This window comes from Myxine glutinosa, chromosome 9 (assembly GCF_964187855.1).
Source record: "Myxine glutinosa chromosome 9, kmMyxGlut1.1, whole genome shotgun sequence".
Classification (NCBI taxonomy): Eukaryota; Metazoa; Chordata; class Myxini; order Myxiniformes; family Myxinidae; genus Myxine; species Myxine glutinosa.
In genome coordinates this window covers 139,549,045-139,669,482 of record NC_136269.1, presented here as the reverse complement: position 1 = coordinate 139,669,482, position 120,438 = coordinate 139,549,045, and the positions used below count along the sequence as shown (strand labels likewise).

The 120,438-nt window shown below is 45.0% G+C and overlaps 2 protein-coding genes and 1 long non-coding RNA gene across 5 annotated transcripts; 1 reads left to right on the top strand and 2 right to left on the bottom strand.

Annotated features, from left to right (window-relative positions):
- Positions 1 to 5,322: 5,322 nt before the first annotated feature.
- Positions 5,323 to 41,681, top strand: LOC137435677 (tumor necrosis factor ligand superfamily member 13). The gene is made up of 7 exons (XM_068129625.2): positions 5,323 to 5,401; positions 18,859 to 19,105; positions 23,799 to 23,855; positions 29,089 to 29,207; positions 33,435 to 33,585; positions 39,484 to 39,607; positions 41,005 to 41,681. Exons 2-6 carry the CDS (start codon positions 18,877 to 18,879, stop codon positions 39,600 to 39,602), a joined length of 675 nt encoding a protein of 224 aa, XP_067985726.2. The 5' UTR covers positions 5,323 to 5,401; positions 18,859 to 18,876; the 3' UTR covers positions 39,603 to 39,607; positions 41,005 to 41,681.
- A 654-nt stretch (positions 41,682 to 42,335) lies between these two features.
- On the bottom strand, positions 42,336 to 42,677 carry LOC144893681 (uncharacterized). Its single transcript, XR_013624626.1, has 3 exons — positions 42,646 to 42,677; positions 42,403 to 42,502; positions 42,336 to 42,352 (listed from the first exon to the last, which is right to left on the bottom strand). It is a non-coding gene; the product is annotated as an uncharacterized LOC144893681 (long non-coding RNA).
- Positions 42,678 to 43,865: 1,188 nt separating this feature from the next.
- Positions 43,866 to 108,874, bottom strand: LOC137434853 (protein MTSS 2-like). Of its 3 annotated transcripts, none has more exons than XM_078785004.1 (15): positions 108,589 to 108,874; positions 104,301 to 104,362; positions 99,854 to 99,927; positions 83,058 to 83,142; positions 82,858 to 82,949; positions 81,386 to 81,460; positions 68,187 to 68,344; positions 67,003 to 67,110; positions 64,541 to 64,638; positions 63,599 to 63,695; positions 59,102 to 59,245; positions 58,515 to 58,676; positions 52,179 to 52,326; positions 51,734 to 52,052; positions 43,866 to 46,962 (listed from the first exon to the last, which is right to left on the bottom strand). In XM_078785004.1, exons 1-15 carry the CDS (start codon positions 108,658 to 108,660, stop codon positions 46,638 to 46,640), a joined length of 2,019 nt encoding a protein of 672 aa, XP_078641130.1. In that variant the 5' UTR covers positions 108,661 to 108,874; the 3' UTR covers positions 43,866 to 46,637. The 3 variants fall into 3 exon arrangements, with proteins under 3 accessions (XP_078641130.1, XP_078641131.1, XP_078641132.1); XM_078785005.1 differs by having other exon boundaries at positions 51,734 to 52,049; positions 108,589 to 108,872; XM_078785006.1 differs by lacking the exons at positions 81,386 to 81,460; positions 82,858 to 82,949; positions 83,058 to 83,142 and having other exon boundaries at positions 108,589 to 108,873.
- Positions 108,875 to 120,438: the final 11,564 nt, after the last annotated feature.

Sequence of the window (120,438 nt, the reverse complement as noted above, 5' to 3'; positions counted from 1 at the left end):
GAGATGATGACGAGCAGAGTATGAGAACATGAGGTGATGATGATTAGGTGAGATATTGTATTGTTGAATTTTTTTAAACTTGAAAGTGACTTGGTCACAAACACAGGTGTATTTAGTAATAACTGGACATATCTTATGGTCATATACCTTGGAAGGATATTTTACGCCTCCGCCCCCGAAGGTGGCGGACCGGAGGCATTATGTTTTCGTGTTGTCCGTCTGTTTGTACGGGCTAAACCTCCTTTTTATCAGCAACCACATGTCCGATTGAGACAAAACCTTCAGGGTAGGAACGACACCCATGTAGAATGTTTTTTTATTCATAATTGTGGCATTATAGATCACGTGGTATGGCAGCCATCTTGGATTAAACGCAAATAATTATAAAATGATTTCTCGGAAACCGCTGAATAGAAAAATTTGAAACTTGGCACGTTGTCAAGTACTGCCAATGCGGAACAAAACCATAAGGATGACATCAGTGAAGTGGTATACTAGCCATAAATGTTTGAATCGAATGCCTTATCCTAAAAATCTGAAATTGCATACGCATGATCTATGAGCCATTTGTATTGAAATATTAAATTTATGACATTGTCGGTCAAATGGTTTGGCAGTCATATTGGATTTAACCTAAACCTTAAAAAAAACCATCTTCTCCCAAACCACCGAAGTGATCGACTCGAAGCTTTACCTGTGTCAGACTCGGCATGATGATTAAAAGTTGATGACGGAAACGTCATCAGTCACATGGTGTGGCAGCCATATTGGATTGAAGGAAAATATTAAATAATTATATCTCAGAAACCGCTTACCATATCGATGCGAAACTTTCCATCCATCATCCAACATCATTGCTGCATCTAGTTTGAAAATGATGACGTCGTATGTCACAGGTCACATGGATAGAAAAACAAACCTCATCCAATCAACACTAAACGTCACAAACGTGATTCCCTACCCATGCGTATGCAGAGTGTACATTTTTGATGTCATATGTCATGTGGTTTGGCAGCCAATATTTCTTGAAAGCTGGTATTTTTTTTTAACCCTTCTCTGAAACCGCTTCACCGATCGATGTGAAACCTGTCGTGTCTGATAAAAATGTGATACTTCAGAATAGCTGAAGGGATTTAAATCAAACTTTTTGAATTTTTTGGATAGTCAACGAGGGCATCTACCTGTTGTCACGGGCAGGGACTACGAGGAGGCATATTGGTGATGCAGTTGCATTGCTCTAGTTTAAATTAAGACCAGGGAAGGGAATGCAGACAAGATTCTGCTATGTTTGTGTATGTACTAAATAGATGCCATTATGTTCTATTAAGGTACAGTAGTATTTCCCCCCCCCCCCCCACCCCCCTCGCCTACCCTCAACTCCCCCTCCCGCCCCCTAGAAGGTGGAGGGGCTCCAGACCACTTGCATCCCTCCCCTCTCTAAACTTTTCTCAATTCCATCCATAACCCTAACCCTAAACTTCAGAATCATTCCATAATGTGATAAAATAACTCCCAAAATACAATAACCCCAAAGGGGAAGTGTGTCTCCTCGGTGGTGAAATGTACTTTGATGATTATCCCCCAAATGACTCCATCAGTTTCGTGGAAATTTCTTCCTCCGAGTTCTTTCGAAACTTCCAATCTGCGCAGCTGTTCGGTGTCGCAATCGGACCCATCGGGAGTTCGGGACCATCTGAACTTGAACACGAAGTGCAGTTCAAGCATAAATGACTTCCTAACTCGGTGTACTTAACGGTATGTTAGCATGGTTAGGGTGTATGGGTTAGGGTTTACGCCAAACGGTTAGGGTGTATGGGTTAGGGTGTATGGGTTAGGGTTTACGCCAAACGGTTAGGGTGTATGGGTTAGGGTGTATGGGTTAGGGTTTACGCCAAACGGTTAGGGTGTGTGGGTTAGGGTGTATGGGTTAGGGTTTACGCCAAACGGTTAGGGTGTATGGGTTAGGGTGTATGGGTTAGGGTTTACGCCAAACGGTTAGGGTGTATGGGTTAGGGTGTATGGGTTAGGGTGTATGGGTTAGGGTGTATGGGTTAGGGTTTACGCCAAACGGTTAGGGTGTGTGGGTTAGGGTGTATGGGTTAGGGTGTATGGGTTAGGGTGTACGGGTTAGGGTGTACGGGTTAAGTTGCAGGGGTTAGGGTGTACGGTTAAGTTATTCAGGTTAGGGTTTATGGGTTGGGGTGTACGGGTTAGGGTTTACGTGTTAGGGTTTCCGTGTTAGGGTGTACGGGTTAGGGTTTACGTGTTTGGGTGTACGGGTTAGGGTTTACGTGTTAGGGTGTACGGGTTAGGGTTTACGTGTTTGGGTGTACGGGTACGGGTTGAGGTGTACGTGTTAGGGTTTACATGTTAGGGTGTACGGGTTAGGGTTTACGTGTTAGGGTGTACTGGGTAGGGTGTATGGGTTAGGGTTTACGTGTGTCCATTACTTAACACGTAACCAAATCACACTTGAGGAATTGCCTTTGAATCACTCAAAACGTCTCGTCCTTATTGGCTTGGCCTGGTCCTCATGACTCCACAGGGACATTCTGGGCAGGTCTTGGCTTGGATTTCCAGTGGTAAACGACGATGCATCTGCATGGGGTCAATGCCAATATGCATGAGCACAAGGTCTTGAGCTGGAAGGCCGAGACCTGGCAAGGACTGTCTCGGCAGACGTATGGGTCTTTCACGATAATATGGTTAAACGAAGGTTGTTTTATACGAAACATTAACCATGTTTTGTTTTTTTTAGCACAATTCGGTCCTTATACTGGAAGTTTTCATGTTGGGGGGGGGGGGGGAGGGGGGGAGGGAGGGATCGAATATGTTAATAAACTAATTCAAAATGGGGGCTTGTATGTATTTGTTACGGAGAAAATTCACTCACATTTGTGAAGGTAAGAAAGAATGTACCTGGCTCAAAACGAGGTTAAGGATTCAATAATACGAGTACATTTAATAAATGACACACACACACACACACACAGACGTATACAGACGCATATACATACACACATATACAAACACAGACATACACAAAGACACATAAACACATACACATATACATACACACATACATAGACATACACATACATACATATATACATACATACATATATACATACACATATACACACACATCCATATACACATCCTCCCACTACCCTCTCTCTCCCTCCTCTTCCCTCCCTCCCCTCCTCCCCCCTCATCCGATCCCCTACTTCCCAGAAATTGCGGGAACACATCCAGGTTTCCCAGAACCCCGTCACGCCTTGATGAGCAGACATGACGTCCCACCAAAATCGCACCAAACATTAACGCCATTAACTCGAGTATTTATAATTACATCTAATGATCACAATGTCCTGCTGTGACCACATCGCATTCCTCTTCCTCCTCCTCAACCCCAGGGTGAATGAACAACCACAACCAGAAGGATCAATAAACAAGCAAATGACGTTGGAGACGCGCGAACGCAGCGACCACAGGGCGTTTGAGGCGGTGTATTGGTTCGGGCTCTCAGTGGACGCTGTCTGCACAGCAGTGACTGACCGCACGTCGGAGTGTCTGTGAGCCAGGTAAGGGGTCGTGACCCACTCGTCACAAAAGCGTTTAAACCCGAACACCATTTACCATGAAGGGTCCAGGCCGTAAAAACCTTGCTAGAGTGACATTTTGTTTGGGGATCGACGTGTAATTGTTATAAAAGGTCAAACACGATGTTCAATTTGCCCGATTATCGTTTATTATTAATAAATATATAATGTAAAACAAGTCTACCCAGAATCCAATGTTCGTGAATATTTGGCGTTTTATGATGAGTTCACCTGAGGCCAGGTGACTTAATGGAGGTTGAGAAGATGGACCCTTGAGGGTCTCGTGATCTGAGGGTCGTGTTGGGGATTTTGCACAAAATGGATTATTGGGGTCTTGGAGAAATATCATTAAATAACTTCAATCGTCACGAATTCATTATTTTGGGAATATTTTCTTCTTCATTTTCTTATCCAAACTCTTGGCTCATGGAAGGAGACGAAGGGAAAATGATTGAGGTAAGGACAAGTGGGGCAACAGGTGGACACGAGGGAAAGAGAGGAAGCGCTGCAACGTCGCAAGTAAGGGGTTAACATTGAGTTATGGGGGGGGTTAATGGGGTAGAGATGGTGGATTGGTGGTGCTCCGGCTCCTTGAAGCCATGGAGGAAGGTAGAGCAGGATTGAACAGCCCGTGGAAGGTGGTTCAACATTGATGGGAGAAAAGTGATGAGGTGAGCGGGAAGCTTAAACTGTGACCAGGAGAGGGAGCGACTCGAAGAACACGAACAACCTGGAGGGGATGGGGACGGTCATAGAGCAGAGGACCAGCGACCTACAGGGCCTTCAGAAAGTACTCCCGCCCCTTCGCCTTTTTCACATTTTGTTGTTACAGCCTGAATTTAAAATTTATGAAGTCGAGATTTCTTGTCACTGATCGACACATAATGTCAAAGTGGAATTTTTCTTTCAGAAACTTTTACAAAATAATTAAAAATGAAATACAGAAAGTATCGATCAATACTTGGTAGAAGTGCCTTTGGCAGCGATTACAGCTTCGAGTCTTCTTGAAGACTTTGTACATCTGGATTTGGGAAGTTTCTCCCAATCTTCATTGCAGATTTGCTCAATCTCTGTTAAGTTGGATGCGGAGCGTCGGTGAACAGCAATCATCAAGTCTTTCCACATATTCTCAATTTGATTCAAGTCTGGTCTTTGGCTGGGCAACTCAAGGACTTTCACATTCTTGTCCTGAAGTCATTCCAGTTTTGCTTTGGCTGTAGGCGTGGGACCATTGTCCTGTTGAAATGTAAATCTTCACCTCAGTCTCAGGTTTTTTGCACTCTGAAGTAGGTTCTCCTCAAGGATTTGCCTGTATTTGGCTCCATCCATTGTTTCATCTATCCTTACAGGTCTCCCAGTCCCTGCTTCTGAAAAGCTTCCCCATAGCATGATGCTGCTACCAACATGCTTCACGTTAGGGATGGTGTTAAAATTTGTGAAGTGCTGCAGAGACTGTTGTCCTTTCTGCAGGTTCTCCCATCTCAGCCAAGGAACTCTGTAGTTCTGGCAGAGTGGTGACTGGGTTCTTGGTCACCTCCGTGATTCTTGCCCGGTTGCTGTTTGGTCGGACGGCCAGCTCTAGGAAGAGTATGGGTAGTTCCATATTCTTTCCATTTCCTAATGATGAAGCTCACTGTGCTCTTGGGAACTTTCAACATTCTAGAAATTGTTTTATACCTTTCCTCAGATCTATGCCTCCTCACAATTCTATCTCGGAGTTCTACGGACAGTTCCTTCGACTTCATGGTAGAGTTTATGCTCCAACATGCACAGTCAACTGTGGGACCTTATATAGAAAGGTGTGTTTCTTTCCAAATATTGTCCAATCAATTGAATTGGCCACAGGTGAACTCCAATTAAGTTGTAGAGACATCTCATGGATGATCAAAGGAAATTGGATGCCCCTCAGCTCAATTTGGAATGTCATAGGAAAGGGGTTGAATACTTAATGCCTCAAGACATTTCAGATATTGATTTTTTATCTTTTCCAAAAAAAGAAATTCCAAAGAAAACAAAAAACAGTCCATTTGGCATTATGGGGTATCATGTGTCGATCACTTTTTTGAAAATCCACTCCCAAGTCCCAAATCCACGTTTTTGAAATACCAACTTCTGTCCTGGAAGTCCTTGGTGTCCTTGTGTTTTATACTTCTCCCACCCCCCACGCCCCCCCCCCCCCCGCCTTCCCACGCCTTCTCCCCCCAAGCCCTCTCCCTCCCACACATCTCCCGATGTCCCTGCTCTCAAATGTTGTGCTTGTGTCCTTCCCCTTCTCTCCCCATCTTGTCTACCGCTCCCTCTTTTTATATATTTTGTTTGTCTGTTTGATTTGTTTGTGTGATAAATGTTAGCTCTTTCACGAGCCTCGATTCTGTATTTAAAAAAAAAAAAAAAAAAAAAGTGACAAAAATCGCAATTTTATCCATTTTAAATTCAGGCTGTAACAACAAAATGTGAAAAAGGTCAAGGGGTGTGATTACTTTCTGAAGGCACTGTACGTATATATATATATATATATATATATATATATAGTTACGGATTCGTCACTTCCGTTGTGTTGGTTTTCATCCACTGTAAACATTTTGGATTCCATGTACTATTATTGTTTTCAAAAGGTTTATTGTTTATGAACTGTTTTCAAAAGGTGAAAAAGTGAGTGTTAAAAGAAATCGGAAACCGGATCGGGAACCGGACGACGAAGAGAAAGAAGAGAAAAAGAAGGCGGAGCGAGTAAGTCGGACAAGAAGGAGCCGAGCTATTTGCGGTCTGGAGCGAACGTTGGCGAACAGCAGTCACTAGCGAACTTTCGGGTTTCCCAGGAAAGGGATTCCTGCGACAGAGTGGTTATCACTGTGACAGATTAACCTGCGTGTCAGGTTTTGCGATCGATTCAGGAGAGAATCATCGTCGTGCCGTTGCGCCACGAGACCGGGCCGTCGGCCATTGTGACTCGCGCAGGACTTGCGCTTCGCTCACGGTTTCATCTCGTTTCGACCATTTTCACCGCATTCAGACGTCGATCTGGGGTGTGTGTGTGACGTGGCTTTTGAGTGGAAAGTCTGCGTGTCGCCGACTGTGAGCCGGTGAAACGTCCATAACCGAGGGTGTGATCTCTCAGTCGCCTGGAGGGCGCCTTTGGATTTCCCAGTCGCCTTGAGGGCGCCTTTGCCCCGCTTTGGCAGCGGGACTGTTCTTGCCATCTGTTCTTGACGGTATTGGGAGGGAGAGGTGTACAATATAATAAATTGATTACTTGCGTAATTAAAATAAATAAATAATATTCGTAAAATAATTAATTTCTTAATCAATTGGCTAATGGTAATATCATACCCAAACCACAAGTGTTTCATCCAAAGCTGTAACTTTTGGAAAGTTAATTAAATAAAATAATTGAAAAACTTAAATAATTAATTGATTACTTGATTAATCAATAAATAAGAAATCGATTAATTGATGAATCTAAAAATCAAAATTATCCTTCACGGCCACATCACTTGGTCACTGTCATGTCCAAATATCAGCTTCCTAGCTCAAAAGGTGCCTGAGATATTGCCCAGGTGAGAAAGAAAATAAATAAGTGATTAATAACGAAACTAAATAAATAGTAATCGTAAAATAATTAAATTATTAATCAATTGGCTAATATAGAATACATAAACCACCATCGTTTCATCCGAAACCGTAACTTTAAAAAAATTTACCTAAGTAATTAATCGAAGAATTTATCGATTAATTTATTAATCACTTGGTCATTGTCATGTCCAAATATCAGCTTCCTTGCTCAAAAGGTGCCTGAGATTTTGGCCAGATGAGAAAGAAAATAAATAAGCACTTAATTAATCAATAAGAATTAAATAATTAATCAAAAAATAAGAAATCTTGTTTTTGCCAAATCACATGCTCACTATTGTGCCGAAACTTAAGCTTCCTAGCTCAAGGTATAGCTGAGATATCGCCTGGACAAACAAACAAACAACAAAATAAGAAAGAAAACAAACAAACAAGAAAGAAAGAAAACAAACGGAGTGAAAACTGAGTACTCCCTTTTCAGCGTGTGTCATCACCGGGCGTGGGCGGGTGTACGATAATCACGTGCGGGGATCTCTGTGAAGCTCGTGACATGGTTAATAATCACGTGCGGGGATCTCTGTGAAGCTAGTCACGTAGTTAATTAATCAGTGCGGGGATCTCTGTGAAGCTTGTCATGTGGTTAATAAATCAGTGTGGGGATCTCTGTGAAGCTCGTCACATGGTTAATAATCAGTGTGAGGATCTCTTTGAAGCTAGTCACGTGGTTAATAATCAGTGCGGGGATCTCTGTGAAGCTCGTCACGTGGTTAATAATCAGTGCGAGGATCTCTGTGAAGCTCGTCATGTGGTGAATAAATCAGTGCGGGGATCTCTGTGAAGCTCGTCACATGGTTAATAAATCAGTGTGAGGATCTCTGCGAAGCTAGTCACGTGGTTAATAATCAGTGCGGGGATCTCTGTGAAGCTCGTCACATGGTTAATAATCAGTGCGAGGATCTTTGTGAAGCTCGTCACATGGTTAATAATCAGTGCGGGGATCTCTGTGAAGCTCGTCACATGGTTAATAATCAGTGTGGGGATCTCTGTGAAGCTTGTCACATGGTTAATAATCAGTGTGGGGATCTCTGAAGCTCGTCATGTGGTTAACAAATCAGTGCGGGGATCTCTGTGAAGCTCGTCACATGGTTAATAATCACGTGCGGGGATCTCTGTGAAGCTAGTCACGTGGTTAATAATCAGTGCGGGGATCTCTGTGAAGCTCGTCACGTGGTTAATAATCAGTGCAGGGATCTCTGTGAAGCTCGTCATGTGGTTAATAAATCAGTGCAGGATCTCTGTGAAGGTCGTCACATGGTTAATAATCAGTGTGGGGATCTCTGTGAAGCTCGTCATATGGTTAATAATCAGTGTGGGGATCTCTGTGAACCTCGTCATGTGGTTAATAATTCAGTGTGGGGATCTCTGTGAAGCTCATCACATGGTTAACAATCAGTGCGGGATCTCTGTGAAGCTCGTCACATGGTTAATAATCAGTGTGGGGATCTCTGTGAAGGTCGTCACATGGTTAATAATCAGTGTGGGGATCTCTGTGAAGGTCGTCACATGGTTAATAATCAGTGCGGAGATCTCTGTGAAGCTCGTCACATGGTTAATAATCAGTGCGGGGATCTCTGTGAAGGTCGTCACATGGTTAATAATCAGTGCGGGGATCTCTGTGAAGGTCGTCACATGGTTAATAATCAGTGCGGGGATCTCTGTGAAGGTTGTCACATGGTTAATAATCAGTGCGGGGATCTCTGTGAAGCTCGTCGCGTGGTTAATAATCAGTGCAGGGATCTCTGAAGCTCGTCACGTGGTTAATAAATCAGTGCGGGGATCTCTGTGAAGGTCGTCACATGGTTAATAATCAGTGCGGGGATCTCTGAAGCTCATCATGTGGTTAATAAATCAGTGCGGGGATCTCTGTGAAGCTCATCACATGGTTAACAATCAGTGCGGGGATCTCTGTGAAGCTCGTCACATGGTTAATAATCAGTGCGGGGATCTCTGTGAAGCTCGTCACATGGTTAATAATCAGTGCGGGGATCTCTGTGAAGCTCGTCACGTGGTTAATAATCAGTGTGGGGATCCCTGTGAAGCTCGTCACGTGGTTAATAATCAGTGTGGGGATCCCTGTGAAGCTCGTCACGTGGTTAATAATCAGTGCGAGGATCTCTGTGAAGCTCGTCACATGGTTAATAATCAGTGCGGGGATCTCTGTGAAGCTCGTCACATGGTTAATAATCAGTGTGGGGATCCCTGTGAACCTCGTCATGTGGTTAATAAATCAGTGCGAGGATCTCTGTGAAGCTCGTCACGTGGTTAATAATCAGTGTGGGGATCCCTGTGAAGCTCATCACATGGTTAATAATCAGTGTGGGGATCTCTGTGAAGCTCGTCACATGGTTAATAATCAGTGTGGGGATCTCTGTGAAGCTCGTCACATGGTTAATAATCAGTGTGGGGATCTCTGTGAAGCTCGTCACATGGTTAATAATCAGTGTGGGGATCTCTGTGAAGCTCGTCACATGGTTAATAATCAGTGCGGGGATCTCTGTGAAGCTCGTCACATGGTTAATAATCAGTGTGGGGATCCCTGTGAACCTCGTCATGTGGTTAATAATCAGTGCGAGGATCTCTGTGAAGCTCGTCACGTGGTTAATAATCAGTGTGGGGATCCCTGTGAAGCTCATCACATGGTTAATAATCAGTGTGGGGATCTCTGTGAAGCTCGTCACATGGTTAATAATCAGTGTGGGGATCTCTGTGAAGCTCGTCACATGGTTAATAATCAGTGTGGGGATCTCTGTGAAGCTCGTCACATGGTTAATAATCAGTGTGGGGATCTCTGTGAAGCTCGTCACATGGTTAATAATCAGTGCGGGGATCTCTGTGAAGCTCATCACATGGTTAATAATCAGTGTGGGGATCTCTGTGAAGCTCGTCACATGGTAAATAATCAGTGCGGGGATCTCTGTGAAGCTCATCACATGGTTAATAATCAGTGTGGGGATCTCTGTGAAGCTCATCACATGGTTAATAATCAGTGCGGGGATCTCTGTGAAGCTCATCACATGGTTAATAATCAGGGTGGGGATCCCTGTGAACCTCGTCACATGGTTAATAATCAGTGTGGGGATCTCTGTGAAGCTCATCACATGGTTAATATAATCAGTGTGAGGATCTCTGTTAAGCTCATCACATGGTTAATAATCAGTGTGGGGATCTCTGTGAAGCTCATCACATGGTTAATAATCAGTGCGGGGATCTCTGTGAAGCTCATCACATGGTTAATAATCAGTGCGGGGATCTCTGTGAAGCTCATCACATGGTTAATAATCAGTGTGGGGATCCCTGTGAACCTCGTCACATGGTTAATAATCAGGGCGGGGATCTCTGTGAAGCTCATCACATGGTTAATAATCAGTGCAGGGATCTCTGTGAAGCTCATCACATGGTTAATAATCAGTGCGGGATCTCTGTGAAGCTCATCACATGGTTAATAATCAGTGTGGGGATCCCTGTGAACCTCGTCACATGGTTAATAATCAGTGTGGGGATCTCTGTGAAGCTCATCACATGGTTAATAATCAGTGTGGGGATCTCTGTGAAGCTCATCACATGGTTAATAATCAGTGTGGGGATCTCTGTGAAGCTCATCACATGGTTAATAATCAGTGCGGGGATCTCTGTGAAGCTCATCACATGGTTAATAATCAGTGTGGGGATCCCTGTGAACCTCGTCACATGGTTAATTAATCAGTGTGGGGATCTCTGTGAAGCTCATCACATGGTTAATAATCAGTGTGGGGATCTCTGTGAAGCTCATCACATGGTTAATAATCAGTGTGGGGATCTCTGTGAAGCTCGTCACATGGTTAATAATCAGTGTGGGGATCTCTGTGAAGCTCATCACATGGTTAATAATCAGTGTGGGGATCTCTGTGAAGCTCATCACATGGTTAATAATCAGTGTGGGGATCTCTGTGAAGCTCGTCACATGGTTAATAATCAGTGTGGGGATCTCTGTGAAGCTCATCACATGGTTAATAATCAGTGTGGGGATCTCTGTGAAGCTCATCACATGGTTAATAATCAGTGTGGGGATCTCTGTGAAGCTCATCACATGGTTAATAATCAGTGCGGGGATCTCTGTGAACCTCATCACATGGTTAATAATCAGTGTGGGGATCCCTGTGAAGCTCATCACATGGTTAATAATCAGTGCGGGGATCTCTGAACCTCGTCACATGGTTAATAATCAGTGTGGGGATCCCTGTGAACCTCGTCATGTGGTTAATAATCAGTGTGGGGATCCCTGTGAAGCTCGTCACATGGTTAATAATCAGTGTGGGGATCCCTGTGAAGCTCGTCACATGGTTAATAATCAGTGTGGGGATCTCTGTGAAGCTCGTCACATGGTTAATAATCAGTGCGGGGATCTCTGTGAACCTCGTCACATGGTTAATAATCAGTGTGGGGATCCCTGTGAAGCTCGTCACATGGTTAATATAATCAGTGTGGGGATCCCTGTGAACCTCATCACATGGTTAATAATCAGTGTGGGGATCCCTGTGAAGCTCGTCACATGGTTAATAATCCGTGTGGGGATCTCTGTGAAGCTCGTCACATGGTTAATAATCAGTGTGGGGATCTCTGTGAAGCTCGTCACATGGTTAATAATCAGTGTGGGGATCCCTGTGAACCTCGTCACATGGTTAATAATCAGTGTGGGGATCTCTGTGAATCTCGTCACATGGTTAATAATCAGTGTGGGGATCCCTGTGAAGCTCGTCACATGGTTAATAAATCAGTGCGGGGATCTCTGTGAATCTCGTCACATGGTTAATAATGATGTGTGGAGATCTCTGTGAAGCTCGTCACGTGGTTAATAAATCAGTGCGAGATCTCTGTGAAGCTCGTCACGTGGTTAATCGTCAGTGCGGGCATCTCTGTGAAGCTCGTCACGTGGTTAATAATAATCAGTGCGGGGATCTCTGTGAAGCTCGTCACGTGGTTAATAAATCAGTGCGAGATCTCTGTGAAGCTCGTCACGTGGTTAATCGTCAGTGCGGGGATCTCTGTGAAGCTCGTCACGTGGTTAATAATCAGTGCGGGGATCTCTGTGAAGCTCATCACGTGGTTAGTAATCAGTGCGGGGATCTCTGTGAAGCTCATCACGTGGTTAGTAATCAGTGCGGAGATCTCTGTGAAGCTCGTCACATACTCTTCATCTCCCATTTGAAGTTACTGTTAAAACAAAGGATAAAAAAATTATCTCCATTCGTACTCTGGTTATTTTGGGGTTTTTGAGATTTTCATCGGGATTCAGGCCCTTTAACTCCATATTCAATATAAAGTGGACTTGGGAAGTTCAGAAAAAGTTTGCGTTTTGTCCGTTTTGGTACCGGAATGATGTACACAGACAGTACAAATATTCTGTTTGTCTTTCCTAGACACTTCGGATTTGGCCGATGCAAGTATATGGAGTATTTGGCCGAATGGGGTCTTAACTATTCTGAAGAGACTGGGGGTTCTAATTTAATTATTGTACAAATCATAGTGGGGGGTGGGGGGAGGGGGGTAGAGCACAAATAATAGGGGGCTGTAGTACAGATAATAGGGGGCTATAGCACAAATAATAGGGGCTACTGCAAGAATAAAAGGGGGCTACAGCAAAAATAATGGGGTGCTATCGCACAATAGGAGGCTACGGCTAAAATAAAAGGGGGCGACAACACAAATAATGGATGGCTATTGCACAAATAATAGGGGGCTATAACAAATAATAAGGGGCTATGGCACAAATAATAGGGGCAATAACAAATAATAAGGGGCTATGGCACAAATAATAAGGGACCATACCCTAAATACTGTCGTGTCGACGGTGATTAAGATCACGGGCGCCAGATGGCCGAACAGTTTGCTTTAACTCTGAGGCGAATAAGCCGAAACTTGGCGGTCAGTCCGTCGTGCACGGGTGAAGGAAAAACCAGGTTGCTTACCTCAGATGGAACCACACGGGGCTTCCTCGAACGCACAAACACAGAAACGACAAGACGAAGAAAATCCACTAGGGTTTAATGAAAATAATCGTGAAGCAATAAAAATGAAAGTTGAGGAAACTATAAGGCTAAGGTGAGGGACCCTCCGCGCAGAATCAAATACAGACACAGAGAGAGATAAAAGAAAATAACTGCTCGTAAGTCGGCCAGTACTCAGCTCTGGCCTCGATGAGGGCTGTGGGATGCCTGGTGGCCATGGAACTTGTCCCACAGTTTGGCCAATGGCCCGATTGTCAACGGGAGCAAGATGGCCCTGAATCGCTCTTCCGTCGTGCCACAAACGTGAGGTACTCGGGCAGGTGGCCCTCGGTCTCGCCCCACTGCATTCAAACCTCCACGAGCCCCGCGATGCGTCGCTTTCTGACTCCTCTTCGACGGCCGCGGAAATCTCTTCCTTGACTCCAACAACAACTCGGCGATGTTCGGTGAGCCAACATTTCACAAAGGCTCCAAAATCACTCCACAGTGCGCCCAGGCACGAAGCGCAGCCGTTCCCTCACACGACCAAGAACAAAGAGAGCGAGCAAGGGAGAGCCGTCTTCTTCTCCCTCTCGAACGTTCAACCTCTGACATCACTCCTGACCAATCGCCGAGCTCCATCAACACCACTCCATGTCCTCTGGACCAATCACGACTCTTGGGGCATGGTCTCTCTGTTACGAGTCTTTGGGGGTGGAGTTTAGTCTCTGTTGGCAATTGTTGGTTGTTGTGGTTTAAGGGACCGAGTTCATGGCTGTGTAGAAACATAAGGAAAAATCACAGGAGGCAATTACATACTGTGGATTATCCTTAAGCCCTATCTAACTAACACAAAACCACCTTTTTTTTTTTGGTATACAAGGTCGAGGCTCGTGAAAGAGCTAACATCAATCACAAAAAAAGACAAACGGACACACAAAGCATACAATAAAGGGAGTGGGAGACAAGATGGGGAGAGAGAGGGAAGCACACAAGTACAACAGCAGAGAACAGGGACAACGGAAGATCCGTGGGAGGGAGAGGGCTTGGGGGGAGGAAGCATGGGAAGGCGGGGGAGGGGGGTGGGAAAGGTATAAAACACATGGACACTGCTAGAACTTCCAGGAAAGAAAGAAGTCGGGATTTCAAAAAAAAAAGTGGATCTGGGGTGAATTAACCGGGGTAGAAGAGATCAAGGTTTTGGATGGGGGAAGACGAGATGCGGTGACATGCAAACCCTCCGTGCGGTGACATGCAAACACTCTTAACCTGACAGGTTCCCTACTTATTGCATTGAGGGTTCCTCTTCTGCGTGTCCACGGCCCATGCTGAAACCTATACGATCTTAACTCCACTATGGTATTTCTTCCCTACCACCACAAATGTAACACTACTAAGGGGGCTTTATCACAAACAATAGGGGGCTGTACCACTAATTACATGGGGCTATGGCACAACCAATAGGGGGCTGCAGCACATTTAATAGGGAGCTAAAACAAATAATTCGGGGCTATTGCAGAAATAATAGGGGCTATAACACAAATAATGGAGAGCTATAACACAAATAATGGGGGGCTATAACACAAATAATAGAGGGCTATATCACAAATAAGAGGGGGCAAAGGCCCAAATAATAGGGAACTACAGACTTGGCATTTAATATGGAATATTTTTTTTGTGGGGGTGAACTTACTTTTCAAGATGACTTAGAACCAAAAGTTCATTGGAATTATGTTGAAATTACTCTAGATTTTGTTAATGTGACCTTTAAAAGAAACAAAAACCACATTTGACATTTCGAAGCAAATAAATTGATCCTTGAAAGTGATGTAAACTGATATCGAACTCAATTCACGGACAGTACTGTGTTAAACTTCTGTGCGTTTTCCAGAAGTATCTTTTTATTTTGCACATTAGCCAAAAATTTTTTTAACAAAAACAAAAGTTAAATTACGACTGGGATTACGGACAGTAAAATTACAGTTCAGTACTTCGTGTAACCCCCACGAGCATTCAGGAGAGCACGTACACATTGAGGCATGCTGTTCACGAGATTTGCCAAGGTTTGGACAGGGATCGCTTGCCATGCAGTTACAATAGCCTGCTGCAATTCACGCACAGAGGTCGGCTGCTGGTCCAAGTTGTCGATTTGATGCGTTAATTCTGCCCACAAGTTCTCTATCGGATTCATATCCGGGGACATGGCAGGCCACTCCATATGCTCTACACCACGGTCAGCAAGAAAGTGTTGGATCATGCGAGCACGATGAGGCCGTGCATTGTCATCTTGGAAGACAAAGTTTCCTCGAAAGGCTGCACGAACAAATGGAAGCAATGTTTCTTCCAGAATGGCCCTGTGCTTGAACTGGTTCAGGTTTCCATTCAGAACAACCAGGTCAGTTTTGCCCCCTGCATGAAAAGCAGCCCAAACGGTCACCCCACCACCTCCAGCTTGGACTCTTGGCACTATACAATCTTCGTTGTAGGCTTCATGCACTTGTCTGCACACTCGGACGCGGCCATCTTGACGATAGACCATAAATCTAGACTCGTCACTGAAGATCACATGATTCCAGTGTCCTGGCTGCCATTGACGGTGCTCTCAGGCCCACTGCAATCGGCGCTGGTGGTGTTGTCTGGTCAGACGTGGCTTTCTCAGGGGACGCCTGGCACGATAGCCTGCTTGAACCAGTCGTTGGTTGACTAGCCTTCTGGATACAGGCACATTTGTCAGTTGCTGCCACTCAGCCCTAAGCCGATTAGCTGACTTGGTACGGCCATTGCGGACTAACCGGTGCAGCTGGCGATCATCCCTCCTTGTCGTTCTGCGGGGACGTCCTGGCCTCGGTATTGGAGTAGGGACACCCCTCTGAGCATTTCGTTTCAGGATCTTTGACACCTGACCTTGAGTGATGCCATACTGCCTAGCAATAGCACGCTGTTTCATGCCGGAATTTCGTAAAGCCACCACTAAATGACAAACAGCATTGTCGAGTTGACGGACCATCTCCAGGGGAAGCGGCAATAACTTTTGTAGACGTGCAGCAGTTGTTTTCCATGAAAACAGAACGCAACAACCCTTATATACCCGATTGTGAAGCCAATCGTCAAATGTACCCGTCCGTACATTTTGTCACGCCACCTGTGATATAATCCTGTTATTGACTTCTTGCTGCAACAGACAATCAGTGACATGCTTCTTTTAACAAAGAAATCACCGAAGCGTAAAAGAAACTCACCAGATTGATATACCGAGTTCAGAAAGTAAACCCAAGTCAAGAAAAAAAAAATATTCCATATTAAATGCCAAGTCTGTATAACACAAAACAAAGGGGCAATACCCCTGCTGCTCACCTGGTAGAATAAACAGTATTGTTCTGTGGCTGGCTCTCTGTTAACACTGAGGTACACCACGGATGGCAATCGTATTATTAATGGAGGCGTTATCCTATTGATGGTGGATGATACGCGAGACGGAATGAAAAATACCGACTCACCTGGACGGCTGCCGCACGCAGGCATCTTCACCCTGCAAATTAATAAACCACATGAAACGGAATTTATGTACAAAAATAAATGCGGCTTTATTGCCGGACCCCAATACAAAGAAATGCGCCAGTAAAGCTAAACCCCCTAGTGAACGCCCTTACACACAGACTTGCACAACAGACAAATGGTGAGGATAAAGTAAAATAAGTGTTGTGTTTGTGGGTGCGGGCTTATCTCCGTCTAGCTGAGGTGTGTCAGGGTTCGTCAGGTCAGAGCACATCGTCCAGGCCCCAAGCGTGCAGTCCGGATGTGGCTCCGGTCGGCGGGAACTAGGCCTCGATGCGCCCTCGTTCGCGCTCCACCAGGCCCACATACGCCGCCGCAGCAGGCATCGCCTGCACGGTCGCCGCTCGCACGCGAGGTCCCGCACGCAAACAACAGGGGAGGACGATCGCCGGTGCTCCACCGTCTCTCCACCATTCGTCATCGCCCACGAGCAAGGGTCCAAACGGAAAGAGATGCAATGCAAGAGAAGGTAAGAAGGGAAGAGAGGTCCGGGCAGGAAGGCATCCAAAAACGAGAGGGATGAAATGTCGGCCAGCGAGTGGTTTTACCGGCCGTCTCGTGACGTCAGCTCTCCCTCCCCCCAATCAGTGCATCGCTTCTTGACCTCTCGAATGTTCTGATCACGTCCGTTCCCTCTCATTGGCCGAGCACTTCGCGCCCTTGGTGTCATACCATCGGTCGGTGGCCAATCAGTGTGTCGCTCCTTCCACCAATCACGGGGAAGTTTTCTGCCCCTCCCCTGACGAATCACAAGTCTTTCTCTACTCTGCCAATCGGCGACCTGCTTCTTACTCGCCCTTTGCCTTGACCAATTGTTGCCCTTCTGAGCGTGTCCATTGCCGGCCTGCTCGATGTTTCATCGCCATGGTGTCGTAATGCGCGGCCGCTACCTGACTGTTCTTCCGGTAAATTTTATTATTATCGTGGCGCAGGGGAAATTTAAGTAGGGTGCGGTGTGCTAATGGGCCTAGCTAATGTCTATGGGTGTGTTGCCATACGGGACACAGGTATGATCACAGGTTTGACACACGGGGGAATTAGCATAATCCCTACTCTACCTATCACACGATCATCCTTGTATGATCACAGATATACAACTTAATCCGACAAACCGCCTAAACAGATCCCTGACTTACTGTACATCGAAATGGTTCTTCTTCTTCATGACAATGGAGCACCTACCCATGCAGATCTATCTGGATCTATATATCCCCCTACCCAAAATTCACAACAGTATGTATACTACACTGACTAAAGGTATTTCAAACCAATTTCAATGGTTGCTAGAAGACAGGGCAGCATGTAGAATCATATTAACATAATCATAAGACTTTAAACAAAAAAAAAAATATTTTGGGGGGGGGTCAAACCTGGATCCACTTTGACCCCCAGTAGACCCCCTTAAACCACGACTTTTTTTTAATGCCGTGAATAAACTTTAGTCACAACAGTCAACACAACAAATATCATTAGTGCCAAATTTGGTCGCAATCCCATCAGCGGTTTCAGAGAAGAATGGTCAAGTATTTACAGACAGACTGACGACGCGCCATCGCATAAGCTCCCCTGAACTTGGTTGGGAGGAAGATCGAATTGCCTGAACAAGAAACCTGAACCAAGATCGAATTAGAGCTAATAATAGGGGGCTATAGCCCCACCTCGTCCCAATGAGGAATCCCTGTCTGTTCTGACCTCTCTAAAAGCCACACTTACATCAGTGGGATTGAACAACCGATGGAACATCACACAAGCCCATTCATCTTGCACTCATAACCCAATACCTAAACATCATTCCAGACTTGTTGTGTATTGCTCCCATCAAGTCCATAGCTGTAGAGATTGTGCGATTTTGTGGTTGCACACCCCATGGCGACATTAATCCACCATGAGAGCGACATTAATCCACCATGACACGCGCTGAGATGCATATTTGTCATTTTTCATGTGACTATGATGGTCAAGGTAGGTCACCATATGTCTGTAATATGTATAGCAGGGATGAAAATGTTTTCATGAAGTCCAACATAACATTTAAATGGAAATGTAGGGAATGTGTTGCTTGCTACCTGTAACCATGGACGCATTGAATGTTGGACACCTGAATGCAGGGCGAGAGCGAGCAGGAGATGTCCACATGCGCAAAGCGTCTTCCACCCATCCTTGTTCTCATTGCGCTGCTGGCTCTCTTGGCTGCGATGGCTCGCCGTTTTGCTTGGGATTACTCCACTGTCTCCAGGCGCCGCCAGCAATTTCGGTCTACGTCTGTGTGGCTGAGAGGTTGGCGCCCCCGCCATCAACGTACCCTCAGATCGACCGCACAGTTCATCACAGCAGAGCCTTCTCTGCCTTCTCCAGGTCTCATTGGTGTTTCTTGCATTTTAATCACAACTCTACTATTATCGGCATATATATTAAAATATTAAAATACAGTTTGAAAACCACATGGAGAGACACGGGAAAGGGCATTTGGCTCATCGTGGATATGTATGTCTGAACCTTGTGAGCGAAATATCATATCATAGCATGTTTTCTGCGTCTTCCACTTCATCAACTCACATCACTTCACCAACGGGGGACCTAGGCGTAACGCTTGTTTACAATGAGCCATGTCTCAATTTTTTTGATGCAGGGCTTTTGAAGATATAGAGGTGCAAAGTTTTTTGGTTTTTCCAAGATGGCGCCCATACCACGTGACCCATGTCGTCATAATTAGCATTAAAAATTATACAGGTGGAGTTGCACCTATGGTGAAAATTTCCTGTCAATCGGACCAACTGTTGCAGAGAAAATCAAACATTTATTCTGTGCGGACAAACAAACGGACAAATGGATTCAATTACAGTGAGGGTAATAACTAGAACGGTACTTGGTAGGGAGCACATACCTCCACCAGGCTGAACAGTTCACATTTTGTATTCCACCGATCGATCGGATCTGGATCCGGACCTTGGCTTGTTTTTGTCACTTACCCAACTCATCCACCAAGTTTCGTCCAAATCCGGCAATACCTTTTTGAGATATCGGTTTTATCCCCATCACTGAATGGTGAGGAATCACTTAAAACCTCAATATCCAAATCCGGATCTTCACCAAAATCTAATCAATTCATCCTTGTCACACAGACAACCTCGCCACAAAATTTTGTCTGAATCTGTCCACAACATTTTTTTAGATGTCCTGTTCACAGCCAAATGGACAGGTGTGAAAACATAACTTCTGCCCACCTTCGGTGACGGAGGTATCTAGAGCGAAGTTGAAGTTGACGGAGGTATCTAGAGCACCATTGCAAATCTCCACACTTCCCACATAATGCAAAGTTGAAAGATGGCAAAAGGTTCCACCGGGATTGACCCAATATCAAATTTTAATGAAATAAATAAAACGTCCCCCCCCCCCCCCCCCCCCCCACGTTTTGACCCCTGTGACTACAAGTCCCCATCCCCTATGACATGAACCGTGGCTCAAATGCAAAAATAGTTACATATTCCATGCGCCCCCCCAACGGTGATTGCACATACAAAGTTTCATTAACAAATGTGCCCGTAATTACATTTTAAAGTCATCTCATTTTGATTGTCCAAGAGATGAATTTGACCCCAAAAAAAAGAGATGGGCCATGATGTCCGGATGGATGTCTCTCCCTCCGTCCATTAACTTTCTCCTATTTCTGCCTCTCCTCCCTTATCACCTGGCTCATTGTTCTGAAACATGACTCATGAATACAAAACAGTAGCCCACACAATTGCTCAGACTTCGATTTTTCGGTTTTGGATCTTGGGGGTTCCCAGGAGGGGTTAACCCCCAAACTTTGGATCCCTACTCGTCCCTTATTTACCAACTCTGAAACCTGATGCAGACCTTCTACTCAATGGTCCTCACAATGGCGCAGGCTTTGATTTTTCCAATTCGAATCATGGGGGCTCTAGGGAGGGGAGGGGGAAGAGGGTTACCCCCTGAAACTTCGGATCCCTACTAGTTCCTTATTTACCAACCCATTTCTCTCAAACCCAATGCAGCGCTTCTACTCAATGGTCCACAGGATCGCTCAGTCTTAGATGTTTCAATTTTGGATCAGTGGGGCTCGCAGGGGGTCCCCCCAAAATTTGGGTCCTTAAGTCTTTTGGATGCTCAGGAACTTTTGGGTCTTTTGGATGCTCAGGGACTTTTGGGTCTTTTGGATGCTCAGGGACTTTTGGGTCTTTTGGATGCTCAGGGACTTTTGGGTCTTTTGGATCCTTGGGGACTTTTGGGTCTACTTCATTTGGGTCTTCTGAGTCTTTGGCATCTTAAGGATCTGAGGGGTCATCAAGGATCTTCCAAGGTCGAAGGGGTCTCAGCAGTCGAAAGAGTTAAAAGGTACATTTCAATAGTACAGTAATACGTAATTAATTAATAGATGTACGTAATTAATAGACACAAAATATGACAAACAAACACACACACACACACACACACACACACACACACACACACACACACACATCAATTTACAGTGCATTCACAAAGTATTCAGACCCCTTCACTTTTTTCACATTTTGTTATGTTGCAGCCTTTTGCTGAAATCGACGGAAGCCTCTCCTCAGTGAAAGACACATGAAAGCCGCTTGGAGTTTGCAAAAAAGCACCTAAAGGACTCTCAGACTGTGAGAAACAAGATTCTGTGGTCTGATGAAACCAAGATTGAACTGTTTGCCTTCCGTCTGGCCACTCTGCCATATAGCCCAGATCGTTGGAGTGTTGCAGTGATGGTTGTCCTTCTGGAAGTTTCTCCCATCTCCACACAGGATCTCTGGAGCTCAGCCACAGTGACCATCGGGTTCTTGGGCACCTCTCTTACCAAGGCCCTTCTCCCCCGATTGCTCAGTTTGCCCGGTGCCCAGCTCGAGGAAGAGTCCTGGTTGTTCCAAACTTCTTCCATTTAAGAATTATGGAGGCCACTGTGCTCTTGGGAACCTTCAATGCAGCAGAGATTTTTTTGTAGGCTTCCCCAGATCTGTGCCTCGACACAATCCTGTCTCTGAGCTCTGCAGGCAATTCCTTCGACCTCATGGCTTGGTTTTTGCTCTGATATGCATTGTCAGCTGTGAGACCTTATATAGACAGGTGTGTGCCTTTCCAAATCATGTCCAATCAATTGAATTTACCACAGGTGGACTCCAATCAAGGTGTAGAAACATCTCAAAGATGATCAAGAGAAATGGGAGGCACCTGAGCTAAATTTCAAGTGTCATAGCGAAGGGTTTGAATACTTATGTCAATGTGATATTTCAGTTTGTTTTTTAAAATAAATTTGCAAAACTTTCTAAAATCCTGTTTTCTCTTTGTCATTTTGGGGTATTGAGTGTAGATTGATGAGGGAAAAAATGAATTTAAACGATTTCAGCATAAGGCTGCAACATAACAAAATGTGAAAAAAGTGAAGGGGTCTGAATACTTTGTGAATGCACTGTATAGTCGATGGAACTTGGGTTGTGTTTCAAAAAGGTGCACGACAGGTATTACACCTGTAATTAAGGCTCCAGGAGGTGAAGGACCAATTGATCATTAATATAGATTGGAATATTATGCTCCAGGAGTTCAGGACATTGCAGTCGCATTGGGTTTTCCTCCAATTATCCGTGGATTATGTTCTTAGGGAATGGAAGACAACAGGTCATGCCAATGTTGAAATACAAATTAATGAAAGATCGGGCCTAAATAAACTTAAAATTTGGTGATCGGTGTGAGCTGTTAACCTTTGATTAACATTACCATAGTCTCTTTTATAACACTAGGGCATGCCCGTACTATATCTATATCTAAAATTATATCCCCCCCCTCTATTTACATGAAATGGTTTGGTCCAAAGCGAACGGCTTGCGAGTGGTGACAATCCCCCCCCTCTATTTACATGCAATGGTTTGGTCCAAAGCGAACGGCTTCCGGAGTTTGGTAAAGAAATCGCCATCGCGTGCACAAACGCGCAGGAAAGCGAATGAATCGCAAATTCGTTTTTATTAGTTGTAAAACATAGTTTAACGCCAACATAGTTTGCAAACGTGAAATAAATGAATACGCTCTCAAATGTGCCATCCGAGGCAGAGTGTGTCCGCCACGTTCGGCACACGCGATCGTTCGCTGCTCTCTGATTGGTTGAATCGTTTTTTGGACATAGCTCGGTAAGTAATTGTCCGATTAATATGAAACCTTGAAAAGGCACATCCTCGGGTCCCCAGCAATATACCTGGCAAGTTAAAAGTATATCGGACCCGTGGTTGTCGAGAAACAGCGGTCACAGACAAACAGACGTACAAACGTACAGACAGAGATTACTGGAATTATAGATAGACTAGGGCATTGCCCGTACTATATCTATATCTAAAATTATATCCCCCCCCCTCTATTTACATGAAATGGTTTGGTCCAAAGCGAACGGCTTCCGGAGTTTGGTAAAGAAATCGCCATCGCGTACACAAACGCGCAGGAAAGCGAATGAATCGCAAATTCGTTTTTATTAGTTTTAAAACATAGTTTAACGCCAACATAGTTTGCAAACGTGAAATAAATGAATACGCTCTCAAATGTGCCATCCGAGGCAGAGTGTGTCCGCCACGTTCGGCACACGCGATAGTTCGCTGCTCTCTGATTGGTTGAATCGTTTTTTGGACATAGCTCGGTAAGTAATTGTCCGATTAATATGAAACCTTGAAAAGGCACATCCTCGGGTCCCCAGCAATATACCTGGCAAGTTAAAAGTATATCGGACCCGTGGTTGTCGAGAAACAGCGGTCACAGACAAACAAACGTACAAACGTACAAACGTACAAACAGAGATTACTGGAATTATAGATAGATGACACAATTTTGTTTCGGATAAAAAATATTTCGCAGACTTCAGCAAAAACGTCAAGATTACCGGAATACACCTGACCTTTTAGAACATAGGACCGGTAGGGATGTGCTCAACGTATTCCAGGATGGAATTCATTATTCCTTCATGGTCACGTTTGGTGATTTGACTTGTTCGACCATCACTCTCACCTGATTGAGATATTTGATCCCTTCACAGGATGCAGGTTGTCCATGGTGCATCTGATCACTCATGCAAACGACATCTACACACAAGGTGAGCTGACAAGTTCTCATGGACCGTGAGATGCGAATAAACATGGTGATGAAATGGAACATAACGTGCTGAATGACTTGATTTGATTTGTTTGTGGCGTTATCAGAGGAAACCATTACAAACTAGAACAATGCGACTGTCGCCACTATGCCTCCGCCGAGTCCCACAACGGGTAAATGCCATCACTCTGCATATGTATGGGTGGGGGATCACGTTTGTGAAGTTTCGTGTTTATCGGATAAGGATTCGTTTTTCTATCCAAGATGGCTGCCAAACCACGTGACATATGACATCGTCATTTTCAAACTATATGCAACAGTGCTGTTAGATGATATTTGTAAAATTTTGCATCGATAGGGTGAGCGGCTTCAGAGATATAATTATTTAATATTTTCCTTCAATCCAATATGGCTGCCAAACCATGTGACCTATGATTTCATAAATTTAATATTTCAATCCAAATCTGTCATAGATCATGTGCATGCAATTTCAGTTTTTTAGGATAAGGAATTCGATTAAAACATTTTTGGCTGGTATACCACTTCACCAATGATGTCATCATTATCATGCTTTTGTTCCCCATTGGGAGTACTTGACAATGTGCCAAGTTTCACATTTTTCCATTCAGCGGTTTCCGAGAATTTTTTTTCTTTTAATCCAAGATGGTTGCCATACCACGTGACCTATGACGTCACAATTATCATAAAAACATTCTGCATGGGTGTCACTCCTACCCTGAAAGTTTCATCTCAATCGGACATGTGGTTGCTGAGAAAAACGAGGCTTAGTCCGTACGGACAGACGGACGGACAAACTGAAAACATAATGCCTCCGGCGACTTTGTCGGCAGAGGCATAAAAATACAAAGTCAAGGAACACATAAACAAAAGGACCAATAGAAAGAGAGTTAGGGGTGGTGGAGACACCACCAGCAGGGAAGAGGGACAAAATCCAGGAAGACTTGGAAAAACAAGTCAAGTGAATCCACTTGGATTCCGCCCAGGTTGGCACATGGAAATTATGATGTAGCATAATTATCATCTCGGGTCAAGATTTGAAATTATGCCATGGTTTTTGTAAAATTGCTACTAGTATTCACATTATGTACTTTCACCAAAACATACATCATCATAGAAACATACATAGAATTTGGGTCCTCTGGGTCATTTGGGTCCTCTGGGTCATTTGGGTCCTCTGGGTCATTTGGGTCCTCTGGGTCATTTGGGTCCTCTGGGTCATTTGGGTCCTCTGGGTCATTTGGGTCCTCTGGGTCATTTGGGTCCTCTGGGTCATTTGGGTCCTCTGGGTCATTTGGGTCCTCTGGGTCCTCTGGGTCATTTGGGTCCTCTGGGTCATTTGGGTCCTCTGGGTCCTCTGGGTCATTTGGGTCCTCTGGGTCCTCTGGGTCATTTGGGTCCTCTGGGTCCTCTGGGTCATTTGGGTCCTCTGGGTCATTTGGGTCCTCTGGGTCATTTGGGTCCTCTGGGTCCTCTGGGTCATTTGGGTCCTCTGGGTCATTTGGGTCCTCTGGGTCATTTGGGTCCTCTGGGTCATTTGGGTCCTCTGGGTCCTCTGGGTCATTTGGGTCCTCTGGGTCATTTGGGTCCTCTGGGTCATTTGGGTCCTCTGGGTCATTTGGGTCCTCTGGGTCATTTGGGTCCTCTGGGTCATTTGGGTCCTCTGGGTCATTTGGGTCCTCTGGGTCCTCTGGGTCCTCTGGGTCATTTGGGTCCTCTGGGTCATTTGGGTCCTCTGGGTCATTTGGGTCCTCTGGGTCATTTGGGTCCTCTGGGTCATTTGGGTCCTCTGGGTCATTTGGGTCCTCTGGGTCATTTGGGTCCTCTGGGTCATTTGGGTCCTCTGGGTCATTTGGGTCCTCTGGGTCATTTGGGTCCTCTGGGTCATTTGGGTCCTCTGGGTCATTTGGGTCCTCTGGGTCATTTGGGTCCTCTGGGTCCTCTGGGTCATTTGGGTCCTCTGGGTCATTTGGGTCCTCTGGGTCCTCTGGGTCATTTGGGTCCTCTGGGTCATTTGGGTCCTCTGGGTCATTTGGGTCATTTGGGTCCTCTGGGTCATTTGGGTCCTCTGGGTCATTTGGGTCCTCTGGGTCATTTGGGTCCTCTGGGTCATTTGGGTCCTCTGGGTCATTTTGGTCCTCTGGGTCATTTGGGTCCTCTGGGTCATTTGGGTCCTCTGGGTCATTTGGGTCCTATATTCCTATCCTATAACATATATATCTCCTATAACCTATCCTATAAATATAGATTTGATGACGTCATGTTTACACATCTGAGCGACAGAAATGAGCGACAGAAATGAGCGACAGAAATGGGTGACAGAAACTAGCTTCACTTTTGAGCGCCCGAAATTCCCAGGCAAACGCTATAACGCACAGGTTTACAACCTGTGCGTTAATAAAGGATGTAGGGAAGAATGTGGGGTAGGGAAGGACACCGGGGTGGACAAGATGCAGGAAGGAAAAACTGGAAACTTGTAAAGATAAGTGGGGGTTTGGGGAGGGTTAATGGGGGTTGAGAAGATCATGGTTTTGGATGGGGGATGATCTGAGATGGTGGTGAACAGCTGTCTTGAAGACCTGGAGGGAAGAACGAGATCGAAGAGGATGTGGAAGTTGATTCCACAGGTGGGAAAAAGAGAAATGAATGAGTGGAGGTGAGCAGTTATCCAGGATTTAGGTAGTTTCACCAGAAGGGGGTTGATGGTGGGCCGAGTGAGCCCTGCAGAAACCTTGTGGGTGGGTGGGGCGGGGGGGGGGGGGGGGAGTGGGGCAAAGCACGGAAAGGGCAGAGGGTGCAAGACCAGAAAGGAGGCGGCAGAAGACAGAGAGACCACCGACCTGACTGTGATGGTGAAGTGATGGACTCATCTTCATCGTGGGAAATTTCCATAATCTTGAGGCCTTGCTTTCCATGACATCAAGCTGAGTAAGATGTGAGGCAGGAGAGCCAACCCAAAGTGGAGAGCAGTATTCCATCAAGCTACGAATGAAGGTTTTGTAGGTGGAAAGGAGTTCAGGTGTAACAAGGAAGGGTTTTTGTATGATGGAGGATGCCCATTCGGTGACTGGCTTTGGAGACCAACTTTGAGATGTGGTTTCCAAAGAAAGATCACTGCTGATGGTGGGACCCGGGAGTTTGAATGACTGAACCTCCTCAAGAGAAATGTGAAGAAAGTGGGTCGGGGGGGGGGGGGGGGGGGTTATCAGTCGGTCCTTTCGGAGAGAGATTGTGAGATTTATCAGGATTGAAAGACATGAGGGTCCCCATCCATTGTTGGGAGAGCAGAAGCACCATGTCCAAGTAGAGTGAAGTGGTCTAAATCCGAATTGATGATCTCATACCAAATCATTGGAGAAAAGGAAAGATTTGACGTCAACTGCGATGATGGCATCCATGACCTTCTGATGATGACAAGCCGAAAGGTCTGTAGTTGAGAGGATCCGTTTTTGCATCAAGATTATGGAATGCAGTGACGTTGGCGGATTTCTCCAAGCAGATGGAAGATGACCTAGGGTGACACAGGCAGACAGAGGATGTGCAAGAGCAGCAGAGGAGTTTTTTTTTTAGGACATTGGGGCTGATTCCGTCTGGTCCAGTTGCAGAATCTACGGGGTTGACGGTTGCGAGAAACCTCTCCACCTTCTCAGGTGTGAAGGACACAGAGTCCAGGAGCAGTTGGGTGTGACTGGGAATGGTGGGTACACAGACTGGGGCTTCTGGAAATAAGTTTTGGAAGCAAACAGAATTGAGGGCATTTGGCCTTCTCATGAGCGGGGTCGGGGGAGCATACACCAGAGACAGACTTAACAAGTCGATGTCCACTTAACAAGGCACCACCAGGTTTGAGAGGAGGGAGGGAAGTTGGAAAGTTCAATATGAATTTTTTTTTGTTTTTTTGTGATGGTTTTTTTTATTTTTTTAAATACTTTTTTTGTTTTTAAAATTGTAAAACAATTGATTGTAAATTTTAGAATTTTTTTTTTTTTTTTTGTGATTGATGTTGGCTCTTACACGAGCCTCGATGTTGTATACGAAAAAAAAATTTGAGGTTGCATAGATAGTGTTTTCTGGCCCTCCTGAGAGTGAAAAGATTTTGCAGCTCATCTGGAGTGAAATGGGTTAAACAGAGTTATTATGTATTTGTACAAAACTAGAATTAACAATTCATCCCCTCTCATCACAGTGATGTAACACCTTCCTATCATGTACAGTATTCTAATTATTCCTCTGCCGATGAAATCGCCGGAAGCGTTATCGGGTTGTCTGTCCGTCCATCCTTGATAAGTTTTGTTAACGCAATAACTTAAGAACGGCTGAAGGGATCCAAGTCAAACTTGATACGAGTAGGTATAATGACGTACCTACCTATAAACTAGATAATGGCGTAACATTAGATTATGGGGTGAAGAGGTCAAAGGTTAGAGGTCCTGTTAGGTAAAAATGTTCTTACCGCACTAACTTGTGAACCAGTGATGGGATTTTGACCAAACTTGGCATAAGCATATATTATGATGCAAAGATGAACTGATTAGATTTCAGCATCAAGAGGTCAATGGTCAGAGGTCATATAAAAACCACCTTTAGAGGCCATTTTTCCCCGCAAAGCGGGGGTTGGCCTTTTTCGGGGACCGTGGTTGTTGTTGTTTTTCGGTCCCCTTTTTGAAGCAATGTTTTACGGCCGGATGCCCTTCCTGACGCCAACCCTTTTTGCCGCCTTTAACGACAAACAGGGAATTACCAGTGAACTGGTCCTCAATTAGCCGACCTCGGAAGGGTGACAGGCTGAGTCAACCCCCCTGGCGTTAATTCAGCGATCTGAATGGTCAGAGGTCATGTTAGATAAAAATGTGATACTTGAGAACAGCTGAAGGGATTTAAATCAAACTTGGTACAAGTATGTATGATGATGTAAAAATGAGCTCATTCGATTTTTGGGTCAAAGGTCAGAGGTCATGTCAGGTAAAAATGTTTTTATCGAGGTAGGAATTTGAACTAAACTAAGCACATGTACCATGACACATATGTACCGATTAGATATTGAAGTTTTCGGTCAAAGTTGGAGAAAGCAAAGACTTAATGTGGGAGGCGGCATATCGGACGATGGAGCGATGTCGAATGATGTCAAGTTTGTTTTTATTTCAGAATTTCTAAAAAAAAGCTTCCGAACATATTCCATTGCAAAGCCCTCATGCCCTCGTCAATCCCTCCACCAGGTGACCGAACAATTATTTTCTGGACCAAGACTCTGCAGTGTGGAGATAACATTCAGGCAGAAAAGAAAGTCGAGGCCATTCGTGTAACACGATCTGGAATGTACTTCATCTACAACCAGGTACAGAGCACACAACCCCAAAACCCTTCTGAACAAAAATCCTACAGGATCCCATTAAAACTTAATCGATGTTCCATACATTTCCATGGGGTTTTGATCCATTCTGTAGCGTTTCTTTTAGACGCAGATCAACACAAGCTACCTGACCACACCATTACCTTTGCTTAATGAATGTGAGCAGACACCTGAGAATAATTCCTTTGATTTTTTTTTTTAAATCATGGGTAGGGATGGTGGAGTCAAAGGAATTATGTTCAGGGGTCTTTGTTAACATTATCATTCAGTGATTGGGTTTTTCCAACGAGCTCCCCATGAGCTGAAGATCACGACTAAATGTTGGGCAATGTTTATATTTGCAGAAACCAAGACACACATTCCAAATTTTACAAACACAACTAATTTAATGTTAATGAACCATTGGAGAAATTAATGCTGTTAATGCTGCTTCAATAACAACTGTTAATGACTATGGGGTGAAGGACACCGATTGGGGTGATCTCAGAGGGAGGCATTGAGTGTTTCGTCTTGGTGTCCATGGTGCTCTGCTTTTCAAGAATTGTTGTACACCGCTCCGTACCTATGCCATCTCCAGGTGCTACTTGACGTCGTCGCCGGGCACCGAAGGGGGCCCGGCAATGACGCACGCTGAAAGGGAGTACTCAGTTTTCACTCCGGTTTCTTGTTTGTTTGTCCGGGTGATATCTCAGCCATCCTTTGAGCTAGGAAGCTGAAATTTTGGCACAATAGTGAGCAAGTGCTTTGGCAAAACGGTATTTTCTGTTTTTTGATTGATTGATTGGTTAATTAATTAATTATTAGCAATTTATCAAGTACTTATATATTTCCTTTCTCATCTGGACAATATCTCGGGCACCTTCTGAGCTAAGAAGCTGATATTTGGACATGGCAATGACCAAGTGATTTGGCTGTAAAGGGCATTTTTGATTTATTGATTAATCGATTAATTATTCGATTAATGACTTGATTAATTAATTTTTTTAAGTTACAGATTCGGATGACACGTGGTAGTTGAGGTATTCTATTAGCCAATTGATTCATAATTTAATTATTTTACCGTTATTATTTATTTACGTTATTAATCGATTATTTATTGATGAGTCAATTAATAAATTACTTATTTTTTCGATTAATGACTTATTTAATTAATCTTGAAAAAGTTATAGCTTCGGATGAAGCACTGGTGGTTGAGGTAAATGAGGTATGATATTAGCCAATTGATTAAGAAATTATTTTACGATTATTATTATTATTATTATTATTATTTTTGTATACTGAATCGAGGCTCGTGAAAGAGCTGACATTTACTTCACAGACAAATCAACCAGACAAACAAAATATATAAAAAGAGGGAGTGGAAGACAAGATGGGGAGAGAAGGGGAAGCACACAAACACTTGAGAGCACACAACATTTGAGAGCAGGGAGATGTGTGGGAGGGAGAGGGCTTGAGGGGGAGGAGGCATGGGAAGGGGGGGGGGGGGTGGGAGAAGTATAAAACACAAGGACACCAAGGACTTCCAGGACAGAAGTTGGTATTTCAAAAAAGTGGAATTGGGGTGAAATTAGCAGGGGTAGAAAAGATCAAGGTTTTGGATTGGGGAAGATAAGAGATGGTGGTGAACAGCTGTATTAAAGACCTGGAGGGTGGAGTGGGATTGAAGAGAGTGAGGGAGTTTATTCCAGAGGTGGGAGAAAAGAGGAATGAAAGAGTGAAGGTGAGCAGAGAGTCTTGATTTTGGCAGTTTAACCATAAGAGGGTTGCAGGCAGATCTTGTGCGACCTGTAGGAATATTTGCGGGACAGAGCCCAGAGCGAGCTGGGGGGGCAAGGCCAAAGAGGAGTCGGTAGAAGACGGAAAGACCACCAACCTGCCTGCGGTGAGTGAGTGAGAGGCCCTTGGAGTTAGCTTCATCGCGGGAGATTCCAATGATTCTGAATGCTTTGGTTTCAACAGCATGAAGACGAGCTAGGTGTGAGGCAGGAGCACCAGCCCAGAGGGGAGAGCAGTATTCCATTGAGCTGCGGATGAAAGCCTTGTATGTGGTGAGGAGCTCAGGTGTGCCAAGGAAGGACTTCGCACGACGGAGGATGCCCAGTCGGCAACTGGCTTTGGAGGCCAGATTTGAAATGTGGTTTTCCCAGGAAAGATCATGGCAGATAGTGAGACCCAAAAGCTTGAGTGACAGAACTTCTTGGAGAGGATTATTCAGATAGTGGATGGGAGGGTTGTCCAGTCGGTCTTTTCGGAGAGACATCGTAAGAGTGTGAGATTTGTCAGGATTGAAAGACATGTTCCACTTGTTTGCCCAGTCTGTGATTTTGTCCAGGTCTGCAGAGAGTGAGGAGGCTGCAGACTGCCGATCTGAGGGATGAAGAATGGAGCGACAGAGAGTAGAGTCATCAGCAAAGAGATAGAGAGGATTTTCAAGAGAGTCAGAGAGATCATTGATGAAGACCAGAAAAAGCACAGGGCCCAGAACACTGCCTTGGGGAACTCCAGCCTGAACAGGAAGAGGAGATGAGAGAAACCCATTCAGGGCCACACGTTGACTACGACTAGAGAGGAAGTCCGCCAGCCATGCGTGGAGATTTCCATGGATACCAAAAGAGGAGAGTTTTGTGAGCAGAACTGGTGCCAGACCGTATCGAAGGCACGTGATATGTCAAGGGAGACAGCTCTAATTTCCTGTTTGGCATTGAGGACCTCCATCCATTGTTGAGAAAGCAGAAGCAGCATGTCCAGAGTAGAGTGACCAGGTCTGAAACCAAATTGATGATCAGAGATCAAGCCATTGGAGAAGAGGAAAGATTTCATATCTGAAGCAATGATGGATTCCATGACTTTGCTGATAATTGGGAGAAGGCTGATTGGTCTGTAGTTGCTGGGATCTGTTTTTGCACCTTTTTTGTGCAAAGCGGTGATGTTGGCAGATTTCCAAGCAGATGGCAGATGACCTTGAGCAAAAGAGAGGGTGAAGAGAACAGAAAGAGGGAGTGAAAGAGCGGAAGAACAGGATTTTAGGACCCGTGGGCTGATGCCGTCAGGTCCAGTTGCAGAATCAGAGTCGAGGGTTGACAGAAACTTTTCCACCTTGTCAGGAGGAAAGGACACAGAGTCCAGGAGCAGCTGGGTACGACTGGGTATGGTGGGTACAGCGAAGGATGGGTTTGGGACACAAGATTTAAGGCAAACACAGAGTTGAGCCATTCAGCTTTTTCACGTGCGGAGTCAGCCGTGTGGCCGTTTGAGGTGAGGGAGGGGATGGAGGGGGAACAAACACCAGAAACAGATTTGACCAGATGCCACCAGGATTTGGAAGAGGGAGACAGATAAGAGAGTTCTGTCCTGAGAACGGAGAGATATTGTTTCCTGGCTCTCCTGAGGGTGGACACACACTTGTTTCGGGCTTTGTGAAAGGAAATGAGATTTCCTTCCGTTGGATTTGCTTTCCAGGAGACGAAAGACAAAAGGAGAGAAAAGCTTTCCAGGAAAGAAAATTTATTGATTTTAATTACGCAATTAATCAATCAATTATTTGTGCACCTCTCCCTCCCAATACAGTCTCTACGTGCTGCACGGCGGCATCACCGGGCACCGAAGGCGCCCCGGCAATACCTCGCTGGAGGATATTTATGTATTTATTTGGCATAGGGGCAGTGTACTTTGAATTAATGTATCTGTACTTGTTCTGGCGGGCGATGTATCTGTACTTGTTTTTCAATTATTTAATTTCTTCCAATTTTACAATTTATTTGAACGTTTCCATTTTTAAACTATTTATTTTTCCCATTATTGCATTTCAATGGTATAATTATGATAATGAACACTGTCAAATAAAAAAAAAGTACATTTATTTTCATTATGAGACAGAATTTAAAGTGCTGTCAATTAGTTAATATTACAAGTTGGCTATACCGGGACCCAAAAGCGATCTCCGATGGCAGCCCCCTAGCTTTTGTAAGCAGCGTGACCACTACAATGTCACAGGCCACAAATTGGCAATGACGATGTTAGTGCTTGTGCAACGACTGAAATGGTCCACAAAGATCTAAATTAGTCAGCAAGTCTTCCATTACAATTAATGGCCTCTAGGACCACAACCAGACCTGACGAACCACCGACACCACCCAAACTTGATGATAAGTGCACCACATTCGTGCGGCCCGCTGCCGAGTGAGCAATGCGGTTGACATTGTCCTTCCACAGATTATGTTCAAAGATGAACGGTTCAGTATGGGCCAGGTGGTGTGGCGGCGATTCGGAGCACGTCGTCACGCAGCGCAGCAAGAAAAACCTCTCCTGCAATGCGTGTGCAGCATGCCTGAAAAACGACCCAACCAGTCCTGCTACACCGCAGGTACGCTGGACCACCGTCGGTCACCTAGGAAAGACCATTAAGCGTCAGGAGCGATTTCCGATCCTGTAGTGCGCCACATCGGAATGATATTCCACCCTTCCTTCGGTCGCTCGAAAAGAAAACAAAAAATCTCCATCATCGATTAACTCATCCACGCCATCGTCCTTTTGCCCCTATTTTAGCCCTTTTGCCCCCATTTGTCATTTTGCCCCAATTTCAGTTCTTTTGCCCCCATTTTGGTCATTTTGCCCCCCATTTCAGTTCTTTTGCCCCCATTTGTTATTTTGCCCCCCTTTTTTGTCCCTTTGCCCCCATTTTTGCCCTTTGCCCCCATTTTTGTCCTTTTGCCCCCAATTTCGTCCTTTTGCCCCCATTTTCTTCCTTTAAATCTCTCCAATCAGTAGTCTCGTGGAAGTTTGGGTGACGTAAAGAAGTGGCTATAACGTTTCTGCTGCCTCTCTACTACTGCGTCTGTCCGTAAGATCCGTATCTTAAGATCTGTAGGATCTTGTATCTTATAGTGCACGAGCACTATATATCACACACGAGCATATATATATGCACGAGCATTATATCTTATATCTTATAGTATCTTAGGATCCGTAAGATCCGTAAGTCCGTATCATCACACCTGCCATTGCAAATACTAATCCATGACATTCCTTTTCCCTCCAACTTCCATGAATATCGTTTTCACGTTAATATTTCTGTCGGTTCGAAATCCTTTCGTCTTGTTAAAAGCTGATCTGGCGATTTCAATAATTCTCTCAACTTCCCGACCTCATCTCCCATCTTCAGTAAGATGCCCAAAGTACACAAAGCAATTCCTCATGTTTTAGCTTTGTACATATGTTCAATGATGGCGCTTTTCTTTACCGATTGACATCGCTTGTTGCCGATGCTACATCCAGTCTCCATTTGTTATTTTCACTCTTTTAAGGAAGTTCTGTAGACTTTCCTGAGACTCTGCAATAAGGCCTAGATCATCAGTGTACCTGGTGTTGTTTGATTACTCCACCAACCACTTGGATACCTTCAGGTGAACCCACATGTCACATGATCATTTCTGCATGTACAGGGTGGCCTGAAAGTCGCTTTACCCCTCACCGGGAAAGCATTCGTAGTTAAACTCTCAATATACAGGTTTGATTTTGAAGAACTTGCAATAATTAATCAGTAATCGTATCTGTATGCGCTCCGTCATTTTCCTCGCACTCCTGAATTTGTCGCCAAGTCCTCTTTGACTTCTTGTGTAACGTTTGTGGAGTTTAGCAGGGGTAACCTGACTTTCAAGCCACCCTGGATGGTGAGATTGGTGAAAAACAGTATGGTTTTGAAAAAGGAGGAACTTGCAGTTGTCAGGTGGATGACCCAGGTAAGTAATCATTACGTAAAGCTAATGGAGCTTTTCCAAACACGAGCATCCAGCTGGCTGACATCATTTAACAAGATGGACATCAAATCCTAACACTTGTAATTATAAACAATGGAAGTAACCTCAACTTGAAATAAAAACCACAATGAAAGGATATCTGTACAATAACATTGTGTGGTACTTTGAAGAACTTCCTGCTACTCTGGGCAGCAGCGACGTCACAACAATGGCGCAGCACTCAGCGGGGCATTTCCTATAGAGGAATTTCCTGCTCCAATTCCAATTGTTCTCCCCTCTGGGCCGGTGCTCCTGCCTCACACCTACAGTCACGTGAAAAAGTAAGTACACCCCATGTAAATTTTTGACTTTTTCAACATATTTCAACATGCATCTATTTGATCTTCATTTCAACAATATTGATAGATAAAGGTGATATTATATAACAAATATCATGAAACATTTACATTTTGTAGTCCATTGTGTAATTTAAATAAACATAAATGCAAATTTCGCATGTGGAAAAAGTAAGTACACCCCCCCACATTTATCACTACTTCAAATACCTAAAATTAGAATCAGGTGCACCAGCTCAGGTGCAAATGATTAGAACATCGTTAGAGAGGATCTTGGAGGAACCTGTCTTATTTAAACCTCAGACCTTTCGGTTGATTTGCTTTTTGTTGTTGAAGTGGGCGGCGTCACCATGCCTAGATCAAAAGAGCTCTCTGAGGCCTTCAGAAAGAAGGTTAAAGATGCCTACGAGTCTGGGAAGGGATTTAAAAAGATCTCCAAACAATTTGAAATCAATCATTCGACTGTCCGGAAGATCATCTACAAGTGGAGAAGATTCCAAACAACTGCCAACTTGTTCAGGCCAGGCCGGCCCAGCAAGTTCAGCCCGAGAGCAGACCGCAGGATGCTGAAAGAAGTCTCTAAGAACCCCAGAATGTCATCACGGGACCTGCAGGTAGCTCTTGCCACTGTTGATGTCAAAGTGCACGAGTCTACCATTAGAAAGAGCCTGCACAAATTTGATCTACATGGGAAGTGTGCCAGGAGGAAACCTTTGCTGTCCAGAAAGAACATCAGGTCCAGACTAAAGTTTGCCAATGAACACCTGGGCAAAGACCAGCACTTCTGGAACAATGTGCTCTGGACAGATGAGTCAAAGGTAGAGCTATTTGGCCACAGTACCAGAAGACATGTTTGGCAAAAACCAAATACAGCATTTGACCCCAAGAACCTGATACCAACTGTAAAGCATGGTGGTGGAAATATTATGGTTTGGGGCAGCTTTGCTGCATCAGGGCCTGGGCAGCTCACCATCATATAATCCACTATGAATTCTTCATTGTACCAGAGGGTGCTTGAGGATAATGTGAGGCCATCTGTCGGAGAACATGAAGCTCAACCGAAGGTGGACCTTGCAACATGACAATGACCCTAAACATACCAGTAAATCCACCAAGGAATGGCTGAAAAGAAAGAAATGGTGGGTTCTGGAATGGCCAAGTCAAAGCCTGGATCTAAATCCCATCGAGATGATGTGGGGGGATTTGAAATGAGCTGTGCATGCAAGAAACCCCTCAAACATCGCACAGCTGAAAGAATTCTGCATGGAGGAGTGGGCAAAAATTTCTCCCAGTCGATATCAGAGACTGGTAGATAGTTATAAGAAACGCCTACTTGAGGTTGTTTCTGCCAAAGGGGGCAATGCCACCTATTAGAGCCAAGGGTGTACTTACTTTTTCCACATGCGAAATTTGCATTTATGTTTATTTAAATTATACAATGGACTACAAAATGTAAATGTTTCATGATATTTGTTATATTATATCACGTTTATCTATCAATATTGTTGAAATGAAGATCAAATAGCTGTATGTTGAAATATGTTGAAAAAGTCAAAACTTTACATGGGGTGTACTTACTTTTTCACGTGACTGTAGCTCGGCTTCACGCTGTTGAAACCAAAGCTTTCAGAATCATTGGAATCTCCCGCGATGAAGCTATCTCCGAGGGCCTTTCACTCTCTCACCGCAGACAGGTTGGTGGTCTTTCTGTCTTCTACCGACTCCTCTCCGGCCTTGCTCCTCCAGCTCTCTCTGTGCTCTGTCCCCCAAATATTCCTACAGGTCGCACAAGATCTGCCAGTAACCCTCTTCTGGTGAAACTGACAAATTAAGATTCTCTGCTCACCTTCACTCTTTCATTCCTCTTTTCTCCCGCCTCTGGAACAAACTCCAACACTCTCTTCAATCCCACTCCTCCCTCCAGGTCTTTAAAACAGCTGTTCACCACCATCTCTTATCTTCCCCCATCCAAAACCTTCATCTTTTCTACCCCCACTAATTCACCCCAGATACACTTTTTTGAAATTCCAACTTCTTACCTGGAAGTCCTAGGAGTGTCCATGTGTTTTATACCTCTCCCACTCCCCCACCCCCACTTCCCATGCCTCTTCCCCCCCAAGCGCTCTCCCTCCCACAGATCTCCCGATGTCCCTGTTCTCTACTGTTGTTCTTGTGTGCTTCCCTCTCTCTTCCCATCTTGTCTCCCGCTCCCTTTATTGTATGTTTTGTGTGTCAGTTTGTCTTTTTGTGATTAATGTTAGCTTATACACGAGCCTCGATCTTGTATACAAAATAATAATAATAATAATTCCTATAGTTGTTTATCCGTGCTCCCTCCTTTTTAAATGCTGAGAGTCAAGCAAGGAAGCAGCACGTACCATTTTAAAAGTGTTTGGTACGACTCGGCCGGGGTTCAAACTCAGGCCCAGAGGGGACGCTCTAACCATTACGCCACAAGTTTACAAACAGTGGCATCTCAGATCCTTACATTGATACAGACAAGTGTGGCAGCTTTCCCTGTCCGCATCTACCTGTTATTCTACCTCAGTGTCAGAGAACTGACTTCTTGCCCTCTACAATCTTGTTCTTCCACAAACTTTGAATCTTCTCTTTCTCTTCCCTTTATAAGAGGTGAGGCCCAATGGTACCAAGCTTTTGCCCTTCGTTGACCACGATACTCCTCCTTAATTCTCCAAGTACCCCCACCTTATTGATATCCCTCCTCATCCAATCTTCAAGGGAATTGCGATGGGAATAGAGCCTGTGATTGATGCTGTGAAGAGGAACAGGTTGAGATGGTTTGGTCATGTGTTGAGGAAGGATGAAAGTGACTGGTTGAGAAGAGTGATGGAAATGAATGTAGAAGGCAGTAGAGGACGGGGAAGACCGAGAAAGACTTGGCTAAAGATGGTGGAAGAAGAAATGCGGGCAAGGGGGTTAACAAGGAGAGATGCAGAAAATAGGGCAAGATGGAGAAGATCGTCATGGGGACCGCAAGGCTAACCCCCGCTCTAGCAGGGAAAATGGCCTTAAAATGCATGTTGTTGTTGTATCCAATCTTCCCATCTCAACCATGGCCTACCTCTTTTTCTCCTGCCTTTCTCTCAACTTATCTGCTTTCTTGGCCATTCTCTTCCCCCATCCACACCGTGATCAGCCCATTTCGGCCGACTTCTTCCCAATATCCCCGTGAAGCTAATTTTCACCCCAATCTCCTTCCTCAGTCCATCCATCCTCCTTCTATCCACCGTCTTCACTCGCACAATCCTCATAACCCAGTTATTCTCGCAGACCTGCCGCCTCTGTTGTCTCTCTGTCAGTGCCACTTCCTGTTTCCAATGCTGCTTCCTCTTGCTTGCATTGCTTATCGAATCCACAGTAATTCAGGTGTGGTATTCTGACACCAGCATGGTTAAAAACGAGAAGCTACTTTCAAGGCCTCAAGTAACAGCAATTCAGTACGATCTTATCCATTTTTTGCCTTTCACAAACACATCTGCTGTTATGTGTCAGGTTGTCTATTTGAGTGGAGACTCAGATCGTCTCTTTCTCCATAAACACACGTCCCAGATATACCACCACGTCTTTGTGTTAATAGAACAAATATAATTCACCAAATGTCCGTCTGTCTGTCCGTCTGTCTGTCTGTCTGTTCTCAGGTACCGCAAAAACGGCTGAACCGATCGCAACGAAATTTTGGGTGGGCAATCCTGGGACCCCCAGTAGTAAAATAGGCCATATTGTTTTTCCAATTTTTTCCCAATTTTCCAAACACGATGGAATAATATTTACCGATATGAACAGTGATGTGGCTTTTATTGAAATTATACAAATACTGTTTAGATTTTGATGACTTGCGTGTGTTATGATTTAACGGATGTTTATATAAATCGTTTAAAATAAAATAAAAGCCTTAAGTTTCTGATATTTTGCCTTTTCATTTGGGCCTCCCAATTGAAGCCCCGCCTGCAGGGCAGGTACCGTTGCTTGTATAACAAATTCAGACACTACAAAGGTAATACCGGGTCCTTAGGGTTATTATACAATATGGATGCTGTTGTACTCCTTATGAGGTCTTGTACAGAGTGAACCTGAACGTTGATGGCATGAGGACTATTTCCTGAGTTTTCAGCCACTCAGCGGACTGACGCGTTCGGATCCCCGGCCCAGCAGGTATGGTGCAGCTTGGTGCTGGAGACGAGCTGGCCGTCATTATCCCGTCGAGGGCTCACGCTCACATTTCCGCAAATCCCGCCCAAACCTTCTTCGGCGTGATGCAGCTGACGTGACCTGGGTAAGTGAGACCTGCATAAGTCTAAAGGGAGAATTTCGAGCTGACCCGAGAGAAGACAGCTGGGTAGTGAAAAATAAAGAAAGCAAAATTACTGGAAGAAATACAGGGAAAACAGGATACGCTAGTTCCTCATAAAAATGCATTGTATTTTTGGGCTTCCTGATTTGACAATCAAAATTAAATTAACGTTTTGGGGTTCACAAGACAACCCGAAGATATGTGTTACTGGGGGTGCACCATCACACAATTTGAACATGTTTTCATGTTGTATAAACATGTTGGTTGTTTTGGAAGCTTGTACTTATCACTGGTATGAACCATTGTGTGCCACCTGGTACTTCTTTATCAGAGAGCAAGGTATTCGAGGCCGTTGTGGATGGAATTTGAGGACAGCAGGTTGCACGAGCGGATTCGAGGGTCTGGACAAGTCAGAGCAGTAAAATAATGAGGGATTTTAACTAGAAATGGATAGAAGGGCAACATTACATGGATGAGTTAAAGTGAAGGGGAATCCATCGAGCTGTAGGTGCGTGTCTGTGTGTGTGTTTCTTTGTGTGTGTGTGTGTGTGTGTGTGTGTGTGTGTGTGTGTGTGTGTGTGTGTGTGTGTGTGTGTGTGTGTGTGTGTGTCCTGCATATTCAAACTTGATCATGATCACCTTATTGGAGGAAGGGTAAAACTGCATTGGAGAAGGTTTAGCATGAAGTGATAATAATGGGTCCAGACCTAGCAAGTTCTAGCAATGTGTAAATGTTAGAAGAAGAAGAAGAAGGGATAATTACATTATTGGAGTGAATACGAGACATTGAGGGATTGAAAGGTTCGTTTGTTTGTTTTCTTAACCTGGAGGTAGATTAGAATCAGGGAAAATCTCAAGGAGATTTTAAAAACAACAACAGAGATAGGGGTGTGGGGGGGTCACCCAAAATATGGTAGGTAAGACTAAACCCTTGTTGGGGGGGGTTACCCTATAGATGGTAGCTGAGACTAAACCCTTTTTGGGGGGTCAGGGTCACCCTATAGAGGACAGGCAAGACAACCCTTTTGAGGGGGGGGGGGGGGGTCACCCTATAGATAGTAGGTAAGACTAAACCCTTGTTGGGGGGGTCACCCTATAGATGGTAGGTAAGACTAAACCATTTTTGGGGGTCACCTATAGATGGTAGGTAAGATTAACCCTTTTTGGGGGGGTCACCCTATAGATGGTAGGTAAGACTAATCTGGTAAGATGATGGGACTCGTGATGAGCACATGTACCTGGGAGAGTGAATGACTTGCCACCTTCTTCCAATTCCTTCCGCTCCAGACCCCTCTGCAAATAGCTCGTTCTTTCAATAAAAATAACCGACATGTTTGTTTTCTTGTTACCTCCTCCATTTTTGTGTCATCGTCATCCAGGGCTGCGTTGGGTTCATGGAGCGCACCGAAGACGAGTCGAATTGCCTTCTCTTCCACCTGCTTCGCCTTGGATTGTGGTGGGAATGAAATGAATCCTTCGGTCAAGAGACCCCTCGGAGAAAGGGAATAACACTCTCGGTCGAAGGAACAATGGCGGTTGCAGACTTCTTTAACCTCAGAAATCAGAAACCTTTGGTGTAGTCGGAACACAAGATCCAAACAGCAGGCCTTGATTCACCTGTGGATGAAATGGAAATAGAGTCAAAGTCGAGGAAATGAGTAATCTTATCGGTTCCACCTTGTGTGGTCCAGGTGCCATGGGGCCTTGATCCTGTTGTAATAAATTCAAGGTTATCTATTACATTAGCCATTGCATACGATTGAAAATAAGCAACCTCGGGACAGGTGGACGTTGGAAAATGGACCGGCAGCCATTGCGCTTGCGTTTTGGTCACATTTGACGGGTCCACATGAAGCTTTGTTGTTGTTTTTTAACAAATAATAATCTTATTACTCTCCTGACCTGTTGCTAAGTTGCTGTTCATATTTTTGTACAAGTTCTGCTTTATTCACATCCAATAGGTCATTGGATGGGCGTTTAATACCTGTACTCTGTGTCATGTGTTGACTTTGGACGGGGCTTATCCATTTTTTTATTAAAATATACCATCAGCTCATTTCGTTTGAAGAATCGTGAGAAATCTTTTTGCTTTATTGTTGCGTTAATATTTCCGCACAAATTGCATTTTTTTATGTCTACTCGGCAAAATGAGGCAATTGTGTTTCCGTCTCATTAAATGGCCGTGTCTTTCACAGTATGTGTGCTCCAAGTTTTCATTATTTTTGGTCTATCAGCTTAGGCCACAGGATGACTTCAGACTATAGAATGGCCTTTAATGCAGAATGACCTCTGACTGCAGAATGACCTCTGACTGCAGAATGACCTCACACTCGAGACTGCAGAATGACCTCACACTCCAGACTGCAGAATAACCTCACACTCGAGACTGCAGAATAACCTCACACTCGAGACTGCAGAATAACCTCACACTCGAAACTGCAGAATAACCTCACACTCGAGACTGCAGAATAACCTCACACTCCAGAATAACCTCACACTCGAGACTGCAGAATAACCTCACACTCCAGAATAACCTCACACTCGAGACTGCAGAATGACCTCACACTCCAGACTGCAGAATAACCTCACACTCCAGACTGCAGAATAACCTCACACTCGAGACTGCAGAATAACCTCACACTCGAGACTGCAGAATAACCTCACACTCGAAACTGCAGAATAACCTCACACTCCAGAATAACCTCACACTCGAGACTGCAGAATGACCTCACACTCCAGACTGCAGAATAACCTCACACTCCAGACTGCAGAATAACCTCACACTCGAGACTGCAGAATAACCTCACACTCGAGACTGCAGAATAACCTCACACTCCAGACTGCAGAATAACCTCACACTCGAGACTGCAGAATAACCTCACACTCCAGAATAACCTCACACTCGAGACTGCAGAATGACCTCACACTCCAGACTGCAGAATAACCTCACACTCGAGACTGCAGAATAACCTCACACTCGAGACTGCAGAATAACCTCACACTCGAGACTACAGAATAACCTCACACTCGAGACTGCAGAATGACCTCACACTCCAGACTGCAGAATGACCTCACACTCCAGACTACAGAATGACCTCACACTCCAGACTGCAGAATAACCTCACACTCGAGACTGCAGAATGACCTCACACTCCAGACTGCAGAATGACCTCACACTCGAGACTGCAGAATGACCTCACACTCGAGACTGCAGAATGACCTCACACTCCAGACTGCAGAATGACCTCACACTCCAGACTGCAGAATGACCTCACACTCCAGACTGCAGAATGACCTCACACTCCAGACTGCAGAATGACCTCACACTCGAGACTGCAGAATGACCTCACACTCCAGACTGCAGAATAACCTCACACTCCAGATTGCAGAATGACCTCAGACTCCAGAATGACCTCACACTTCAGACTTCAGAATGACCTCACACTCGAGACTGCAGAATAACCTCACACTCGAGACTGCAGAATAACCTCACACTCGAGACTGCAGAATAACCTCACACTCCAGACTGCAGAATAACCTCACACTCCAGATTGCAGAATGACCTCAGACTCCAGATTTACCTCACACTCCAGACTGCAGAATGACCTCACACTCCAGACTGCAGAATGACCTCACACTCCAGATTGCAGAATGACCTCAGACTCCAGATTGCAGAATGACCTCAGACTCCAGATTTACCTCACACTCCAGATTGCAGAATGACCTCAGACTCCAGATTGCAGAATGACCTCAGACTCCAGATTTACCTCACACTCCAGACTGCAGAATGACCTCAGACTACAGACTGCAGAATGACGTCACACTCCAGACTGCAGAATGACCTCACAGTGCAGAATGACCTCAGACTCCAGACTGCAAAATGACCTCAGAGGAGACAGCAGAATGACCAAGAATGCAGACTACCTAAAATTAGACAACAGAATGACCTTAGACTACAGACTGCAGAATGACCTCAGACTACAGACTGCAGAATGACCTCAGACTACAGACTGCAGAATGACCTCAGACTACAGACTGCAGCAGGACCTCCAGACAACAGACTGCAGAATGACCTCCAGACAACAGACTGCAGAATGACCTCCAGACAACAGACTGCAGAATGACCTCCAGACAACAGACTGCAGAATGATATTGTAGCAATATTCAAACCAACAAGTCAAAACGCACTCCATGACCACGAGACGATAAGTTTCACCATTTCCAGATCCAAACAAATCAATCCATTATTTGGAGAGGATCCCGATCGATCACACACCATCTTCAGTTTATTTATTAACTTTTTTCCATCAAACATGTTCAAAATAACAAGGCCTGCCAGTCGATAGAGTTTAAACTGGAGTATAAACATTCATTTTCCTACAAATAAAAGTTCTACCTTGGTAGTGAGTCATGAGCACAGAGGGCCTTATCACTCCAAATGGCCTAACTACGTATCCTGCACCACGACCCCAGTTTGAGAAAGGCAGTATGGATGGACCGACCGCACAAGCAGATCGTTATCACGTGACGCCCAAAATGAGATCAAAGACAGAGAAACCCGAAAATCTAAATACCAGGATGCAAGTGCATCAAAACTCCACAATTAACCCGTTAGTGGAGGATTATATACAAATGATGATCGAGTTGGTTAAACATTCCACGAGAATCTGTGTTAAACTTTGCCCATTAATTAATTAATGTATTCAAGTACCAATGCCATCGGGATGCAAAAAATGGCAAGACCAGTGTTTCCAGAACATGGACAAAACATCCTTCACACGCTCGTTGGGAAAGACAAAACTACAGTAACAGAACTTTTGGGTCAAACCAACATCCGATGATTCCTGCCAAATTCCCGTTACTGTGGAATTCCGTTTTGAACGTGAATTCGGCCATATTACATGTTAACACCAAACGAGTTTGATATGGGCGAGTAACATGACAAATGTAAACACATGGCGGATGCTCATGATGACCGGACGACCACCGTTAGTAAGGGATGCATCCGCATTCCCAGGGCTTTTCCACAACGGACAAGGTGAAGACACCGGACGAAGGCCTTCTTTGCAATAAATACTCGTGACCGATTGCAGACAGTTCCTGTTTGTCCCTCCGAGGTACCCGAGATCCTGATATGCAGCTCCAGTGGATGGGAGAAAATTCCAAAGTGGGAATGCCCACACAAAGGTCTCCGTGTGCACCTCCACCATACGAGGCCTGTGGTCCACAAGTTGACTCGATTCCAACACGACGGTGGAGCGAATGATGTAAGCTTCTGCAACACCAACGAGGGTCCTCCTTTGCCCCATGGATTGTAGACTGCAGGGAAAGCTTTATCTACATCCCAATGGATTGTAGACTGCAGGTAAAGCTTTATCTACATCCCAATGGATTGTAGACTGCAGGGAAAGCTTTATCTACATCCCCATGGATTGTAGACTGCAGGTAAAGCTTTATCTACATCCCAATGGATTGTAGACTGCAGGTAAAGCTTTATCTACATCCCAATGTATTGTAGACTGCAGGGAAAGCTTTATCTACATCCCAATGGATTGTAGACTGCAGGGAAAGCTTTATCTACATCCCAATGGATTGTAGACTGCAGGGAAAGCTTTATCTACATCCCAATGGATTGTAGACTGCAGCTAAAGCTTTATCTACATCCCAATGGATTGTAGACTGCAGGGAAAGCTTTATCTACATCCCAATAGATTGTAGACTGCAGGTAAAGCTTTATATACATCCCAATGCCATGGATCCTGACATCTGATAATTAATTGATTAAAAATACAAGTACTGTACCGAATTACAGGTAATGTGGACATCAGTTTACATACATTGATCGTTATGAGAGAAAATGCAGCGTGGTGAACGGGCGAAGCAGTGGGGTAGACGAACGAGGTGTGGTGCAGTGATGTGGCCGGGTGAGGGACGGCACAGTGACAAGGGCAGGTAAGTGGAGGTGGGCAGGTGTGGCGCAGTGAGGAGTGGGAAGCGAAGAGCAGCAAAGCAAGTGGCAGCGAGGGGTGGCGCGCTGAGGGGCGGAGCAGCGAGGAGTGGCACGGTGAGGGGCGGAGCAGCGAGGAGTGGCGCGCTGAGGGGCGGAGCAGTGAGGAGTGGCGCGGTGAGGAGCGGAGCAGCGAGGGGTGGTGTGCTGAGAGGCGGAACAGCGAGGAGTGGCGCGGTGAGGGGCGGAGCAGCGAGGATGGCGCGGTGAGGGGCGGAGCAGCGAGGAGTGGCGCGGTGAGGAGCAGAGCAGCGAGGAGTGGCACGGTGAGGGTCGGAGCAGCGAGGGGTGGCACGGTGAGGAGCGGAGCAGTGAGGGGTGGCACGGTGAGAGGCGGAGCGGCGAGGGGTGGCGCGGTGAGGGCAGACCAGCGATGAGTGGCGCGGTGAGGGCGGAGCAGCGAGGGGTGGCACGGTGAGGGCGGAGCAGCGAGGGGTGGCGCCGTGAGGGCGGATCAGCGAGGGGTGGCGCAGTGAGGAGTGGGAAGCGAAGAGCAGCAAAGCAAGTGGCAGCGAGGGGTGCCGCGCTGAGGGGCGGAGCAGCGAGGGGTGGCACGGTGAGGAGTGGAGCAGCGAGGGGTGGCGCGGTGAGGAGTGGGAAGCGAAGAGCAGCAAAGCAAGTGGCAGCGAGGGGTGCCGCGCTGAGGGGCGGAGCAGCGAGGGGTGGCACGGTGAGGAGCGGAGCAGCAAGGGGTGGCGCGGTGAGAGGCGGAGCGGCGAGGGGTGGCACGGTGAGAGGTGGAGCGGCGAGGGGTGGCACGGTGAGGGGCGGAGCGGTGAGGGGTGGCGCGGTGAGGGGCGGAGCAGCGAGGTTGCAGGGCGATGTGGCAAGGCTGGTTTATCACATGCCATGGGGAAGGGAGATTGATGATGTACTGTGCAAGAAACTGGACCAACCAAGTAAGTTCCACGATGTGAAATGATGCAGTGCCATGCAGGAAGGTGGACACACGAGGCACTATATGGCAAAGCAGATCAATTTGGCGCCACATGGTACGATGGATGTTTAGATGCGAGGTGCGGAGCGATCGTTGGTGATCGTTTTACGAAGCTTAACACCTCGACGGATGGCAGTAAGCATGTCCTGGCTCGGCAAAGCGTGCGGAGACAGAGGGGAAGCAGGTGGAGACCAATGGAGCTCGGTGACCCCTGTACGCCCAGGGCTGTAAGTCGGTGGTGGTGGTCCCGCCAAGGCTCCACCTAGCGAGCCCAGCTTCTCCGTGACGCTGCGCCGGTTGGCGGCGATCTGAGCTCGCTCGGCCGGTGTAACGATTACAGGAGGATGAGACGGAGCAAAAGCCGAAAGCACAGAGCCACCTGCCAGGTCACAGCTGCCAAAAGAGGAAAAACAACAATAGCTTAAACAACAAAAGGATACAAAACACATCATAACGAAAATAAAACGAATGATATGTCATGGACCAACAAACACATCCATTGCATCTTTTTATACGGGAGAAGGGAGACGGTTTCTGAGGGGTCTGATGAAGATGTTCAAGACATTGAAGGGTACAGATGGATGTTTCAGCAGAATGGACAGGGACAGGACCAGTGAACACAGGGGAGAGTAAAGCTTGAGAGTAAAGAAGGGGTGACTTTGGTTAGATTACGGGAATAAGGTAGGCCTCTTTCACCAAGAGAATAGTTAAAGCATGGAATAGTTTCCCTGGAAAGGTAGAGGCAGCAGACACAGTAGGTAGCTTTAAACTGGAATCAAAATTAAATTAAATAGGTATGTAGAAGCATTGGGGATAGAGGGGTACATGCACATTGGCAGGACTGGTAGGTGTTTTGGATATGGATGGGTGAGGTGTAGACTGCAGGTACAAAAAAACTTTTTGAAATATCAAAATATCATGCTATTGTTATGTCGGTGGGGTAGAGATACTTTAGACCAGGTAGAATTGTGTAGGTAACATGCTCTGACTGCCGTGAAGAAGAAGAAGAAGAACCACCACCATGTAATAAGTAGAGGACCTATTTAGCCCGGATGTCGGACAAGTTGTATATCTGTCCCCCGTCACGAGGGGTGGGGCATGTTAACTCGCTTAGGGAATAAGGATTAATTATCCCTTGTACGTCTTACCCTTGGTGATTTATCCTTTGTCCCTTATGGCACCGCAATAGACACTAGTGCAGGAAGTGCCCATTAAAAGCACATTACAATAAATAACAATAAAACCAACCGGAAGCCAGGCATCAAACACTACCACTAACAACCCCGACTTGGTGGAGGACACAGGACACCACGGGCCGAGATCCACGCCCAGAAGGCCAGTGATTGGGCGGGAGTTGGCCAACAGGAAGGCCGGAGCAAGAAGCTACCCGCTGATTGGTAGAGGAAAGGGTGAGCAAGAAGCGACTCGATGATTGGCAAGGTACCACTGATAACGTCAGAGGCGGACTGCGCGCTGATAGGTAGAGAACTGAACGATGTAGTGGTGGCCTGCGGGGATTGGTGGAGAAGCGCCGATGACGTCACGAGACGGCCGTTAAAAGAACACCCTGACCGGCAATTTCTCTCTCCTTGGCCTTTTTCTTCCTCTTCTGCTTCTCGTGCTGGATGCGGAAAGAGCCGCTTGGGTGCTGACGATTCTCCCCCCTTGTATTCATTCTGGACCTCGGTGCAAGCGGTTGTGTGCCGGCATCGTCTCCTCGTCCCCCCTGTTCGTCTGGCGTCTGGGATTGAGAGCTGCAGTTGATGGGAGAGGCGGCACGTGGACGAGCGGACTGCGGTCTTCTTCCCGCGCAGGAACGGGGGCCTGAGAAGGGTCTTGACGAGGTGCTGGGACAGCCGATTGAGCTAAGTGCACAATTAAACCACACACCATTATTTCCCAGTTCTTTTATTCCCCATTTGTCCGTGTTATAAGTCTGGTGTGAAGGATCCCATAGGAATTTAGTTTTACCGACGTGTTTTCTTGTTATCGGCATTTCTTTTAATAAACCCTTTTGTTATTTTTGTACATTTATAAATCTGTTTGTTTGAGTTATTTTCTGCAGGCTTGGGGATTGCCGGTGGGACCACAGGTAAGCTCTTCAGCTTCCTCTTCTTCTCTTTCTTCCTCCCACGTATAAATATATATATATTGTTACGGTTTTTAGAACCTTCACTTTGTAAATTTAGTAGTAAATTTCCTGTGTACATTTCCCCCTTAATTGGCTGTTAATTGAAATGAGCACCGTAGCTAGTCCATGTACAAGCACGTAGCCAATCATAGAACCTCTCTGTAGTTATTTCATTAGTCTGTGTTTCAGATAAGGCTATGTGTCCAATAGTCGACCTTACGTTGCACCAAAATCAAATAAGATAGATCCCCTTTCGATGGCCCCAGAACCTCCATTACCAACTGCATTGCCTCCATTACCAACTGCATTCGCCACCATTGCCATGTGCTCCAACTCGGAGAAGAAGGGCGTGGCCCGCCCATCGTCATCAAGAGGAGGAGTCAGCCAGCCCCGATCAACCAACCAAGAATGAGTGGGTTTGGCTTGAGAGGGCGGAGAGAGAATGATCAAGCAGTTTCGCGAACGTTCCAGGGTGTGGCGCTATATAACCCGTTGCGCGGAGCCCCCACCAGAGTTCTGTGGAGAGGTGAGCAGAGTTCTGTGAAGAGGTGAGCGGAGTTCTGTGGAGAGGTGAGCTGAGTTCTGAGGGAGGTGCGCTGAACCAAAGTGAGAGTTCTGAGGAGTACTTCTGTGGAAAGAGGTGGGCAGGCAAAGCAGTGGAGAGAGAACGCATGAGGCGGAGGACGTACGAGGCCTGAGGGAAACGCCGCTTGGAACACCCCCTGCGCGCGAAGCTCTGATGCGCTGCTGCACGTGAACCAGATTGCGGAGGAGTCGGCGGCCGTTCGCCTCCAGCCTGCCATCCTGAACGGACTCTTCTCTCCCTTCCAGCCATCCATCCCTGCCATACTATCCTTTGTGTACGTGAGTTTGTCTTGTTTGTTCTGTCCTGGGGTATAAGTTAAGCCTGTGTAAGTATAAGCAGCCCTGTGTCTCCTATCTTTCACTGTAAATTACCTTCGTTTCTTTCTTTTCTTTGGTTGTGTAAATAGTAATTAATAAATACCTGTTCTTCCTACCTTTGTCTTCTTCATTCTCGTCCGATCGTCTTTGTCTTTTACCAATTGATATACGTGGCACGATTCGGCCAACGCTCAGGATCGGGTTTAGTTCTCTGTTAATGGCTCGAACTTCGGACTGCCTACCCGCTCGGCAAATACCATCTTGTCCGTGGCTTCGAGCGGAGTTACCCACCTGCCTTGTGGAGGGATTGGTGGAGGTGTACAGGAATCCCTTGACCAATCACCTCGGCCAATCCCACCCCACAGGGGAGCGGGGTAGCTTCAGGATCGGAGACGGCCAGTGCAAAATAGAAGGGGGAGCGCCATCTTGCTAAGGGGAGCGCCGTCCCCGTTTCCGTAACAATATATATATACGAGCTGAAAGCACCCGGCGTTGCCCGGGTTATTTTTGAATGAATTTACTACTATAATTCAGCTTTTACTCGCGGCAGTAGAAGGTTGACTACTATAATTCAGCTTTTACTCGTGGCCGTATAAGATTGACTACTATAATTCAGCTTTTACTCACGGCCGTATAAGATTGACTACTATAATTCAGCTTTTACTCACGGCCGTATAAGATTGACTACTATAATTCAGCTTTTACTCGTGGCCGTAGAAGAATGACTACTATAATTCAGCTCAGCTTTTAATTGTGAAATGGGTCCAGCCCAGCCGAGGTGGCCTCAACCGGCCTCACCACCTAGCTATAACCTTCCCGGGGCCCGTCCCGACATTTTTGGTTCTTTTTGAATGAATTTACTACTATAATTCAGCTTTTACTCGCGGCCGTAGACGATTGACTACTATAATTCAGCTCAGCTTTTAATTGTGAAATGGGCCCAGCTCGGCCGAGGTGGGCCTCGACCGGCCTCGCCACCTAGCCTATAACCTTCCCGGGGCCTGTCCCGACATTTTTGAATGAATTTACTACCATAATTCAGCTTTTACTCGCGGCCGTAGAAGATTGACTACGATAATTCAGCTCAGCTTTTAATTGCGAAATGGGCCTGGCCCGACCAATCAGCCTCAACCGGCCTCGCCACCTAACCTAAAACCTTCCCAGGGCCCGTCCCGACATTTTTTGTATTAGAGGTTTCCTCCTATCTTTCACCGTTCAGGAGATTAGCTTGCGCAGACAAAGAAACAAAAACTTTCTTTTATAACATAGAGAGAAGAGAAGAGGTATAAAATCCGCTATTTGAACTGAACGCCCAGGAGTAATGCTCGATTGTCATCCGTGCTACCTTATGGTATTCACCAAGGGTAGTCACACGACACTTATTATATAGCTTTTGGCCCCATCACTCAATGGTGAAAAATCACTTGCAGTATTTTAAAAAATCCTCGTATCCGGATCTGGAACTTCACCAAAATCGAATCAGCTAGTCCTTGTCGCACTCCCAACTTGTCCACCAAGTTTCGTCCGAATCCATCCATAACGTTTTGAGATATCGTGCCATATGTCATTTTTGGCTCTAATCTCTCAATGGTGAAGAATCGCTAAAAATTCTCGCATCTGGATCTGGATCCCAATCTTCACGAAAATCGAATCGATTCGTACTTCTCACACACCCAACCTGTCCACCAAATGTCGTCCGAATCTGTCCACAACTTTGAGATATCTTTCTCAAAGACAGACAGACAGGAGTGAGAACACAACCTCCATCCACCTGTGGTGGTGGAGGTGTTGATGATCACAACAGCAGAACTGTCGACATGCACAAATACAAACATGTACACAGGAGCAGAAACCACCAATCAGCATGTATGTACAGATAGCACCAGCGCATGGGCATGGGCATGCACGTGTGGGACATATGGATGGTGCATGCACGTGTGGGACGCTGGATGGTGCATGCACGACGGGAAACATGAAGGACCATGTGAGACAAGAGAACAACCTGCAGGGCGAGACGGACGGACCCTGCAGGGCCTCCGCGTGGACCTTTATCAAACAAATACCCCCCTCTCAATATGAAAACGATGGAAGCTATTGCCAGCGGCGAGGCTTGCAAATGCCACGACTCACCAGTGCGAGTTTACAGCCGTAGCTGGAATGCTGGGCATGTACACCGGGATAGGGCTTGGGATCGGGCTCGGTGCAGGAACAGACAGCACGCACGAGGTGGGACGTCGTGTCGGCACCGTCGGAACGCGCCTGATGGTGGCGAGGCCGTGAGGGGCCCCGGGGCCGTGCGCCGCGGCCGAGGTCAAACCCACTGTGGAGGCGGGCCGGCGAGTCGATGGACCACGACGACCTGTCCGAGCTATTTGCGTTTGAGCAACACGCAACGTGCCTTCGGCCTCCGAGGGTTTACTTCTTGGTGGTGTTTCTGATTCCGAAGCTGCTAGAGGGAGAGAGAGACAAAGACTTATTACCACCACACGTCTATCTGCCTGAACATCACTCTTTTTGACCCTTCTGGGGTCTTTTCTCCCATTCACTCCCAATCAAACGACCCCGTGTGAGGCACCTTGAGATGAGATGGTATCTTCTGAGCAAGTGGGTGTCGTAGTTTGTGTACTGTAACCACTGGAGCACTGCAGGGAGTCATGGCTGCGCTTCTGACTATCCATACACACCAAGGACTGTCCCAGTTCCCGTGGACCCATTTCCTCAACCTGTCACAGACATGAGAGGACCCCAGATCTAATGTCACTCTCAATGTGAGTACAACATGACACTCTGCTCTTCTTCCTCATTTATAGTACTAGGGCGTGCCCGTACGTGGGTGCAAAAAAACATGCGTGCAAACAACAACAACAAAAAAAAACTTTGAAACCACGTGGCAGTAACGACCACAGAACCCCCCCCTCTATTTACATGAAATGGTTTGGTCCATTCGCAAAGCCAAAGCGAACGGCTTGCGAGTACGGTAGAACCCCCCCTCTATTTACATGAAATGGTTTGGTCCATTCGCAAAGCCAAAGCGAACGGCTTGCGAGTACGGTGACCATACCTTGGGAACCACTTGTCCGATTAATTTCAAACCTTGAAAAGGCACATCCTCGGGTCCCCAGCAATATACCTGGCAAGTTTCAAGTATATCGGACCCGTGGTTGTCGAGAAACAGCGGTCACAGACAAACACACACACACACACACACACACACACACACACACACACACACACACACACACACACACACACATACACACAGAGATTACTGGAATTATAGATAGACTAGGGCGTGCCCGTACGTGGGTGCAAAAAAACATGCGTGCAAACAACAAAAACAAAAAAAAACTTTGAAACCACGTGGCAGTAACGACCACAGAACCCCCCCCCCCTCTATTTACATGAAATGGTTTGGTCCATTCGCAAAGCCAAAGCGAACGGCGAACGGCTAAATCGCCATAGCTCGGTAACTACTTCTCCGATTAATATGAAACCTTGAAAAGGCACATCCTCAGGTCCCCAGCAATATATCTGGCAAGTTTCAATTAGATCGGACCCGTGGTTGTCGAGAAACAGCGGTCACAGACAAACACACACACAGACACACACACACACACACAGACACACACACACACACAGAGATTACTGGAATTATAGATAGATAATCAATGAACTAAATAACCAGAGGGTAACCACCTGGCTTTACAAAGCACTCGGACATCTTTCAACCAAACCATAACCTTATGAGCCTGGAATGAATACAGGTGAAGGTGAAGATAGTGAAGATGCTGTTCCAACAAACATGATGGGAAATCAAAATGTTCGATTTGAACAAATAATGAATCCTATTCAGGCTAAGACTACACCCCCAACCCCATCCTCACCCCACTTACTTCCTCCGTACCACCCCACCATTCCTCAGTACCATACTCAAAGGACATCACAATGTTTTGGCCACCTGAGCTTTGTGAGTGGTGCCGAGAGAGGTGTTCTCGGGATTAAACTGCATAAGTCTGCAGGTCACTTCAGTCTAAGCTGAGTGGTGACAAATAATAATAATCTTTGGAGAGGAAGCTGAGGTCATCACTATGGCAATGCAAACATCCGTCAGCAAAACAGTAGGACCTGAGGAAAAGTCCGTTTTCCTTTTCAGGGCCCCAAGCTAGCGACTAAATGGTCTCAAGTTGGACTACATTTTGGCAGTGCAACTGCATGACCGTATGCTTCTTCTTCTTCTTCTTCTTCTGCTGTAACGGCCACAATTATTCCCACATTCTTGTGTGGTTGGCATGGGGAAGCTTAGCCCAGGTTCTTCACAAACCGGCCGGCCAGGCCTGACGTTCGACTAAGGTTAGGGCAGGAATTTGGAATGTGTTCAGGGTGCCGGCGAGAGCTCGCATACTTTTTGCGAAGGACACCGTAGTATCTTTAACGTCCACCAACTAATGCTGGTAGATGGGAGAACCAGTTAAACTTACTGTCGATTATTAGGTGTGTGTGTGTGTGTGTATGTGTATGTGTATGTGTATGTGTGTGTGTGTGTGTGTGTGTGTGTGTGTGTGTGTGTGTGTGTGTGTGTGTGTGTGTGTGTGTCTGTCTGTCTGTCTGTGGCCATATGTTTTTGCTTTAAAAATGTTTCTCTCTGCGACCACTTGTCCGACCGATAGTCTACTTGCCAAGCCTATAGAGCCCTCTTGTGAACCCGGAAATGTTGAGTACCCCAACATTTTAAGTTAGAAATGTACAGTATGGGTCCCCAGCACTTAGAAACTGCCGGATGCTAACTTGCATATGTTGGGCAATTCGCAAAATTAGCATTAATAGCATGAACCCTATCAAACATAGGCCTGGGACACTGAAATATCTGTTTCGCTCTATTGCTCCACTTTTATTCACAGGTATTAGAGGTAACAAAGGCAAGTACCATACCAAACTAGAATAATATGACTATGGGTAAATAATATCCTCAAAATTAAAACACAAGTATACCCAAAATTATCAGAGCTGAAAAATATGTGCACTAGTTACACAACATAAAACTTCCATCAAGAAAGAGCGTCTTGCACTTCTACTACTCTGCACTGTTATAAAGCATATCCTCATCATAAAACTCATCCTCATCGTCTTCATCTTCTTCTCCTGACTCTACATTCTTGTCATATTGCTCTTCTTGCTGTGAATGTGTGAGTGTGTTGCAACATGTACTATCAGAGCCTTTGCAGAAGCAGTAGCTGGTACAGGCCAGGCCTGCAGCTACGCAGCTGCACTTTGCTGTTAAACAGGGCTTTAACCCAGCTTTGCAGCTACAGCTGATCATTTCCAACACGGCAGGAGGAGCAACGGGGCTTGCATCCAGGATGGGCATGATGACTTCCTCTCCCTTCTCGCCTTCCTTCTTATTCCATCCAAACTCTGTTATGTCCACAGCTGGTGGGTCAGGGCAGTTTGCTGCTTTCCAAAGCAGCACCTGTAGATGGGCACGCCGTCCATGGAGGAGAGCGTTGCGCTCTGTAGGAGGCAGTGTCTTCAGTGCTGGGGGTTTTTTGCGCTTTCGGTAGATGTCATATCTGGCGACGTTCAGAGATGCCGACTCCCTCTCGTTGTACAGAGCCAGGAAGAAACCACTCACTGCCTCTGTAATCTGTAAATCAGTAGCTCCCTCCTCTCCGATGACGTGAAGCAGGTCACCAGGTACTACTCTCATGGCCCTGAGTGCGGACACCTTCCCTTTCCCCGCGGGATAGGAGGTGGTGTCACATCCGGAGAGAGCATGCATAGCCAGGATGGAGCGACACTGCTCACCGAGATTCTCGACTGTCGAATTGATGTTGAGAATAGGGCCATCCCATCTCTCCATCTGCAGGTTACATGTATGTGATACCCACCTTCCAGCACCAATAGACCATGAGTACGAAAACATGAGTGTCATCGCTGAGAATGCGGACAGTTTCAGCTCCGCGACTGGCTGCATTCAACATGTATGAGATGAGGGAGACGTCAGCCTCGTCATGAGTGACAATACTGTCTGCTTTGCTGACCATCTTGATGTGATCTCCTATGCTGTGTGTGCACAGGAGCTCACCCAGTCTCCGTTTGTTTGTCTTGTTCTTCATCACTTTGTCGCGGTTAGGTAGAGGGGTTGTCAGTGAGAGTCGGTACTCTGTTGAGCTCTCCCCAGCTCTTCTCTGCCTCTCGTGGTCTTTGGAAGAGACATGCTCATACCGGTCAAAGATGACAAATGTTTCGGTGATGTAGCGATTAAGCCGGCGCCCCATGCTGGCTGCGAGGTCAGCCACAGTGCCTGACGATGGCCACACCACGTGGTAGATGAGCTGCGATGCATCAACGAGTACAACATGTGGTGGGTGGGGATTGGGGGCAAGGATTCCAAGACGCTGGACGATCACAGACTTGTTACCCTTCCTGAGGCATCCATACTCATCGATGATGGATGCAGGGACCGGGCCGAGCTCGTAGTCAGAGGGCAGAGAGCTCCATTCTTCTCTTGCTCCCCACCACCAGCAGCTGAGCAAACAACGCCTCAAGGACACATATGATCTTCGCATTGACCTTCACTCTTCCTGCTTCACTTCATCGGAGAGGAGGGAGCTACTGATTTACAGATTACAGAGGCAGTGAGTGGTTTCGTCCTGGCTCTGTACAACGAGAGGGAGTCGGCATCTCTGAACGTCGCCAGATATGACACCTACCGAAAGCGCAAAACCCCTCCCAGCACTGAAGACACTGCCTCCTACAGAGCGCAACGCTCTCCTCCATGGACGGCGTGCCCATCTACAGGTGCTGCTTTGGAAAGCAGCAGACTGCCCTGACCCACCAGCTGTGGACATAACAGAGTTTGGATGGAATAAGAAGGAAGGCGAGAAGGGAGAGGAAGTCATCATGCCCATCCTGGATGCAAGCCCCGTTGCTCCTCCTGCCGTGTTGGAAATGATCAGCTGTAGCTGCAAAGCTGGGTTAAAGCCCTGTTTAACAGCAAAGTGCAGCTGCGTAGCTGCAGGCCTGGCCTGTACCAGCTACTGCTTCTGCAAAGGCTCTGATAGTACATGTTGCAACACACTCACACACTCACAGCAAGAAGAGCAATATGACAAGAATGTAGAGTCAGGAGAAGAAGATGAAGACGATGAGGATGAGTTTTATGATGAGGATATGCTTCATAACAGTGCAGAGTAGTAGAAGTGCAAGACGCTCTTTCTTGATGGAAGTTTTATGTTGTGTAACTAGTGCACATATTTTTCAGCTCTGATAATTTTGGGTATACTTGTGTTTTAATTTTGAGGATATCATTTACCCATAGTCATATTATTCTAGTTTGGTATGGTACTTGCCTTTGTTACCTCTAATACCTGGGAATAAAAGTGGAGCAATAGAGCGAAACAGAAATTTCAGTGTCCCAGGCCTATGTTTGATAGGGTTAATGCTATTAATGCTAATTTTGCTAATTGCCCAACATATGCAAGTTAGCATCCGGCAGTTTCTAAGTGCTGGGGACCCATACTGTACATTTCTAACTTAAAACGTTGGGGTACTCAACATTTCCGGGTTCACATTGCTGGCAAGTAGACTACGATGCAAAACTTTAAACAGGAAACGTTTGACTATTTTATTAAACTTTACAACCTTTAAACCCCATGGAGAATATTTTATTGCTAACTCTTGATGTCATAGGTCACATGGTATGGCAGCCATATTTGACAAGAGGAAAAAGTTTGGACATATTTTTCTCCAAAACCACCCAACAAAAAAAATTGGAACTTGACATATGTCATCAACTCCCCATGGGGTATATGGGGTTATAACAATGATATCATCGGTGAAATGGTATTCTAGGCATAATTGGTTGAATTGAAATTCTTATTCGAAAAATCAGAAACTTCATATATCTGATCTATGACCCGATGTGAGAGAATAATTAAATTTACGACCTTCATAACCGATGCCAAGAAACTATGTGACATAACAGGGTGTATGGATGATATGGGTATATGGGCGATAATAGGGTGTATGGAGGATATGGGTATATGGGCCATAATAGGGTGTATGGATGATATGGGTATATGGCCCATATGGATGATATGGGTATATGGGCCATAATAGGGTGTATGGATGATATGGGTATATGGGCCATAATAGGGTGGATGGAGGATTATGGGTATATGGGCCATAATAGGGTGTATGGATGATATGGGTATATGGCCCATATGGATGATATGGGTATATGGGCCATAATAGGGTGTATGGATGATATGGGTATATGGGCCATAATAGGGTGTATGGATGATATGGGTATATGGGCCATAATAGGGTGGATGGATGATATGGGTATATGGGCCATAATAGGTTGTATGGATGATATGGGTATATGGGCCATAATAGGGTGTATGGATGATATGGGTATATGGGCCATAATAGGGTGTATGGATGATATGGGTATATGGCCCATATGGATGATTTGGGTATATGGGCCATAATAGGGTGTATGGATGATATGGGTATATGGGCCATAATAGGATGGATGGATGATATGGGTATATGGGCCATAATAGGGTGTATGGATGATATGGGTATATGGGCCATAATAGGGTGTATGGATGATATGGGTATATCTGACATAATAGGGTGTATGGATGATATGGGTATATGGGCCATAATAGGGTGTATGGATGATATGGGTATATCTGACATAATAGGTAGAGTGTTCAGTTAGCAATGGTATTTTTATTCAGAATGAACACGCGAGGCGAGACTACGTGTTCTACGAGTACAGTCCTAGCTCGTTACGTTCTCAGCATTTTTTGCCTATCCCATCAAGGTCTGAAGGAAAACCGGTACAATACCAAATTTGATGTTTTATATCCATATCTAGTGAGAGTGAAGTAGCATTACATACCTTGGTACTTGGTGGCAAGGCGACGCTGTGTGGTCGAGACGAGTCCACACCAGGGCGTATTCCAGCAGAGGTGGTTGTGCCACCGTCCACCGGTGTTCCTTCCCAGTGACGAGGTAGTGTACAAGTACCACCATGGTCATAGGGATTAGGCCTGCTCCATTCCTAAGGTTTTATAGCAAATTAATATCTCCCTCTACGAAACAATGACAGAGTGTGATGCCCACACATTACTGCATTCAATATCAGCAGTGTCTGCAAAGTAATTCCTAAAACAAGGCTGTATGTTCAAGAAAAACCACAAAATACTGAAGAATATCGAAGGTGTGATCATTTTATGAAACACTCTAAATATACACAATCATGAAGCTTCCTTTCATAAAACAATCCACAAATAATACTACAGCATTCCCAAAACCTGCAAAACAACGAGGAAGCTTCACAAAAATGGTTATCAATCGATCGTGTGTTTACAACGGACCAATAGATAGTGATGAATAAATGAATGGATGAATGAAAGTTGCGGCAAGTGTATGAAAAGCCAGGAGGTGAGCAAGGCAGGTGACAGCCGAGATGGTGCATGATCCAACCTTGCAGGCGAGTACGCGAGACTGTCGGAGGGGATCTCTCCAGCCGGGGGGATGATGCGAGGGATGAAAGATCAGGGATGTGGGGCGATGAGCCAGCGTGCGATGGTTTGGCAGCGTGCCGTTACAGCTCCCGATGAGCCTTGCCTGCAATGGTCAAGGCAAAGAGTACTGGTGGACACAAGCAAGATGGCAGCACCGAACGCTTGCGAGTGCAAGAGGGAATGTAGCCTTTTGCCGGGATCAAAGAGAATGCGTGCAGAGAGGAAATGTGTTGTGCTCTGCATACTGGTGTCCGTGAGAGTTAGCAGTTCTTTACAAGCTTGCAAGATGGCAAATGCAGAGACAACATTTGGTGGAGAATAGCGGAGAAAGTTCCGTCTTAGTTAAATGGAAAAAGAAGCAATGCTGTACCTCATAGGATGATGCACATCTGAATACAAACCTTTGAACTTCATGTGGCACCGATATGTTTTAACATATATGCATGTGTGCGCGCACGCACGCACGCACACACACACACACACACACACACACACACACACACACACACACACACACACACACACACACACACACACACACACACACACACACACACACACACACACACAAATCCCTCACGTAACACCGGTTTACACGATGCAATTTCGCTAAAACGCAGTTTTTCTATTCGGGAACACATTTCGCACAACTTTTCCCTTTGCCCCGCCATCTTGTGTTGCTTGCCGAACGCAACTTTGCCCTGCCATCTTGCTTTGCTTGCGGAACGCAACTTTTCCCCGCCATCTTGCTTTGCTTGCGGAACGCAACTTTGCCCCGCCATCTTGCTTTGCTTGCAGAACGCAACTTTGCCCCGCCATCTTGTTTTGCTTGTGGAATGCAACTTTGCCCCGCTATCTTGCTTTGCTTGCGGAACGCAACTTTGCCCCGCCATCTTGCTTTGCTTGCGGAACGCAACTTTACCCCGCCATCTTGCTTTGCTTGCGGAACGCAACTTTGCCCCGCGATCTTGCTTTGCTTGCGGAACGCAACTTTGCCCCGCCATCTTGCTTTGCTTGCGGAACGCAACTTTGCCCCGCCATCTTGCTAGTTGACATATCCTCGACCATGGTAACTTTTTTCAGGATTTATTGGTGCCATTTATTGAAATCATGAGTGGTATGCGACTAACTGTTGATAACAGTACTTCTGTGAGCAAGAAAAAAGGACATTTATTTTGTTGGATGTTGAAGTATTGGAATGAAAGAAAAAGGTGAAGATGCTGTGGACATAGGATGCGCTCTCGGTCTTACTGAATCCACATTAAGGGCAATCCATTCAAATGGCTAGAAAATCAAAGCAAGTTGCAAAAGTGTTACCCCTTCGAGTGCTACGAAAATAAGTCCGACACGAACAAGCCCAAAGGTAAATATAGCAAGGCTGGTGAGTACCTGGAATGAACAGCACAACCAATAATATGTTGTCTCTACCTCTCTGCGCTCCCTCTCATACGTACCCCTCACCTTTTAGATTATTATACCACACACGCAAAGTGAAAAGCGAGGTTAAGCAATCGGTTCACTTCTATCTGTCCATCTGTCTGTCTGCAAACATCAGTTTGTGATCGAGGAACAACTTATTTAGATCGAATGTTATATTTTGAGTTATAGTTATAGTTAGTTACAGTTCTTTGGCTTTTAATTTATCGTGATCGCGCATGCACGGAGAGTAAGATAATTTTTACCTCCACCACTGAAGGTGAATAAAGGTTATGTTTTCACCCCTACCTGTTTGTGAACAGGATATCTCAAAAAGTTGTTGATGGATTCGGATGGAATTTGTTAAAGAGGTCCACAGTATTTGTATTTGAAGGGAGTTGCAGTATTTGAAGGGAGTTGCGGTATTTGAAGGGAGTTGCGGTATTTGAAGGGAGTTGCAGTATTTGAAGGGAGTTGTGGTATTTGAAGGGAGTTGCGGTATTTGAAGGGAGTTGCGGTATTTGAAGGGAGTTGCGGTATTTGAAGGGAGTTGCGGTATTTGAAGGGAGTTGCGGTATTTGAAGGGAGTTGTGGTATTTGAAGGGAGTTGCGGTATTTGAAGGGGGTTGCGGTATTTGAAGGGAGTTGCGGTATTTGAAGGGAGTTGCGGTATTTGAAGGGAGATGCTGTATTTGAAGGGAGTTGCGGTATTTCAAGGGAGTTGTGGTATTTGAAGGGAGTTGCGGTATTTGAAGGGAGTTGCGGTATTTGAAGCGTGTTGCGGTATTTGAAGTGAGTTGCGGTATTTGAAGTGAGTTGCGGTATTTGAAGTGAGTTGCGGTATTTGAAGGGAGTTGCGGTATTTGAAGGGAGTTGCGGTATTTGAAGGGAGTTGCGGTATTTGAAGAGTTGTGGTATTTGAAGCGAGTTGCGGTATTTGAAGGGAGTTGCGGTATTTGAAGCGAGTTGCAGTATTTGAAGCGAGTTGCTGTATTTGAAGGGAGTTGCGGTATTTGAAGGGAGTTGCGGTATTTGAAGGGAGTTGCGGTATTTGAAGCGAGTTGCAGTATTTGAAGCGAGTTGCTGTATTTGAAGCGAGTTGCGGTATTTGAAGGGAGTTGCGGTATTTGAAGCGAGTTGCGGTATTTGAAGCGAGTTGCGGTATTTGAAGCGAGTTGCGGTATTTGAAGCGAGTTGCGGTATTTGAAGCGAGTTGCGGTATTTGAAGCGAGTTGCGGTATTTGAAGCGAGTTGCGGTATTTGAAGCGAGTTGCGGTATTTGAAGCGAGTTGCGGTATTTGAAGCGAGTTGCGGTATTTGAAGCGAGTTGCGGTATTTGAAGCGAGTTGCGGTATTTGAAGCGAGTTGCGGTATTTGAAGCGGGTTGCGGTATTTGAAGCGAGTTGCGGTATTTGAAGCGAGTTGCGGTATTTGAAGCGAGTTGCGGTATTTGAAGCGAGTTGCGGTATTTGAAGCGAGTTGCAGTATTTGAAGCGAGTTGCTGTATTTGAAGGGAGTTGCGGTATTTGAAGGGAGTTGCGGTATTTGAAGGGAGTTGCGGTATTTGAAGCGAGTTGCAGTATTTGAAGCGAGTTGCTGTATTTGAAGCGAGTTGCGGTATTTGAAGGGAGTTGCGGTATTTGAAGCGAGTTGCGGTATTTGAAGCGAGTTGCGGTATTTGAAGCGAGTTGCGGTATTTGAAGCGAGTTGCGGTATTTGAAGCGAGTTGCGGTATTTGAAGCGAGTTGCGGTATTTGAAGCGAGTTGCGGTATTTGAAGCGAGTTGCGGTATTTGAAGCGAGTTGCGGTATTTGAAGCGAGTTGCGGTATTTGAAGCGAGTTGCGGTATTTGAAGCGAGTTGCGGTATTTGAAGCGAGTTGCGGTATTTGAAGCGGGTTGCGGTATTTGAAGCGAGTTGCGGTATTTGAAGCGAGTTGCGGTATTTGAAGGGAGTTGCGGTATTTGAAGCGAGTTGCGGTATTTGAAGCGAGTTGCGGTATTTGAAGCGAGTTGCGGTATTTGAAGCGAGTTGCGGTATTTGAAGCGAGTTGCGGTATTTGAAGCGAGTTGCGGTATTTGAAGCGAGTTGCGGTATTTGAAGCGAGTTGCGGTATTTGAAGCGAGTTGCAGTATTTGAAGCGAGTTGCGGTATTTAAAGCGAGTTGCGGTATTTGAAGCGAGTTGCGGTATTTGAAGCGAGTTGCGGTATTTGAAGCGAGTTGCGGTATTTGAAGCGAGTTGCGGTATTTGAAGCGAGTTGCGGTATTTGAAGCGAGTTGCAGTATTTGAAGCGAGTTGCGGTATTTGAAGCGAGTTGCGGTATTTGAAGCGAGTTGCGGTATTTGAAGCGAGTTGCGGTATTTGAAGCGAGTTGTGGTATTTGAAGTGAGTTGCGGTATTTGAAGCGAGTTGCGGTATTTGAAGGGAGTTGCACTAATCAAAGCCTGACATTGTGAGGGCACGAACCAATAACATTAACCTTTTATCTATCTATAATTCCAGTAATCTCTGTACGTTTGTACGTTTGTCTGTGACCGCTGTTTCTCGACAACCACGGGTCCGATATACTTTTAACTTGCCAGGTATATTGCTGGGGACCCGAGGATGTGCCTTTTCAAGGTTTCATATTAATCGGACAATTACTTACCGAGCTATGTCCAAAAAACGATTCAACCAATCAGAGAGCAGCGAACTATCGCGTGTGCCGAACGTGGCGGACACACTCTGCCTCGGATGGCACATTTGAGAGCGTATTCATTTATTTCACGTTTGCAAACTATGTTGGCGTTAAACTATGTTTTAAAACTAATAAAAACGAATTTGCGATTCATTCGCTTTCCTGCGCGTTTGTGCACGCGATGGCGATTTCTTTACCAAACTCCGGAAGCCGTTCGCTTTGAACCAAACCATTTCATGTAAATAGAGGGGGGGGATATAATTTTAGATATAGATATAGTACGGGCAATGCCCTAGTTTCAACAAATAAGAGGATCATTAAAAAGCTTCCTTTTTGGGCGATCCCGAACCCTAACCATGTACCTTGATGTTGGATGACTGGCTAAAACGACCATCTGTTACCACAGTCTCACCATCAGGGGTCAAAGGCAGGGACAGACGGCCATTTGCAGTCGAGTAGCTGTGAAAGAGAGGAAAACCAACGTCATTCGGTCAACCCTGACATATTTAACATTTATGTCATGAAGAAGAATACTCGCGCATGAACGAATGCACGCACGCACACACCAAAAAAAAGTAAGAGCTCATTCTGAAATAAGGGCTGACAGGATGGCCTCGAGGTACGCTCACTCGTCTCCAAGCTGTCTAGTCTAGGTTTAAATTCCTCCCAGCTATAAACTGTCATCCCGGTGTTTCACAAGCTGGGTGCGTCATCACTCATCAATGTGTGCCGTCCCTTGGATGGGCATCCCGTCTGCTAGCATTAATTGGTGAATAAATAGATCCCACGGTGTCCTTCGCAAAGTGAAGGTGAGCTATCACTGGCACCCTGAACAAATTACAAATAGCAGCCCAAACCTACAGAGGGCATTGCACCAGCAACACAACCGCCCCCTCAGCCAATGATGCATACGAAATAAAAAGATTGTGAAATACAATCAGGTTCAAGGCACAGAAGGTAGACATACTGCAGTCGCCTCCTACAGGCCTATTATATATAGCAGGGAGATGTCGTTTACAGACATTTTGGTGGTGGCGAGTTTGAAGCCAGTTTATCAGATATGCATACAAATTACTTCTCACCATTCCTAGAGTAACACTGAGCTTTTAACCATTCCTTATAAGATTAAATAGAGCTTGATGCATGACTTTAAACTTCATCAATACCTAGATATGGGTTCTTCTGAAACTTTTCTCATACCTGGGTGGAACAACATGACATGAACACAGAGACTCAATACAATAAATAACTAAAATAAAAATAAAATAACAATATTATAAGAGGTGTATAAATAACTAAATCACCTGGCTAGGCTTCCTCGGCGGGGGCTCGGAGGGCCAGGAGAGCCGGGAGGGGACTGTGATCCCCCTGAAAACTCGGCTCCTTTCAAATCCAAAATAACCTTTGGAGGAGAAAGCCATTTCCTTTTCGAGAATACAGTCATAATTATGACAAAGACGAAACAGATCAGGTAGAAAAAGTTTCAATAATCATATGCAGAATTTATGCTTTTTATTATTTTTTGTATACAAAGTCGAGGCTCGCATAAGAGCTAACACAATAAACATAAAAAACATGCATGGACACATAAAACATATAATAAAGGGAGCAGGAGCCAAGAGGGGGAGAGAAAGGGAAGTACACCAGCACAACAACAGTAGACAACAGGGACATTGGTAGATCTGTGTAAGGGAGAGGGCTGGATTGGGGAGGGAGGGGGGGTGCGGGGGGAAAGAGGGAGGGAAGGAGTACACGGTATAAAACAAGTGGACACTACTAGGAATTTCAGGAATGAAGTCGGAGATTGAAAAAGGTGGATTTCAGGTGTAATAACGGGGGTAGAAAAGATCAAGGTTTTGGAAGGGGGAAGAGAAGAGATTTTTTTTTTGTACAAAACATCGATGGTGGTGAACAGCTGTTTTAAAGACCTGGAGGGAGGAGAGGGATTGATGAGAGTGTGGGACTTTGTTCCAGAGGCGGGAGAAAAGAGGAATTAAAGAGTGAAGGTGAGCAGAGAATCTTGATTTTGGCAGTTTCACCATAAGAGGGTTTCTGGCAGATATTGTGCGACCTGGAGGAATATTTGGGGTACACAGCAAAGACAGAGCTGGGGGAGCAAGGCTGGAGAGGAGTCTGTGGAAGACAAAGACCACCAACCTGCCTGTGGTGAGTGAGAGAAAGGCCCTCAGAATCAGCTTCATCACGGGAGATTCCAATCATTCTGAACGCTTTGTTTTCAACAGCGTGAAGCCGAGCTAGGTGTGAGGCAGATGCACCGGCCCAGAGGGGAGAACAGTATTCCATTGAGCTGCGGATGAAAGCCTTGTATGTGGTGAGGAGCTCAGGTGTGCCAAGGAAGGACGTCGCACGACGGGGATGCCCAGACGGCGACTAGCTTTGGAGGCCAGCTTGGAAATGTGGTTTTCCCAGGAAAGATCATGGCAGATAGTGAGACCGAAAGCTTGAGCGACAGAACCTCTTGGAGAGGATTGTTGAGAAAGTACATGGGAGGGTTGTCCAGTCGGTCTTTTCGGAGAGACATAGTAAGAGTGTGAGATTTGTCAGGATTGAAAGACATGTTCTACTTGTTTGCCCAGTCTGTGATTTTGTCCAGGTCTGCAGAGAGTGAGGAGGCTGCTGCCTGCCAATCTGAGGGATGAGATATGGAGCAGCAGTGATGGTGTCGTCAGCAAAGAGATAGAGTTTTTTCAAGAGTCGGAGAGATCATTAATGAAGACCAGAAATAACAGGGCCCAGAACACTGCCTTGAGGAACTCCAGCCTGGACAGGAAAGGGAGATGAGAGAATTCCATTCAGGGCCACACGTTGACTGCGACTAGAGAGGAAGTCCGCAAGCCATGCGTCGAGATTTCCATGGATACCATAGGAGGAGAGTTTGGTGAGTAGAGCGGGTGCCAGACCGTATCGAAGACACGTGATATGTCAAGGGAGACAGCTCTGATTTCCTGTTTGGCATTGAGGACCTCCATCCATTGTTGAGACAGCAGAAGCAGCATGTCCAGAGTAGAATGACCTGGTCTGAATCTAAACTGATGATCAGAGATCAAGCCATTGGAGAAGACGAAGGATTTCATTTCGGAAGTAATGATGGATTCCTTTTTTGTGTAAAGCGGTAATGTTTGCTGATTTCCAAGCAGATGGCAGATGACCTTGAGCAAAAGAGAGGGTGAAGAGAACAGAGAGAGGGTGAGATAGAGCGGCAGAGCAGGATTTTTGGACCCGTGGGCTGATGCCGTCTGGTGCAGTTGCAGAGTCAGAGTCGAGGGTTGACAGAAACTTCTCCACCTTGTCAGGAGAGAAGGACACAGAGTCCAGGAGCAGCTGGGTTCGACTGGGTAAAGTGGGTACAGAGAGAGATGGGTTTGGGACACAATATTTTGAGGCAAACACAGAGTTGAGGCATTCGGCTTTTTCATGTGTGAATGGTCAAGTGATTATAGTTTTTTGTGTAAATCACAATTAAAATCAGCGATGTCACCATCAGGTTTTCAAGCCAAGCTCATTTATTAGCAATGAGACAGAACTGTCACAACGAGCACACCATTGTGCTCACCAAAGAGGGCCATTTACCCATTGTGTCGACAAAAAGGAATGGGAGTGAGGTGGTGGACAAAAGGTGAATGTATGCGGAAGGAATGATTCATTGTACATATTATTACTGTGTACATATTATGTACATGGAACCATTGTGCTAAAGTTAAGGCAGCAGACTGCCCATGTGAAATGACCGAATGAACGTGCTCACCTGCTCACTGGCTGGAGGCAAGTGCTGAGGGTCTGACGTAAGGGTCACGAGATCTACCACAATGCTCTGCACATGAGTGACTTCTTCCAGCATAGACACTTCACCCTCCTGCAATTGCATGATTACAGGACCTTTGGTTCTGAGATCTGAGAGTAAGTTGTGGTCACCAACACATCACAGTACAAATAGATGTGTCACCTACCTAACAACTACTACGACTACTGCTACACCTTTAACAGTCCCAATTAATCCCACTTTCTTGTGGGGTCGGCCAGGACTTGTAGGGTAGCCAAGAGGTGTGAGCACTCGCCTCCGAGATGTCTAGCTTGGGTTCAAATCTCGACCCAGTCGAGTCGAGTCGTAATAATAATGACAATTCCTCTTTGAAAGGGGTGCGTAACATGCCTGGTTGAGATGTACAACATTAGTGTCAGCATCCCCTGTTATATCACAGGCGGTGGCATCAATATAGAAGAAGAAGAAGAAGAAGAAGAACCGCCTTTAGAGGCCATTTTTCCCCACAGAGCAGGGGTTGGCCTTTTTCGGGCACCTTGGTCCCCTTTTTGAAGCAATGTTTTATGGCCGGATGCCCTTCCTGCCACCATCCCTGTTAGTCGCCTCTTGCAATACACAGGGAATTACCAGTGAACTGGTACTCAATTTGCCGAGTTGTTAGGGTTAGGGTTAGCCCAAGCCTGAAGGATGACAGGCTGAGTCAACCCCCCTGGTGTTAATTCAGCAATCGACCGGGATTCGAACCCAGGATCCTAGGATCCCAAGCCGGCACCCTAACCGCTAAACCAACACCAGGCTGTTTCGTATAGACAGACCAGTATAGACATTCGTATACAAGACAGAATTTCGTATACAACACCAGTATAGACAGATTCGAAAATGAAAGGCCACACTATATGGTCCAGTTCTGACCTATAATAACATATCACTTCAGGTACAGTATATGAATCACTTTCACACAGGTGGGATCAAATTAAAATTGGATGTCTACAGCCAATCACCTGCACTACTGCATGTTTACACAGTGATGAACCCACGTCATCTATAAGGTTAATTGTGCTTCGGAAAGTGGCACGGTGCTTCAAACGGCAGGTAAGACCACAAACTCTCATAAGTTAAACAAGTTTAACAAATCTGCTTTGGTCCGCACATATCTCTTGGTATCATACCAGCACAGGGCGCAGCATGGAGAAAAAGCAACAGAAACGGGATCGCTCTTCAGCCAACACTCGGCGCACGGCCTGGGTCTGTGTGTCCTCCAGCAGTTGGTACGATCCGCTCACTTGCTGCAGGGCCGAGTCGAGTGCCGGCTGCATTTCACCCTTACCTGGACAGAAAATGATTGCAGTTGGAGCAGAATTTGAGCGTCAATCTCCGGTTGTCACAGCAGTATGAGAAATCGATCTTACATCACCTGATCTTATGTGCACAAACACGTGAAAGCACACAGAGCAAACACTTCCATCAGACACCCTTAGCTTGCATGACAAATTAAATAAAAAGGGCATGGTCATGGTGAGAGAAAAGCTCGACTTAGCGTGGTTCCAGGGACGGCGAGTAATGATACAGGTGAACCACAATCTTCAGGTCTCACCGAATGGGGGGAAACAACAACCTGACAAAGCAAATCAATTGTGAAAAAGGTATTTCATATTTTGAGGCCATCTCAGGAATGAGGTCATGATTATCGAGTACAGATCCAAATTTAAACACCAAAACCCAAATGGCTATTTGCGCACGCGGAGCGAAAAGCGAGGTTAAGCAATCGTCGCGTACGTACATGTCTGCATTTTGTTAATAGCGTACATCGAACACCGTTCAACGGAGAAAATATAAAATGTTACCACATGTTACATGATGGCCATTTGATAGCGCATATTGAGCGTACATCAAAACCAATTATTTTTGAGGTCAACATAGGCCAAAAGGTCAACATAGGTCGAATTGCTAAAATCCTCAATTTTCATCACATTGACTTGAAATTTGCTAAAATGGACTTTTGTGTCACTCTACGAGTTAAGGATGGGCTCTACTCTACTCTACTCTAAAATTTGCTAAATTTGCCAAGAACAATATATATCATGGTATCTCAAAAAGTTGTGGACGAGTTATGGCAAAACTAGGTGGATTTTAGTTGGTTTTGTTTTGTTGGTTTTGTTGGTTTTGTTGGTTTTTGTGGCAAGAACAAGCCGATTAGATTTTGGTTGAGATCCAGCCTGTCATTGGTTTACAAAACGAAAACTATTCAGCCAGGCAGAGGTATGTGCTCTACCGAGTGCCATTCTACTTTGTTATTTTTTGCCAAGTGTCACTCTACGAGTGATTTTTACACCACCCGTGCAAAGCGAAAAGCGGGGTTAAGCAATGGATTGCATGCGTACATGCATAAGTGTCTGCATTTTGTTAAGAGCGTACATCAAAAAATGTTCAACACAAGAAATTGAAACTGACCACATGCTACATAACCATTTGAAATTGCGCATATTACTTGGAGGATGCCCAACCCTTCGGAACTTACATGGTGAATTAAACAAAGCCTAATGCTCAGAGATAAAACAAACAAACAGAAGAGTTGGCTCACACCCTAAGTCCATTTCCAAACTGTGCAGGGTAAGTATTCTATGAATACCATCTAGTTTGGTTATGTGGTTCTTGCCTCTGCTTAGAAACTACATCTTCCTTTCCCAGAACTTAGAGCCAATAGATAAGTTTACAGCCTGTCCAATGAGTGGCTGGGACAAAAAGACACCACAACCAATCAGAAGGCTGTAAAACCTTATATTAAAAACTATTACATATATTGTGGAAGGTAAAGGGTTTGGGGGGGGGGGGGGGGCAAGGTAGGGGGAGTTTGAGAGACCACCAAAAATAAGACTATGGATAGACTATCCATATTGCGACTATCCCACACACTACCAGGGTGGTGCAATATGCACTGCCATCCTGTTTTACAGTTTAATGGCAACATACTGCAACAACCGATCTGGCGATTTCCAAGTTTTTCGTTTGATATTTGTAACAACAAAAGTTAATGACATGACATCAATAACCTGGATCGACTGTCATGCTCCAGGTTTTATACTAGCTTTCAAGTACATGTTTTCACAAAGGAAACTTGCCAAATGAGAGAAGATATGGCAGTAAAGACTTAGGGTTTGGTGGAGGTGGGGTGGGGTGAGGGATGGGGATGAGGGAGAAGAAAATACACAAACAAAAAGTTTAAACACAAAAAAAACATTTAAAATGATTTCAAATAAAACTGGCCTCAAATATCCTCGCTATTTTTGTCTTAATATCAGCAGCGGGGAATAAGCGGGAGGGGGGGGGGGGGGGATGGGATAGGATGAGATGATTAGTAAACTCCCAATATGCTCGGTTTGAGGAAAAACAGCGGAACTCCACTAATCGGAAGAGCACTGACACATCTGAAGTGGAAGCAAAACCATAAAGGTGACGCACCTCATCCAAAACACAAGTTAATCTATCTATAATTCCAGCAATCTCTGTGTGTCTGTGTGTCTGTGTGTCTGTGTGTCTGTGTGTGTGTTTGTCTGTGACCGCTGTTTCTCGACAACCACGGGTCCGATATACTTTAAACTTGCCAGGTATATTGCTGGGGACCCGAGGATGTGCCTTTTCAAGGTTTCATATTAATCGGACAAGTACTTACCGAGCTATGGCGATTTCTTTACCAAACACTGCAAGCCGTTCGCTTTGGACCAAACCATTGCATGTAAATAGAGGGGGGGGTTCTGTGGTCGTTGCGAATGGACCAAACCATTCATGTAAATAGAGGGGGGGGGGGGGGTTCTGTGGTCGTTACTGCCACGTGGTTTCAAAGTTTTTTTTTGTTGTTGTTGTTTGCACGCATGTTTTTTTCACCCACGTACGGGCACGCCCTAGGATGTTTACACACACACACCCCTACACAAATTTTTTTTTTTTTTTTTTTTTGGCAAGGAACGGGCACCCACGTACGGGCACGTCCTAGCTTATATATAGTACGGGCATGCCCTAGTATTTAAAATGACAAGATAGTCAGATTCAGGACAAACATTTCTTACGTGGGCCTTAGCCTCTGTAAAGAAAGATAATTTATTTGTGTACCAAGCGGCAAGGGGGCACGGCCTGGTGGCAGGAGGACCTGGGTGGCAGGGGTGTCAGGTGGGCACCGAGCGGCAGGTGGGTGCCGAGTGGCAGGGTGGCATGCTTAGCAACAAGGGGCACCTAGCGGCAGAGCAGGGGGCTAGTGGCAGGGGGAAAGTGTATCAGCAGTATAAACAAAGTATAGCTTAAGATGCCAGACAACAAAACCAGTGTTGGGATACCCTACTGCTCAATAAAAAAAGATTAGACTATACAGGTAGTAGACGACCAAAAAAGGATTATGCAGGTAGTAAACTACCAAAAAAAAGATTGTATTACACAGGTAGTAAACCACCAAAAAAGTTTAGATTATAAAGGTAGTAAACTACCAAAAAAGATTAGATTACAGGCAGTAAACTACTAAAAAGATTAGATTGCACAGGTAGTAAACTACCAAAAAACGATTAGATTATACCAGTAGTAAACTACCAGAAATATTAGATTATACAGGTAGTAAACTACTAAAAAGATTAGATTGTACAGGTAGTAAACTAACAAAGAATGTTAAATGTACAGGTAGTAAGGTAACAAAAAAGATTATATTATATGGGTAGTAAACGAACAAAAAATGTTAATTATACAGGTAGTAAGGCTACAAAAAAAACATTAGATTATACAGGTAGTAAACTTACAAAAAGGATTTGATTATACAGGTAGTAAACTACCAAAAAAGATTCGATTACACACTACGAAAAATATTATATACAAGAAGTAAACGACCAAAAAAGATTAGATTGCACAGGTAGTAAACAACCAAAAAAGATTAGATTACACAGGTAGTAAACCACCAAAAATATTTGATTACACAGGTAGTAAGCTACCAAAAAAGTATTAGGTTATACAGGTAGTAAACTACCGAAAGGATTAGATTACACAGGTAGTAAACCAACAAAAATATTTGATGACATCCTTTTTTGTTGGTTTACTTACCAACAAAAAAGGATTCGATGACACAGGTAGTAACCTACCAAAACAGATCAGATTGCACACATGGTAAACTACCAAAAAGATTAGATTACACAGGTAGTAAACTACCAAAAAAGATTAGGTTTGACAGACTACCAAAAAGATTACATTACACAGGTAGTAAACTAACAAAAATACTCGATTATACAGGTAAGTAAACTACTAAAAAGATTACATTACACAGGTAGTAACCTACCAAAAAAGATTAGATTACAAAGGTAGTAAACCAACAAAAAAGATTAGATTACGCAGGTAGTAAACCAACAAAAATACGAGATTATGCAGGTAGTAAACAACAACAACAACAACAACAACAACAACATGCATTTTAAGGCCATTTTCCCTGCTAGAGCAGGGGTTAGCCTTGTATGCAGGTAGTAAACCAACAAAAATATTACATTACACAGGTAGTAAACTACCAAAAAGGTTAAATTACACAGGTAGTAAACTACCAAAAAAGGATGAGATTACACAGGTGGTAATCTAACAAATAATGTTAAATGTACAGGTGGTATGGTAACAAAAAAGATTTGAATATATGGGTAGTAAACTTGCAAAAATATTAGATTATACAGGTAGTAAACTAACAAAAAATGTTAATTATACAGGTAGTAAGGTTACAAAAAAACATTACATTATACAGGTAGTAAGCTTACAAAAGGATTTGATTATACAGGTAGTAAACTAACAAAAAAGATTAGATTACACATGACCAAAAATATTATATACAGGAAGTAAACTACCAAAAAGGATTAGATTACACAGGTAGTAAACCAACAAAAATATTACATTATACAGGTGGTAAACTACCAAAAATATTAAATTACACAGGTAGTAAACTACCAAAAAAGATTAGGTTTGACAGACTACCAAAAAGATTACATTACACAAGTGGTAAACTAACAAAAATACTAGATTATACAGGTAGTAAACTACTAAAAAGATTAGATTACACAAGTAGTAAACTACCCAAAATATTAGGTTATACAGGTAGTAAACTACCAAAAGGATTAGATTGCACAGGTAGTAAACTAACAAAAATACTAGATTATACAGGTTGTAAACAACTCGGTGGATCAGACTCGGCAACGGTTGCTAGAGTGAGATGTACATGGAAGAAGTTTCGGGAACTGAGTGGCGTGCTGACGAGGAAGGGAGTGTCGTTGAAGCTGAAGGGAAAGGTGTATGCTGCATGCGTGAAAAGTGTTATGATTTATGGGAGCTAGACGTGGGTAATGAACGTAGAGCAGCAAAGAAGGCTGGAAAGGGTGGAAATGCGAATGGTTCGGTGGATGTGTGGAGTATCGTTGAGAGAGAGGAAGCCAAATGATGAATTGCGAAAGATGATGGGAATAGAGCCTGTGATGGATGCTGTGAAGAGAAACAGTTTGAGATGGTTTGGTCATGTGTTGAGGAAGGATGAAAGTGACTGGTTGAGAAGAGTGATGGAAATGAATGTGGAAGGAAGTAGAGGACGGGGAAGACCGAGAAAGACTTGGCTAAAGATGGTGGAAGAAGAAATGCGGGCAAGGGGGTTAACAAGGGGGAAAAAAAACAAAAAAAAAACACCTTTAGAGGCCATTTTTCCCCGCAAAGCGGGGGTTGGCCTTTTTCGGGCACCGTGGTTGTTGTTGTTTTTGTTGGTCCCCTTTTGAAGCAATGTTTTACGGCCGGATGCCCATCCTGTCGCCAACCCTGTTAGTCACTTCTTGCGACACCACAGGGAATTACCAGTGAACTGGTACTCAATTAGCCGACCTCGGAAGGATGACAGGCTGAGTCAACCCCCCTGGCGTTAATTCAGCGATCGACCGGGATTCGAACCCAGGATCCTCGGATCCTAAGCTGGCACCCTAGCCGCTAGCCCAACACCAGGCTCAGGGGTTAACAAGGGGAGATGCAGAAAATAGGGAAAAATGGAGAAGATTGTCATGGGGATCGCAAGGCTAACCCCCGCTCTTGTAGGGAAAATGGCCTTTAAAATGCCTGTTGTTGTTGTTGTAAACAACTCAAAAGATTAGATTACACAGGTAGTAAACCAACAAAAATATTACATTACACAGGTAGTAAACCAACAAAAATATTACATTATACAGGTAGTAAACTACTAAAAAGCTTAAATTACACAGGTAGTAAACTACCAAAAAAATGATTAGATTACACAGGTGGTGAACTAACAAAGAATGTTAAATGTGCAGGTAGTAAGGTAACAAAAAAGATTAGATTATATGGGTAGTAAACGAACAAAAAATGTTAATTATACAGGTAGTAAGGTTACAAAAAAAAACATTTGATTATACTGGAAGTAAGCTAACAAAAAGGATTTGATTATACAGGTAGTAAACTAACAAAAAAGATTAGATTACACACTACCAAAAATATTAAATTATACAGGTAGTAAACTATCAAAAAGGATTAGAATACACAGGTAGTAAACTAACAAAAAAGATTAGATTGTGCAGGTAGTAAACTACCAGAAATATTAGATTATACAGGTAGTAAACTAATTTTAAAAGCTTAGATTACACAGGTAGTAAACGAACAAAAAATGTTAATTATACAGGTAGTAAGGTTACAAAAAAAAACATTTGATTATACTGGAAGTAAGCTTACAAAAAGGATTTGATTATACAGGTAGTAAACTAACAAAAAAGATTAGATTACACACTACCAAAAATATTAAATTATACAGGTAGTAAACTATCAAAAAGGATTAGAATACACAGGTAGTAAACTAACAAAAAAGATTAGATTGTGCAGGTAGTAAACGACCAGAAATATTAGATTATACAGGTAGTAAACTAATTTTAAAAGCTTAGATTACACAGGTAGTAAACTAACAAAAAAGATTAGATTATACAGGTAAGATAAGGTAACAAAAAAAAATTAGATTATACAGGTATTCAACTAACAAAAAGCATGATGAAGGAATTTATACACATGAAGCCACAAAGAAAAAGTAAACTGAGAAAAATAAATTCAGGTGGGTGGAGCGGAGAGAAGTGGGGTAGGATGGAGGGGAGGAGGGAGGAGTGGGAATAAAGGAAAAGTTGGGGATCGTGTGAAAGAGGAGGATCAGCCATTATGACATTTTGCATTTGTAATACCAGTACACCCGTCCCCTATGGGAGCAGCAGGAAGGGTTATTCCACTCTGCGGTATATAGAATTACAGTAGATCTAGGGGCAGGCTTCAAGAACATGAGGGGGGTGTTTATTTACGAAGTTCTTGTGGGGAGCTCGCCAAGTGGGTTAAGTATTCGAGCAAGCACTTCATTCAAAACCGTTGAAAAGGAACTTAGCAAGCGCTAGCTCGCTGCTTGGTAACTGAACACACACCGGGTTTCCTCCCTTTCAGTTTAGTGTTAAGCAGCATTAGTGACCGTTTCAAAAGGTAATCAAATGTGTTTGTAGTTTATAACATTTTTACTTCTGGTAGGTGTGCTCCCACGAAAACAGCACGATAAGCTGTTTATACATGTTAACACAGTATTTGTTCAAGGAGGAGAAACCCCTTAGACTCTTAGAGAGACGGGATATTATTAGTACTAGCAACGGTACCCGCCCTAAGGGCGGGGCTTCAATTGGGAGGCCCAAATGGAAAGGCAAAATATCAGAAATTGAAGGCTTTTTAATTTTAAACGATTTATATAAACATCCGTTAAATCATATCACATGCAAATCATCAAAATCTAAACAGTATTTGTAGAATTTCAATAAAAGCCACATCGCTGTTCATATCGGTAAATATTATTCCATAGTTTGGAAAAACTGGAAAATTGGAAATTGGAAAAACAATATAGCCTATTTTACTCCAGGGGGTCCCAGGATTGCCCACCCAAAATTTCTCTGCGATCGGTTCAGCCGTTTTTGCGGTACCTGGGAACAGATGGACGTACAGATATTTGGTGAATTATAGTAAGATGGTATTAATATTGTTTTGTAATAACATTAATATCATGCTATTATATTTATTGTTGTTATATTTGTTATTAGAAGAGGGCTTGGAAAAACGCCACGATAAAGCTATCATGGATATACATCTCAACACACATCCCCATTGGTGGAGAAAACCCCATTGGTGGTGAAAACCCCTTTGGTGGAGAAAACCCCTTTGGTGGAGAAAACCCCTTTGGTGGAGAAAACCCTCTTGGGGAGGGGGGGAAATTAATTCGCTGCAGCCCAAATGACCCCGAGTGATACAATTTCGGCTTTCTTAGCTAACCAACGGCATGTTTGTCATGCTGGTCATGGTGAAGCTTAAAGGCATTGCTTTCATCAACATTTTAAACCAAAATTGTGAATCTTTCCGATGCATCACATGCAAGTCTTACAGAGCAATCACCACGAACTCCTCTAATTCAATCTATCAATTCATTCTGATTCATCCAATCTTGGTTTAGTGCGACCTTCTGAGCTTATCAGTTGAAAGGTTTCCTTTACAAAAAAAAAACAAAAAAAAAAGTTGAAAGTTAAAAAGTTATCAGTTGAAAGGTTTCCTTTACAGATAAGCTGTATATGACTCTCGAACAATCGTTATAAAAGTGGCCAAAGCAAGCAGGAGGGAAGAATCGATAAGTTTGAAACAATCGTGTAGACAGCAATGATTAAGCAAAGATGGAGACAGAGAGGCCAACGTGAGCTCACGAAGCTGACATGCGGGTTTTCGAATGGGGACAAAAAAAAACAAATCATTAAAAAAAAACCTTTCTTTATTGCCACAAATACACCCAAATTGGACGATGAACACACACCACCCAAAAACACAGTAGAAACACGTGGCTAGGCTAGTAAGTGGCGATAGAACGGCGAACATTTTGTAACGCAGATTAATATAACTGCATACTAACACACAACGTATAATGAGAACACGTCACAACTGTGCACTCATTGAATGAAAAATTAAAACGTTCTGTAGCTCGGTGCCAGTGCTCGACCCCGACAGGTTGCACGTCACGTAATCAAAATGAGGTTTCCGAGCTGCTCTCAATCCTGAAAGGCACCTAACCCGGTAGTTGGAGCAACCCTTGATGCACCCGTTACACATTACAATACAGTACGTCACAAACTACCCAAGGTGAGCATTACAGTATGTCACAAACTACCAAGGTGAGCATAACAAGAGGTCACAAATTACCAAGGTGAACATGACTATACGTCACAAACTACCCAGGGTGAACATTACAAAACGTCACAAACTACCATGGTGCACAATACATACGTCATAAACTACCCAAGGCGAGCATCACTATAAATCACAAACTAACCAAGGTGAGCATTACAATACATCACAAAATACCAAGGTGAGCATTACAATACATCACAAAATACCAAGCTGAGCATTTCAATACATCACAAAATACCAACGTGAGCATTAAAATACATCACAAAATACCAAGGTGAGCATTACAATACATCACAAAATACCAAGGTGAGCATTACAATATGTCACAAACTACCAAAGTGAGCATTAAATATGTCACAAACTACCAAGGTGAGCATTACAATATGTCACAAACTACCAAGGTGAGCATTACATATGTCACAAACTACCAAGGTGAGCATTACAATAAGTCACAAATTACCAAGGTGAACATGACAATACGTCACAAACTACCAAGGTGAGCATTACAAGAAGTCACAAATTACCAAGGTTAACATGACAATACGTCACAAACTACCCAGGGTGAACATTACAAAACATCACAAACTAACCAAGGTGAGCATTACTATACATCACAAACTAACCAAGGTGAGCATTACAATACGTAACAAACGACCAAGGTGAGCATTACAATATATCACAAAATACCAAGGTGAGCATTACAATGTCACAAACTACCAAGGTGAGCATTAAATATGTCACAAACTACCAAGGTGAGCATTACAATATGTCACAAACTACCCAAGGTTAACATTACAATATGTCACAAACGACCATGGTGCACATTACAAAACGTCACAACCTACCATGGTGCACATTACAATACGTCACAAACTACCATGGTGCACATTACAATCGGTCACAAACTACCATGGTGCACATTACAATACGTCAAACTACCCAAGGCGAGCATCACTCTTCATCACAAACTAACCAAGGTGAGCATTACAATATGTCACAAACTACCCAAGGTTAGCATAACAATATGTCACAAACTACTCAAGGTGAGTATTACAATACGTCACAAACTACCCAAGGTGAGCATTACAATATGTCATAAACTACCCAAGGTTAGCATTAAATACATCACAAACTACCAAGGTGAGCATTACAAAACGTCACAAACTACCCAAGGTGAGCATTACAATATGTCACAAACTACCCAAGGTGAGCATTACAATATGTCACAAACTACCCAAGGTTAGCATTAAATACATCACAAACTACCAAGGTGAGCATTACAAAACGTCACAAACTACCCAAGGTGAGCATTACAATATGTCACAAACTACCCAAGGTGAGTATTACAATATGTCACAAACTACCCAAGGTGAGCATTACAATATGTCACAAACTACCCAAGGTTAGCATTAAATACATCACAAACTACCAAGGTGAGCATTACAAAACGTCACAAACTACCCAAGGTGAGCATTACAATATGTCACAAACTACCCAAGGGGAGCATTACAATATGTCACAAACTACCCAAGGTGAGCATTACAATATGTCACAAACTACCCAAGGTGAGCAATTACAATATGTCACAAACTACCCGAGGTGAGCATTACAATATGTCACAAACTACCCAAGGTGAGCAATTACAATATGTCACAAACTACCCAAGGTGAGCATTACAATATGTCACAAACTACCCAAGGTTAGTGCATTACGATATGTCACAAACTACCCAAGGTGAGCATTACAATATATCACAAACTACCCAAGGTGAGCATTGCAATATGTCACAAACTACCCAAGGTGAGCATTACAATGTCACAAACTACCCGAGGTGAGCATTACAATATATCACAAACTACCCAAGGTGAGCATTGCAATATATCACAAACTACCCAAGGTGAGCATTACAATATGTCACAAACTACCCAAGGTGAGCATTACAATATATCACAAACTACCCAAGGTGAGCATTGCAATATGTCACAAACTACCCAAGGTGAGCATTACAATATGTCACAAACTACCCAAGGTGAGCATTACAATATGTCACAAACTACCCAAGGTGAGCATTACAATATGTCACAAACTACCCAAGGTGAGCATTACAATATATCACAAACTACCCAAGGTGAGCATTGCAATATATCACAAACTACCCAAGGTGAGCATTACAATATGTCACAAACTACCCAAGGTGAGCATTACAATATATCACAAACTACCCAAGGTGAGCATTGCAATATGTCACAAATCCCACAAGGTAAACGGTGCACTTTCACAACCCTCGGAGTTTGTAAAGAGAAATAAGGTGAAAACGATAAAACAGAAATGGACGTCGATCCGAGATGTGATATCTATAAACACCTCATGTGGGCAAATGTGGAAATGAGAATCCCTTAATCCCGATTCCATCCCTACACAAAGTAATACTTTTCCACAAACGAGAGACAGAATGAGGTAATTATGAGTATAACTCACACGGCAGTGATGTCCAATAAAAAGTGCCCTCTTCCTATTCATCGCAGACAGTTTAGAAAATAAAATAAATACCAGCCAACTCGTATAGCCAGACAGCACGTGGATCATCTGATATAGGGATATTTTAATCAGAAAGAAACACACACACACACACACACACACACACACACACACACACACACACACACACGCACGCACGCACGCACGCACACACACACAACGTTTTCTTAGTGTACAAATACAGATTACAAAGAAGCCTTCAGGTGGGTGCAGATCCCATCAGGAAAGAGCTTGGCGATTTGGAACCATTCCCAAGTTCTCGTGTTGGCATGTTTTATCAGTACTTGGAGTCGCACACCAAACGCCCACGTCATATGTTCGAGAGCCTTCATCCAGCATTAATGCCCTACATCACATTTATTTAATGCCCTCCATGCTGACTAAGCCTCAGGAAGAGCCTCCGACTTACTAATACACAACAAAGCAACCAAGGACACAGGAACCGATCCTACGCTCCCCTTCTTGCCAGTCATCCCAGTGGAGAGGCTCGGATAGTTGACAGTACACAGACCACTCTGCTGTGCTTCTCAAAACAATACAAAGCCATGCGAATATTGGTGATGGCTAAAAATGAAACATGCAGAGTAAAGATACACTTTCTGGAAGGTCAAACAGAGGTCGCAGGTATATCCGATAAACCCGACGTCAATTGCCGTCTCACTATGTGGGCCAATTTATCGCATCTAAAATCGAGGCAAATGGAGGAGCAAGCTGGCCTGGTTAAGAGTGAGAGATGAGGACAGGAAGCCATTAAAGCTCACATCGTCACAATCAGGATGAAAAATAGTTCGACGAGCACTCTACACTATTTTCACAAAGGCCGAGCACATGCCCAAGTTCGTTTAGAAACTGGACAAAACATGTTTGTGGACGCGACTGTTGTACTTCCTCTACGACCGGACAGTCACGCGTTTGCATGCACCAAGACCATTTGATCGGAATGGCCGACCGTCGCCGGGAGCCATTCCATGACCTGCGACCACAAACCCACCAGTTATCGTCAGTCGCGACAAAACAAAATGGATCTGCAAGTCGGCGCAGGTGGTAATCTTGACAGAAATGACATCGGGAACGGAGAAAAAGAAAAAGTAGTGGAAAGCACAAGACACCAGCCATGCAATCAAACTGGGGATATTAAAACCAGAAGCAGAACACTCAGGGCTGACTTACCAACAGTGTCTAATAGAAAGTAGAAATGACAGCAAGAGGGAAGCGTTTGTAAAAAGAAACAGAAGACAACTTCTGAGTCACAGTGTAAATAATACAGCTTGTGCATGTTCATTAAGCTTTCAGCTACACTTCCGGTTGTTAAACGATCCATTGCATATGAAAACACGTTACAGTTGGCTCAAAAAAGCTTTTCGCTAAATGTTCCAATCCGCTTACGCAACAGTGGCGAGGCAATATCCTTTTTTCAATCGGCAACATCCGAGCGGAAAAAGCAAGCCAGGGACTCGGTTTGGGATGGGCAGCGACTCGGTTCGAGGAGACGCTTAATGCTCACGAAGCGCTTAGGCCCGCGACATAGCCCGCATTTCGCGTGAGCACAAATCGCCGCACAATCAAAGGCACATTCGTTTGGTGCTCGTCAAACCTTTGCGGACTTTCTTTTGCAGCTTCAGAGTGTCCGAGGATTTCTTTTTTATCTCTTGCCGCACTCGTTTGTAATCTGAGGGTAAAAAAGAGGGAACACACACGCGCGGCAGGTGCACACAATGAGCGTACAAACAAAAATACGCCTCATTTGGGAGAATTTCCACCACACGCTCAAAAAGGCAGGATGTGGAATGCTCGAGGCGGTGTGTCATTACAGCAATCGTCTCAAGAGCATCAAAAGTGAAAATAAAGAGAAGTTAGAACTAGATCTGATCATCAATTAATGCTCACTTTACATCCGTGTACGATGACCGATTGATGTAACGTACTCTGTGTGATTGAGCATTAGTTCCACAGAAGCAGTTTCTTGGCGAAGGTCATGCTCGACGGTTTGCCATCCCTCTCGTGGGGGTTAGCCATGCGGGCAGCATGACAATCATGGTTCCCTGCTTGAGGCAATGTTTTTATGGCCGGATGCCCTTCCTGACGCCAACCCTTAGTCGCCTCGTAGGAATCTAACAACTCAGGAATTTGGAATTTTACTAGGGTGCCGGTGACAGCTCACCTACTCTTCACGAAGGACACCTTGGGATCTTTAACAGTCACCAAATAATGCCGGCAGATGGGACGCCCTTTTAACGTCCATCTGAGGGACGACGCACCGGGATGACAGTTTATAACTGGGTCGGGATTCAAACCCTGGCGAGTCAGCTTGGTAATGGGTGTGTGTACCTCTGGGCCTTCCTGTCAGCCTCCTTGTAAGATAGGCACGATTAATCAGCAGATGCAATTTGAGCAAATTTCCAAGGATTTTTTTGGAGATTGCCACGTCTCGAATATCTGGGCCAAACACCGTGCGTGACGTGACGTATTCCACAGCCAATCGTGGTCAGGATATGACTGACTCCACATATATTACCGGGAAATTCACTTTAGTCGTTTTGCTTTGATAAAACATGCATCGAGGCCCATGGAGAAGCAGATGAATCCCAGAAGGGAAAGGGTCAGACAGACAAAGTGGAATGAAGAAGATAAGAAACTCTGAACACACTGCAGCATGAGGAGAGGAATTACAGGTGAAAGGGGGATGGGGTTTAGACAGGTGTAGAAAAAATTAGAGGTCCATTTGGGAGTGATCATGAGTTGATGATGGCCAGCAGACTTGAAGGCCGAGAATGAAAGGCACAGCACGACAGATTTTGGAAGATGGTTCCACACGAAGACAAGAAGAAGCTACAATGGAGAGGTTTATCTTTCAAAGCAAAAGGTTGAAAAGTGATCCGTTCATTAAATGTATTCATGCTAGCGGATGACGCACGTGGGGTAGAGTAAACACTGAATCACACCTCCACACATTGAAATGCACCATCAGACGTCGCACACACAATGCAGAAGTACCTTGTGCAGCAAAATACACGCTGCACAATGTGCAAGATTCAGCTAGTCGATGTATCAACATCATACGATTACCCTTCGCATGATCTTTATCCAGTTGGCTGGCAGATTTCTTCCAATCTTCCAATTTTTCTTGCAGCGGACCGATCAGGCTATCGGTCAGGGCTCTGAGGGAGAGCACGCAGCATTTCACAATTCAGCAACTCGTAATGTTTGCTTTCAACGCCATCAAGGTCGGAGCACTCGGCGAGCCCGCGCGACACGGAAAATCTTACGTGGACACGAGACGAAGTTTGCTTTCCAAACTGCGATGTCGGAGGCACATGCGCGTCAAGGACGATCCGATTTCCCGAGTTGCTCCTGCAAAACAGCCGGTCATCATCTCCAGCGCAGATGCGTCGCACGGAAATTGTGTCAAAGTCAGTAAGAACAAAGGACACGCTGCATTGCAAAGCCTTAACGTGCAGAAGCAAATAAGGAAATCAAACGCTGTGTTTGGAATTTCCACAAACATTCTCCATTGCGCTTATTTCTCAGTCCAAACAACCACTCAGCAACCGGCTATAAACGTATTGGATCCACCTGCATCCACATTCAAACAGAGGTACGACACAAGTCTAGCTACTCATATCAAGCAGGCTCCATTGAAATGCTGCACCCGGCACAACAGGAGAACAGTGCACACAACTATTGTGGTGAAGGACAGTGGGAAAGGGACACAAGGAATGCAGACAATTTGTTGCATCTCCAAACAGTGCGAATCCCACTACACTCCCTTCCCCTGCACACCCATGGAATGGTCCCACAAGGTTGCTGAAAGAACACCACCAGCAACAGCTTTGCCACAGCAGGGGGGATGAAGTTCCCTTTCAATCTACATGGAACTAACAAATCTACAATTTCAATATGGCCGCTCAAATAGAGCAGAAGCAGACAACTTGGAAACGCTCGCTCAATCGACAAACTCCGTTTGTTCCACATTATTCAAAACAGATGCATCTTTCGGTTTTGTTTACTTTACGTAACAACATAATTGCTGACATTTCAACCCTTGAGTAAACTATTGGCCACAAAATAATGGCTGAGGCCACCTGGCTTTGGGACAACAAAAAAACCCGATTGCTAAAGTGGATTATGATTCACATCTCGTTACCTCTGCCACCGAAGGTGGACGGAGGTTACGTATTCATCCCTATTTGTCTGTTTGTTTGCCTGTGAGCAGGATATTTCAAAAAGTTAGACAGATTCAGACGAAACTTGGCGGACATGTCGGATGTGTAACGAGGACGAATTTATTTGATTTTGGTGAAGATCCGGATCCGAGAATTTTAAAATTCTTAAAGTGATTCTTCTCCATTGAGGGATGGAGCCAAAAACGTTACATAGCACGAAATTTGAAAAAGTTGTGGATGGATTTGGATGAAACATAGTGGACAAGTTGGGTAGGTGCCGATTAGATTTTGGTTGAGGTCCGGATGCAGATCCAGCCGATCACTGGGATCCAAACTGTAGACTGTTTAGCCTGGCAGAAGTATGCGCTTCACTGAGTACCAGTTTTCCTTCACACAGCGCAGCACAGATCTGGCAGTAAATGGACGTTGACCTTACAGAACGACCATTACACGGAGCATGAAAAGTGGTCAAATTAAACAAGTGTCCATTATGTAAGATTGTAAGTAATATACCCAAAATCAAGACTCTGCTCACCTTCACTCTTTCATTCCTGTTTTCTCCCACCTCTGGAACAAACTCCCTCACCCTCTTCAATCCCACTCCTCCCTCCAGACCTTTAAAACATCTGTTCACCACCATCTCTTATCTTCCCCCATCCAAAACCTTGATCTTTTCTACCCCCGTTAATTCACCCCAGATACACTTTTTTGAAATATCAACTTATTTCCTGGAAGTCTTAGCAGTGTCCATGTGTTTTTTTAACGCTCCCACCCCCCACCCCTCCCGCCTTCCCATGCCTCCTCCCCCCAAGCCCTCTCCCTCCCACAGATCTCCTGATGTCCCTGCTCTCCATCTTGTTCTCTCGCTCCCTTTATCATATGTTTTATGTCAGTTTGTCTTTTTTTGTTATCAATGTTACCTCTTACACGAGCCTCGACGTTGTATACAAAATAAATAATAATAATAATAATTTGCACCGGTATTTCAGTCGACCATTCAAAACGATGTGCTGGTCATACTGAGAGCAAGCATTCGCTGGGCCTCAGGTTGGCTCACCGTTTCCATCCAGGTTAGCACATCCGTTGTGAGTGCCAAGTAGCCTGGATGTGCAGTCTAGCTTCATGGAAAATAAATACCACCACCGACTACATTCGGTCTCTGCTGACGGTTGATTATCTATGACGTGGCGGAAGTCTGTGCAATAGTCACTAGCTCTCCTGTTGCTGAACCTCTTAGGTTGTACAACGTTAAAATAAAGAAATAAACCACAAATCCAACAGAAACGGCCATTAGTGCGGCAAAGGTACCTCACAACTCCTTTCTTCTTGCTCTTGTAACTTTGATATGATACCTTAGTTTGGCATAGAATGACGATTGAGGTTCAATTTGTGCGATGTACTCCCAAAGGTTATGTTACCCCCACCTACATAATACACCAAGGACAAGGGACAATGTTTATTCTGGGTCACACGATTCTACCTCGTCTCCATTCTCTTCGACTGGGGTCATGCACTTCGACTTAGGACACTTCGACTAGGGACATGGGTCATGCACTTCGCCCGGGGATCAAACAACATTTCAATCCCAGCACAGAAGCTTTCCCTACGAAGAGTCTGTGGAAATGACTTTGTCAACCTCTTCAACCGAAGCAAGAGGTCTTCCCCCAATCTCGTTGTCCATCTTGCGGAAGTGTAAGGAAGAACAGCAACGATTTATTGGTGGATTGCAGGGGTGCATTTCCCTTTAGCATCACTATGAATGGAATGAATAAAACTGGACGTCTTCTTGTCTCCAGCTTTCTGCAACGGTGACGTCACGATCTATATTTACTGGCTATATCAATAAATAATAGAAGAGTATATATGCGTGATTCCTCTTGTGCATCATCTCGACCACTTAAGGGTGTAGTACTGGTGAACAGGTGGATTTTTTAGATTTTTTTTTTTAGCTAAAGTTTCCTTATAGTCGTACAAACAAGAATCATGCTATTAGAGGTCATAGAAGTACCCCTAATTATTGAAAAATTCAAATTTCAATTCAATTCAATATAATATTTTGCATTTTGCATGCATGAAATTTGTTATAACTTTAATTTGCATCATTCTTTTGGGCTGAAATTTGGACAGGATATTCAGAATATCACTTCCTTTAAAATGATGAAGGCTTTTGTTTATAGGAGTAGCCATTGTGGATTTATTGAAGGACAACCAAGTTTTATCTGGTAATTGGCATAATTAGCTAATTAGTGAACATTTGACATAATTTCACAAAATCCTCTCATCAGGTAGTAGAGTAACACATGTATAATACATGTACCAAGTTTTGTGTGAAAAGAATGATAGGTGACATATAAGATAGAAGTAGAAATGTGTTCTTTGTTTTTCCTTGTTTTTTATTGACGGTCTAATTTATGCAAATTATATGCATGTAATATGACAAAGAAGCGTTGAAACTGGTCTTAGTGGGGCGGCTTAGCCCAAATATTCAAAAGAATTGTGCATTTTGTGAAACAAGCACCAAATTTGGCACAAATGTACATTAATATGTTGCGAACATTTTCAGATATTGGGCCACTTGAAATTCCGTAATTTTTTTTTTCAAATTTTTTCAAATTTCGTAATTTCAAATTTTTCGGGTGACACCGTCACAATTTCGGTCTTCGAGGCCGGCCGATAGGCAAAGTGTGACCGGAAGGGACGAGGTTCTCCTGACCACGTGGCCCTCGATCTGGGAAGCGAGAGGCGTTCCATTAGTGGACGCGCCCCTCACGCCCGACTTTTGGGCGGCCCCGGCAGGCCGTTTGTTTTGACGTTCCGTGACAGGCCCCGCACCCCCACCTCCGGGCCGACCGGAAGCTTGTGCTGAGTACATCATACCTGAACAACTCAGTGAGGCAGAACACAGCAGTGCACACCAGGGTGACCCCTTCAGTGCATAAACCAATTAACCTGTCCACTGCAGGGCATATAGAAATGAAGTTATTTTCTGCATATAATAATAATATAAGTTCAGTTCTATATAACAATTTCTGTTATCACCACTACCACTACAACTACCACTACTACAAGCTTTGTCTGGAATTTTGTGGACTAACAGACAAACAGACATACAGACAAGCTGGGATCAAAACATTACCTCCTTCCACCATTGAGTGTAGAGGTAAACATCATGGAAATTATATCATGCCCTAGATTTAATTCATGCTTACCCGTGTATTTGCTTCACTGGTTCACAAGGTCTTTTGGATACATGTAATTCAGACTCTCGTCTTCATTGCTGACCACACAATGTTCGCAACATATTAATGTACATTTGTGCCAAATTTGGTGCTTGTATCACAAAATGCACAATTCTTTTGAATATTTGGGCTAAGCCGCCCCACTATATCGGCCGGCCTCGAAGACCGAAATCGTGACGGTGTCACCCGAAAAATTTGAAATTACGAAATTTGAAAAAATTTGAAAAAAAAAATTACGGAATTTCAAGTGGCCCAATATCTGAAAATGTTCGCAACATATTAATGTACATTTGTGCCAAATTTGGTGCTTGTATCACAAAATGCACAACAGGTTTGCTATGCTGCTACACTATCTGAGTTAAAGCCAAGATTATATCTTTCAAGAAAAACTGAAAATTAGATATTAACTTGACTTTGTTTTTGTGTAAAGGCCTCTCAAAGGTACCTATGTAGTTTTCTCAATTTTTCACCAGTACTACACCCTTAAACGGTCCCAAGTAGGGTGACAGGTTGGAATGACCCCGGTGACGGCACATCCTAGCACTACTTGAATGATGTCCGACCACAATGGATGGAGGTACGGAATATAAAACAAAATGCCTGGGTTGCATCTCTGGAAACATCATAGGTGTTCAACACCATCCAGCACCATACTATACTCGGCGAGCTTTGTCCTTGTGGCGTGCAAGGCCACCATCGTTCCTGGCTCAACAACTTCCTTCACATATGCAGTCAGCACATTGCTCTTAACAGTGTCCTTTCATCGCATCTCCCAATGGAGTCTGGAAGTGTCCAAGGCAGAATGACAGCCCAGTTTTATTCCACATGGACATAATTTACCTCTCCGATGCCCTAGAGAGCCCACAATCCCTCTGATAGATGATTCCACATTATGCCGTATGGTAACGCCATCCCAATTACAAGCAGGCAGCAGCTGCTTTCTTCTCTGCAGATGTGAAAATTATCAGATGCCGGTCTGACACATGAAACATTTCATGCAATGTAGGCAAATCTCACATTCTCACCTCGTCTTTCAGGAAGGATCGTCTCATGAACCTACTTATAATCTCCTTGATTAGCCGATGAAAGACGTTCTGTTCTTCAAACTTCCTGACCTCATTTTCAGCCATGACCTGTCCTGGGCAGACGAAGCATCAACGCTGGCCTCCGAAACCAGTCACAGACTGGGTACCTTCACCATGCCAAGTCTGAACTTAACAGCCTAAAAGGTGTTTGTCCAAGAACAACTCCTGCCTACAGGTTGGTGCCTCCACTTCACACCGTTATGCTCTGTGGAATATTATGCTCTCAACGTCATTGGCATCTCCCAAAGGAAGCAGAAGCACAGCGCCTGCTGCTCTCATCACATACAGTTTGGTGGCCTCTGTGCTTTACTGCCTCTCTGTCTTGCTCCCACTGTGCATTCGGTCCTCCCATCCTCCAGGATGCACTTCTTCTTCCATTAAAGCCCTCCCTGCTAGCTTCCAATGTCTAGGCTTACTGCTCACCTTGACTCATTTTTGTTCCTCTTCAATACCACTTGTGGAACCACCTTCAATCTCACTCTCTCCTCCAGAGTCCCAAGTCTTCAGATCACCACCATCTCATGCCATCTTGAATCCCTACTCAGAAGTACTTCCTACTCCCATTATCCCTCCCCAAACATACCCCTCTTACTTTCAGGTTCCCATTTTCCTTTCCTCTTTTCTTGTTCATTCATTCATTGACTTGCTTGTTGCATTGCTAGAGCTAGATTGACATCTGCCCCACCACCCTTACAGCCTTACTTGTCCATATGGTACTCTTCCACTCTCTGTCACCTCACTCTTTCAAGACCATACATTCTGTATGAAAAAGGAAGACTGTCAAATGAAGCTATAATAAAAGGACTTAAAGGACATATTCAAAAATGCTCCCAGCATCATTTGTTTAGAGTAAACTAGCAGAGTACCCCACCCCTGGGAGAGTCAAATTTGCACATTACTTGCTGAAAAAATGTATATTCTGTGTTTAGCACGAACACCATAGGTGTTTGCATGGTGTGTGCCTAAAAGGTTCTAGATAGTCTTAAGGTGTAAAAGGGTACGCTCCAGTAGTAGTTATAGTGTCGAAGGGGTTGAATCTCTCAAGCATGTAAAAACAGTCCATGTGGTCTAAAGCTCTAAATGGACAAGGGTCCAACTGTCTAATCTGTCTGAATCCTCAATGCCAAACAGGAAATTAGAGCTGTCTCCCTTAACATATCACGTGCCTTCGATACGGTCTGGCACCCAGCTCTGCTCACCAAACTCTCCTCCTATAGTATCCATGGAAATCTCCACGCATGGCTGGCGGACTTCCTCTCTGGTCGTAGTCAACGTGTAACCCTGAATGGATTTCTCTCATCTCCCCTTCCTGTTCAGGCTGGAGTTCCCCAAGGCAGTGTTCTGGGACCTGTGCTTTTTCTGGTCTTCATCAATGATCTCTCTGACTCTCTTGAAAATACTCTCTATCTCTTTGCTGATTACTCCACTATCTGCCGCTCCATTCCTCATCCCTCAGATCGGCAGTCTGCAGCCTCCTAACTCTCTGCAGACCTGGACAAAATCACAGACTGGGCAAACAAGTGGAACATGTCTTTCAATCCTGACAAATCTCACAATCTTACTATGTCTCTCCGAAAAGACCGGCTGGGCAACCCTCCCATCCACTTTCTGAACAATCCTCTCCAAGAAGTTCTGTCACTCAAGCTTTTGGGTCTCACTGTCTGCAATGACCTTTCTTGGGAAAACCACATTTCAAATCTGGTCTCCAAAGCCAGTCACCGACTGGGCATCCTCCGTCGTGCGAAGTCCTTCCTTGGCACACCTGAGCTCCTCACCACATACAAGGCTTTCATCCGCAGCTCCATGGAATACTGTTCTCCCCTCTGGGCCGGTGCTCCTGCCTCACACCTAGCTCGGCTTCACGCTGTTGAAACCAAAGCTTTCAGAATCATTGGAATCTCCCGCGATGAAGCTAACTCCGAGGGCCTTTCACTTACTCACCGCAGGCAGGTTGGTGGTCTTTCTGTCTTCTACCGACTCCTCTCCGGCCTTGCTCCCCCAGCTCTCTCTCTGGGCTCTGTCCCTCAAATATTCCTACAGGTCGCACAAGATCTGCCAGCAACCCTCTCATAGTTAAACTGCCAAAATCAAGACTCTCTGCTCACCTTCACTCCTTCATTCCTCTTTTCTCCCACCTCTGGAACAAACTCCCTCACTCTCTTCAATCCGACTCCTCCCTCCAGGTCTTTAAAACAGCTGTTCACCACCATCTTATCTTCCCCCATCCAAAACCTTGACCTTTTCTACCCCCTTTAATACACCGCAGTTCCACTTTTTTTTTTAAATACCAACTTCTTTCCTGGAAGTCCTTGCAGTGTCCTTGTGTTTTATACTTCTTTCCCTCCCCCCCCCCACCCCTTCCCACGCCTCCTCCCCCCAAGCCCTCTCCCTCCCACAGATCTCCCGATGTTTCTGCTCTCAAATGTTGTGATTGTGTGCTTCCCCTTCTCTCCCCATCTTGTCTACCACTCCCCTTATTATATGTTTTGTGTGTCTGTTTGATTTCTTTTGTGTGATAAATGTTAGCTCTTTCACGAGTCTCGATCCTGTATTAAAAAAAAAAATTAAAAAAAATTGTGGAAGGGGTCTAAATGGTGTAGAGGTCTGGAGGTACTAAGGGTCTAAAGGATCCCCTTCGGTCTAAAGGTCTAAAGAATGAAGGAACCTAAAATGGCTGAAGTGTCGAAAGGCCCCAAGCCCACCTTTTTCAAATTCCGTTTTCTTTCCTGAAAGTCCCTGTAGTTTCCATCTCATTTATCCCGTGTACCCCCGTCACAGCCCTCTCTCTTCCACAGATCTCCCGATGTCCCTGTTCCCGACGTTGTTGTGCTTCCCTCTCTCACCTCTTCTTGTCTCCCGCTCCCTTTGTTATACGTTCTGTATGTTAGCTCTTATAGGAGCCTCAACTTTATAGACAAAAAAGTGTCCTAAAGGTAAAAGGGATCTCGTGTGCATTTAGGGTTTTGGGCTTCAAAGGTTGAAGGAGTCTCTGCCGTCTAAAGTGGACGATTCTTAACTGTCGGTACGTGGAAGGAGAGCTAGCAGTCTGTGGATTAATGCCAGGCTAATTTCAATTTCCATGTATAAATTTTCCACACATTAAGCAAAGAACCCACCAAAGAACCCACTCCAAGCCTCCGACGAAGCCCAAGGTTTGATCTGTTCTTACGCGCCATGACGGTACATGGCGTAGTAGTGCAACGAGCAGGATTTCTTTTGTTTTGTTTTTTTACCGGCATAGAGTACACCGACGACTTTTCAAGTCATTTCATCAGACACTTCATGTGTACTTCAAGGTGGGTGACATCAGAGGCAGCTAAACTAGGCAATTTCAACCAACAGCGCAAAGGCCTTATTTTCACTAATTAACCAGTACCCACCTAGCTGTACCGGTGTATATAACTGGAGTGCACTTGCAGCACGTGCTTATGGGGCAAGCAGCTGCCATGTTGGAATACCCTTCCCTCACTAGAACGCAAGAGGTACAGGCATAGCTGAGAGCTCAGAGTGTGATAAGCCCTTTACTTTATCGGGTTCCGTTGACAGATCGATTCACATTTGTTTCCCTCTTTTGTTTATTTTCCTTCGGAGCCTTGTAATGGAGCTACGAAGGTGACTGGCAAAACTGAGAGACTGATTTTACTAAGTCAGAAGTGTAGAGTTGAGTTGGTCTATGAGAATAATTGAATTTCAGTACCCCCAATAAAATGGAATGAAAATGTGAGGGGGGAGTGTGGAGTTAAACTACATATTGATAAATCGTCCAGAAACAATTGCTGCTTTGATTGTCTTTTTTAAGCAATAAGAAAAGACACACCGCATGCGCACGCGGACACACACACAGTTTTTATTTTTGCAAATGTAATCGTAACATCTTTCATTACTGTTCTTTTCCATACATTACGTGCACTTTTTTTTTTCTTTTTCTTTTTTTTTATATGTAGAATTGTAGAAGGCTCCAGGCACAGACTATATCGTCCTCATCTAGGCCAGGCCAAATAAAAGAGCTGCATTGATAGAGAAAAGTAAAGAAGGAGAGAATGGTCTAAGAGTTTTTGAGAAAGCAGAGAATTTGCTTTTTGAAAAGGGGAAGATCATAAGTGTTAGGAAAGACATGTGAAGGTAAAGAGTTCCAGAGTTTGGCAGTGGAGGGGAAGAAATTACCTGCACATACTAGATAGCTGAACTGTGGTTTTTGATTGGATGTTTGCACGAAATATGTATGTACGTACGATGTATGTACGTACTAGTAAATCTGGGGGCGGACCATCAAAGGACTGCCTTACACCCATTGTCTGGACAGCTGGCCTCAGCCACCATTTTCCTGCTCAAGTCAGCCCAAACCATCTGCGAAAGCGTTATGCCTTCCATTTCAGTTTTCCCTTCGGTGTAAAGCAAGGATTATCAAATATATATCGAAAGGTTGAAGCCGATAGCCATCACGGGCATTGAGAAAGCCATAGACGTATGGGCCTCAGGCTTTTGGCCTTCAGGCCTTGAACAGCTTCTTTTGCTGAAGCGATCGTGTTGTTGTTGGTATTGTTGTGAAGGTAATGTTGAGGTAATATTAATTTTTCCGGACTCTGGATGTGGGAATTCAGTAGCAGAGACGGGTGAAGAGGAATGTGTTGGTAAATTTGATTGGGGAGCGAGGAAAAGAGAGTGTCAAGTGCTGGTGGAACTGGTGGGAAGGAATAGGATGGCCATAGCTGGTTCCTTTTTTTCAAAAGCGGGGAAGCCATAAGGTTACCTATCGGAGTGGACAGCACAGAACAGAACTGGATTTGGTGGTGGTAAGGAAGCGACAGCTGTGGAGGGTTGGGGATTGCAAGGAAGTGGCAGGAGAGCATGTTACCTCCGAGAACATGCCTGTGGTGTTTGTAGTGAGAATGAAGAAAAGGAGGGAGGTTAAGAGCAAGGGTCGAAAGGTTATTAGGTGGGGAAAGTGAAGGGGAAATGTCGCCGTAGAGTACAAGGAGAGGGTGAGGGCCAGGTATGAGCAACATAGTGAAGAAGCAGAAGGTTTGGAGAAGGAGTGGAAGAAATACGGAGAGGAATTTAGGGAAATTGCAGAAGGATTGTGTGAAAGGACATTAGGAAAGGGTGCCCGAGTGATATAAACCAGGTATGATGGTAGACCAGGTATGAAAACAGCAAGGAGAGTTGTGGATATTAGGCAAGTAATGATATGGAAGAGGAGGTGCACAACAAGTTGGAAGAGGATGGTGGGAAGAAGATGATTTGATGAGAACTAGATAAGAACAAGCGTTACGCCTCGGTCCCCCGTCGTTGAAGTGATGTGAGTTGACAAAGTGGAAGACGCAAGGCGGCCATCTTGGATTTTGACGTGGCGACCCAATTTTAAAGAGCGTTCTTCCTTATGCATAGATACACCCACACACCACATTAGAAGTTGGTACTTCGCTTATTTTTCAAGATATTCCACTCACAAGGTTCAGACATACATGGAGGCGGCCATCTTGGATTTTGACGTGGCGACCCAATTTTCAATAGCGTTCTTCCTTATGCCTAGATACACCCACACACCAGATTAGAAGTTGGTACTTCGCTTATTTTTCAAGATATTCCACTCACAAGGTTCAGACATACATGAAGGCGGCCATCTTGGATTTTGACGTGGCGACCCAATTTTCAATAGCGTTCTTCCTTATGCCTAGATACACCCACACACCAGATTAGAAGTTGGTACTTCGCTTATTTTTCAAGATATTCCGCTCACAAGGTTCAGACATACATGGCATCAGACATACATGGCGGCGGCCATCTTGGATTTTGACGTGGGTTGCACCCACACACCAAATTAGAATTCGGTCCTTCGCTTACGCACGCACGAATGCACGCATGCACGCACGGACGGAGGGGAAAACCCTTGTCCCCCTTTCGCTCTGCGGTGCGACGGGGGACAACAACTACGTCAGGAGGATTGTGGGAATAAAGAGGGTGGCTATAAAGAGAATGGATGAACTGAGGGAGGAGATTGTTGTGCAGATGAGCTTGATGGGGGAGATTGGTGAAATGCAGCTGAGATGGGCTGGACACGGTGCGGATGGAGGAAGAGAGAATGGCAAAGAGAGCAGATAGGTTGAGGGAACAAGGTATGAGGAAAAGAGGAAGACCGTGGTAGAGATGGGAGGATTGTGTGAAGAGGGATCTCAGTAAGGTGGAGGTGGTTGAAGACTGGACAGAGTTTGCTGAGGGCACAAGGGAGTGGAGGAGTGCCATGGTCAAGGCAGGGCAGGAGCTCGGTGCCATCGGACCTCACCTCTTATAAAGGGAAGAGGAGGAGAAGAAGATTGAGACTCAGACAGACATGCAATATGTTTGTAAAGTAGAACATGTGGTCTTTCGATTAAAACAGTAAGCAAAGCAATAGGGTCGGCACATGTAGTTTTACAAATATAAAATTGGAAGAGATCGCTGCCATCATTGTCCCTTGACAATGCAACTGCAATTCATAAAATACGAACACAGGCCTTGCGCGTTGCCTCACGATAGATGGGCCAATGTCCAACCTGAAACGACTCCCAATGCCCGCACTATACTTCACTACCTTTTGATAATTACATGCAGTGGCCTGGAAATGATGCACAAAACAAATACATTGATTATGCGACACAAAACAACGCCACATTATTAGCTCTCGTATATAACACTTGGAAAAGAATTTTAATGCGATTCAAGAAAGAAAAGAAAACTGGTTTCGTGACTTTGCACAATAAACAAGACTAGTTTGGCCACCATTTGTCACAAGATCTGTCTGAAAGCATTATGGTTGAACTCAAAGTGTTTATACTCAGGAACAAAACTATGCTTGTGCTGCACAACATTTTCTATTTAATATTCCTCTTCCTCCTTCTCCTCCTCATCCCTGGTGTTGGGCTAGCGGCTAGGGTGCCGGCTTAGGATCCTAGGATCCTGGGTTCGAATCCCGGTCGATTGCTGAATTAACGCCAGGGGGGTTGACTCAGCCTGTCATCCTTCCGAGGTCGGCTAATTGAGTACCAGTTCACTGGTAATTCCCTGTTTGTCGTTAAAGGTGGCAAAAAGGGTTGGCGTCAGGAAGGGCATCCGGCCGTAAAACATTGCTTCAAAAAGGGGACCGAAAAACAACAACAACCACGGTCCCCGAAAAAGGCCAACCCCCGCTTTGCGGGGAAAAATGGCCTCTAAAGGTGGTTTTTTTTTTCTCCTTCTCCTCCTCCTCCTCTCCATCCTCTTTCACAACAAAAAGCGTTTTTAAGGCCTAGAACAGAAGTTGAAACACTGTCCCGTCGCTCCCACAACCCACCTTGGAAATATTTCAAAAACTTTTTCTACGTGACAAATTGCATTGTTGTCGATCAACAGTCAGAGGCCACAACACCCAGATATTATTAGACGGCTTGCTGTAATCCCCTTAAACAGTAGGAACAAAAATTAGAATGAGTTGAATCGCTGATTGACTGACCGGCGGCTAATTTGATTCCCTGAGGAACCATTCATGGATTTACCAGTAACCAACATTTTCTGTGCTCTCAGCCATGAACGAGCATTTTCCACATGGATCCCGGATGTATATCCGTTGAATCGTTTCGGTTCTCATTTCCAAGAAGCAGCTGCAGTTTGCACAAAACATCCATACACATTTAAAACACACCACTTGGCATGCCTCACAGGCTGCATCTTTCGTCGAGGTCCCCAATGCACTGGGGCACCTTGGAACAGGGCCAGCATCATTCGCAGGACACCGTCAGCCAATGGAATAATAAAATAAACATTCACTCATGAGATTACCAAACAAGGCATACACTCACACAACCACAAGACAAGAACACCACCTCTCAATAACATTACCGCTCAACCACCTCACCAAACATCTTGCAAAGCAGGCCGAACCACAATCAACCAGCCCACTACCTTGTTTAGCCCAGTCCATTTCCACATAACAAGAAACCCAATTAATAAGACAATTCATAATCGAACCTCCAACCTCTAACACATACCCACAAAATCGCTTGGGTATACAACAACACAACATGCATTTTAAGGCCATTTTCCCTGCTAGAGCGGGGGTTAGCCTTGCGGTCCCCATGACAATCTTCTCCATCTTGCCCTATTTTCTGCATCTCTCCTTGTTAACCCCCTTGCCCGCATTTCTTCTTCCACCATCTTTAGCCAAGTCTTTCTCGGTCTTCCCCGTCCTCTACTTCCTTCTACATTCATTTCCATCACTCTTCTCAACCAGTCACTTTCATCCTTCCTCAACACATGACCAAACCATGTCAACCTGTTCCTCTTCACAGCATCAATCACAGGCTCTATTCCCATCATCTTTCGCAATTCATCATTTGTCTTCCTCTCTCAACGATACTCCGCACATCCACCGAACCATTCGCATTTCCACCCTTTCCAGCCTTCGTTGCTGCTCTACGTTCATTACCCATGTCTTGCTCCCATAAATCATAACACTTCTCACACATGCAGCATACACCTTTCCCTTAAGCTTCAACGACACTCCCCTCCTCGTCAGCACGCCACTCAGTTCCCGAAACTTCTTCCATGCACATCTCACTCTAGCAACCGTTGCCGAGTCTGATCCACCTTCTCCATTCAACATGTCTCCTAGGTAGCAAAATGTTTTTGTTCTCGTCACCTAACCAACTCATCCACCAAGTTTAGTCATAACTCGAACATAACTTTTTTAGACATCATGTTATATATTGCTTTTCGCCCGATCTCTCAATTGTAAAAAATCACGTGTAAATTAAATAATTATCGTATCCGGATCAGTCTTTGAATCTTCACCAAAATCGAATAAATTCGTCCTTGTCACACACACAGCCTGTCCACCAAGTTCCGCCCGGATCTGTGCATAACTTTTTGATATATCGTGCTATGTATCATTTTTTGCCCCATCAATAGTGAAGAATCACAAAGAATTCTCAGATCCAGATCTTCACCAAAATCTAATCATTTAGACCGTGTCGTATACGTAACCTCTGCAAAAACTTTCGTCCGAATCTGTCCACAACTTTTGGAGATATCCTGTTTACAGACAGACAGATAAAGAGACAAACAGACAGGGGTGAAAACAAAACTTCCATCCACCTTCGGTGGTGGAGGCAACAAGACCAGGGAATTACAAGAAGACGAACCGCAGCCCCCAATATAAAGGATCGTACAACGAACGGAACTGTCACATATTCTAAAAAACAGAAATCAACAATATGATTGGTTCTCTTCTTTACACCCTACACTACCCTCCAAACACTACCCCCACCCTTCCCTTGTTGAGAACTCCTGGCCTAGTAGTTTCACATTCCTTCATATTGCCATTTAACGTGTGTGAACGATAAGGCCTCGAGTAACAACACAAACAGTCTTACAAAGCACTCCAAACATCCTCTTTACACATCCTCTTCATCTTCAGCAAGCTCAGAAGCAAAAACAAGAAAGAGGGGCTGGTGGTTGTGCAGTGTGCAAACGCTTGGCGAATAGCACAATGGCATTGTGGGATATCACGTGCCATGGCACTCAAAAGGAAGAATGTCCCTCATTGACTCATCTCTAAAAGCCTTCACGGTAGGCCCTCGCGACGGCTCAGGCTGCTGCGTGGTTGGACGTTGATGGGCATTTCCCATGGCTAGATTGCAACAACACTTCTATTCACTTCCACATCAACTGACATTCAGTGGAAACAAATGTCACAAAGGGAATATGGTAATGGTCATCCGTGGAGTAGCTCCAGGAATGAGATCGCTAAAATTGGTACGACAGGATGGTCTAGAGGTACGCACACTCACCACTACGCTGTCCAGCCTGGGTTGGCATCCCGACCCTGCTACAAACTGGCATCACGGTGTTTCACAGGCAGGGCGATTCGTGAATGTGTGTGCCATCCCTCGGATTGACGCCAAACTCCCTCCCACACATCTCCCGGTGTCCCTGCTCTCAAATATTGTGTTTGTGTGCTTCCTCCCCTTCTCTCCCCATCTTGTCGACCGCTCCCCTTTTTATATACTTTGTTTGCTTGTTTGTTGATTTGTTTGTTTGATAAATGTTAGCTCCTTCACGAGCCTCGACTCTGTATACAAAGAAAAAATAATAATAATTCCACATGCCGACAATAGTTGGTGGCATTAAAGACCCCACTGTGTCCTTCGTGAAGAGTATACGAGTTATCACCGGCACCATGAACAAATTACACATTCCTTCCACAACTACTGCTGGGAAGGCTTTGTCAAACCACCCAGTATAACCATTGCCTAAAAACTGCTTCAGCAGCACCGAACCCGCTTTCAGGCAGAACATCAGAATATGAATACAGTTCAATGTACTTTAAGGGGAATAACAAGGACGTTAGGAGATAGCAGTTTACTTTGAAGTGAACGTCAAGGAGATATAAATGTATTTTTCAGTGAATATCAAAGACATTAGGAGAAACTGACAAGGACAATCGTACTTCTATAACCTTCAGACAACCAATAGGAGACAGGTATACCTCAAATCACCTGTAAAAGCCATACTTTTGGCTCAACAGTCATCCGAAGGTTAACGGCCACAATAATTCCCACCTTCTCTGGAGTCGGCCCAGGCACGTTTTGGGTACAAGTCTTTCACCAACTGCTGGCCAGGCCTGGTATTTAACTGAAGGTGATTTGTGCAGGAATCTGTAATGTGCTCAGGATACCGGTACTAACTCACCTCCGCTTTGCGCAAGACACCGTGGGATATTTAACATCCACCAGCTAATGCCCGGAAGCGGGACCCCAGGATTAACATCCATCCGATGGACAGCACGCACGCTGATGTATCGTCCCGCATGCGAAACACCAGGGCGGCAGTTTACGGCTTGGTCGAAAATCAAACCCAGGCAGCTCATATTTCTAACCCTAGCTGCCAGCCCCTACAAAATGACTCAATCAACACAGTTTGTGTTATTGGAGCATACAGACAAAGCATTATGAGGGGAGTGTTTCCATTTTGGATCATTTTTAAAAGTATCCTGCAAATAAACATGTGCCACAGCACCCAGGTTCGGCAAAAACTCAAGTACTTCACCTGTTAACGTACATATGAAACATGGCAGCCTTGGGAGCAACGATTTGTATCACTGTAGTAACGATAAAAACAGAGTAAAATCAACCGTTATAACCATGTGGTTACTAACCACAAGTGGAAGCGTTTCTCCAGAAATATGCCATGGTTTCCTGTTTCTACACAAGTCCTCCTGCCTGTATTTTACCACACCCAACAAACGTGTTCATTTCTAACGGTTAGGAATTTCCGAAGAAATGAGTGTACTCATGCGACTGCTCCATGAACCCAGACAATAACCAGCCGGCTGCAGCCTTGAGGAGTACAGATTACAGACCGGTAAATAATCGCGCGTGGACACCCGGCTCACGAGACGCTTCGCGAACACGAGTCGACGACGAGGTCTTGTAACGAGCTCTAGATATCCCAAAAACAAAACGGCACAGGAACTTCAGAACCTGCTGGCTAGGCCCATCTTAAGTGGAAATAAGGGGCAAAGCCAAAAACCGGGCCTAAACGAGGCTCAAAGTTTGCTCACCACGTGCCCCAGTTGCCAAATCAGCGATCTTCTGGAAGGCGTCAAGGAAAGCAGTAACGACAACTGCGGTTGTCCTGCCAGGAAACGGAAGAAGAAAAGAAGAGGGATGGAAGGTTTGATTTCAGAACTTTAACCAAATAACACTTTCTAATTATCTCCACACTTAAAAATAAATAAATCATAAAAAAGGGAATACTGTAATTGGCTCTGTCCTTCTGCCTGCCTGCCCGTCACACGATCTCTTCCTAAACGGGAATTCAACAAATTTGATAGTTCTGATCACCACATGGTAAAAAGTAGAAATAATAATATTATTTTTGGCCCCGGCTCCCACACACCCCGGCTCCCCCTTGGGCTTAATATCGAAAAGTCCCCTTGGTCAAAAAGTCAAATACCAAAAATTACAATTACGGGCACATTTTTTAATGAAACTTTGTATATGCAATCAAGGCGGACTTCCTCTCTAGTCGTAGTCAACGTGTGGCCCTGAATGGGTTTCTCTCATCTCCTCTTCCTGTTCAGGCTGGAGTTCCCCATGGCAGTGTTCTGGGCCCTGTGCTTTTTCTGGTCTTCATCAATGATCTCTCTGACTCTCGTGAAAATCCTCTCTATCTCTTTGCTGATGACTCTACTCTCTGTCGCTCCATACCTCATCCCTCAGATCGGCAGTCTGCAGCCTCCTCACTCTCTGCAGACATAGGACAAAATCACAGACTGGGCAAACAAGTGGAACATGTCTTTCAATCCTGACAAATCTCACACTCTTATGATGTCTCTCCGAAAAGACCGACTGGACAACCCTCCCATCCACTTTCTGAATAATCCTCTCCAAGAAGTTCTGTCACTCAAGCTTTTGGGTCTCACTATCTGCCATGATCTTTCCTGGGAAAACCACATTTCAAATCTGGCCTCCAAAGCCAGTTGCCGACTGGGCAACCTCCGTCGTGCGAAGTCCTTCCTTGCACACCTGAGCTCCTCACCACATACAAGGCTTTCATCCACAGCTCAATGGAATACTGCTCTCCCCTCTGGGCTGGTGCTCCTGCCTCACACCTAGCTCGTCTTCACGCTGTTGAAACCAAAGCGTTCAGAATCATTGGAATCTCCCGCGATGAAGCTAACTCCAAGAGCCTTTCACTCACTCACCGCAGGCAGGTTGGTGGTCTTTCCGTCTTCTACCGACTCCTCTCTGGCCTTGCCCCCCCTGCTCTCTCTGGGCTCTGTCCCCCAAATAATCCTACAGGTAGCACAAGATCTGCCTGCCACCCTCTTATGGTTAAAATGACAAAATCAAGACTCTCTGCTCACCTTCACTCCTTCATTCCTCTTTTCTCCCGCCTCTGGAACAAACTCCCTCACTCTCTTCAATCTCACTCCACCCTCCAGGTCTTTAAAACAGATGTTCACCACCATCTCTTATCTTCCCCCATCCAAAACCTTGATCTTTTCTACCCCCGCTAATTTCACCCCAAATCCACTTTTTTGAAATACCAACTTCTGTCCTGGAAGTCCTTGGGTTTTATACTTCTCCCACCCCCCCCCCCCCTTCCCACGCCTCCTCCCCCCAAGCCCTCTCCCTCCCACACATCTCCCTGCCCTCAAATTTATGTTTGTGTGCTTCCCCTTCTCTCCCCATCTTGTCTTCCGCTCCCTCTTTTTATATATCTTGTTTGTCTGGTTGATTTGTTTGTGAAATAAATGTTAGCTCTTTCACGAGCCTCGATTTAGTATACAAAAGATTGGGGACACATGTCATGGAAGACACATGGAAATATGAAAAAAAAAGAAGAAAAAAAAATGAAAATAAAATATGAATAAATACAGTATATGAAAATATATGATATAATACATGATTATATGATATAATACATGAAAATATATGATATTTTCATGATAATACATGAAAATATATGATATGATATAATAAATATATGATATAATACATAAATATATGATATTTTCATGATAATACATGAAAATATATGATATGATATAATACATGATATCTTAATATAATTCACCAAATGTCTGTCCGTCTGTTCGAAGGTACCGCAAAAACGGTTCAACCCGATCGAAACGATATTTTGTGTGGGTAATCCTGGGATCTCCAGGAGTAAAATAGGCTATTTAGTTTTCCCAATTTCACCTTTGGTCTTCAGTATTCTCAGGTTTGGACTCCTGCATAACATTCGCGTTCGCATAAAGTTCATTGTGACGATGTTCTCATTGTGACGATGTATGTGTTCACGGCAGTGTTTGACGTGACGGTGTGAACGTAATTTCGTAATGTTTTTCGTTTCGTAATCCTTTAATGAACGTTTAATGTTTAATGCCCTTCGATGTCCGGGGCCGCACGTGCGCTACACTGGACGGGCCAGCGTGTACCTTGCCCTTCGCCGTCAGGCTCGGGTAAACCGCTGAGCCCCATCCGTGATGGGGCCTGGGGCTTGAGACAGTGTCCTTCAGTAAAAGTATAATAAACGCTGTCTCCATCGATCTTGCCAAGGCCGTAACAGCCGTAACGTTTAATCTCTACATGAGAGAATTCCACATACAGTAGCTATTTGGGCGGTGAATACGCTAACAGATCGCTGTCTCCATCGATCGCTAACAGATCGCCGTCTCCATCGATCTTACCAAGGCCGTAACAGCTATCGGCTCAAAATCCTTTCAACTGTTGATTTGGTACAGTTACACCTATCGGGAATTTGGTACACGTATCGGGAGTACATACGACATAGCGATTGTGAACACGATTATCGATCACGATTCACGATCACCACGATCATAGTGTATCGATCACGATTTGAAACACGATGGAATAATATTTACCGATATGAACAGTGATGTGGCTTTTATTGAAATTCTAAAGATACTGTTTAGATTTTGATGATTTGCGTGTGATATGATTCAACGGATGTTTATATGAATCGTTTAAAATTTAAAAAAAAAACCCTTCACTTTCTGATATTTTGCCTTTTCATTTGGGCTTCCCAATTGAAGCCCCGCCCATTGGGCGGGTACCGTTGCTAGTATGATATAATACATGAAAATATATGATATGATATAATAAATATATGATATAATACATAAATATATGAAAATAAAATGAAAATAAAAATGAAAATAAATATGGAAGATGGAATATGTAAAGGTTTTTTGGAGTTGAGCCCCAGTTCATGCCCCAGAGGGTGCGGGGCCTTAAGGTCACATGGGTCAAAACAGAAATTGTTTTTGTTTTTTTTACGCAAAATTTGATATTGGCTCATTCCTGGTGGATCGTTTTTCCATCTTTCAACTTTGCTTTAAGTGGGAAGCGTGGCGATTTTCGATGGCATGCCAACGACTTTACTCTAGTTACCTCCGTCACCAAAGGTGGATGCAGGTTATGTCTGTGAACAGGATCCCAAAAGGTTGTGGTTAGATTCGGACGAAATTTTAGTGGAACGGTTGGGTGCGTGACAAGAACGAAATTATTAGATTTTGGTGAAGATCTGGATCCGGATACCAGAATTTTTAAAGTGATTCTTCAGCATTGAGAGCTAGGGCCAAAAACTATATTTAAAAAAAAAAAAAAAAAACACCTTTAGAGGACATTTTTCCCCGCAAGCGGGGGTTGGCCTTTTTCGGGAACTGTGGTTGTTGTTGTTTTTTGGTCCCCTTTTTGAAGCAATGTTTTACGGCCGGATGCCCTTCCTGGCGCCAACCCTTTTTGCCCCCTTTAACGACAAGCAGGGAATTACCAGTGAACTGGTACTCAATTTGCCGACCTCGGAAGGATGACAGGCCGAGTCAACCCCCCTGGCGTTAATTCAGCGATTGACCGGGATTCGAACCCAGGATCCTAGGATCCTAAGCCGGCACCCTAGCCGCTAGCCCAACACCAGGGCCAAAAACTATATACAGCACGATATCTCAAGAAGTTGTGGATGGATTCAAACAAAACTTGGTGGACAGGTTAGGTTTATGACAATTCATTATCGATTCGATTTTGGTGAAGCTCCAAATCCACACCCGATAATTCTTTGTGATTCTTCACCATTGAGTAACATGGCCAAAAATTATATATATAACACGATATCTCAAAAAGATGTGGACGGATTATGAAAAAAATTTGGTGGACGAGTTGGTTAAGTGACAACAAGAAGCAGATTAGATTTTCGTTCAGGTCCGAATCCAGATCCGGCCTATCAGTGGATACAAAACGTAAACTGTTCAGTGTTCAGCCAGGTGGAGGTGTGCTCTCTACTGAGTACCATTCTAGTTATTACCAAGAGCAGCCCATCCTGAGTTGGTAGCCTAAAACAAAAGCCTAATTGAATAAACATGACGATGACACCACTCGCACAGTGAAAGATTCATGGCCTTATCGTGTTTCCAGCATCAGGGCGGCAATGTGAGCAGGATGGCGCACAGATCACGAGTCTCCGAGCTCCGCGCTGCTCACCGGAGCTGGGAATGGAGCTTGATCGCTTTTGAAACGAAGTCCTCCCACACAGGATAACTTGTCTGTAAGAAACAAACATTCGAGAACAACTTGTATGAAAAGGCTTCCATCTGTCAGACAGAACCGAAGATTTGATCACGCGTCCGCACATTGCTACAAAAGAACGTACACACGAACATAATAGAATGGGTAAACAGCAGCCATTCCATCGAGCTATCGTTAGAAATGTCACACAAACAGTACAGGCCATCATCGAGCCAAGATGGCGTGCACGGTAACACTTTATAAACAATCAAATGATGGTTCACCACACGGTACAGGGTCCGTGGACACCATCGTGTGCTCTCATTTATGCATCGGTCCGACACTTTGACTCCACCACCCATCGGCCTTGCGAATATGGAGTGTCGTTCAGAGAGCGACGCTCGATAGCTAATCCTGGCAAACATGAAGCAAACACTCGGAAACAACAAACCAAGATCGGTGTCAAAGTTCTCCATGATAATCAAGGCCTTTACGCAAAGATGGGGAGTCATCTCGTCTTTAGTCATTTCTCTATAACCACGGCACGTGGGGATGTATTCGATGGGAAAAGACGTCGCCAAGTCAGGAGAAAAAAAAAACCCACCTTTAGAGGCCATTTCCCCCCGCAGAGCAGGGGTTGGCCCTTTTCGGGCACCCTGGTCCCCTTTTTACCCTCGCCAGAGGAGAGGGTATTGCATTTGAGTCCGTTTGTTTGTTTGTCTGTTTGTCTGTTTGTCCGCACAGAATAAATATGATTTTCTCTGCAACCGTTGGTCCGATCGAAATGAAATTTTCACCATAGATGCAACTCCACCTGCAGAATGTTTTAATGATAATTATGACGTCATAGGTCACGTGGTTTGGACGACATGTTGGAAAAACCGAAAAACTTTGCACCTCTATATCTCCGAAAGCGCTGAATAGAAAAAATTGAGACATGGCTCATTGTAAAGAACTCTCTAAGGGGAATAAAATATGTTAATGATGATGTCATAGGTGCCTCCATTATGACATCATAATTCGACAAGTACAAAACTTCATCCGATCAAGATTAAATTTCTTGAGCATAATCTAGGAATAAATTACTTTAGAAAAAAAATAATGATGACGTCATTGGTCACGTGGTTCGGCCACCATATTTGTTTTAACACAAAAGCCGTAAAAACCACTGAAAATACATCCTGGCGAGGGTTTGCAATCTCTGATTGCTCTTTTTCTTGTTGAAGGAATGTTTTATGGCCGGATGCCCTTCCTGCCACCAACCCTGTTAGTCGCCCTTTGCAACACACAGGGAATTACCAGTGAACTGGTACTCAATTTGCCGACCTCAGAAGGATGACAGGCTGAGTCAACCCCCCTGGTGTTAATTCAGCGATCGACCGGGATTCAAACCCAGGATCCCAAGCTGGCACCCTAACGGCTAAGCCAACACCAGGCTTGACAAGTCAGGAGAGCTTACAGAAATTGTGCAATAATATACCGACGTTAAAACCAGGAAATTGGGCAAAGGACTATTCCGTTTGGCTGACTACGCCGGTGCTTCATCCACGCCACATCGGTTCAATATCTGTCGGCCTATTCATCGACTTATGATAGGAACACGATCTACCAACTATCTAATTTCACTGAAGGGGAGCTGGAGAGGGCAACAGAACAGTGAAGCCAACACAGAGACATCGCCAAGGTGTTGCATGTTTTGTTTTGTGGAGGGGACATGCGGTGGGACGTAAGGTGAGGAGTGAACAAACACAAAAAGCACATTCACTACACATCTACACAATCACCCAACCCTACGTAAGATGTCTCCCTGTCCTGCTAATGTGCATGTACAGCTCTACCTACAATGCTTCTACTTACCTATCTAATTCCAGTTTAAACCTCTCTGCCGTTTCTGCTCCGACTACCTTTCCATGGAGACCATTCCATGCATGAACTACTCTGAGTGAAAGACCTCTACCTTACTACGGTCCTAACTCTCCTCTTCATTATCCTCTGTACCATAGATAATACTGTAGACTATTCAGAAGGATCTGTCAAAGAGGACAAAATGAAGTGTCTTTAGGAATTAAATAAAAGGATGACATTCCCAGGATTACTGGGAATGTGATAAACAAACAGAGCAAAGCACACCGGGTTTCAAGCAAACAGCGAACGCGAGAGAACCGTGTCCTGTGCTTAGCAACCTTTGGGAAAACCAAACATTGCACGGACATTCATCGGACACGGACGCGGACACACGTGGTACTCCAGGCTCTGTACACGCTTTACAACCAATCAAAATAAAACTCCACTCCTCAAACCCCACGGTGAACGCGAATCCAGTGCGACTTACACCTTCAGCCAATCCAAACCCCAAGATGTTAACCAAACCTAACCAAAGATGAGGCTCCGCGTTTGGGATTCCGAGCATGGTCTCCGTCCAGGATCCGTTCTGAGCTCCTTTCAGTAAGTAGTGGCACCTACTGTACTTCTGAATCTTAAACAGAACACAGGCGATGCCAACATCTTCACACGGCACGGTAATGACACACAGAATGGCACGGCGAAGCACATTATAGTGCGTGACACACGGCACGGCAAGGCACATGGCACACAGTGCAGAACAGCAAGGGACATACATGACAGAGCAAGGCACATGGCATGGCACACAATGGCACAATAAGGCACAATAAGGAACACAGCATGGCATAGAATAGCACAGCATATGAGTATACGATGCATGACATGGCAAAGCATGGCATATGACACACGGCATGGCATGACAGGCACACAGCGTGGCACAGCATGGCATGACAGGCACACAGCATGGCATGGCATGGCATATGACACAAATAAAAGCACAGCATGGCCTAGTGTGACACAGGATGGGTGGCACGGCATACGACACAGCACGACATGTCAGGCACACAGCATGGCATAACACGGCATATAACACACGACATGGCATGGCATGGCAGGTGAATGGCACAGCATGGCACAAGTAGCACAGCACAGTATAGCATGGCATATGACACACAGCATGGCATATGATACACCGTAAGGCATAGCAAGGCACAGAATGGTGTATGATACACAGCATGGCATGACAGGCACACAGCGTGGCACAGCATGGCATGACAGGCACACAGCATGGCATATGACACATAGAAAAGCACAGCATGGCCTAGTGTGGCACAGGATGGATGGTACAAAGCACGACACAACATGGCATATGACACACAGCAAGGCATAGCACGCCACATCATGGCACACAGCATGGTACAGCACAGCATATGACACAGCATGGCATGACAGGCACACAGTGTGGCATGACAGGCACACAGCATGGCACAGCACGGCATATGACACATAGCAAGGCACAGCATGGCATAGTGTGGCATAGTGTGGCACGGGATGGCTGGCACAAAGCACGACACAACATGGCATATGACACACAGCAAGGCATAGCATGGCACATCATGGCACACAGCATGGCATAACAGGCACAGGATGGATGGCACACAGCATGACACAGCATATGACACAGCAAGGCAGAGCATGGCATATCACGACACAGCATGGCATATCACGACACAGCATGGCACATCACGACACAGCATGGCACATCACGACACAGCATGGCACATCACGACACAGCATGGCATGGCACATCACGACACAGCATGGCACATCACGACACAGCATGGCACACAGGAGCGCACGGCTCACGACAACCAATCAATTCCACCCCAAATGTTATACGGTATAATTCGGGCTTTGGATGAACCAATCGTCAGGATTCGGGATTCGGATCCACCCTGAATCGCTCGTTACAAACACCATTCGGATCCACCCTGAATCGCTCGTTACAAACACCATTCGGATGATGAGGGCGGAATCTGTGGTAAGTGGAGCTTCCAAAGCGGTTTATGCACCAAAACACACGGTGGTTTTCGGGGTAATATGGGGGTTCGGAAAGCTTCGTGATCAGGGTCTTGAAAACACGTCCCGCGTGCTGCCCCATAAAATGTCCCAATGGAGGGAAGGGGGGCCAGGGGGATCTGTGGGCTCAGATTCTCACGAAATGCACGTACACCGACTTGAGCACGCTTCAAATAACAATGAATATCATTTAAATAATAACCGCCGTGATACGTGAGGTGGAAAACGAAATCTTCTTCATTAATGACGGCCACGGCCCGAAGGTGGTGAGAGAGAAATGACCGGATCGTGAGGGAAATCGAACACGAACGGACGGACAAACGAGAAGTCGATGCATCCGAACCTTCATGTCGCTCATGACGCCTTGGAAGAGATTCTCGAGCGCGCCGCAGCCGCGATCCCTGCTCGCCTCCATGACGCGCCTCACGGTCCGCCAGTCCGGGACCGGCGCCGCCTCGAGCTCTCCCTCCGGCTCCGCGGGAACAAAGCCGGGACGCGCACACAACGGGGCCTCGCGCGCCGTTTCCAGCCGCCAGCGGGACGAACCTGCGGGTCACGTGATCCATGTGGGCTCCGCCCCTGAAATTACGTCACGCCTTGGTCCTTATCTATCAAAGCCGCTATGAGGTCGGCGCGTGGAGATGTGCACTGGCGACACCCTACAACTATGGCGTGTGTAGGGACGGTAGGAGCCATTAGTATGCTTTACAGTTTACACGAACAACGGTAGGGGATTTTAACCTGGGGCAAGTGTGTGAGCTATTGCTTCGATGCGATGGCATCATGGGAATGCGAATGGCAAACAGGGGTTAACGGGACCCCTGGACAGCCTCGAGCGGTTTAACCGTGGGTGTCTGACAGGGGATCCGAGGACCCCGAGCTCGAGTCCCCGTCGGCCGTTGAATTAACATGACAGGTGCCAGGTGGCCAAGGTGGGTTGTGAGAGGTCGGCGAAATGAGTGCCAGCGTTCGTGGTAATGGGGGCACTGCATGAGCGGCACGGCCGCGCCCCTCATCTCAGACTTGTCATGCATGTGAAGAAAGAAGTAAATAATCGCTTTTAGGTTCACCTGCACCGCCAGTTCACCTGCACCACCAGATTATAGCCCTCTCAATCGTCACAACCATCTTGGCCGTCCATCCGACATGGACAAATTCATTGAGTTGGTGATGACCAACCAACAGGTCCATGATTTCCAGGTTCATTTTAATGAAATAAAATGTATCGACCCACAGGTATAACCAATGTAATGGACAGGTGTAACCCCAGTGAACCACGATGCTCAAGAGGGTCGACATTATAAATCACCTTTTGATTCTTCCAGGAGCATTGATTTTGCATGAAAAGAAAGGTAACGGTGTTCATGGAAGAGGGAAAAAATAGGAGGCAAAGAGCCGAGAAAAACAAAATGGGGTGAAGGGAAAACATGGAGATGAATTAAAACACAAGAGGAGGAATTGCAGGTGAACGGGTGGGAACAAGATATCAGTGGGTGTGAAGATCTCAGTGGATGTGAAGATCTCAGTGGATGTGAAGATCTCAGTGGATGTGAAAATCTCAGTGGAGGTGAAGATCTCAGTGGGTTTGATGATCTCAGTGGGTGTGAAGATATCAGTGGATGTGAAGATCTCAGTGGATGTGAAGATATCAGTGGATATGAAGATCTCAGTGGGTGTGAAGATATCAGTGGATGTGAAGATCTCAGTGGATGTGAAGATCTCAGTGGATGTGAAAATCTCAGTGGATGTGAAGATCTCAGTGGGTTTGATGATCTCAGTGGGTTTGATGATCTCAGTGGGTTTGATGATCTCAGTGGGTGTGAAGATCTCAGTGGGTGTGAAGATCTCACTGGGTTTGATGATCTCAGTGGATGTGAAGGTATCAGTGGGTGTGAAGATCTCACTGGGTTTGATGATCTCAGTGGATGTGAAGGTATCAGTGGGTGTGAAGATCTCAGTAGATGTGAAGATCTCAGTGGGTGTGAAGATCTCAGTGGATGTGAAGATCTCAGTGGATGTGAAGATCTCAGTGGATGTGAAGATCTCAATGGGTGTGAAGATCTCAGTGGGTTTGATGATCTCAGTGGATGTGAAGGTATCAGTGGGTGTGAAGATCTCAGTAGATGTGAAGATCTCAGTGGATGTGAAGATCTCAGTGGATGTGAAGATCTCAGTGGATGTGAAGATCTCAGTGGATGTGAAGATCTCAGTGGGTGTGAAGATCTCAGTGGGTTTGATGATCTCAGTGGGTTTGAAGACCTCAGTGGATGTGAAGATCTCAGTGGGTGTGAAGATCTCAATGGGTGTGAAGATCTCAGTGGGTGGTAAGATCTCAGTGGATGTGAAGATCTCAGTGGGTGTGAAGATCTCAGTGGGTGTGAAGATCTCAGTGGATGTGAGGATCTCAGGGGATGTGAAGATCTCAGTGGATGTGAAGATCTCAGTGGGTGTGAAGATCTCAGTGGATGTGAAGATCTCAGTGGGTGTGAAGATCTCAGTGGGTGTGAAGATCTCAGTGGGTGGTAAGATCTCAGTGGATGTGAAGATCTCAGTGGGTGTGATGACCTCAGTGGGTTTGAAGATCTCAGTGGATGTGAAGATATCAGTGGATGTGAAGATCTCAGTGGGTTTGAAGATCTCAGTGGGTTTGTAGATCTCAGTGGATGTGAAGATATCAGTGGATGTGAAGATCTCAGTGGATGTGAAGATATCAGTGCGTTTGAAGATCTCAGTGGATGTGAAGATATCAGTGGGTTTGAAGATCTCAGTGGATGTGAAGATATCAGTGGATGTGAAGATCTCAGTGGGTTTGAAGATCTCAGTGGGTTTTAAGATCTCAGTGGATGTGAAGATATCAGTGGATGTGAAGATCTCAGTGGATGTGAAGATATCAGTGGATGTGAAGATCTCAGTGGATGTGAATATCTCAGTGGATGTGAACATCTCCGTGGGTGTGAAGATCTCAGTGGATGTGAATATCTCAGTGGATGTGAAGATCTCAGTGGATGTGAAGATCTCAGTGGATGTGAACATATCAGTGGGTGGGAAGATATCAGTGGATGTGAAGATCTCAGTGGATGTGAACATATCAGTGGGTTTGAAGATATCAGTGGATGTGAAGATCTCAGTGGATGTGAACATATCAGTGGGTGTGAAGATATCAGTGGATGTGAAGATCTCAGTGGATGTGAACATATCAGTGGGTGTGAAGATCTCAGTGGGTTTGAAGATCTCAGTGGATGTGAAGATCTCAGTGGGTGTGAAGATCTCAGTGGATGTGAAGATATCAGTGGATGTGAAGATATCAGTGGATGTGAAGATATCAGTGGATGTGAAGATCTCAGTGGGTGTGAAGATATCAGTGGATGTGAAGATCTCAGTGGGTGTGAAGATCTCAGTGGATGTGAAGATCTCAGTGGGTGTGAAGATCTCAGTGGATGTGAAGATCTCAGTGGGTGTGAAGATCTCAGTGGGTGTGAAGATCTCAGTGGGTGTGAAGATCTCACTGGGTTTGAAGATCTCAGTGGATGTGAAGGTATCGGTGGGTGTGAAGATTTCAGTGGATGTAAAGATCTCAGTGGATGTGAAGATCTCAGTGGATGTGAAGATCTCAGTGGATGTGAAAATCTCAGTGGATGTGAAAATCTCAGTGGGTTTGATGATCTCAGTGTGTTTGATCATCTCAGTGGGTTTGATGATCTCAGTGGGTTTGATGATCTCAGTGGATGTGAAGATCTCAGTGGGTGTGAAGATCTCAGTGGGTGTGAAGATCTCACTGGGTTTGATGATCTCAGTGGATGTGAAGGTATCAGTGGGTGTGAAGATCTCAGTGGGTGTGAAGATCTCAGTGGGTGTGAAGATCTCAGTGGATGTGAAGATATCAGTGGATGTGAAGATATCAGTGGATGTGAAGATCTCAGTGGGTGTGAAGATCTCAGTGCATGTGAAGATCTCAGTGGATGTGAAGATCTCAGTGGGTGTGAAGATCTCAGTAGATGTGAAGATCTCAGTGGATGTGAAGATCTCAGTGGATGTGAAGATCTCAGTGGATGTGAAGATCTCAGTGGGTGTGAAGATCTCAGTGGGTTTGATGATCTCAGTGGGTTTGAAGACCTCAGTGGATGTGAAGATCTCAGTGGGTGTGAAGATCTCAGTGGATGTGAAGATCTCAGTGGATGTGAAGATCTCAGTGGGTTTGATGATCTCAGTGGATGTGAAGATCTCAGTGGGTGGGAAGATCTTAGTGGATGTGAAGATCTCAGTGGGTGTGAAGATCTCAGTGGATGTGAAGATCTCAGTAGATGTGAAGACCTCAGTTGATGTGAAGATCTCAGTGGGTGTGAAGATCTCAGTGGGTGTGAAGATCTCAGTGGATGTGAAGATCTCAGCGGGTGTGAATATCTCAGCGGATGTGAAGATCTCAGTGGGTGTGAAGATCTCAGTGGGTGTGAAGATCTCAGTGGGTGGTAAGATCTCAGTGGATGTGAAGATCTCAGTGGGTGTGAAGATCTCAGTGGGTGTGAAGATCTCAGTGGATGTGAAGATCTCAGTAGATGTGAAGATCTCAGTGGGTGTGAAGATCTCAGTGGATGTGAAGATCTCAGTGGATGTGAAGATCTCAGTGGATGTGAAGATCTCAATGGGTGTGAAGATCTCAGTGGGTTTGATGATCTCAGTGGATGTGAAGGTATCAGTGGGTGTGAAGATCTCAGTAGATGTGAAGATCTCAGTGGATGTGAAGATCTCAGTGGATGTGAAGATCTCAGTGGATGTGAAGATCTCAGTGGATGTGAAGATCTCAGTGGGTGTGAAGATCTCAGTGGGTTTGATGATCTCAGTGGGTTTGAAGACCTCAGTGGATGTGAAGATCTCAGTGGGTGTGAAGATCTCAATGGGTGTGAAGATCTCAGTGGGTGGTAAGATCTCAGTGGATGTGAAGATCTCAGTGGGTGTGAAGATCTCAGTGGGTGTGAAGATCTCAGTGGATGTGAGGATCTCAGGGGATGTGAAGATCTCAGTGGATGTGAAGATCTCAGTGGGTGTGAAGATCTCAGTGGATGTGAAGATCTCAGTGGGTGTGAAGATCTCAGTGGGTGTGAAGATCTCAGTGGGTGGTAAGATCTCAGTGGATGTGAAGATCTCAGTGGGTGTGATGACCTCAGTGGGTTTGAAGATCTCAGTGGATGTGAAGATATCAGTGGATGTGAAGATCTCAGTGGGTTTGAAGATCTCAGTGGGTTTGTAGATCTCAGTGGATGTGAAGATATCAGTGGATGTGAAGATCTCAGTGGATGTGAAGATATCAGTGCGTTTGAAGATCTCAGTGGATGTGAAGATATCAGTGGGTTTGAAGATCTCAGTGGATGTGAAGATATCAGTGGATGTGAAGATCTCAGTGGGTTTGAAGATCTCAGTGGGTTTTAAGATCTCAGTGGATGTGAAGATATCAGTGGATGTGAAGATCTCAGTGGATGTGAAGATATCAGTGGATGTGAAGATCTCAGTGGATGTGAATATCTCAGTGGATGTGAACATCTCCGTGGGTGTGAAGATCTCAGTGGATGTGAATATCTCAGTGGATGTGAAGATCTCAGTGGATGTGAAGATCTCAGTGGATGTGAACATATCAGTGGGTGGGAAGATATCAGTGGATGTGAAGATCTCAGTGGATGTGAAGATCTCAGTGGATGTGAACATATCAGTGGGTGGGAAGATATCAGTGGATGTGAAGATCTCAGTGGATGTGAACATATCAGTGGGTTTGAAGATATCAGTGGATGTGAAGATCTCAGTGGATGTGAACATATCAGTGGGTGTGAAGATATCAGTGGATGTGAAGATCTCAGTGGATGTGAACATATCAGTGGGTGTGAAGATCTCAGTGGGTTTGAAGATCTCAGTGGATGTGAAGATCTCAGTGGGTGTGAAGATCTCAGTGGATGTGAAGATATCAGTGGATGTGAAGATATCAGTGGATGTGAAGATATCGGTGGATGTGAAGATCTCAGTGCGTGTGAAGATATCAGTGGATGTGAAGATCTCAGTGGGTGTGAAGATCTCAGTGGATGTGAAGATCTCAGTGGGTGTGAAGATCTCAGTGGATGTGAAGATCTCAGTGGGTGTGAAGATCTCAGTGGGTGTGAAGATCTCAGTGGGTGTGAAGATCTCACTGGGTTTGAAGATCTCAGTGGATGTGAAGGTATCGGTGGGTGTGAAGATTTCAGTGGATGTAAAGATCTCAGTGGATGTGAAGATCTCAGTGGATGTGAAGATCTCAGTGGATGTGAAAATCTCAGTGGATGTGAAAATCTCAGTGGGTTTGATGATCTCAGTGTGTTTGATCATCTCAGTGGGTTTGATGATCTCAGTGGGTTTGATGATCTCAGTGGATGTGAAGATCTCAGTGGGTGTGAAGATCTCAGTGGGTGTGAAGATCTCACTGGGTTTGATGATCTCAGTGGATGTGAAGGTATCAGTGGGTGTGAAGATCTCAGTGGGTGTGAAGATCTCAGTGGGTGTGAAGATCTCAGTGGATGTGAAGATATCAGTGGATGTGAAGATATCAGTGGATGTGAAGATCTCAGTGGGTGTGAAGATCTCAGTGCATGTGAAGATCTCAGTGGATGTGAAGATCTCAGTGGGTGTGAAGATCTCAGTAGATGTGAAGATCTCAGTGGATGTGAAGATCTCAGTGGATGTGAAGATCTCAGTGGATGTGAAGATCTCAGTGGGTGTGAAGATCTCAGTGGGTTTGATGATCTCAGTGGGTTTGAAGACCTCAGTGGATGTGAAGATCTCAGTGGGTGTGAAGATCTCAGTGGATGTGAAGATCTCAGTGGATGTGAAGATCTCAGTGGGTTTGATGATCTCAGTGGATGTGAAGATCTCAGTGGGTGGGAAGATCTTAGTGGATGTGAAGATCTCAGTGGGTGTGAAGATCTCAGTGGATGTGAAGATCTCAGTAGATGTGAAGACCTCAGTTGATGTGAAGATCTCAGTGGGTGTGAAGATCTCAGTGGGTGTGAAGATCTCAGTGGATGTGAAGATCTCAGCGGGTGTGAATATCTCAGCGGATGTGAAGATCTCAGTGGGTGTGAAGATCTCAGTGGGTGTGAAGATCTCAGTGGATGTGAAGATCTCAGTGGGTGTGAAGATCTCAGTGGGTGTGAAGATCTCAGTGGATGTGAAGATCTCAGTAGATGTGAAGATCTCAGTGGGTGTGAAGATCTCAGTGGATGTGAAGATCTCAGTGGATGTGAAGATCTCAGTGGATGTGAAGATCTCAATGGGTGTGAAGATCTCAGTGGGTTTGATGATCTCAGTGGATGTGAAGGTATCAGTGGGTGTGAAGATCTCAGTAGATGTGAAGATCTCAGTGGATGTGAAGATCTCAGTGGATGTGAAGATCTCAGTGGGTGTGAAGATCTCAGTGGATGTGAAGATCTCAGTGGGTGTGAAGATCTCAGTGGGTTTGATGATCTCAGTGGGTTTGAAGACCTCAGTGGATGTGAAGATCTCAGTGGGTGTGAAGATCTCAATGGGTGTGAAGATCTCAGTGGATGTGAAGATCTCAGTGGGTGTGAAGATCTCAGTGCATGTGAAGATCTCAGTGGGTGTGAAGATCTCAGTGGATGTGAGGATCTCAGGGGATGTGAAGATCTCAGTGGATGTGAAGATCTCAGTGGGTGTGAAGATCTCAGTGGATGTGAAGATCTCAGTGGGTGTGAAGATCTCAGTGGGTGTGAAGATCTCAGTGGGTGGTAAGATCTCAGTGGATGTGAAGATCTCAGTGGGTGTGATGACCTCAGTGGGTTTGAAGATCTCAGTGGATGTGAAGATATCAGTGGATGTGAAGATCTCAGTGGGTTTGAAGATCTCAGTGGGTTTGTAGATCTCAGTGGATGTGAAGATATCAGTGGATGTGAAGATCTCAGTGGATGTGAAGATATCAGTGCGTTTGAAGATCTCAGTGGATGTGAAGATATCAGTGGGTTTGAAGATCTCAGTGGATGTGAAGATATCAGTGGATGTGAAGATCTCAGTGGGTTTGAAGATCTCAGTGGGTTTTAAGATCTCAGTGGATGTGAAGATATCAGTGGATGTGAAGATCTCAGTGGATGTGAAGATATCAGTGGATGTGAAGATCTCAGTGGATGTGAATATCTCAGTGGATGTGAACATCTCCGTGGGTGTGAAGATCTCAGTGGATGTGAATATCTCAGTGGATGTGAAGATCTCAGTGGATGTGAAGATCTCAGTGGATGTGAACATATCAGTGGGTGGGAAGATATCAGTGGATGTGAAGATCTCAGTGGATGTGAACATATCAGTGGGTTTGAAGATATCAGTGGATGTGAAGATCTCAGTGGATGTGAACATATCAGTGGGTGTGAAGATATCAGTGGATGTGAAGATCTCAGTGGATGTGAACATATCAGTGGGTGTGAAGATCTCAGTGGGTTTGAAGATCTCAGTGGATGTGAAGATCTCAGTGGGTGTGAAGATCTCAGTGGATGTGAAGATATCAGTGGATGTGAAGATATCAGTGGATGTGAAGATATCAGTGGATGTGAAGATCTCAGTGCGTGTGAAGATATCAGTGGATGTGAAGATCTCAGTGGGTGTGAAGATCTCAGTGGATGTGAAGATCTCAGTGGGTGTGAAGATCTCAGTGGATGTGAAGATCTCAGTGGGTGTGAAGATCTCAGTGGGTGTGAAGATCTCAGTGGGTGTGAAGATCTCACTGGGTTTGAAGATCTCAGTGGATGTGAAGGTATCGGTGGGTGTGAAGATTTCAGTGAATGTAAAGATCTCAGTGGATGTGAAGATCTCAGTGGATGTGAAGATCTCAGTGGATGTGAAAATCTCAGTGGATGTGAAGATCTCAGTGGGTTTGATGATCTCAGTGTGTTTGATCATCTCAGTGGGTTTGATCATCTCAGTGGGTTTGATGATCTCAGTGGATGTGAAGATCTCAGTGGGTGTGAAGATCTCAGTGGGTGTGAAGATCTCACTGGGTTTGATGATCTCAGTGGATGTGAAGGTATCAGTGGGTGTGAAGATCTCAGTGGGTGTGAAGATCTCAGTGGGTGTGAAGATCTCAGTGGATGTGAAGATATCAGTGGATGTGAAGATATCAGTGGATGTGAAGATCTCAGTGGGTGTGAAGATCTCAGTGCATGTGAAGATCTCAGTGGATGTGAAGATCTCAGTGGGTGTGAAGATCTCAGTAGATGTGAAGATCTCAGTGGATGTGAAGATCTCAGTGGATGTGAAGATCTCAGTGGGTGTGAAGATCTCAGTGGGTTTGATGATCTCAGTGGGTTTGAAGACCTCAGTGGATGTGAAGATCTCAGTGGGTGTGAAGATCTCAGTGGATGTGAAGATCTCAGTGGATGTGAAGATCTCAGTGGGTTTGATGATCTCAGTGGATGTGAAGATCTCAGTGGGTGGGAAGATCTTAGTGGATGTGAAGATCTCAGTGGGTGTGAAGATCTCAGTGGATGTGAAGATCTCAGTAGATGTGAAGACCTCAGTTGATGTGAAGATCTCAGTGGGTGTGAAGATCTCAGTGGGTGTGAAGATCTCAGTGGATGTGAAGATCTCAGCGGGTGTGAATATCTCAGCGGATGTGAAGATCTCAGTGGGTGTGAAGATCTCAGTGGGTGTGAAGATCTCAGTGGGTGGTAAGATCTCAGTGGATGTGAAGATCTCAGTGGGTGTGAAGATCTCAGTGGGTGTGAAGATCTCAGTGGATGTGAAGATCTCAGTAGATGTGAAGATCTCTGTGGGTGTGAATATCTCAGTGGATGTGAAGATCTCAGTGGATGTGAAGATCTCAGTGGATGTGAACATATCAGTGGGTGGGAAGATATCAGTGGATGTGAAGATCTCAGTGGATGTGAACATATCAGTGGGTTTGAAGATATCAGTGGATGTGAAGATCTCAGTGGATGTGAACATATCAGTGGGTGGTAAGATCTCAGTGGATGTGAAGATCTCAGTGGGTGTGATGACTTCAGTGGGTGTGAAGATCTCAATGGGTGTGAATATCTCAGCGGGTGTGAAGATCTCAGTGGATGTGAAGATCTCAGTGGGTGTGAATATCTCAGCGGGTTTGAAGATCTCAGCGGGTGTGAATATCTCAGTGGGCTTGAAGATCTCAGTGGATGTGAAGATATCAGTGGATGTGAAGATCTCAGCGGGTGTGAAGATCTCAGTGGATGTGAAGATCTCAGTGGATGTGAAGATCTCAGCGGGTGTGAAGATCTCAGTGGGTGTGAAGATCTCAGCGGGTTTGAAGATCTCAGCGGGTTTGATGATCTCAGCGGTTTTGATGATCTCAGTGGGTTTGAAGATCTCAGTGGATGTTAAGATCTCAGTGGATGTGAATATCTCAGTGGGTTTGATGACCTCAGTGGATGTGAAGGTCTCAGTGGATGTGAACATATCAGTAGATGTGAACATATCAGTGGTTTTGATGATCTCAGTGGATGTGACGATCTCAGTGGATGTGAAGATCTCAGTGGATGTGAAGATCTCAGTGGATGTGAAGATCTCAGTGGATGTGAAGATCTCAGTGGATGTGAAGATCTCAGTGGGTGTGAAGATCTCAGTGGGTGTGAAGATCTCAGTGGATGTGAAGATCTCAGTGGATGTGAAGATCTCAGTGGATGTGACGATCTCAGTGGATGTGACGATCTCAGTGGATGTGAAGATCTCAGTGGATGTGAAGATCTCACTGGGTTTGATGATCTCAGTGGATGTGAAGATCTCAGTGGATGTGAATATCATTTTGCATTTGAATATCTCAGCTTATGCGAATCACCAAAAACGTCACGTTCTAAACTCATTAGTGTTCTACAGGTGAGCCGTTCAGGGGTCATGGACCATTGTTGTGCGAATCCTATTTACTTGATGTGGTTAATTTCGGAAAACGAACGTCGGCACTATGGTTGGTGATCATGATCAGCACGAGATATGTACGAGGTGCTATTTGTAAGTTCGGAAATGCATCCTTAACCTGTTTATCAGGGTATCAATTTATACAGGTGAAGGTGATCTCTGCCTATATCATGTTCTCTTTACGGTTTCGTTTCGCTTTCATTTCCCATTAAGCAGGTGCTTGGGCAGCTGTTGTATTGTCCCTTTAATAACACGATTATATAAGAAAACTTGTTTTGTGGAAGCTCCCACATTGGGGAAGTCCCCTATATTGAGGTAGCCCCCATATTGTTGAAGCCACCATATTATGGAAGCTCCCATATTGGGAAAGAAAGCCCCCGTATTATGGAAGCCCCCATAGGCTGGAAACCTCCATATTGTGGAAGCCCCCAAACTGTGGAAGCCGCTTTATTGTGGAAGCCCCCATAGAGTGAAGCTTCCATATTGTGAAGCCCCCATATTATGGAAGTCCCATATTGTGGAAGCTCCCATGTTGTGGAAGCCCCCATATTGTGGAAGCCACCATATTGTGGAAGCCCATATGTTGTGGAAGCCCCCATAGTGTGGAAACCATCATATTGTGGAAACCCTCAAAGGGTGAAGCCCCCATAGTGTGAAGCCCCCATATTATGGAAGTCACATATTGTGGAAGCCCCCATATTGTGGAAGCCGCTATGTTGTAGAAGCTCCAATATTGTGGAAGCCCACATATTTTGTAAGCCCAAATATTGTGAAAGCCCCATAGTGTGGAAACCATCATATTGTGAAAGCCCTCAAAGGGTGGAGCCCACATAGTGTGAAGTCACCATTTGGTGGAAGCCCTCATGTTGGGGAAGTCCCGATAATGTGGAAACCATCATATTGTGAAGCCCCTTTCATGTGAAGCCCCCATATTTGGGAAGCCTCCATGTTGTGGAAGCCCTCCATATTGTGGAAGCCCCCATAGTGTGGTAAACCATCACATTGTGGAAGCCCCCATGGGGTGAAGTCCCCATAGGGTGAAGCCCCAATAGGGTGAATCCCCCATAGTGTGAAGCCCCCATGTTGTGAAAGCCCCCATAGTGTGGAAGCTCCCATGTTGTGGAACCCCCATATTGTGGAAGCCGCCATATTGTGGAAGCCCAGATATTGTGGAAGCACCCATAGTGTAGAAACCATGATATTGTGGAAGCCGTTAAAGGGTGAAGTTCCCATCGTGTGAAGCCCCATATTGTGGAAGCCTCTATAGAGTGAATCTCCCATAGTGTGA

What these genes read in the sequence shown, in the direction of transcription:
- LOC137435677 (XM_068129625.2), top strand. Translation starts at nt 18,877, where the DNA reads ATGTCCACATGCGCAAAGCGTCTTCCACCCATCCTTGTTCTCATTGCG. An exon ending in GCCTTCTCTGCCTTCTCCAG is followed by an intron (nt 19,106 to 23,798) that starts GTCTCATTGGTG and finishes ATCCCTTCACAG; the next exon opens with GATGCAGGTTGTCCATGGTG. An exon ending in CCAGTCCTGCTACACCGCAG is followed by an intron (nt 33,586 to 39,483) that starts GTACGCTGGACC and finishes TCCCCGGCCCAG; the next exon opens with CAGGTATGGTGCAGCTTGGT.
- LOC137434853 (XM_078785004.1), bottom strand. Translation starts at nt 108,660, where the DNA reads ATGGAGGCGAGCAGGGATCGCGGCTGCGGCGCGCTCGAGAATCTCTTC. An exon ending in GCCAGTCATCCAACATCAAG is followed by an intron (nt 59,246 to 63,598) that starts GTACATGGTTAG and finishes TGACCATTGCAG; the next exon opens with GCAAGGCTCATCGGGAGCTG. An exon ending in AGATACCATCTCATCTCAAG is followed by an intron (nt 52,053 to 52,178) that starts GTGCCTCACACG and finishes CTCTCCCTCTAG; the next exon opens with CAGCTTCGGAATCAGAAACA.